This window comes from Mangifera indica, unplaced genomic scaffold (assembly GCF_011075055.1).
Source record: "Mangifera indica cultivar Alphonso unplaced genomic scaffold, CATAS_Mindica_2.1 Un_0088, whole genome shotgun sequence".
In the NCBI taxonomy this organism is placed as follows: Eukaryota; Viridiplantae; Streptophyta; class Magnoliopsida; order Sapindales; family Anacardiaceae; genus Mangifera; species Mangifera indica.
The window spans coordinates 1-108,123 of NW_025401180.1; the positions used below are offsets into that span (position 1 = coordinate 1).

Genomic DNA, 108,123 nt, shown 5'->3' on the forward strand with positions numbered 1-108,123 from the left:
TCCACCATACAGCTAAGGATGTGATCACTTTTCTGTAACCTGTTCAGCATAAAGGCATAAACATACTGTCTTTAAAATTAAACATAAATTTATTTATTTTAAAACGTATAAATTGTAGTGAGTGTGGATTCAGAGAACCACTATCTTGCCTGTTGTGGGAGGACCGCCATCTTTCCTGCTTACTATGGAAACTTATCTAATACAGCAGTTAATGGTTCTAGGGTATTTTGTAATGTTGTGTGTTTTCTTCTCAATAAGTTCTTTTCCTTTTCTATCAAGGAAAAAGCTTTGTTTCTTTATATGACTTGTTTACATTTGTGCTTTTTTTTTTTGTGTGAGCTGATGTGCGGATAAATTAACTTTTTGCTATTTGGTCTATTGGTCCATGATATGAGGATCATGTGCTGGCAATTTCAATTAACAACCAATAAGAGGAATGTTTTCTTCAATGCCTTTTTCCTTCCACCATGTGGCTAAGGATGTGATTGCTTTTCTGTAACCTGTTCAGCATAAAGGCATAAACATACTGTCTTTAAAATTAAGCATAAATATATTTATTTTAAAACCTATAGATTTTAGTGAGTGTGGATTCAGAGAGAGAACCACTATCTTGCCCGTTACCTGTTTTAAAACTATGTTTCTTTATATGACTTGTTTACAATTGTGCATTTTTTTTTTGTGTGTGAGATGATGTGTGGATATATTAACTTTTTGCCACTGCAGGTTGGGCTTGTTTCAGATTATGACCTCTTAGCATTGGATTCTATATCAGGTATGCTAAATTTATCAGAAATATCTTTTTGTGTCTATCTCTTGGGGAAATCTTCATAGGTTTTGGCTTTTTTCTTTCATATGCTCTGTGTCTAATCTGTATTACTGTTTATTTTTTGCTGGGGATCCAGTAATAGTGTTTATGAAATTATGAACACTACACTAAGAACAGGGGTAAAAATTCAGTTTGTATGAGCAAATAATGTTTTCTCCTCTGGTGTTTATTTTGTGATAATTTTTTAATTTTTTTTTATGAGTATAATGCAAGTCAAGTTTTAGCAGTTTATTACAGTAAAAATGTCAATTTCTTTGAGCAAATATTAAGTGGACTACAGTGGAAGAAACTGAGACAGGAATCCTTTCCTTGGTTATTTTAGTACTAACTTATTAAACTTCAAAGTGATTAGTTATTCTGTGGTCAGACTTCTTCCACCTTTTTGGGATTATGATTCTTATTTATGAAAATAGAAATTTTGTTGATGAACCTGATTACCAACTATATTTTTGTTCATGACATGTTGACATGTTACCAATATATCAACTAGGCGGTGGACAAGGTGATAACGACATGTTTCCTGAAGTTGACAGCAATTGGAAAGTATGTGAGAAATGTCTCTCTTCTGATATATAATATTTTCTCTGATAGCCCGAATTTTTAAGTTTCAACATCTGATGTTTAACATTGTTTTCATTCTATTCTTTAGTCATTTATACGATCAGTCTCTATATTAAGGATAATATTATTTGAAGGTTACGGTTTTAAAGTTAGCAACATTTCTCATTTTCTTTGATTAATTTTCCATGTTAAAAGAGAAGTTTCCATATTGCCTTGTGTAGATAGTTTAAAGCGGGTAACAGTCATTAAGGTTTGAATTGAATTCAACAGTGCTTGAGATCTAGTCACCTGAAGGCATTATAGCCTCAAATAATTTACCTATCCTTACCTCCATTTTTTGGCAATTATTGTCTTGTCTTCGTGTTTGATTTTACTACGGTGTTAAGTTTGAGCCAGTTTGTAAATCAAAGTACTGTGCAAGCAAGCTCATCTTAATTAACTGGGGTTTGGCTTAAAAGCATTAGGGTTAGCTGAACGGTTATCTATTGCAAACAAGCTCTGTCTCTTTGCCCTTGTGGATCTTTCTAATTGAACCTAGCACTCTTTTCTTCATAATGTTTGCCTAATGAATGCTTTCTCAGCTTAAGTTTCATTCATTAGACAAATTGATTTCCAGCTCCCCATGCTCCCTTGAAGTGTCTGCGACATGCAGAAGTTCAAACCACTTATCAGCCGGATTGCTTGTTTTACAGTAATTCTAATTGCTAACAATCTGCAACTTCTAAATTTTTTCTTTTTTGATTCTCAAAATTCGATGCAGACTTTCAATGAGGTGCAGAAACTGCTGGGTAAAACCAACGGGAAAGTTGTTGGTGATTTAATGACGCCAGCTCCAGTTGTAGTTCGTGAAACAACTAATCTGGAGGATGCTGCTAGGTTCTCCCTTGCTTCTTTCTTTGCAAACCATTTTGTCTTCACGAGTTACAAAAATTTGTCCTGCTTTACTGCAATATTCTTAGTCTATTTAACCCATATGTTTTGTATCTGATATGTTATATCTAATCTCAGATTGTTACTTGAGACAAAATACCGCCGACTGCCAGTAGTCGACGCCGATGGCAAACTGGTAAGAAAATATTTTTCTTCTTGTTTCGGCATTTGGTTTATCTTTATCCATTTTAAATTATGTACCTTTTGGTAAACCCTTTGTTTATAAACCAAAGGTTGGAATTATCACAAGAGGAAACGTAGTAAGAGCTGCTCTTCATATAAAACGTGGTCTTGAAAAGAAGGCACAATAGCTATGTATCTATTGTTGAAGCCATTTTGAAGCAGCCCTACATGACTACTAGGAATCAGGTAGATCATCAAGACCTCATCTGTTTTATGTGTATAATTTTGAGTAACGTTGTATTAATTTATCATTTATATTGTTTGCAGTATAAATGAATATAGGATAATTTACTATCAATGAAGCCATTAGAGACCAACCAATGTCAATTCTTGTTAACCCCTCTTTTATAATGCAAACTTTTCCCTCTTAGATCATTCGAAAAGAAAATGTTTAATATAAAATTTGTATATTTTATTGAACGGTCAATGGATCGATCATAGGACATTTTAGTCATAGATATGGTAATCGAATTGTATGTCATATCATCTATGAAAAATCTAATATTTTGTATTTTGTACTTTATCTATTGTAGGATAGGCTTTTTAAAAAAAAAAATTAATCGATATATCTTTAGTTTGAAAAATTTTACAAACATTTATAAAAGGTTAAAATTTTTCATATACAATTTTGTTACATTATTATTTTTTATAAAAATATGTATTAAATTATATCTATAATATATATATTATATAATATAATTTATATATTATATTATATTAATTTAATATATAATAAGGTACGAATTGTTTTTCACTTTATATTATATATCGGGGGACACCATTAAAGTCTAGCAATGTTAGACATAAATTATTTGTACGATATACGACTTGATACTAGCAAAGCCATGCATCATTCATTTATTGCATTAATTTAATTTTTTTTTTTTGCTTTTTTGGGTTGCTCATTCATTTATTACACTAATTTTTATTTTTTTTTGCTTTTTTGGGTTGCTCCATCTGTAATTAATTGAGTTTATGTCGGTGCCCCCGCGCTTTCAGAATATTGTTTATATATTTGCCTTCCCAATTCTTTGTATAATTTATGAATAATTAAAATAAAATTATACTCTCGTATTTTTAATATATAAATGATATATTATAATGTAATTAAATTAATTTTAAATTAAAAATAAAATAATAATTAATTACATAATTATATATTATTTATATATTTAAATTATGTATAAAATATATATAAAATATTATTGAATAATTACAACAATAGTTGAATAAAAAATATTAATAATAAGCTTAAAAAAGGCTTTAATAGTGCTTTTTTAATGATTGGAGAGTCGAGTTTGACTTTATCGGATAAATAAATTTTGAGATATGATAATTAGATTTATAATTATTATATTAAATAAATTAATATTAATTTATCGTGATATATTATTAATCAATCTTAAATTATTTATGTTTTGACCTTTTACAGTAGAAAATTACATTATTCCGCCTCTAAACTTAAGAAAAAAATAAAATCTGTCTCATCCCCAATTACGCAATCCTTAGGGTCAGCTTTAATAGTGTATTACAGTTGTACATTTGAGCTAAACAAGTGAAATAGGTTTGATAAAATTGAAGGGTGGTTCAACTGCACATCCTTCTACTCCTTAAATGGCAATAATTGTGAGCAAAACATTTACCGAGTCACCAAATGACAGCAAATTGAGAGAGACATGCATTGAATTCATAGGTTTAAATTATAAAAATTACAACATAATTATGAATGTTCCCTCCTCCTTCTCTATAAAATAAAATAAAAAAATAATATATGGGAAGTACACTCATTCCGGCAACATCATAATTAACAAAGTAAAAATAATGCCAAAAAAAATGTACTATTTAACACAGTTACTATGGAAATATGTGCATTGTGGACAGACAGACATACATCCAGAAGAAGTGCAATTTTCACTTACCCAAATAAACAATATTCCTCCGCTAATTGTGGGGGCGAAAAGATGTCTTCTCTTGTAAATAATAATAATATTAAAAAACAAGTCAAAAAATGAATATATCGAGCTCTAAACGACGTCGACATAATGGACAGAGTGCTTAAGTGGTGATATGACAAATCTAGGAAAAGTAGTGAAAAACAGCTTACACCTCTCTCTCTCTCTCCCATTCATTGGGTTAACGTGAGTAAATTCAAATTGAATTAAATTTATATTTATATTTATTTTAAAAATTATTCACATTTAATCGATTTTTAAATAAAATTTTGAATTTAATTTAATATTATAGTTGAATAAAAACTGATAAAAAGAATATTATTTTGATTAGTATTACTTAAACTAATATCGTTAGAATTATTTCGTATTAAAATTTTTTAGACTCACAAACTTAACGAATTGAACACTTTTAAAATTAGAAGTTAAACTCAAAAATATTTAAATCATAGATTCAATCTCGAATTCAACTAAATCAAATTTGTTTTAAACTTATTCGATAGAATTTATTTTTAAATTTAAATAAACTCAATTCAAATCTAAAGAATTACAACATCATAAACAGTAAAGATTTAGAGAATACCGAATAGCTTTAGTGGTTAACCATCACCACTGCACCAACTGCCATGACTGTTCACCTTCCTCTTCCTCTTTTCTATTTCCTTTTACTTGATTTAAAATAAACAATTTCATATTAAACATACCTAATTATAGGGTTAGATTCGAATCAAACCGAATTTAAATTCATTTAAGCTTGAACTCTTCTTGACTTAAGAATAATATGGCTCAAGCTCGAGCTCAGGCTCGTCGAGCTCGTTATGTTTGAGCTAAAACTTGACTCGCTTCGAATTCAAATATTCGTCATTAAAATGACGTCATTTTAATATATATTAACCAAAACGACATCGTTTTATATCTAAAATTTTAATTTATAAACTTTTACAATTAAATTCGAACTGGTTTAGGGCCAACTCATTTCGAGCTCGGCTTGAATCTAGGCCTACCTAATTATTAACATACTTATACTAAAACCAAACTTTAAAATTATCAAATAAATAATAATATACAATTACTCCGTTTTTTTTTTTTTACATAGGCCAAAATTTATATTCTAAATTTTAATATTACACGTAAAAAATTTAAAAAAAGAAAGAAAGAAAAAAGCTAGAATCACCAGTGCTACAGCCTACAAGGCTTCATCATTCCTTCGGCCGTCGGGTACACTTACCTCCATGGCGCACGTTAGCAATGATCAGTGGTAGAGATGAACCACTTTCTTTAATAATTAATAATAGTCTCTTCTTTTTGCCCATTTAAGGCTTCAGTAGTCACCGTCCAGATCTTCCGGGTCGGGTTCCTTGTTCAAGTCGACCCGATTCAATACCCCACCACATGCAGATTTCAATTCATCGATTGGCGGTTCCTGACGGTGGTTATTTTGTTCCCCGTGATTTGTGTGAATCGCTGATTCGATGGCGTCCACGCGAGCGCCAACTTCGGCGGCTTTCTTTCTTATCAAAGCCGCTGACATGTCACCTCTTACAGCGGCGGTGCCGCCGTCTCCTTTCAAAAGGTCCGGGAAGTTTAACCTGGCAGAGGGTCCCCGCAGATAAAACACCGCCGTATCGTATGCTCGAGCCGCCGCGACAGGAGTAGAGTAAGAGCCGAGCCAGATTCTAGAACGTTTATTCGGCTCTCTAATCTCAGCCACCCACTTGCCCCACTTTCTCATCCTTATCCCTTTGTATGGTCTCTCCCTGTCCATCACTCGCTTCCTGTTGGCCGCCTCCGTCACCGCCGCAGCTCCCTCCATCTTTTCTGTAAAAAAAAAAAAAAAAACAAGAAAAAGAAAGAAGAAAGTCGTTTTCTATTTTTTGGTATCTAGGAACCCGAAAAGAAGAGAGGAGAAATGAAAAAGAAAGGGCATTTATTTAGTAGAATAATTGGCTGTCATATGGAGGAGGTAACACGTTGAAGAAAGACGGAAAGAAAATCCAAAACCACCGACATAATCAAGATGAAAGAGATTAAAAAAAGAGCGGGGGTGCGTGCGTGTGTTTGCAGATATGAAATAATGGTGTGAGGTTGCAGAGGTAGATGGTTAGGTCTGGGGAATCGGCATCTGAGTGAGTCTGAGGTTTTGTTTTCCTTTGGCAAAATAGAAAATCCGAAAAAGAAATTATATGGAAGAGGAGAAGTGGATTGTATGTATATTTGTAGTGATGTTGAATAATACATAATTGATAGGTGGTGACAGGTGATTGGTGATGGTATTTTGTATTAATAAAATTATGTGTATATATATATATATATATATATATATATATATATATATATATATATATATATACATATATATATATATTTTATATAATTTATATATATAAACGATGTATTATTATTAGATTGTATAATTATATAATTTTAAATTAAAGATAAAGTAACACCTAATTACATAATGATATATTTTTTATTTACTTATATTATATACAAAAAAATATGTATGTATAATTTTATTAATTGTTCATTATGTAATGGGTTGTAAACTCCTATTTATATTTTTCTTATTAGTAGTACTATATGTATCTACTTTAGATACATAATTAGATATACGTTTATGCATGTTTATTATATAATTAAAAATTATTTTATTTTTAATTTAAAATTATTTAATTATACGATGATATATACTATATATATTATAAAATAAATATCTATAGTTTTATTATTTTATTATTATTATTCTTTAGAGAGTTAATAACATTTTCCACCCAAGGTTAACTTTTAAAACACGTTTGTATGCTTAGTTTACATAAATAATATTTTTCTATCTAAAATCAACCGTAAATAATATCTTATAACCCAAAATTAAGGAGTAAAATTGTTGTTTTATTCTCATTATTTTATTGTTTAAAATTAATGTATAACTCTAAATTAATAAAAATTAAAAATAATATTTTAAATATTTAAATTACATAAAAATTCTCTTATTTCTATTTCTTTTTACTACCACTTATTTTTCCTCTCTACTTATAAATAGAAATGTTTTTGTCATATAATTATATATTATAGACTAAATTATAATTTTTGAAAACATTAAAAGTTTGTATGAAATTTTTTAATAAAAAGTTTGTGGTCTTTTGAAAAAATTTTGAAATATTAATTTTTTTTAATAATTTATAAAATGATAATTGCATTCTAATGAATTGAATATAATACAACAAGGTTTTTTAAGAATTGAAGTAAAATGTCTAAAACGTTTGTATTGATAAAAAAATATTTTTTTATTTTTAAAATCAATAAATAATAAAATTATTATTTTATTTTTACATGACTAGTTTTTTTTAAAACAAAATTTGAGTTTGGGTGAAAAAGATGTTATTTAGACTAATGGGAGTGGAAAAGTTTTAGGGTAAGCTTTGGGTGGTCCAATGCCATTTACTCTTATTTAAATAATATAATAGCGACTCCACTTTAACTTAATTATTGCATCATTTTGAGTTGAAAAGTCTTATGTGTCATGCTAGTTGAATTGTATATTAAAATTTTAATTTTACATATCGTATATTAAATATTGTATTGTATCATATGATACAGTTTTTAGAAAATAAAATAATAAAATATAATTAATATATTATTATTTTAAAAAATATCTTTAAAAATTTAAAATTTTTTATATACATTCTTACTACATCATTATTTTTCTCTAATAAGTGTATTGACTTGTATCAGTAATATGTATTATATCATATGATACGTATTATATGATATATCTGTTCTATTATATCAATTATAATACACCTTATAATAGTATATTTTTCATCTATATCATATCATAATGTATAATAGAATATTGATAATTATATTATGTATATTTATTTTAGATACATAAATATGTCAAAATTATTTTATTATTAATTTAAAATTACTCAAATAAACACACAAAATTTTATTATTTTGAGTTGGGGTTATGGAATTATTATATCTTACTCTTAATTTTATTATTTTTACAGATAAATAAGTTTGAAATTAATAAAAAAAATTATATTAATCTCTGAATAGTTAAATATATTTTTTAAGGAGGCAAGAAAAGGCAGGTCGGTGGTCGGTGGTCGGTGGATGGATACCGTTAGGAATTGACTTTCTCTTGAAGCAATGAGGATTTTTGTGAATTGCCTATTTTGTCCAATTAATAATTATTGATTAGTTGGTGACACGTAACAGCTCTATAATTTAGGGATAAGATTTAAGTTTAAGGTTGAGATCATGATAAGTTGAAGTCTGTCCGAGTGATGATTTACATTTTTGTATTTTTATTCCTTTAATATGTATAATTTATAATTTGTTTTTGAAAGACGGTACTTAGTAAGGATGACAATGGGTTATATCATATCAGATCAAATCTATCTTAATTTATTATATTTATTGGTTATGCTATTCATGATATAACAATTGATAAATCTTGTGGGCTGTGTTGATCTGTGACATGGTAAGATTTGAAACACAATTGAAGATCTCTTGAATCATGTCTTCATGAGTCTTTAGAGAATTAAATTACGTGTTTTTGTAAGTCAATTTGTTATATTATATTTTTTTAAAAGATTTTTGAAGTTTTTATTATTTTTTTACGGTCATGGCTCAAGGCCCTTGACATCGGTCACATGAACCACGAGTTTGGAATGGCTCGCAATTTTGTGGGTCATGCCCCCGTTAGTTGTACCAAAATCAAGTGATCCGGGTCTGACATGTCTAATTTTTAAAACTCAATTTATTATATAGTTAAAAATTCTCTTTGGAGTTAAATCTTGAAGATGACTATGTATAACAACTAGCGGATTGCAAATAACAGACAACCACTACCATTTATGTAACATCGCTCTCCAAAGATAAGTTTTTAAGGGAAATTTTTTTTTTAACATACATCAACCTTAACAGTACAACAAAATATAAATCATAAACATAAGCAAGATAAACATGAGTTAAATACGTGCAAAAATCTGTAATTATCAGTGAACTTAAATATCAACATTCATACATAACAACATAAATACAATGGTCAAGCATGAAATATATAAAATCGATAACATCTCTAAATGTTCATATACTGTAATACAAATAACATATATGAAAATTGATACATAAACATAAATTGATGACTTAACCCTTCTCATGCAACATGATATGCTAGTTGAACTATTGCTCCCCCACATGCGTTGCATCTATCGTCTCTATCATGCAAAACAATATGAGGGAATATATAGGTGTGAAAAACACTTAGTAAATACGTAATCTACTGAGACACCATAATCGATACATATCATTCTTAACATTTCACTATTATTTTTTTATTCTCGACATCTTTGATGTTTGTACTCTAATATTTTTTTACATCTCAAATGTATATATTAAATAAATTGTGGCCTCCTTGACGCCTTTTTCTCATAAGATTTTATCATCTTGGATGATTTGTCCTCTATTTACGATATCTCATTATTCAAATATCTCAAATGTCTCATCAAAACATGTTATAACTCATCTCGACATCTCATATGTTTGTAATTTTTGCGTGCATAACTCGTATCAACCGAGTTTAGACTAATTAAACACTGACACCATGGTCACACGAGGAATCATTGGGTGCAATCCTCTGTTCCATGTACACGTGACTGATTGTATTACTCTCTAGAACCATCCATGGCTAGCCCATACCTAGATGTGTATACAAATTATCTCACTACCCATGTGAAGAATAATTTGTTACAGTTCCCTTTTCCATGCACACCTTATTGAAATGAATTACACTATGAACACCCAGTGTTGTGTGCACGAAATATCTCGTAAATGTCTAACTATATATAACCCACATGCTTTCACATACTCTCCTAAGTCATATTGTACAAACAAAATGGCTTAAAATGAATTTTGCTAATTTTGCCCAAATCTAATCTATTTAAGATCTGTATCGTCTTTTATATAATCAAACACATATCTTTTAAATACCATCTTAAATTGTCTCTATTCATATCTAATCCCCTTTTTTAACACATAACATAAGAGTATACTTATAAATTTAAAATAGTATACAGATGTGATATCCATACATATATACCGTTATGCACATTCTCTTATCACGATTCTACATATTTTTTTCACTTTCAACCATACATTTGAAACGTCTTATGGTTGTGAATCTTTTTTCCTCTGTTCCACGATGGTTTATCAGATAATTATATATTCAAACATTTATCTTGTAATATGTCAATTTTTTTAAAATTATATAATTAAAAATTATTACGTAATTTATTGCTATTTTATTAATTTATATGTCAGACATAATATGTCAATCAACAGTATCTTTGGTTATATCGAAAAAGCAACAAAATTCCACAGGTCATATCAATAATTGAAATGTAAGTCAAAACATGAATGCACCTGACAAAATTAAGAGAGGCTGGTTGAAATTGTTTGTTTAATACATGGAATTGTGTGAAAAAAATCTTTAAGCAACGTCAGAAAATATATTTTTATATTAAAAAAATCGTGGCCGTCCAATTATTGAAGGGGAAAGTCAAAATTTCGGGGGATGAGAAAATATTGACTTCTTGAAGATTGGAATGTGGTTAAAGTTGAGTTGACTAATCCTACATACAATTAAATAGATGATGTTTATTTTCAACAGCTATTGTTTTAAAGGTCAAACCTAACTCAAACTGCCCTGCCTTTTCCCTCCATGTCCATTCTATTCTGCGATGGTTTCTTTGTTCTCAAAATGTTTCAACTGCACACTCTTTATTTTTTTACTTGTGATGACGACGACACTGGATGATGAAATCTGTGGCGAATTTTAGTCTTATTTTGATGGGAGAAAAAAATGCTCCAACCCCAGATTTCATGAGTTTTCTAGGGAAATTATGTGGAGGAGAAAGAGGACCAGACTTTGTGATAATTGATCATTCATGGAGAGACGAAGTTCATCTTCGTCGGCTTGTTGATGTTTCTTTATCTGCTAACGATGAGAGAGAGCTGGTTAACGGTTAAAAGGGAAAGAGAGGTTGTTGGAGACGAAAAGATGGGTAAAAAGTGAAGAAAAATATTTAGATGAGAAAAAAATAATCACTTTTCAAAACTAAAAAAATTTAGATAGAAATGAAGTTATTAATTTTTAAAATATAAAAAATAAATAAAATAAAATAATATATTTTTTAATATTAATATTAAAATAATGATTTTATCTTTATATATAAAGAAAAATGTTAACAAATACTTAACGATGGATCAACATTTGAATTTTTGAAATGAGTAATACTATGTATATCTATTTTAGGTACACAAATATATACACACTCATATGTGTCATCATATGATTGGTTATTATTTTATTCTTAATTCAAAATCATCTAATCACATGATGACATATATAAATGTGTACACATTTATGTATCCAAAATAGGTATACATAGTTTTATTCTTTTGAAATATTATGAATATAAATTTAAGAATGCATTAAACGTTGGGTGGGAATCGTCTTTGGCCTATTTTTGAAAGGTCAAACCTAACTCAAACTGCCCTGCCTTTCCCCTCTGTATCCGTTCTATTCTACCAGATTTTCTTTTTTCCCAAAATCTTTCACCTGTTCACTCAATTTTTTAATGCTTGTGATTACGACATTGGATGATGAAATCTGTGGTGAATTTTAGTCTTGTTTATTTTGATGGGAGAGAATGCCCCAACTCTAGATTTCATGAGTTTTCCGGGGAAATTGTATGGAGGATAAAGAGGACCGGACCTTTTCCAAATCTCTTCCCCTAAAATGATTCAACTGACTACAGGAATATTTTGTATGAAATACAGTCATAACAATTTTCAATTCAATCTGTTAGCCGATACAAAATCATATTAAAATCAAGTTTTTTTTTACAGAAAATTTAAGTGAAATCATTCTGATACGATTCAAAACTAAATTAGATCGTGTTAATATTGATACAAAAGTAATCTAAATTAATATAAACTTATCCGAATGTTTAAAAAATTATTACTTTAATAAAACTTGTTAGAGATAAATTAAAAAAATGCTTATAGATTACATATAATTGTAATTACTTATTATTCTTAATTTTTATTTAAAAATTTTATTTTATTATCCAATAGTGAGAATATGATTGGTTATTTAAATTATTGACATGTTATATAAAAATAATTTGTAAATAAGAAAAAAATATTATACTATATGGTTTATTAATAATAGGGTAGAGTAATTTGATAAAAAAATTAAATTGTTAAAAAAACTTGAGAATGAAAACAATAAAAAATTTTAGATCAATTTAGGTTATATTAAACCAACCTGAATATTAAAGGGTTTGGTTAGGATTAAAAATTTTCGACACTTCTAATTCGAATCGGGTTAGAGTTGAGAACCTCTACCTTGAAACCCAAACTGATACAACACGAATATGATTAAATGACACGAATTGTCAAGTATAATGAAACGCATTCCAATGTCATTCATTCATTAATAGAAATTATCTCTGATTCTACAAAGTTACCTTGATCCAAACACTCCAATGAACATTAATCTCCTATTATTCTATAGATCATTGAAATCTTTTGAATCCACACTACTGTATATGCTTTCAAGGGAAGTGTTAAAATGATCTTCGACTAAGAGATTCAAAGAATTATAGGTACTGGTCCAAGTAAATTTCACGTCAACAATATGCAGCAAGTATTTTTGACACCTCTCATGGCAACTTGAAAAGGGAAAACAAGAAGCTGGATCAACATGAAACTTGCTTTCAATTATGAATCGTAAATGAAATACAAGAGACTTGATACAAGTCGATAGAAATCTGATAACAGATATAAATTACCTTCCTAAACTTTTTGGTGGCTGGTAGACAAGCAACGGGTTATTCTGCCTGCAAAATCTTCATTATTTCGGCTTGCGAGGCATTCCCATCCTTGACTTAGCATATCTGGTTGCAGATTAAGCAAAACATTCGCACACAAAACCAACAACCATACAACGACAAAATAAATCAAGGCATTACCTATAAACTCAAACAGAAAACAGTGTAAAGGATACTCCAAACGTATTCCACCTGGAGATGAGTAGAGAACTGTGCCTTGCAGACTACTTAATGCTGCCATTGAAGAGGAAGTATCCTGCATATTTAGTTGCGTCTACTAGATGAGTCATTTACTATGATTCACTACAAGAAAATGAATAAAATCCACCCGATAACCGAGGCCATTTGCTAGCAAAGAACCACAACCATTGATTTGAAAAACATGTACACCACAAAGGTAAATTACATACAACTTCAATATAGAGGGTATTCCTCCTGCAAATGTCATGAACAATGAAAGATTCTGAATCCTAAGTGGAATACAGCATAATCCCACTACTCATTTACCATTCTCAAAGTGGGTTCGTAAATGCTATCACATTCGAAATCAATTAAAACACTTTCGAAAGGTGAACAAGTACCACATGCTATGATCACATTCAGGAAAACAGAACTAGTAGCAGTTTTCTTCTAATACAAGCTGAGGTACAGTCTGAATTTGGCCCCCCTTACACAATATAAGAAGAAAATAAATAAAAAATACATGTCCTCATTTGTGCAAACAACCAGTGATGCTTTCTCAATACACTAAGAATATGTGTTAACAACTATGAATTTTTAATGCTTTTTACAAAAAGAATCTACATGCAAATGATGAAATCCAAACATTTAAATTCATAAATATCCTATTAATAATTTTAATAAATAGATTCTACAATAATACCTTGCATATTGGCACGTTAGCATATGATGAAATATAGATTGTAATCTAAAAAGAGATTAGTGCATGAAGTTAGTGGCATTTTCTTTGAAAAAAAAATTTGATTCATTTTTCTAATTTTGTTTCTTTCAGCATGAACAAATTCACATGCTCCCGTGGACTAAAAACATGAACAAACTCATTCCTTTTCGAAAGAGAGATGCTATTATGTGAACTCTACCCTTAACAGGTATGAAAAAGGAGAATATGGCAAAAATAAAGTAAGTTGAACACCTGAAAGTCAACAAATGCAACTGGAGCCCCATATGTGCTCTGCATCTTTAATTTTAGATATCCTGGGCATCTGATAGAAAAAAAAAAAAAAATTAACCAAAAGAAAATTAACAAAATAATATATTACATAAAAAAGGTATGGTTCCTACCTAGAAAAGATTTGAACCAATTCTTGCTCTGTACAGGTTGGCCCAAGATTAGCCACAAAAAGAGTTGGACATGGGGCACCGATTTTGGGGACATTAGGGGAGGCTGATGAATGATTCTGCCATTACAATAAAGAGCCTAGAAGTTATTGACAATGGAAAATAATTGCTTAAGTGTACATATATAAAATTAGTTGTGACCAAGACAACTGATTTGACAAAAATGGGCTATCGACATGATTGAAAACTAGCTTGGAATCCATCATGCATCGAATGATAAAAACAATGCAATTTTACAACTAAAATTTAAAAAAGCATGCACGCAGGACATGTTAGGAAGCATCTCAAAAGACTGATGATTTTTGAAGGCCATGTAAGCTTAATTATACCATTCACAGTTAAAAGAAAAGGATATTATAGAGCATATAGCAATGGCACAAATACATAATTAGAAGTAGGCAAGAAATATTGGTGAGCAACTAATAGGGACTGCAACAGACTTAAAAACAAAAGCAAGCTGAAACATAGCCTGACCAATTTGGCAGCTGTTTTCTCACTAGCAGCTCTTGCCTCGAGGTTTCCAAGACTGAACAATTGAAAACAGGGAAAAAAAATTGAACAAGGATTAATAATAAGACGGTTTCACAAACACATGAACAAAAATAACAAAGGCAGATACTACACTCAAAAATCTGCAAACATGGCATGTAGTAACCGCTTTTACAAGGGACTTGACCTTTCTGATAGAAGCAATCACTTGAAAGTAAAAGTATGTGCTAATTGATCTAGAAGTAATCACTTCTAAATAATGAAAGTTGTGCTTAAGTAATGCAGATGACCTTTGTGTAGGTGGATAACCAATCATGTTGTAAGCAGAATTACCCATTCCAGGCATGTGAACGCTGCCAAAACCTGCTAGTGCCCAAGCGTGCAAAACATGTGCAATGTGAGCATCTATAAGAATGTGTCCTCCATGTGACCAAGTAATTAATTTGTAGTCCAAGTGAGCGATTAGACAAGCACTAGACAGTAGACACCTCATATAAAGCAAACCAATGAGAGCAAGAGAGAGGTACAAACATTATTAATAAGCCTAAAGTGAACCAAGAAAAGAAACTGTTCAAACAAGCAACCACAAGGTAATATCACAAAAACTAATTCAAGGCAGTCCACTCACCTGAATCAGGAGTTCCTCTTGAAAATGTGGAGGACCCTCTAGCTTTCTTATCAGAGCCACTCCATTCATCATCTAATAGTAATAACCAATGGATACACATGATGTCACTGAGCAAACAAAATATATAATAGAAATCAAATCAAATTTTAAGGGAAGAAATTCAACAAGCTCCAGACCAGTTCTTGAGCGCTTAGATCGGGAATTAGATTTTGCAAGATCAATATACAGGATTGATCCTTTCTCAAGATCAAACACCATTCCCTGCAAACAGAGGACTCCAAGCTAAGATTAATATATCTCATACTCTGAAAAGAAGCAGTACAGTAGTGGTTATCTGTGTCACCAGTTTTGTATCAAGTGCCTAACCTTGTCAATAACACCAATAATTAACAAAATAAGTTGACCTACAAAAGATTCAAATTACAAAATTTTTAATTGTCTCGCCTAATGCTTTCTGCACTACTTTCTCCAATATTTCAGAGGGCCAGGCAAAAGAGCAGATACTCTCTATTCGAATTCAGACAAAAATGAAGAGAAAAAAGAAAATAGTGGAAATTCAGCAATAATATATGCATTGAAAAAACCAGAATTTTTGCAGAGCCATGACTATATTCCATATTGTGGATTTATGTATCAGAAAACTTTTAAGAATAACTTGAGCACATGCATGAGTTTCCCTTTATGCTTATTTTCCTGAAAATGACATCATTAGCATAGGCAAGTGCAAACACTGAGGCAAAACATACAGAGAAAGAAGCCTACATAAACAGATTATCTTTGCTCAATATGATTAGTTTACCTCTCACATCCCTTAGAAATAACATAGTTTATAGATACTTCTCAGAACATCTAAGTCATGAGAGTGGCTAATAAACCAGTGTCAATATGTTTCTATCTAGCAAAGATAATGACCTATCAGATCCTGAATGAGATCAAATATTAAGTTAAAAATTGTACGCAAATATCTTCATGCAGAACCATCATGCAAACGTCAAGCAATTTCACTTGATCAATCTATTTTATACAATGAATACCAGTACCTGAAAATATGATCACAGATATTACCTAAAAGTGTAGGGATGTAAGGTTTCAATCATCATATGAAAAGTATAGTGGGATACTTACATTTAGAGCTTGCATTGCCACAATTGCAGACTGCTGATCAGAGAATACAGCAAAAGCAAATGGCTGTCACCAAGAAAAAGCCATATCAGTTTACTACATACATGACTTTGGTACAAAGTAAAGAGTAATAAACTAATTATAAAGCCTAATTTGTGATCTAAACTTAAAAAGAGAAATAGAAAGCGAGAGAAAGAGAGGAAACAAAAAAAAAAAAAAACTATATCCATTGAACAGGAGTCCTTCCACTTATTTTTATGGGTCAATAGTTAAGAAAATTCAACTTCCTTTTTTGCTGGAAAATGGCACACAGATGCAGTACTTCACTATCTTGAAATAAGACATTAATAAATAAAAAGAGAATAAATTCATTAAGTCCGAAGGCATACTAGAATCAGTCTCAGATTGAACTTCCCTATAATTCAATTACTGAATAACCATCACAACAGTCCAGCATTCACTGTTACTTGAGGATTTTTTTTTTTAACTTATCAACGTTAATGGATATATTAACAGTATAACAATAACAAATAGAACGAAAAATTCACAATAATACAAGTCAAATTAAAAAATTATAAAAGAAAAAGGTAAACATTTACATAGACATAAAATGTAAATATTATAAGACCGATAAGAATACCTGTGAAGCTTGGGCTTGGTTCCGAAGGTGAGAGGATTCGTAGCCAGGAAACTCACGGAACAGGTTATAAATCTCTCTAGCCTTAACGTCTTCAGGTAAACCCGCCACAAATAGGGTTCGGACAGCATCGTAAGAACCGTTCGAGGGGAAGTGAGCCGCGTAGGGGGCGAAAGGTGGTGGCTGTTGCTGGGGCATATACGGCGGCAGTGGCGGTGGAGGCTGCGGTGCAGCGGCTCCCGGCGGAGGCGGTGGAGGCGGCGGTTGATAATAACCGTAGGGTACACCGGGCGGTGGTGGATAATATTCAGCCATTGCGGTTGGTACTTCAGGGTACAAACAAATCGGGTACTTTTTAATGTTGTATTTTCCACGGCTTTTAATAATGGGCCGAGTCTAGGGCCTTTACAATGTTCATTGTTCACCGTTTCAAATCCGAGATTTTTTTAGCATTTAAATTTTATTGAAGACTTGAAAAGTTCAAATAAAATCAAACTTTATTTTTTTATCCCAGAGCTTGCATGTTTTGATAGAATGTGAAGAGCTCTATTGTTGCATTAAATACTTCGGCTTTATGTTTTTTTAAGGATGCTGTTAGGGTGACTAGAGCATTCAGTAAAGTTTCAAAAATGTGGGTGAATTCGTTAGCCGAAGGTGAAAATTATACGTCTGTTTAAACTCTCTGTCATTCTGGATTTAATTTAAGCCAATCTTGTTTAAGCTTGAACTCGAGAGATCAATATTTTCAAACTCAAACTCAAATTTGAAAGATGTTCAATTCATAAAAATTGTAAACCTAAAAAATTGGATATGAATCGATTAAAATAATATTATTTCGATTAACACACATCAAAATAATGTCATTACAATATTAATTATAGTTTAAAGTTTGATTCAAGCTTGACTCTTCTCAAATACCTTTGAAACGAGATCGACGAGCTCAAACTGAAACGAGATCATACTTAAACTCAAGTTTGACTCCATTGAAATGAGTTGAACTCGAGCTTAGAAAAATTCAAACTCAACTCAAATTTAACATTAGATACATTTACCTCATCTTATGATACAATAAAATATATGTAAAAAAATTATACAAATTTTAATATACATCAAATCAGTATAATATAATGAATCTATTATATGATAAGATACGTATTACTGATACAAAATGATTCACTCTCTTTAAAAAATTAATGACATAGTAAAACTAGGATGCATATGAAAATTTTATATTTTTATAAAATATAATATTTTTTAAAATAATGATGTGATAATTAAAATTTTTTTATTATTTTTAGTTAATGTATCAACAATAGTTATGGCCAGGTATCCTACCGGTCCCTTCCAAATGTTGAGGGGCTTTCACCCACACCTGCCCAAGTACAAATATGGGTGTCACTTAGACAAGTACTACTCTATATTAAGAGAGTACTCCAGCCATATAAACTGAAATGTTCCAACAATCTTTCCTTTTGAAACAGGTGCAAATGAGAGTTACACTTGAGAGCCATGCTAGAGAGTTTAAACAAGTCATCACCAGTCTGGGACAACTTCTCTACCATCCCTGATCTGTCGAGCCAAGAATGGGAGAGGTTTCTGAGAGCTCAGTGAATAACACAAAATACAAGACCACACAAATGACAGCCAAATAAATAAAGCCACGTTTTCGACTGATATGATCACCAATGAGTACAGTTGCCGTATAGTGTAGTATATCTACATGCACTATCGGCCAAAATGGAAGACGGTTTCAACCATGCAGTTTACACAGAGGCAATTGACAGTTCCAATATATCAACATTTTTTACAAGGGCAAGTTTAGCATTGGCATTTTACAGGAGGCAGTGGACTGACAATTACCAGCAATCACCACAGAAAGCAGACCATTATTAGATGGGTGAGGGGTACTGCTTGGCCTGCAGGCGAACCCTTCTCTTGTATTCAGCAGCATCCTGCATAAAGAAGTCTTTGGTTATTAGAATATTAACACAAGAAGGTAGGATAGCATCTTTTAAAAATAAAATTGAAATTCCAGCACCAAATTACTACAACAGGGCCTTACAGCGCTTAAATATTACAGGAAAAACATATACAGCATACAAAAAAATTTAACATTTAAACCCTTGAGTTTATTTACATTAACTGGTGAATTCTGATGAAAGGGCAAGAAGAACAAAGTTGAAGCAGAATATTCCAATTGCAGAGTATCTCATTGTTTGTTGACATCAATCAATGAAAATATACCATCATCACACAAGGAGGACCCAGCCCTTCTCTCACTAAAGAATCCTTAAAGAAAATAATCAAAGACTTATTTAATTGAATCGATTCCTCTTAGTACATGATCTAACAGTACTAAACAGAATATTGGAGCTCATCCTAATACATTAGGGCTTCCAGATAAATGCATAAAATTTTATAAAACTGCATACCTGGATGAAGAGCTGATAGCCTTCAGTTTGAGCAGGATCAGCAGGATTTGGCTGGTCCAGCAAATCTTGGATACCGACGAGAATTTGCTTTACAGTAATGGCTGGTCTCCACCCCTACAAATAACAGCTTGCTGAGAAACCTTGTGGCCAAGTATATTCAAGACATTAATGGACCTGCAAACTCCAAAGCAATATTAGGAGCGGCAGCAGATACTTACGCTGTCTTCATTGAGGATTGAAAGGCAAACAGTTCCAGAAGGATAGACATTGGGGTGAAAGAAGCCTTGAGGAAATTTGCACTTTGGTGGCTTGCTAGGGTAATCTTCACTGAAGTGGAGAGTAAGTGGGTAGTAACCACCCTCCCAATCAGTCTGCAACATTGAAAACATACGATAGTTAATGCAGGTCAAACTTGGGAGACATATATCATCATAGCAAGTTTAACCGTCTGTATTTTTCTCTCTCTTTTTCATACTTTGCCCTTGATTATATGGCCCTCTAAGAAACACCACAATAAAAAAAAAAAAGAACAAAAGAGCATTAACAAATCCACCAATAATATAATATCAAAGGTTAACAAAACTGTTGAAACATTAAAATTTTTAGGGAGAAGACCTGGGTTCAAGCCTCTGTCGTGTTTGTGAAATTTTGATTTGAATTACTTACAAAAAAAAAAATCCACCAATAATGTTAATGCATGCCCTTAAGCCTTTAGAGATGATACACAAGCACAAGGAAAAAGGTAGGTTGCAAAACATGGCCACAACATTATGAAGCATAATGCATTCACACAGTCCAAGGAGAGGAAAACGATGGAGAAAGTTAAAAAAATAATAATAATAACACCACCACCACCATATATCATAAGCTACAGTGAGTAAACACCAACACAATTCTAGGAGATTGATTATTCATAATAGGAAATCATTTGACAAATAAAATAACAACATCCATCATTCTACTAAACAAATTGTAATGGTGTATCCCAGCTCCAATACCATTCACAATAACACATACATTAACCATTACTAAATAACCTCAAGACTGGTTTTACAATCAAGACATTTCCATCCTGCACTAGAGCCATTACAAGAAATAAGGTAGGCGAATTTTTTTAAACAGTAAATTATCTTTAAATAGTTAAAAAAATAATTATCATGTACAAAATGAAGCAATAACTACCTAATGATCAATGTTGATGGCCCAGGAATAAGGCAAGCAACTAGCCAAAAACCCTACCAAACCATTATAGGAGGGACTTCAAAAAGCCTATAAGGACCACAAGTTCACAATCATTAAACCTACAGGGCCAGGAACTCCTTCAGGAACAATACACTTCATTTCATCAACATACAAGAGAAATATTCCACCTAAAGAGAATTGTATCTGTCTAGTTGCAAAACTACAGTTATACAAATAAAACTGAGGTAACTCAGATTGAAAAAAATCATGTATCTACGCTTCAACAGGGAATCATATCAAGGACCACACACCAAATCATCAACAGAGGATAACCGATAACATATAAACTACCTCAGAATTAATTCCATTGATATAATTTAACGAGACGTAAAGGACAAAACTCAAAACAGTATAGAAACAGCACAAGCTAGTAAAGACTTTTAACCTAAATACAGAGTTGGAAACTTACTCCGGCTTTACCGGGAATAGTGCAATGCCACACCATCAAATTCACTGAACCATCCGGCAGAGTCTCCGGCTTCGCTACAAAACCCTTACACCAAAAAAAGAAAAAAGAAAAATATCAAAACACAAATAAGAAGAATCATGGTAAACCATAAAAAGGGCTTTTCGTTGTACGGACATGAGGATGGTTCTTACGCCAAGCCTTTCGCTCCTCCGCAAGCCGGCCACGAGCTATACCCGACATCTCTCTTGCAAGCTGAAAAAACTCAAACGACTTTTGTTCTTTTTTTTAATTTTAAAGTGCAAACACAGAGGAGAATAGAAGTGAAATACAAAGTGGTTTCTTCGTCTTGTTCCAATTATGCTCTTTCGTCGTGAGGTATGTCGTGCAGTTTCTGCTATTGTACGGTCCAGATTTGATCGGGAATAAGTAAAGCCGACAATATGAACAGCCACTTTGTCCATTTTATCTTTTTTTTTCTAGAGGACCCTGAAAGTAATTGGATTGACAATTTTATACCTTAGCGTTGAAAAGACGCCATTATGCTCCCTCACGTGATTTCTCATGCATAGTAAATTAATATTTTCATTCTTTTGAGTAATGTCTAAAAAAAGCCAAAAACAAAATCTTAAAGAGTGTGACTAGTGGAGTGGGATGGTTGACCTACTCATTGAGTGATAAGCATTACGACACTTTCAACAACCTTCTTTGAAAAGATTTAGTAGACATTCATATGATCATGTATTGATAATCCTTAGATAAGATAGATTTTTTGTTTATCCCATCATTAGCCAAGGTTTGTAAGCCTTGAGGATTATAAGTGTTGGCCTAAAGTGTCATCTTAAGGGAGCTTGACGTAGTGTTTAATACTTTGAAATATTTTTATTTGTCCCTTGTCAAAGGGTTCTAATTGGGAATTGACATGTTTAGGGTGCAAGGGGCATCAAGAAGGATTCAAGACCATTTGATAATTGGTTTGTTGCTCTCATTGCCATTGAGAGTGAGAAGTCTTTGAGTATCGTACAAATATTTCAACAATTGTCTCTGGCTTAAGGGTGGCCCATTTCGGTGAAGTGTATAACAATGGGATGGAGCTATGTGCTTGTTAAGTAATATTGGGAGATCATCTGCAGTAAATTAAGGCTTAGGAGCCAAACCTTGCTCAAGTTGTGTTACGCTAATCTTAAAGATGAACTGATTACAGTTTATATAGTGGAGAGGTTTCAAACTACCTTTTAAGTCATATAAAAACTAGTTATCTAAGACTTTTTTATGTCATTTGCCATAAACCATTTGTCAAGATTTATACTGAGTTGTTGGGATGGGATGAGATTGTGCCCTCCTTTAATGTCAAACTATTGATACAAATTTTTATCACCAATTGGTATATGTAATTTTAAATCTTGCGCAAGATAAACTATAATAGTAATAATTAGAATATAAAAAAACTCGGATTGATCTACTATAGTATTTCAAATTATAAACGGAAAAAAAAAGAAAAATAAATAAAATATATAATTTTTAATACGATTCAATTTAATTATCGGAATGCCTACATTTATGGTTTCGTTATTAATATAAATGTATTATAAGAAAATAATAATTTAGTAATGTTTTGATGTGTAATTTTTGTGCTTCCTTTATTTTTTTTTTCCCCTTTTCCTGCTTTTTTTTTTTTTTTAGCTTGTATATATAAGACTTATTTAGAAGGCAAAGTAGGTTTAGATTTGATTGAATAAGGATCCCTATAAATATATTTGTAATTCAAATCCAAATGAAGAGGATTATTGTAGCCATCAATGGTTTGTTGGTTGGGAAAGTTGTTAATAGTTTCCTATTAGGTAAGCATTACGAACATGTTTTGTTGAAAGTATAGTTTTAAAAATAGGATTAGACCAGACAATTTGATTGATTGAACCGTCAGACGTTAGTTAAATCGGTTTTGATTCATATAAAATTGAGTTTGATTCGATCAATACAAAAAATTAATTATCTTCCATAAATTCAGTATAAAAAATTAAACCCAAGACCTTATTTATTCATTTAAATATATATACTATCAAATTAAATTTATTTTAATGTTAAATAAGTTAAATTATATAATTAATGATAAATTATACGAAAATTGTTTAAATGTTATTTTTAAACAATTAATAAGTTTAACAATCGGTTAGCTAATCTGATTATTAGTTTAATTAAACCATCTCCTCTATTAAATTGATATCCAATCTAATTCTAAAATCATTGGTTGAAAGTTTATAATTGATTCCTTCATTTGTTAGGCACAATTGTTGCCTCGAAATGGAGAATCTTCTTTCTAGTTGTTAGGGTTGAATTCGAGCCGAGTCAAATTCGAGCTCGATTCGGTTTACATATAGCTGAACTCGAGTTCGAACTTGTAAAAGCTAAACTTGAACTCAGTTAAGCTTGTTTTTCGTTATTAAAACGATATCGTTTTAATACATATTGGTCAAAACAACGTCATTTTGTATTAAAATTTTTAATTAGAAAATTTGGCGAGTAGAGGTTGAGATCTACCGAGCTCATTAGGACTGACTCGTTTTGAACTCATTTAAATCGAATTTGAACTTAAGCTTAAATAGACTCAATTCGAATCCTATCTTACTCGTTGCTGAGCTAGAAATTGTCTAGCCAATTGTTGTTGGTCGAGCCTTAAATAGGATTTCTGTGACCACAACACAACAAATAATTCCAAGCTGTCGGTTGTTAATGGAACCCTTGTTCTGAAGCTCATTGTGGGCTTAGCTTATAAATTAATGGAGTTTGGATGGCCCAACTCAAACTCATGCTATTGCGTTCTCCACTCAAGGCAGTTAAAGTTGTTCTAATCAAACATTAACAGCTTTTATCTTTCGAAATTAAAATAAGGTTATAAAAATCGTATAAGAAATTCATAAAATTAATAATGGTATAATAATTTCGTGTGTATATATATATATATATAAAATTAATAAAATTATATATATAAGTAATATATATTATTTTTATATAAATAATAATATGTCATTATGTGATTGTATATCATTTTATGATCCATAGTTTTAAAAACCAGAGTGGATCAACGGATTGTCAATTGCTAACCAAACCAATGTGACCTTGTATAAAAACGGGTTTGACTCGTCAGTATAAACGACTAATTATTTTCAAAAAATTATTATGAAAACTTAAACCAAAACATTATTTATTATATTTGAATATTAATAAAACTATGCGTACATATTTTTGATGTATAATTTAAGTATACAGATGATATATCATCATGTGATTTGATGATTTTAAATAAAAGATAAAAATAATACTCAATCACGTTTAACACATCATTTATGTACTTAAATTGTGTACTAAAAATGTATATACATAATATTGCTATTTGATTATATATACAATTAAATTAAGCTTATTTTAATGTTAAATACTTCAAATTATATATTTAATTATAAATTATATATAATTTTTTAATATTAATTTTGAACAATTAACCAATCCAATCACCGTTTGAACCACATCGCCCCCTCCACTAGGTTGATATCCAATCCGATTTTAAAACTCTAACTTAAAATTACTCAATTATATGGTAATATATCATCATTTGTGTATATTAGATTACTCATAGATAATTAAAACAATCCCTTTAAAAATATAAAAATTAAGTAGTGCTATGTGCACAACTTTTATACGTAACTTTATTCACAAACAAAGACGTGTCATTTTTTGATTAGATAATAGAAAATTAAAGATAAAATAACATCAAATCACATGGTGACATACCATTATTTATGTATATACTCTTATTGGTAAAAATTTGAAAAGCCAATGAAATTTAAAAAATATTAATAAAACTATGCGCATAATTTTATATACAAATAATGACATATTATTATATGATTAAATATTATTTATATATAATTTTAAAATATTTAATTGTATAATGATATATTATTTTTTCTATATAAAATTATGTATTTATTTATATATATAATATTACTAAAAAAAATTATTATAAGATTAAATCTTAATAATTCAATTGCACAAATCCAAGCAAACTCTTCATGGTCTATCCAAGCAAATTCCGAAAAGAGCAATTCTTTCTAAATAAGTTTTTGGTATATAATTTAAAATACAGATAATATGTTATCATATGATTAAATATTATTTTATTTTAACTTAAAATTATTTAATTATATAATAATACATTATCTATATATTTAAATTATTTATAAAAAAATATATAGTTAAATTATTTTAAAAAATACATCTTTTTTAGAAATTGAATCGATTGAGAGATTTAATAAATTGATGTTACAACATTCAATTGGTGGAAAACTGATATGGGAAAAAGAGGAAAACTAGTTGTAACACTTTTAGTCCTGAAATTGCAACCACTCTTACAAAGTGACAATGATCTCTAAAGTTACCTGACCTCTAATTTGGACAGCATGATATATTATGAATAAATTAAAAAAAAAGAAAATTCATATAAAGATTGAATCTGAAATTTATTTATCACCTTTTGTCAAAATCATTATTGCTTATGAGACCCACCAAGATAAGGTCTAATTAGGTGGCCCTAATTAGCTAAGAGCCTTCAACTTAATCATTTTAAGCAAATAATATCACAGTCAATATGTTAAAAGATTCATGTTTTTGAGGATAATCAATTACCTTAATGATGTGATGCTCGTATTCAAAGTACATTATTATCATCCTAACTTAGGATGAAATAAAAAACTTTCATCTGTTAAATTTCAAAAGCTCATATTCTAATCTATCATATCTACTTTTATTATTTTTATTTAGTTATCATAGTCCTTCTATTGAAATAATTTGTCATTAACACTTAATTTACGTATCAAATTATGCTATTATATTTTTACTAGTTAAAAATTTTTACTTAAACCCTTAAAAATATTAAAACTTTAATCAACCTTAAAATCTTGATTTTGTTTAATTCTTTAGTGGTGTAATTATTATTTTTGAAATTATTAATGACATATTGAAAGTTTAAATATTCCCAAAACACTTCCTAAACTTTTTTACAATTTTCCAAAAACCCTTGAAAAGTTTTTTTGGCACCATTAATATTTCCAAACATTACAGTTTAACCTAAACATATGCCATTTTAAAAACAATATTAATATATGCACAAACAACATATACAACTTTATGCACAATAATAACATATCATTGTATAATTGAATAGTTTTAAATTAAAAATAAAACAATATTCAATCTCATAATGATATGTCATTATTTATGTATAAAATTATATATATAATTTTATTATTTTTAAAAGAAAAAAGAAAATAAAAAAATCTATATAAAATAACATTTTTATTCTTCTACTTAATGAAATTCATTAACAAAAGTGAATAATGGGTGGAATTCGGCTTTTTGAACTTATAGCGTGGGATTTTGTGCTTTCAGTAAACCTTCGGTGTGAAATAGTGTTTTGGCTATTATTTATTTATTTTACCCATGAATAGAGTGGTGAGATAATCTTGTCTAAAAATAGAATAAACAATATCTTTTCCCCTCTTTTTAAACTTTCCAACAATGTAATAAATGCTCGAGACCCTACCTCATAAGAACAAAATTATTATAAAAATTAAAAAAAATTCATCGAAAAATTCACTTTAAATAGCATGGAAGATTATGCACAAATGACCCTTGCAAAGAGTGGAATTAAAAGATGTTTACTGTATATATTTTGTCATCATGCTAACTTTTGCTTTGCTTTTGAAACTCCATCTTAACATGTATAATCAAGTTGATGTGTTATAAAGTTTCTGATTATCGGAATGGTTGTATGATCTTTTTTTTTTGTATAAAGAGAAATCCCACTAGAGTTGAATTATCTCTGTAGTGTCTAACTAACTATATTATATAAGTAAAACTTTAGGTCTAGTGATCAGTCATACAATTACTGTATTAGATAAGTTAAGAGTTTAATCTTAAAATATCGTTGAAGGGTAAGAAAGATTGTGAGGTGAATGAAATTCTCAACTTATATTTTCAATTAAGAGAGTATAATATTTATACAATATATAAATTAATAAAAATGGAAAGGATATTATCTTCTAATTATTAACTACCCAACTAAGGAAATATTCTAGAATAAAATATTTGATATCCTAAAATAGAATATTTATCTAATTATTGATTACCTAAATAACGAGATGTCTTATAATAAAATATTTAATATCCTAGAATAATATATATACATCCAAAAATTAAAATATTTACATTCCAAAAATTGTCTAAGCCTTGCATGATTTTTTTGTAGATGCAATGAAAGGGGCAATATTAGGAGAGATGGAAATAGCAATTGCACTCAAGATCAGTTGATCTTGATGAATCCAAAGAGAATGGTCTAGTGTGATGGTGGGTTGTAGACATAGTCATCAGTCGTCGATGAAGCCCATAACATCATAACCTCGGAAAATGACATGAAACTGAAAACGCTATGATGTGTAGTTGGAAGGTGTGAGTTTGATGGATATTTGAATTCTAGTATAGATAGAGTAAAGAGAAAAAGTGTTTTCAAATAAAGAGATTTTTTTGTAGATGCAATGAAAGGGGCAATATTAGGAGAGATGAAAATAGCAATTGCACTCAAGATCAGTTGATCTTGATGAATCCAAAGAGAATGGTCTAGTGTGATGGTGGGTTGTAGACATAGTCATCAGTTGTCGATGAAGCCCATAACATCATAACCTCGGAGAATGACATGAAACTGAAAACGCTATGATGTGTAGTTGGAAGGCGTGAGTTTGATGGATATTTGAATTCTAGTATAGATAGAGTAAAGAGAAAAAGTGTTTTCAAATAAAGAGATTTTTTTGTAGATGCAATGAAAGGGGCAATATTAGGAGAGATGAAAATAGCAATTGCACTCAAGATCAGTTGATCCTGATGAATCCAAAGAGAATGGTCTAGTGTGATGGTGGGTTGTAGACATAGTCATCAGTCGTCGATGAAGCCCATAACATCATAACCTCGGAGAATGACATGAAACTGAAAACGCTATGATGTGTAGTTGGAAGGCGTGAGTTTGATGGATATTTGAATTCTAGTATAGATAGAGTAAAGAGAAAAAATGTTTTCAAATAAGTTGATGATTGATAGCTTAAGTTAAGATAAAACAAGGAAATCGAATTCATTTGAAGTATTGTCCGATGTTACTGAAGTGTAAGTCATTTTGAGAGGATCGATTGCAGAATTAATTCTACAATGACTTTGATACCGTAAAGAAGATGATGAGGTAAATGAAATTATCAACTTGTATTTCCAATTAAAAGAGTATAATATTTATACTACATACAAATCAATAAAGACCGAAAGAATATTATCTTCTAATTATTAACTTTCTAACTAATAAGATATTCTAGAAAAAAATATTTGATATTTTAAAATAAAATATTTGTTTAATTACTAATTACCTAAATAGTGAGATATCCTAGAATAAAACATTTGATTTCTTAGATATCATAGAATGCAATATTTGATATCCTCGATATCCTAGAGTAATATATTTAAATTCAAAAATTAAAGTATTTACCTTCCAAAAAATAGTTGAAATAGATTATGGATAGTTGGAAAATCATTAACTATGCATTTTCCTTATCGAAGAGGATTTAAACCTATATCCTTTTATGTATAAAATCCTCTTTGTTGCTACCTTCAAGGTAAAACCGTAGTCTTTGATTCTTGAATAACCGAATATGAGATAAAGCTGTTAACTCAAACTTTGATGTCTCCACTGTGGAGCCAATAAAATGGGATGAAAACGATAAAGAAAAGTTGAATGCAAAAGTGGAAATGGTGCCCCAGTGCTTTAGGGTAATTTATGCGTATTGATGAGGAGATGAAACGGTGCACATGCATTTGTTTGTGAAATCTTCAAAGCTGGGCTGGAAAGAGGGAAAAGGAAAGATAAAAGCTCTGAACGTTATAAAGCTTTGTGACATTGCATTGATCTCCAAGACAAAAATGTGCTTCAGAATAAAAGGTAAGCAAATTAAAGCAATGAAAACTAGGGGTGGGGGTGGCTTTGTTTTGGCTTCAGAATCAGAGGACCACACCATCATTAATGTACATTATAATTCATCATTCATATATACAGCTTTTGATTCAATTAGTATTGTGATTAGCAGAAATTAATGTTCTAATAATTACAAGTGTAGAGGTGCTAATTAGGTTAACTTTTTGACACTTCCCTTATTGGATCCCAGAAAACCCCAGATAGGTGTAGTGTCAATATTATTGACACTGAAAAAAGCTTATTACTTTAACTTGTAGAGAACAACTATTAGTGTCTCATGGACAAAGTATGTGATTTAATTCCACATTGAAAAATATGAGTTTCTAGTATAAGGTTTTATGATTTTCGACTTTTCAATCTCATCTCTTAAGTTCATATCATTTGGTATCATCATGTCTTCCCGTTACAATCAGTCTCTCAGTTATAATCATGTAGCGTGGGTGATAACGTTGGGGGTTTATTACAATTATATCTCTAAGTTACACACATATGGTGTGGATGGTGACACCAAAGGTTTGTATGATTTGTCGTCTCTCAGTTACAATTATGTAATGTGAATGGTGACGTTGAAGGTTTGGTATAATCGCATTTTCCAGTTACAATCATACGACTTGGGTATTGATGTTGGGGGTGTATATCAACAATTTAATGAGAATGATCGATCAGATCAAAAAGAAGTAACATGCATGTGAAGAAAGACCCACATGAGCTGAAAAGCATAATGGCAATCTTTTTTTCTCAGAAAGAGAAATACTAGGAAAGAGAAGTAAGAATAAAGAGCATTGCATGATCTCCTTTCTTTTAGATGTCTAACATTGACGGGAGCCAAAGTGGGTGGTCTTCTGAAGAAATTCAAGTGGGTTTACCCAAGTCAAGTTTTTGCTTTGAAGTTACCACAATCACTGCAAAATTTAATAACATTTCAGATGCACGTCTGTATCTTACCAGAGGAGAAAATTGTTCTTACTTTTGACCTTTCCCATGTTTCACAAATACCCAAGTGTTCCTGCAAGAATTGCATTGGATACCTTTTACACTTGGACCCAAGAGGCTGCACATGATGTTCACTCAATACCTAATCTCTCTTCAACATGCATCAACATTATGAGCACCAATCTCTATTCCTGGAACTTAGTAACTCACACCTGTTGAGGGTCAAAAAGAGAGTATGAGCAATAGTTTAGTAGAAAATCCTGACTACTTTTTCATATTTTCAGGACCATTTTGGTATAAAAATACCCTGCAACTTGAAAATGAGAGACTCTATGAGGGAATATATCAACTGAATTCTCTGTGGAAATTCTCTTTCTTTCAGCTCCTATGAATCATGCGGAAGTTTAATGAAAACTTTCTCTAACTTTAATTATAATTTTAGTTTAATAATACTAATCCAATAACAATTTATAATTAATATTACGTGATCAATAAAGATAAGTTTAATGTATACTTAATGTTTATTGGATTTATAATAAGATTCAATAAACTACTATATATATTAGAAAAATCCTTTTTCCGAAACCCATACAATATATGTTTATCCATTCAAAATTATTATTAAAAAAAGTTTCAAGATTAGAAGATTAGTCACTATAATACATGTAATTTTAGAAACTCTACGGATTCAGACTGTTTTACGTTTCAAATATTCCTATACCCCTAAACAAATTTAATTCAATATCTTATATTAAGTGCGTAGATCTTACGTATTAGGTTATAAATTCTGAATTTGGGAATTGAAATCTAACATGAGCATCTTTGAATTGAGTTCGAATTTTCTTAAAATTCCCTACTATATTTGTGTTTTATATATTAATAAACTATACGTATATATATTTTATATGCAATTTAGATACATAGATAATCTGTCATCATATGATTAAATAATTTTTAATTAAAAATTAAACAATATTCATTCAAATAATGACATATTATTTATATACCTAAATTATACTTATGTAACAGTGCTCTGTATATATATATATATATATATATATATATATATATATATATATATATATATATATATATATTTATATATAAACGTTGAATAAAAATCTGACCATTAATTATGTGTAAATTGCTTTCCACTGAAGGAATGATCGAAGTGGATGCACATATCATTTCCGTACATTTGAAGCCATTTCTAAATTCTTCAACTCCTATCATTATAAAACAAGCTAAAAATGCCTCCTCCTCCCGTCAACACTGCAAAATAATGACTGCTCAACTCACCCAGAAAAAAAGACATTGACAGACCTTCAACCCACAAATTTATGTCTCAAATACATATTAATTTTTGCAGAAACAAGGTTGGTATACATGATCTGTCGGTGTAGACCAAGACATTTTAACAACCAGCCTTTATTAAATTGTTAACCTAATCACATTACATCACGTCACATAAGACTAATTGACAAATCTAAAACAAAAGGTATTTGACTATTTCAAGTGGGCAACTTTCTGAGATTTGCTTTGGTTAACGGTTGAATCAAATAATAAATTGAGGATTAGGGGGGGCTTTGAGGTTAATTAGGTATCTACTTTCTTCTAGACTAAGAAGATTGGAGTAGAAGGTACCCACCAAGTCATTTTTCGTGGGGCAGTTTGCTTGACTTAAGTGCTACCAGAATCCACGCTTCAAGCAATGTGTTTACATTCAAAAAAAGCACAGAGCTTAGCTTTAAAATTAAATTTCATACCCAAATAGTTTAAGTGATAAAAAAAAGAGATTTTATGTGTAATTTTTTTATTTCTCTAATTCAGTTAATATGAAATTAATTACTAAACTTAAGTTTATTTTATCCGATATAATTAATTTTATCTTATAAAAAGTGATGATCCGACTCAGAAGAGATTTTTTGTTATCCAAAAAAAAATTTTCATGCTAAAAGAAACTTATAATTTATTTGATATAATAATTATAAGTTCAAATACTATACCTTATATTTACTTATTTAATCAATATAAACGGTCTTCGGTTAACAAAAAATTAAAAAAACACCTTACACAAGATGCATTCCTCGGCCTTATATGTGAGTTGGCGGTGTTGTGCAGTAAGGAATAACAATTTAACAAATGTACATGTAAAGCTTGTGTTTAGCTGTGGGCAGAAACGGAATAAAAGAAAAGAGATAACTCAGAGCAGTAAATAACTTTTGAATATATATTTTTAGTATATAATTTAGGTATATAGATGATAATTAAATTATAGATAAAAATTATTTAATTATATAATAATATATTATCTGTGTATTTAAATTATGTATAAAAAATATATATATATATAATTTAAGTGATAACTTTTTCCAACCCAATAATCTTCATTGATGACATTTCTCTGCAGGTTGCTCTAGTATTAAATTTGATAAAAATAGATGGTATAAATAATTAACGTGTTTGGTTAACGATACTAAAAAAATGTTAGTAAATTGTTTTATTTAAATGTCTTTAAATATAATTATTTTTAAATATTTTTTATATTATTTGTTATATTAATTTAAAATAAATTTATTTTTGTCTTAAAAATTAATAAATAATAATATAATTATAATAAAATTAAGATTACCTTGATAATATTTTAATACTTATGATAAAAGTGATAATCATATTACTGTCTATATTATCTGTCACGTCAGTATTAGTAATAGAAGATTATTATAATATTTTATTATTGATTAATCAAACAAGGTAATATAAGTAATAAAAGATAGATTATCAAAATAATATTTAAAATATCTCAATCAAATGGCCTCTAAATATTTAAAATATTATTTTTAATTTTTATTAATTTAGAATTATATGATAATTTTAAACAATTAAATAGTAGAAATAAAATAATTATTTTATTTATTATTATTATTATTATTTATTAATAAAATTTATTTTTAAATAAAAATATTATTCATCCTTAATTTTAGATCCAAAAAAGATATTTTTGTCGATGACGGGGAAATACGGGTTCCAACTCGTAAGGCCAAACGTGGGGTGGAAAATGGTATATGATTCAACTCCTCAGACTTACCAATAACAAAATAGTGCCTGGTCTGTGACAGTGAGTAGGACCACCACCAGGCTGTAGAGACGCCATGTGAAGTAGGCCCCAATGGCTTATTTCTATGTGCATATATGTTTCTTTTGTGGCTATCGCTTTCGGTTCTTTTTTCCTTTGCTTCTTCTCTGCTCCTCCGCCTCTCTGATTCGTCCTCTCCAACGTTGCCAGCCTATGTTTAAGCCTTTTAAAATAGCCAGAAGGTTAATCATAATTACACCTAACAAATATTATATATAAATTATCTTAATATAAATAATAAAAATATAAATAAATTTTAAAAATAGAGATAAAAATAAAAATTAGAGTGGAATAGAGATAAACCATATATATCTCTATTTCTAATTATAGAAATATATTTTTTTATTTCTATTCTTTTTCTTATTTTTATTAAAAAAATTTCTCTTAAGTTCGGATCGAAATTCTCATTTCTATATACCCCGTTGACACTGCTATGCACCAATCCGGTGGCCAAAAGGCTGTAAAAACATATTCTTAATCTGAGTATAGCCATACTCAGATTTAATTCTGATTCATTCATTCATTACTACAATAACAGAATTTTGGACCATATAATTTAATACTAGAGCAACCCGCAGAGAAATGCCATCAATGAAGGAAAACAACTAGACTGGTCGCTGTTGTGTTTGCCGCACGCCTACACTGTTACCAAACTGTGTGATGTGATGAAAGAAAAGCATATTTATGCCAAGGCCAAATGACTTATCCCGCCCAATGTAAGGTAAAAGTTTACGGTGATTTTTTTTTTTCACTTTTTTTTGAATTTAAATACACATCTATAAAAAAAATTTTGTTAAAAAACTTAAATAAAATTAATGATAAAGCCATTATTTAATAAAAAATTAAAAAAACATAAAATTTATTAAAAACTTTGAAAAATAATATTTTCCTCTCCCCTCAAAACTTAATGTTTTCTTTCTCCTAACTCTGGTCATCGACTATGTCACTTTTAGCCTTAATCCTAAGAGAAAACTTTTGTTCTCTCCCTAAGTCACGTCGCTTGGAAATATAGATGAAAATCCATATGAAAATCATCCAAATATCTAGATGAAAGTCTTTTTGAAATCTATACTATTTTTGTCTAGACGATGATGCATCCAAAATCGTTATCAGATAAAAATCGTCTGGATTTTTATACGAAAGTCATTTGAAAATTTAACTTTTGATGGTTGGATGGTGAGAAGACTTTGACAACAACCGTTTATGGTAGATTTGATGGTTGTTAGAGATAGATATGGTTTGGGGGAGGGGGGAATATAATTTTTTAAAACTGAAAAATTTTTTGTAAGAGAAACCTTAAGAAAAAATAAAATTAATTATATAATTTTTTAATAATATTATTAAAAAATAATTTAATCTTTAATTTTAAATAAATTTTTTAATAAAATTTTGCTAGTAAACGGGTACCTAAATTTTCAAAAATTGAAATAGCTCATTTTGGGATTTTATTATACATCGGGTCGGAACAAACCTTTTGGCCGAATATTAATTAGAAAGCTACAAAACAAATTACGATAATCATTCTTTTTACCAAAAGAAATAATAAATTAATTATTTGGACTTTGGAGGGTGGTGGAGCCCGGAGACGAAGGGTATAATGGTAAAAAGAAACACACAGCAAAGTACACCTAACAGTAAAGCATGGTCAGTCAGACTGAAAGAGTAGAGCGAGAGAGAGTGAAGCTCAAGGAAAACGAAAATGAAAATGATAGTAATCGATCTGTAGTTGTTGAATGTTGATTGTCGAAATCCTTCTTCTATCTTGCGGTTACTTACTTCGCCTTAATTTTCAAACAAAACCTAATCCGCGCTTGGCTTCAGCTTCCACTTTCTCAGTTACCAAACGGCCAGCAACTACCACCACTTTCTCTTCCTTTTATCTCTCTCTGTTAAAACTCGAGCTTCTTCTCTCTTCAGTTGCTGTATCGTTTTCGTTCATCCTAATCTCAACTGATTAGACAATGCAATTAATTTCTTTGCTAAATTAATCAAGAATCTTTGTCTGTTTCCGAGTTTCTTTCTCTCTCACTTTAATCCCATATCATGGAAGTATCATCAGAGAATTGTAGTGTTAAAGTTGCCGTTCACATACGTCCCTTAATTGGTGATGAACGTGCCCAAGGTTGTAAAGAATGTGTTACTGTTACGCCTGGAAAGCCTCAGGTGACTTCACCACTTCAGCAATTTTATTTCCAATTAACTTAATTGATTGTGTTTTCAGCTTTATTTTTTTCTTATGAAGTAAACGATTCAGTTGCATTCTCATTTTTTTCTGAATCTTCTCTTATGATGGATATCATCTTGTTGTTTCTCGGTCAAATTTGCTTTGACTTAGTTTCTAAGTTTGATCATCTATCTATAAATATTTCACTTAGCTGTATTTGCTTTAGCTTAAACGTAAGTGCTGGATTTTTGAGCTTAACTGTGAGGGCAATTTAATAATTGGTTTAGAATTCCAATCTCACAATTAATGAGAAGAATTCCAAAATCTTGCTAATTACAGTAAATGAATTTGAGAGGTCTGCATTATTCGGCGAAAGTTACGTAAGTTCATCTGAATATATCAGACTGGATGTATCTCTGTGGTTTTCTAGTTACTATCACAAGTTGCTTAAAACGATAATGGGTGTGGCGCAGGTACAAATTGGCACACATTCCTTCACGTTTGATCATGTCTACGGAAATGGTGGCTCTCCATCCTCTGCGATGTTTGATGAATGTGCTGCTCCTCTTGTTGAAGGTTTATTCCAAGGATATAATGCTACTGTGCTTGCTTATGGCCAGGTATTAATATCTACTCTGTACAAAAGTGCGTTATGTTTGAAGAAGCTTTCATTATCAACTGATATGTGCAATTGTTGCAGACAGGATCTGGCAAAACATACACCATGGGTACCGGCCTTAAAGAAGGTACTCAGACAGGATTGATTCCTCAAGTAATGAATACGCTGTTCAATAAAATTGAAACATTGAGGCATCAAACAGAGTTCCAATTACATGTTTCCTTCATTGAGGTACTTTCCCTGTGAAATTATTATCATTATTATTCTTCTTCATTTTTGAGGCTGTAAGTTCTAATCTAGAATGTGATGAGTGGCTCATTTATTTTCATTCAAGACTGCTCTTTCATGTGTTTTATAATTTATTGCTTGGGAATTCACTAGAGGTTTTGAATTTGAAGATTTTCAAGGAAGAAGTGAGGGACTTACTGGATTCTGTATCTGTGAATAAGTCACTGATTGCAAATGGAAACTCTGGGAAAATTACTGTTCCTGGAAGGCCTCCAATACAAATTCGTGAATCATCAAATGGAGTCATAACACTAGCAGGATCAACCGAGGTTTCCATTAATACTTTACAAGAAATGGCTGCTTGCCTGGAGCAAGGATCATTAAGCCGGGCAACAGGAAGTACGAATATGAATAACCAGTCCAGGTAAACCTTGGAAATTCAATCTTGTCTTCCCATCTAATTAAATTCTGCAAGAGTCTACTCCTTGAAATTCACTTTAGTGCTGGTCTGAGGGTATAAATTTTGATTTTGTGATATAGAATATTGTAGTTGAGGAAATTTAGCACTAGCATTGATCTCCATGTCTTTCCTTTATACAATTATCTGGACATTGTATTTGCTTTCTAGTTCTTTCCCAGATTTTTTTAGCAGCACCTCTATGGTCAAACATGAGTACATGACTATTAAACAAAAGAGGAGGCTTAGTAAACAAAATTATATTGGATGTGTATTATTGTAAACGTAGTTGGACACCATGAGTGCAAGCATCACTATGTTTAACATATTGATGTTTATGTAGTGGTCTTGACTTCAGATTGGCAATTCTACTTCCTTAATTTACTTTCCAGTGCAATATTAAAAAAAAGTAGATATTGTTGTTGCTGAAACTTGCAATTATTTTTGCTGATTTTGTAAAAAATAATAATTTATAATTTAAATTATAGTAGGAAGAGCAGATTTCCTTGTTTTAAAATCTGATGGGCATGTGATTTCTTTGCATGTATATAAAAGTCGGTCCCATGCAATTTTCACAATCACATTAGAACAAATGCGCAAAGCCCATTCAGTTTCTCCTGAGAATGACACTCCTGATGAAGATATGGGTGAAGAATATTTATGTGCAAAGCTGCATTTGGTTGATCTTGCTGGCTCAGAACGAGCTAAGAGAACAGGGTCTGATGGTCTGCGTTTGAAAGAAGGTTGGTATATCTACTTATCACTTATTTTATCCCTATTTGTGCTAATGATGATGATTAACACTTTTTCTATTCCCTTATAGGTATTCATATTAACAGGGGACTTCTTGCACTTGGTAATGTCATCAGTGCACTAGGAGATGAGAAAAAGCGGAAAGAGGGGGTGCATGTTCCATACCGAGACAGTAAATTGACTCGACTCTTGCAGGTACAATGACTACTTGTTGATGTGTTGATTGGGTTGTCTAAGAATATGGTTGCTAAATTTCAATGCTGATGGTAGCATTTTAAGTGATGATCTGATATTGAAATCATGTGAGTTAATATATTTCTATAGTTCTGGTTCTATCAGTCATATTCTATATATATATATATATATATATATATATATATATATATATATATATATATATATATATATATATATATGTATATGTATGTATATAAAATTTTCTTCAATGGGTTCATTAAATTTAACATACATTAAATAGAATAATTCAGTCATAAAAATCTAATAAATTCTGACTTCAACTCTACTATTTGATCCTTTGTTAGATCTTATAGCACATACTCTTGAGTATTTGTCTAATTTCTGTTTGAAAACTGTGAATTTCTATCTTCTTTTTTATCATATAATTTTTTTACACTATCCTTGTCCATAGCAAGGCTGAGTATTTGCTATTTATTCATTGTTTAGGCCTTTAGCTGATGCTTATTTTTATCTCTTTTCTTCTGGGCCTTGTATAAATGCACCATGATTTTCTATGATTTATGAAATGATGAAGTACTAATCAATGAAAGTTTTTTCTCTTTTTGATTTGTTTTATTCTTTTTCAAGAACTTTCTGATTTACGTTTACATATGTATTTTGGCAGGATTCACTTGGTGGAAATAGCAAAACTGTCATGATAGGTAAACCTTCAAGTAATTCTTTGATTGCTCATTTGGGTTTTTTATGCTTGTAACTATAAGTTTTGAAATTATATTTTCTGTTGTTTCCTTATATACTGCAAATGTGATTCTCTTTATAGCTTGTGTAAGTCCTGCTGACATCAACGCTGAGGAAAGTCTTAACACTCTCAAATATGCAAATCGTGCTCGCAATATTCAGAATAAGCCTGTTGTAAGTTCTTGCATTTGACTTTTTGGTGCTTTGTTTAGTTATGCTCCCTAGACTGCTATTTATAGATGGTAAAACTTGATCTATTTTAAGTTCCATATATCTTTCCAAAAAAAAAAAAAAAAAAACTTTGTACTCATGCACTCATGCAAAAGATTTTATGTTACAGGTTAATCGAGATTTAATATCCAATGAGATGCAAAACCTGCGCCAGCAGCTTAAGTTCTTACAAGCTGAACTTGGTGCTCGTGCAGGAGAAGCTCCGTCAGATACAGTGCGGGTATCAAGCCTTCTATAAATCCATCTTTGCTCAAAGTTCATTGTTTCTTCCTCAGTGTGGTGATACCTGTGGTTTTGTTTGGTGGTTTATATAATGTTTTTGGTTGAATAGGTTCTCAAGGATAGAATTGCTTGGCTAGAGGCTACCAATGAAGACCTTTCTCGAGAACTTCATGAATACCGCAGCAGACTTGCAGTTGTGGGGAACTGTGAAATTGATGCTCAAGTACGTGAGGAGAAACTCCAGTTGTTTATCAGTTCTTTTCTCATTTCTGATGTTTTCTCAAATTTCCACCCCTTGTATGAATTTGAATGATAATCACGTTCTTTAATACTAATATAATTTTTGTTGATTTATGCTTATGTTATTAGTTCAGTGACATTTATCATGATGTTGGATTGGTTGTTATGTCTTCTCTTCCTTCTATTTCAGGAAGGTCCTGGATGCATTGTCAAAAGTGATGGTCTTAAGAGGGGCTTTCAGAGTATGGACTCATCTGATTGTCACATGGATGAAGTCACATCAGGTAAACCAAAAATTAATTTGGGTAATGCTATTGATCCCTATTTCTTCACCTCAAACTTTAATTGCATTGACATGTGGATAACGAGATAATGTGGCAAATAATATATATACATATTATAACAATTGATGAAGCTGGAACATATGATAGTACTCCATTTATTTTGTAATAAAGATCACTTTAAAAAATAGATACTGGAAGTGAAACTGAAAGTGAATGAGCTTTAGCAGCAGTTTCTGCAGATAAAAGCATGGAATACAATTGGATTTTCCTTTTATTTATTTTGGTAAAGTTTCATTGCTCATCCCCTAAATATTTGTATTTGATACTACTACTGTTTCAGATGTGTTTATAGAGTGGGTGTGTCTGATGTGCCACATCATCTTGGTGATGGCTCTATCTATTAAAACTGTGATTTACCACGTCAATCCCTGTCTTTTTTCACTGAATTGGGCAAAATTGCCATTTATGCAGATGGAAATTCTGGGGAAATGGATGAAGCAGCAAAAGAATTAGAGCATGCACTTTGGCGAAGTACCATGGATAAAGAATTGAATGAGTTGAACAAACGTTTGGAGCAGAAAGAGGTTTTATTTATAGGCTCTGTTTAATCTGCACTAGTAAAATTATTTGTTTGTATTTGTTGGTTATTTATGGGCTTGAAAGAGTCTACATGAGAAATTTAAATCAGTATGTACCTAGGAAGTCATCATATGATTTTCAATGTTGGTCTGGGTAGAAAACTTAAAATGCAGTGACGGATTTAGAAATTCCTAAACATGCTTCTTAAAATTACTCAAATTTGCATCATTAAAAACATTCTACATTACCTCTTGGGTGTAGCCTATAGAAAAAGAGAAAATATGCATGCATAACCAATATTGTTGAATGGCTTCTATTGCCACTAGATTTTCAGTATTATGTGTTGAAGTTATCTTGGGAAATCATTGCTACATTTTTTTTAGCTCAATTAACAATAATTTAAGCTTTTGCCACATTAGGAGCCACAGAAGTTGGTTATATTCAAACATAGGGTTCTGATTATTAGAGAATTGCAAACAGAGGCAGTTGTTGAGATTTTAGTTATTATATCCTACTTCATCTTGGTTTTTTGTTGAACTAAGTTGCTTACAATGACAAACATATTATATGTGCAACTGGTGTCATGATCACCAAGCATGAGCGTGTATCATTCCATTGGTCAGCCATAAAATGTCATATTTCCTAAAGCATCTTATAACATGACATTTAGTTTTCTGTTAGTCTTTATATATCATCCGGACATGCACTTGGATTTTAATTAACAGTATTTAATCCAAAACATTTAGTCTAACATTTTCCCCACTGTTTGAATTTAATGTAGTCTGAAATGAAACTCTTTGGAGGGATTGACCCTCAAGCACTCAAGCAGCTCTTTGGGAAGAAAATCATGGAACTTGAAGAGGAGAAAAGGATTGTGCAGGTAAAGTTGGAAATTATTTGATTTTAGTTATTAAATACACCTTCACTTCGATTACTGATGTTATATAGTACCATCACAGCAAGAGAGAGACCGTTTGTTGACTGAAGTAGAGAACCTTGCTGCTAATTCTGATGGGCATATGAATAAAACACAAGATACTCATGCTCAGAAATTAAAATCACTTGAAGCACAGGTGACAATATATTTTATTTAGTTATCAATCTGTTGCAATCAACTTGATTTCTTGCTTAATTGCTGTCAAATTCAGATTTTAGAACTTAAGAAGAAACAAGAAAGCCAGGTTGAGCTTTTAAAGCAAAAACAAAAAAGTGATGAAGCAGCAAAGCGATTGCAGGCTGAAATTCAGTATATCAAGGCTCAAAAGGTTGGTTTTATTTTGGCACTTCTACAAAGTTTAGATCAAATACACAAGTGATCACAATATTTGTGATTTTGGGATATTTCCTGCTCTTAATTCACAATGCAGGTTCAGTTGCAACATAAGATAAAACAAGAATCAGAGCAATTTCGACAATGGAAGGCCTCTAGAGAGAAGGAATTGCTGCAGGTGATTTGCTACAGTACATTTTAGTTGTGTATTGTCCCAATTATATTCAAATGCATTGGTTTTTCTGTTTCAAAATTCATGCTTCACAATGTATTGTCATACATCAATGACTCCAGATTTCTGGTAAAAAGATTGTTTTAACTTTGAAACTAACTCTCTGCTTTCATTTGAGGTCCATATCTTATAGATTCCCATTGCATGTGGTTTGGAAATTTATAATGTGCTTATTGGAGTGGGACATGACACACAAAAAACTTAATAAATCAATCGTGATAAATAATGCCCAATTAATTGTTCCAGAAAAAGAGACTGGAGTATTCTTTTTTCTTTAAAACTGAAACGGAAGTTATTGCAATGTTTTTGTCTTCACATTCTAAAGCATTTCTAGAAAATTTCCAATGCCTTTGTTGACCTGATCATGCTTCTTGATAATAATGATAGTTGGAATCATGTTTCTATACTTCTGATTGCTTCCATACTTGAATTTATTTCTTAAATTTAATCATTCTTAATGTTTTTATGTTGTGTTTTGCATTTTGTATGTATATATCTTGACCAAAATTCTTATTTCCATATCTCCCAAACAGCTCAAGAAGGAGGGAAGGAGAAATGAATATGAGCGACATAAACTTGAAGCACTTAATCAAAGCCAGAAAATGGTGAAGAATTATTTCTTGCAATTGCTTGATAAGGTGTATCATGATTCTGTGTTGTAATGTCTATCTAATGGATGGAAATAGTCATTAGTGTTTGCTGATCTGAAACCTTGAAGATTAGGTTGAGTGGGCAAGACCTTTGGTTTCAACAAGAGCTCAAAGATAATATAGAGCACAAATTAACGTAAAACTTTATGAACGCCTCTGAAAAGGTCAGGAAAGTTTTGGGCAATAAAAGAGAAAAAAGAGAAGCTTTTTATGGATTCCCAGTTTCTAGTTCAGTACATGAAGCTTTTTTCCTATATGTTGATCTCTTGGTTGGTCCACTGGAAAATATTGGTGCCCCTTTTTTTTTCTCTACTAGTATAGGGTTCAGTGAGTTGGGTGAACCAAATATTCTGACCTAGTTACATAAGAATTTAGGCAACTTTATGGTGAATTTGGAAGATTCATGATTTTTGAAATATTAATCACTGGACATCCAGTGACAGCTTATTCTGACCTAGTCATATAAGAATTTAGGCAACATTATGGCACCGAAAGTGAGGATTGATCCAGTTCAGGCTTAGGGTAAAAGCTGATGGAAAAGAGAGTGATAACTAGATGACATCCTTCTCTTTCTTTTGACACTATAATAGGGTAACAAATTTAGAAGTAATAATATGACAGAAATTTTTTCAGAAAGGTGGGAAAAAGAAAAAGAATTTAACTAAGCAAATGGGAGATGAAGAAGGTGCACTCAAACTGTAATTAACCAAACGACTGTAAAAAATAAGTAAAAATTATCAAGTTTAAAGATTGACAGAACATATATAGCTTAACAAGAACTTCTCGCAGAAATGAAATTGAAAGTTAGAATCAACCTGAGAAATCTGAAAAAGTGACACCATCAAGATGCAATCATATTAGTGTTTCTTTCTTCTGCCTAAAGAAACTTTAACTGTTTTCATCTTAGTTTACAACACATATTACATCAGTTTCTTCTGTTGATTACTGTAACATGTTGCCATAGAGATTCATATTGTTTCTGATCATTGTACTTTTTGCAGGTTCTTCAAAGAAAAACTGAGGAGGCAGCAATAGCTACCAAAAGGTTAAAGGAGTTGCTAGAAGCCCGCAAGTCATCTACACGTGACAACTCAGGTGAGTATCATTTACTTTTTTTTCTGTAATCATTCAGTCTTTACTTATTTCCTAGTACTGATGTTATGTCTTTCAGTTAACTCCAATGGACATACACCAAATGGACAGGTACATGATTTACACTTAAACAGTTCTTATACTGCTGCATGTTAACCTTGATTAGTCAATGCCTTTGCATATCCACCAGCCAGTTTGGCTGTGATTGGCTAGGTTTCCTGAGAGAAAATTGTGTTTAAAAAAAAAAAATAGTTAGACAATCAACTGTAGAACTGGCTTCATAGGTTGGTAGTTGACTTACTAACCATTTGAATTTTCATATTTTATAACCTGAAAACAACTAGCCTGCACAGTTTGAAACCAAACCTGGAGCCATCTGAAAGTGTCTCATTGCAGAATTTATTACTAATTATGATACAGAGATAATGGCAGGAAATTTTATTTTTTTAATTTTTTTAATTTTTTAGAGCAATGAAAAATCTCTCCAGAAGTGGCTTGACCATGAGCTAGAAGTCACAGTGAATGTGCATGAAGTTCGACTTAAATACGAGAAACAAAACCAAGTGTATGTTTTGCGCACTTTGTTCTTCTTATATTTTCTAGATTTAACCTCTCAAAATTGTTTATGAATTTCTGATTTATTTACGATTCTTACAGGCAAGCTGCATTAGCACAGGAGTTATCTGTATTAAGACAAGTGGAACAGTTGTCGTTAAATGGGCATAGTCCCCAGAGAGGGAAAAATGGACAGTCCAGGTATGTGATTTTATATTTTTATTTCGCTACACTTTTTTTCTTCATGTTTTGTGTACTGTTACACAGAAAATGCTCAGACCTTTACTTTATAATAGAAAATTAGAAATAATTATTGAACTATAGCAATGTCTTAAATTCTACAAGGAATAAATTATATTCTGCTTACTAGTATGTTTTATAACCATTTAGATTGTTATCCTTATCACCAAATGCAAGAATGGCTAGAATGGCTTCCCTAGAGAACATGCTGAGCATGTCTTCGAATGCACTCGCGGCGATGGCTTCACAACTTTCAGAGGCAGAAGAAAGAGAGCATTCGTTAATTGGTCGTGGACGATGGAACCAAATACGCTTTATGGCAGATGCTAAGAACTTGCTTCAGTATATGTTTAATATTGCTGCAGAAGCAAGGTGTTTACCCAACTCAGTGATAATATGAAAATTTTATTTTGACCTGTTATTCATGCAATTTTGCTCGATTTTTTATCTGATAAATGTAGTGATTTCAAGGATCCTTTTAAGATGTGTTATGAATAGTTGAATAGAAAAGAATAAACCACCCCCACCCACCCCCTTCCAAAAAAAAAGGGAAAATGGCAGGCTAATAAATAAGAAACAGCAAAAGCCTATTTTCATGCATGCCTATTGTACAATCACTTCCATTCCTGCTTAAATTTATTCTCATTATCAACATATGAAAAAAAACATCCCATTGCTAATTGTTTATATGAATAGCCTGTATATGAGTAAATTTCTTTGATTTCTCCAGTGATGTTGACAATTGATGATGCATGGTTTATTGTCTTCTGTAGACCTTATAAATTGCTATTTCGAGTCCTGAGTTATTTACATGAGTGCAAGATTTTAAATCTCCGTAGTGTAAGATGTTCCTATATATATTTTTTTTTTGGCTGCAAAGTGCAAGACAATTTAAACCTTTTTCCTTGTATCTGGCCATTATAAATATATAAATGCATTAATGTACTTTGAGAACCATATTACAGAAAGACAATCCTTTGTTTTGTCACATTCTGAACCCTGTATGATATCTGAATTTTTGTTTCTGTGGTTGGGATCAACTGTGAGCAACTGAAAATAGAGATGAAATCTTTTGTATATATTAGTGATTTCTTGAGCGTTAATAGTTTCAGTACTCATCTGTCAACAGGTGCCAGTTGTGGGAGAAAGATATGGAAATTAAAGACATCAAAGAGCAACTAAATGAGCTCGTAGCTTTATTACAGCAAAGTGAAGCCCAGAGACAAGAACTCATTAAGGAGCAAAAGATGAGAGAACAAGCTGTTGCAATTGCCTTGGCTACACCACCTCCAGTGAGATACCTGCCCAACAGTTCACAGTTTATTATTTTAATTGCAAAAATTTCTCATTATAAGCTGGTAAAATAAATTAGTATCTTTCTTTGTAATTGATGATATAGGATGAAAATAGCAAGTTCAATATATCATCCAAATCTGGGTTAAAATATTCTGACAAGGGTACTATTTACCCTCTAACTTGGTGCTTTGTTCATTTGAGACAATCATAACTACAAGACAAATGTTTTTGAGGCATGTAATGAAAACCGTTATAATATTTTGACAAATTTTGGTCTTTGAAATCCTTTTTTTAGTTTTGGTTATTGTTCTTACACTTTTAAAGGGCAATCCACAGGGAAACTCATGGAATTCTTCAAAATATTCTGTGGACGGAATGAGTGAGCCCTTATCTCCAGTGTCACTTCCAGCACCAAAACAACTCAAATTTACACCTGGCATTGCTAATGGGTCAATTAAAGAGTCAGCAGCATTCCTGGACCAGACACGAAAGGTAATTTTTCTGCTCAATGGTTTCATTTTGCTTTGTTCTTGGTCTTGATCAACAAAGTAGAGTTGATTGTGAATGCAGATGGTTCCGGTTGGACACTTGTCAATGAAGAAACTGGCTACCATAGGTCAAACCGGTAAACTATGGAGGTGGAAGAGGAGCCATCATCAGTGGCTACTTCAGTTCAAATGGAAGTGGCAAAAGCCTTGGAAACTCTCAGAATGGATCAAGCACAGTGATGAGACAATCATGAGGTCAAGGCCACGGCAACAGGCTCTAATAGATGTGATATAACAGGACAACCTCATCTTCACCAGCCCTCTTTATCCTGTGTATTCATCTAGACTGCTATATAAGATCTGACCTATGGCCCGAGTAATAACAAAAATGACCGCAGGTACTCTTCCTGTTGCTGTTTTGGCATTCTATTGATTTCCATGGAAGCAACGAAACTTTGTTCCACTGGTCTAGTTTCAGCCTGCTCTGTGGATGTTGATTGATTTAGCCCCTTCTTCACTGGGTAACTTGCATGATTTGTTGCATAATTTGAATAACATATATCCATGACATTTTTCACAACTACTTCCGTTGACATTGAAAGAAACTATAAATCTGCCATCTTGAATGTCAGATACATTTGGCCTCCAATATTTACATTTCAACACGGGCAGTCTGGTTGCAATTATATTCATTAATGCCAAGCACAAAAAGTTGAAAACATGAGTTGATTTATCATTTTCTTTCCCATGGATGCAGACATGGTGTAAACAGGGAAGAGGAGGTTGGTGCTTCCGTTATCTAATGGTATTAACACGGCGATTGCAATCTGCACGACTCAGCCGATGTTATCTTATCTTCAAGCTTTTCAGTGACGATTACTCGAGAGCATCTTTTGAGGTTGGTGGGTTCACATAAGATACAGGAAGAAGCAAAAAAGGTGACTAAGAATCTTTGCATATGCTGTAGATGTGGTAGTGTGTGATATTGTAGTTTGCTGTATTTCTTTTTTGAAGGTTTTTGTTAGTTATGATGGGAGGGAAGAAATTCTCTTGGTAAAGTCAAAAGTTTTGTGAAACATTGTGCTTTCAAATTTATTTGTATTTCTGTACATATAATTGTAATAATTGTCTTCTTAGTAGGTGAATGAGCTGGTTAGTTTGTGCCTTGCCATGTTTTATTTGTGTTAAAGATATTTTGGGTATATTTGGCAAGAAACTTGTGTCTTACAAGCTTTTTGAAAAATATGGACTAAATTGAATTTTTGGGCTAAAATTATATAACTAAAATAGTGGCATTAAAATTGTATAGACGGATTAAAAAAAATTTAAATAATTTATTTACTTAATTTAAATCTTAATTTATTTTTTCTTACCCTTTAAGGATTATTTAAAATTAATAAAATTATATGTATTTATTTTATTTGATATGTATCATTAAATGATTGAATAATTTTAAATTAAAAATGAAGTAATATTTACTTATAATAAAATTTTATGTATAATTTTATATACAAACGATGATTAATTTTTATGTGATTAAATGTTATCTTATCTCTATTTTAAAATTATCTAATCATATAATGATATATTATTGTTTATACAAAAAGTTATATATATATATTATTTATGTATATAATATTATTTGATAAAATAAATATATTTATTTGTGTATTTAAAATGGATAAATATATATAATTACTAAATTAACATTATAGGTTATAATATAATGTATCAGAGTGCCCGAATTAGAAAAGAAAGAATCCACGTTGTACAATTGGCCGATTTGCTTAGGCTGAGCCAATTTTTAGTACTTAGCAAATGTCAAAAGGTGAAAACAACGGTAAAATGTAAAGGAAACCTGCCTTCACAAATTTATGATACATAAACGTGATTGCAAAGATGAATTCAATCGATTTTCTATACTGAATTCCAAAAAAAAAAAAAAAAAAAAAAAAAAAGACGACTCAACCTCCAGCTAAGCCAAGTATGGTAAGATTTTCCAACTTAGCCTTGGGACAAACACTTCCAATCCAAAATTACAGACGATGTCCCCTCCAAGTTTTGATTTTCTTCAATGTACCCCCCAATCTTTTCATTGTGGAAAATGACTCCTGTATCATCTTCAACACTTGCCAAAAGTTGCATTGTCCTCAGCCATTACACTCTCCTTTAACTCCTGTATCATCTTAAACACTTGCCACATTGCTGGTCTTTGTTCCGGTGATGTCAGGCTACAAACGCTGGCAACCTCTGTCAGTATTCCAAGTTGGTTACCATATCCACCATCATCATCCCTCGTTGTTCTGACCCAGTGAAGCATATCAGGGGGTGCAAGGAAAGGATGTTGTGACGGGTGTTTGCCGGTCAAAAGCTCCAGTAAGAGGACTCCAAAAGCGTAGACATCCGACTTGGGAGTGGCGCGGCGGGTGGATTTGCGAGTCTCAGGGGCTTTATAGGCTGCAGCATCAGGATCTTCTACAGAAGAAGAGTCGGCAAGGATGGAGATGCAATAGTCTGTGAGGCAAGCCTCAAAGTCAGCTCCAAGGAGGACATTGGAGGATTTCAAGTTGCCATGAACTAGCCTAGATACTTGGTGGATATAAACAAGGCCCTGTGCCACATCTTCTGCTATCTTTAAGCAAGATGTCCAATGAAGAGGCTTTGCCCTCGTTGATCTTGAGCCTATCCACATTTTCAACATTTTTCGTTACAACCAATGGATAGATATACATATATTTATCCAAAATTTGAAGTAAGAAAAAATCAGCTAGAAAAGAATATGAAATGTTAATTAATCTTGGAAAAGGATCTATCTGCTACTACAAGAACTATTCTTATTAATCTCATTCAATAAAATTAAAGCGATTATAGAAAAATAGTGTGCTCCATTTATGAAACCTTGGCTAAAACAGAAGAAAACCAGGCACATTGACCACAAGCAACAAAAGTCAACTATTCATATCAAATTTTGGCCTTTGTTCATTAAAGAAAGAGTAAATGTCATTTTCCCACCCAATGTTTAGAAAAATACCTTTTTACCTTTAGTTAACAAAAATAACACTTTTCTACTTAAAATCAAACTTTATTTAAGAATACTCATAACATAAAAATAAAATAATAATTTTACAATCTATCAATTTAGAAAAAAGAAACCAGTCAAACGTTTTAAATAATAATTTAATTTTAAAAAAGGTATAAAAACTTATAAATTAATTTTTAAAATCTTTTTAAACTCCCATATATTTTAAAACTTTTATATAAACATGATAATTATACAATGATATTTACACACATAATTAATTATATTTTATTTTGTTTAATTTTTGTATCTATTATTTTTACAACTATTGAAGGGACTGATATTTCAAAATTCTCAAAAACCCCTAAACCTTTTTCTAATTTCAACAACCCATTGAAAATTTTTGAAAAGACTTCCACAAATATGTTTTTGTCCATATACTGAGAGAAAGAAGGGACAAAGATGTTAAAAAGGAAAATAAGAAGATTCTTAGATAATTTGGATATGCAAAAGTTATTTTTAATTTTTACTAATTTAGGGTAATATAATAATTTTAAAAAATTAAATAATAAAGATAAAATAATAATGTCATTTCATAATACTGTTGTTTCGTTAAAAGAATTTAATTTTATATGAAAAATATTATTTGTTGTTGAATTTGAGTGGAAAGTGTTAACGACAACTAAGGGTCTCATACCAAACCTTGGGTGGGAGAGTGTCATTCACCCTTATAGAAAATGACGCCGTGACAGTCGGCGTGGTTACGGCCAACAAGAAAGGTGTTGGGCGCAGAAGTCTTAAATTCTAACTGATGCGACAATCGACACGACTCATCAGACAGTATAGCTAATGGTCAAGAATGCTTCCTCCTCACCCAATAACATCAATCCACGTCACACACACATACCACCAGCGACCCCACTAGCCGGATCAAGTTTCCCGCGAGAGTGACCACGTCAGACACGCAATAACACGTAATTCGTGCATTTCCGCTAATTTCTCTAAATTTTCCAGGCCAAGCGAAAAAAAAAAAAAAATGTAAACTGACACTCACTTCACTCGTTCAATCTGGACCTGGCTGACTCACTGAGTAAAAGAAATGAAGCAGGAAAATTTCGTACGTACCGTGAATGAGATTGAAGAGACTACCATTTGGTTGATAATCATAGATAAGAAGCCTCTCTCCTTTGGCTTGAAAATAAGCTCTAATGGGTACTAAATTGGGGTGCCTAAGCTCACCAACAACATCCATATGTTGCTCGAAAGCTTCGGCGGTTGTAATGGCGGTCTTTGTTGCATCAAGTCTTTTAACTGTGACGATCAGCTGGTTGTCAAGAACAGCTTTGTACGTTGTCCCGACGGTTCCTCTGCCTAGCAACTCAGCTGAAGCTCTCATTAGTTGCTCTAAAGTGTAAAGCTCAGATTCACCTGCGCAAAACACTAAACTCCCGCTCTTTTTCACTCTCTGTGATATTGGAATTTCTTCAACTTTGATTTTGTTTGCTTTTGTTTCTACTTGGAACTTGTTTTCTTCAACAGTTACTCTTGAAGTCGTTTCTGGTTCATGGTAAGTATTCCTGGTGTGAAACGACTGCGTTTCGGTTTCTTTTGTGTTTTTCCCCCTCCTGCCTTTTCTTCTAACCATTAAGAAAACACATAACAGGGATGAAAATAACAAGATGAAACCAATGCTGAACCCGATAATTAAACCTGTTTTCTTGTGATGTGTCGGCGATGATGGCGGAGTCAAAACTTCTAATCCCTGTGATTGCTCGCTTCGTCCGTGCGGTGCCGGTGGGGAAGCGGAATTCGGTGAGTCGAAGAACGGTGGGCGAGAACTGCACGGTTTGTTGATAATCTCACCACAAAGATTCGGATTCAATGAGAACGCCGACGCGCCGAACCGAGACAAAGCAGCCGTCACCGGTATCGGTCCGGTGAGATTATTACCGGAAACATTGAACAGTGCAAGAGATGATTGGTTCAAACGTGGAACCGTTCCGTTAAACCGGTTCCACTCAAGCTTGAGAGAGTATAATCTGTCTAAACCGGTCAAATTAACCGGAATTAAACCCGCTAGGTTATTATAAGACAGATCAAGAGCAGTTAGTCTATGGAGCGAAATAATGGAAATCGGAAAGGTTCCGGAGAAGAAGTTGTGACTTAGAAAGAGAGACTTCAGGTTAACAAGTGGAGATAAATCGGGAACTGGACCGGTGAGGGAGTTGTTGGGTAGACTCAAGACTCGGAGCTGGTCGAGGCGAGTTAAGGTGTTGGGAGGGAAAATACCTCGTAGACCATAACCGGGAAGAACGAAGCGAACAACCCGGCCTTGAGCGCATTTTACGCCTTGCCACTGGCAGTAATCGAAACGCTCATTAAGCGCGTAGAGTAACTTGTTATCTGAATCCGCCTGAGATTTAAAGGAAAGCAACGAAACGGCGTCGGACGGGAGAAGTGAGTTCGTTAATGGCGGATATTGAGCAGAGCTTCTGGTAGCAACAGAAAGGAAAAGGAGGAGAAGAGGGAGAGCGAGGAACGATGTCGTTTTGGTTGTCATTAGGGTAACATTCGCAGTGTTGATAGGGTTCTGGGAACTAACTAGAAATGGTAGCAGCGTGTTGTTGCGCAGCAGCTGGATATGTAGTGGGACTCTGAGTATATGAGGTCACGTGAAAATGGGGAATGGAGAGATTGTGAGCTCGACCGCTTCTTTTCTTTGAAGCGCGTGCACACCACTACTCTTCCGACAGGACGCCCGCACCCCCTTGCTGTTCAGTACCGTTACCAACAGTATTGATACTGTGACTACCGTTCTTGATAGTAATTTAATAATCTGTTTAACTCAAGCGAGATATAATTTCCCGACAAAAGAGAGTGATTGATTTGAACGGGAGGAACTTTTTTTTTTTTATCTAACGAACACCTCACGCAAGTTGAGACGATGTTTTTGAAATGAATTTAATTACATAAAAATAAATAAAAATTTAGGTTTAATAATTGATTTTATATTTATTATATTAAATAAATATAGATAAATTTATGTTTAATATATTTTAAATTTAAAATAATTCTTTTTTTTTTTTTAATAACTAGATTGACAGACAAATGATTTTGTCCAGGAGATGCTTGGTGTTAAAAAAAGGTTTTTCCAGATGCAAAGGCAGGCTTTTTTGTGTTGACGATACGGATCTGTTTAAGTTATAGTACATTAGTTGGAGGGTTGAAAAAGACAAACTAAAGCATTTGCACTTGAGACATTGATTGTCATGAATTTGACTTTAAGCCCAACGTTTATGCCATGGTCTGTTCTTTGTTAAATAGTTGAAAAAGCCATAAATTCAAAAGCCACTTATGCTGATCTCTCTATCATCATCAAATATCTGCCACCGAGATCAAGCTCTAAATTTTATTTAGTTTAATAATTATAAAATAAATAATTAAATTTTATAATTTATCTTATTTAGTATAATTAGTTTAATCGTAAAAATGATAAATTTTAGTAATTACATGTCTAGGTGCCAAGGTAGGATACAACATATAAAACCCAAATAAGGCAAAAATGGACCGCTCCTACAACCCTATTAATTAATTTCTTCGTTCTGCCAAATGTGTCTCATATCGGCACTGGGTCATTGCAATCTCTTGTATCGTGTCTGAAAATAGAGTTTTTTATTTTGTGTATTATATTATATTGGAAGATATATTATTTAAAAAATTAAAATTTTAAAAGTTTAAAAACTCTTATATATATTTTTGTTATATTATTATTATTTTTAAAAATATTAATATATTAAAATATACGGATAATATATTATTGAATAGTAATTGTCATGCTCTGACACCCTGACGGAAGAGAGTGGCTGCATAAAACTCCACGTACATAAAACTCCACGTACACAAAAATTCTTCATTAATACCAGCTTGACTATGGTGGCGCGGTGATGGCGCCTAGTCAACAGACGACAGTTGATGGGCCACATATATTTAAGGTGCTTGGCTCTGTGCTGTTTTTCTTAATTTGAGGGGATTAGTGAGTTAATTGAGTGACTCGTGAGTGAGCATGTGAAATCATGCGAAGGAAGAGACAGTGAGTCAGAGACAGCTTGGGTGTGCAAGAATGTGGGTTGAAAAAGAATTGCATTATTGATAATAATAATAATAATGAAGGGGACTTTTAGTGCACGTTAAGGATTTATTATAAACAAATTCAAAGCTATAATTCCGCAGGTTTTTATTCATTTATAGCTTAAACATAACTTCTTATATTATTATTAATATCATTGAGGACATGTCAACCCTTTAGCATGGAATTATCATATATTTTCTATTAAAAAGAAAGCCAAAAGACATTCCTTGCATAAGGTTTATTGTAAACCCAAATTAATACTTATTAAATATTAAAAATTTAAATTTTTATCTATAAAATATTAAAATTGATAGAAATAATTAGTTTAAAGGATAAATGATTATTTAATCAGTGATATATTAAAAATAATAAAATATTATTGATTTTTTAATTTAAAAAATTAATAATTTATTTTTAAAATTAAATTTTAAAAAATCATATTTTATTTCTACTTGATTTTATATTTTCTGATAAGTTTTATCCGATTCTCTCATGATTTACAATCTAAATAGACAAAATTATTTTTAAAAGAGTTTTAATATTTTATTTTGATGCTTGACAGCTGGACGGAAATATGAAAAAGTAATTTTCTTTTTTGCTTTAATAGATCTGGAAAGCATCGGAACAAAAATGCTTCTCAGCAAAACATTTCAAAACACTAAAAGCATATTTACCATGTGTTTTGACCATGGTACTCCTATATGTATTTATTTTTTGATATATAAAGATATATTATTATCAAATAAATTTATATTTTATATGTATATTTGATTTAGATAATATTTTATTAATAAAATTAAAAAATTATCTTAAAGTTAAATTATTTGATTGATTATTGAGTATAAATAAAACTATATGTAATAAAATTTAATAGATATATATAATTATTATATTCGATTAAAGTAAATAAAAAATATTAGAATATTATATATTAATTGAAAATATGATTATTTTTGTCTCAAAAAATTAATAACTAAAAATTTAATCATAACAAAATTAAAATTATTTTGATAATCTTTGAGGTTACTTATCACGTCTCCATTGATAATAGAAAATTACGATTAGACCCGAATCAAGTTGGTTCGGGTTTGAAAGCTTGTTTGACTCGATTTAAATTTATCTATTTCAAATATGAACCGAGTTTAAATTAAGAGGTTTGATTGGTTTTAAAACTGAGTCGAACTCTAGCTATAGAGAGTTTGGTTCGGTTTGGCTCGAGAGTTGGATAAATAATTAGATTTGGTTCAAATTTGGCTCGTGACTTGATTCGAATTATATTAAATAATTATTAAATAACATCATTTTGTCAATGAGTCATGAATTTGAGCCACATATTTGAACTATAAATTCGAGTTAAACTCGAACCAAACTTGAATCACTTTTAAATTTAAATCGAGTTATTTTTCATTCAAACAAAACTTGAGCCAAGGGATATTCGACCTCGACTCAATTCGTATTCACTTATATAATAAAAGATTATCATAATATTTTATTAGCTCACAATCAAACAAAATAATATCAGTAATAAAAAATAGACTACTAAAGTAATTAAATATATACTTATTTATATATATATATATATAATAGATACATATAAATATATTATTTTAAAAATACTCTAAAAATTAAAAAAACAAAAACAAATAAACAGCCACTCATAAAATGCTGATTGCCCTTCTCTCGCAGTTAGTGTCAAAAAAAAAAAAGGCAAAGGTGAGTTGAAGGCAATCATGATTAAGTCTCTCATGCGAAGGATGTGGACTGGTTTGAAGTGGGAATTTTGCTTTGTCTTTAGCAATTGATTTGGGTTGGTGAATGGTGAATGGTGACGTTAATGTTTGTGTTGATGGAAGGAAGGAAGATAGGATAGGATCTTCTCATCTTTTAGAAAACCCATCTTATCCGTTCCTTCTTTTTAAGTAACTCACCAACACCTTTCTGCTTTTTATCTCATATTTTACCAAAGCAGCCTGATGCTTTCCTGACTACCAACAACATCTCGTTGACTCCGTCGGCAAAGCCCAAAGCTTTTTACGAAAGCCTTCTTTAATTCTGGAATTTCTCTACACTTTTTATTGAATAGCAATTTGATTTTGCCTTTCTTATTATGGTTAGGGAAGTGATTTTAAAACTCACTTTTAAATGTAGCCTTCCCACCCAAGGTTTGATGTAATCTTAAACTTTCACTTGCCATTTTTAAAAACCTAAAATTTCATCCATAGTCAAATTCTATTAAAATTTTCAATTAAATATAAAGATAAAATTATTATTTTAATAATTATGTAAAATATATATAATTTATTATATTCCCTCTATAAGGTTTTGAAAACTAACAACTTCACTTATGCGTAAAGTTTTTTTATTTTTGAGAAATCACATTTCCCTCCCAAAACCTAAAGTCTTTTTTTTTTTCACCTTTCTAACTATCATCTTTGGTGTCGGCAACCTTCTCTTTCTACTGTAAACCGTCAATGGTGTCGATTGTCACATTTTCCCATCCTAAATCGTAGTCTAGACGATTCGTTTGGACGATGATGTATCTAGACAATGGGTCAAATCTAGATGAATCGTTTAGACGACAATTTAGAGTGGAAAAATGTGATAACTAGCACTAGTGACAGTTTAGAGTGGAAAAAAGAGGTCGTTGACACTGAAAATGGTGGCTAAATAGGTGGAAAAAAAAACTTAGGTTTTGGGAGGAAGGGGAATGCGACTTTTCAAAACTGAAAAACTTTAGGTAAGAGTGAAATTGTTAGTTTTTAAAACCTAAGGAGAATATAATAAATTATATTTTTTTAATAATATTATTAAAATAATATTTTTACCTTGATATCTAACTGAAAATTTTAGCATAATTTAGCTTATGAGTAGGACTTTGGGTTTTTAAAAGTTGATAGGTAGGAGTTTGGATTTACATTAAATCTTGGGTGGGAACAGGTCTTTTGGCCTTAAATATATATTTTTTAAACAAATTTAACTTTAATAACATAACAAAATTTTTTAATTCTCATATTTATACTTGAATATTTACATAATCTTTAAATCTAAGTTTTCAAACCTAATAAAGAGTTAAGATGTCATCTTCAAAATATATAAATATGACATGTAAAAGAGATTTTTTTTTTTTTAGAATTTATAGATGATAAAATTACCTTTTTGCCCCTATATAATTAGTTTTTTAAATAGAGATTGATTTAGGGTGAGAAAGTGTTGTTTATATCATTTAAGAGTAGTAAAAAGTTCTTAGGCCAAACCTTGGTCCAGAAAATGTGATTTACTCCCTATTTATGAATATCACATTCTTGTGGGATTGTCACACCACAACATTTGGTTGCAAGCACGATTTTGTATAAATTGTAACAACCTGATGTAAATTGAGGATAATTTTACCATTTCAAATCTAGTCTACACCAATTTAATGTGAATTTTATAAAAGTAACATCCACCCAAAATACATCTACACCAACTTAGAATAGATTCAAATTCTTATTCTCTATAACTACAACATTAATGAGACCTTCTACCTAGATCCATTGAAGAATTTGGGCCATTCAAAATTGTATAAGCTCATTGGGTTTTACATTTATAAGTAACATCTATCCAAAATACATTTACATCAACTCATAAATGAATCGATGGTGATAAATGAATAATATATTTATATATTAAGATTTTTATCTTAATTGATTATGAGTTTGAGATCTTCGTATTCGTGTCTTATAGATAAAGTAATCACCGATTATAATTATAAAAATCAAAATAATACAATAACAATATAATATGATTGAAAGTATATATAAGATCATTTTTTGAGTTATATTTATAAAATTGGTAGTAATATTCTCACAAAGCATGCATGCTCATTGAATAATAAGGCTATACCATGACAATAACTTTAGTGACCCCTTCAGTATCTCTTAGCTTTCTTCTCTCTTTGTGTCCTGCCTCTTGCCTTTCTCTAATTATTTGGTCGAGTCTCTCTTGAACCATGGCGTGTGCGAGGCTTGAGAACGATGGGAACTGATCAAAACTTTAGCTTTTGGCTTCCTCCGAGGAATAAACGCTAGGCCTACAACTGCAACACAAGACTTTGCATCCCTTAAGTTTCTGCTTCTTGTAGTTCTTTCTTCAGGCATGATCATGGAGCTTTGAAGAGGAATTTGTGGCAAAATAATCAGTGATGAAAAATTTGCAAAGTTCAAACATGATTATGTCTTTAGTTCAAAAGCATAACTCCACATCTTCAAGAGATTAGGTAAGGTTGGAGGAAGAATATTGAAAGCCAATTGGGGAACATTTGTATTGTTAATTGAGCTATAATGTTATCGTTAGGTGGCATTCTTTTCAAAGACTGGTTAATATGGAAAGTAAACATGAAGTCCATGAAACCTTCTAATTAAAATTTAAATTTAAAGAGTGACAGATTAGAAAATTTTGGTCAACTGGCTTCCTTTGCATGCCTTGTGGAGGATACAGTTTTATTCTACCTACTTCGGTTAAAGTGGCTAATGCTAAAGTAAACGCAATTTAACAAAAGACCCAAATGATTTGATTGGTCAAAGGATTTGATCAACCAATTATTGCCATTTTTTTATAATTCAAAATGTAAGGAATGAGACTTGAATCTAATTACGTTGAAAAGTATAGAATTCTGGTATAGTATTTATATGGTTTTAAGTTCTATATTACATGTGCTCATCGAGAAAGGAAGATCTCTGTTGGCGCCATGAACCCGCCCAATAAGTTCGCTTATATTAGTATAATTTTCTGGTTCCCTTGCATGTATACCACACTTCGTCGATCTCTTGGTTTGTGGAATAATATAATGCATAAGGTCGAATGACTAAGAAACATGATTGTATGTTTTGGTACTGCTAATTAATTGTTCGATTGGAGAAGAAATTATACCAAATGTTTTGAATTTGTGAACTGACTCTTCAAAAACACCCCTTACTTGCATACCAGAAGAGTAAATAAATACTCTGTTATTTGACACTCACTCTGAATGAATTCCAAAATAATGAAAACAGAGTTTACTTGATAACAATAGACAATAACAGCACATAAATGTACTAACTTGTAATATCTCAGAGACTTACCAGAATCAACTTATATAAACCCCACAGACTTATTATCTTGCTTCTACAGCAAAACTAAACAAACAATATCAATTGTGTTTGTTAAGTATTCTCAATAGGAATATTGAAAGTTTAGCCTCTTTTATAAAAAAAATCTAAAAGTTAGTTTCCTTCGATAGAAAATATAAGAGTTCAACTCATTTAATAGAAAAATAAAATAAAATATGGTATAGTTGGATATATTCATAAAAACAAATTAATAATATATTAACAATTTACAAATAAGAATACTTGAAAGTGGAAAGTTTTGCGATCTCACTTTAATGCTCCTATGGTTGAAGTTCTTCACGCTCTAGAGAAAGATCTTAATCAAACTTATAGTTAAGAGAATAATAATTTCTGGTGTTCTTTGAGATCTAATAAGGTATATGTTATTATGTGCTTTTATATGGAGAGACTGGTTTTATCTTTGTAAATAAAGATAAAGAAGTATCATTACTTTGCTTAAATAATTGATAAAACTTATTGTACTAAAAGTACGAATATAATAAAGATAAAACGTATTCTTATTTTGCAATGATAAAAGTATAATAAAGATAAAAATGATTGATAATTTATAATCAAATGAATTAGAAATATATAGTTATTCAGATTTACCCAAAATTGGGTTAAGTTAACATCCTAAGACAAATCTCACATCGATAAAATATAAGAGAAATATTAGGTATTATTGAACATTCAGTATTGCTGATTTATTTGTATATCGATGCTTAAATTGTCAAAATTCATTCTAAGTTGTAAAACCTAAAAACTAAATTGTGAGGGATTATGTGTTTAAAGTTAACAATATCTTAATAATAAATCAGTTGATACGCTTATTCTGTGATAAAGATAAAGCTAAATGGTGCATATTCACTGAGAAAGATGTTATAACTTATTCTCCATGTTTGTCAGATAATAAACACAAACCTATAAATAAAGCAAAAGTGGTAAATGAATAATGTGTTTGTATGTCAAGGATCTTTATGCGTCATGCCTTATATACAAAATGGTCACGGATTCTAATTATAAGAACCAAAATAGTACAATATCAACATAATTTGATTGAAAGTATATACTAGACAAGAGATGATGAAAGTATAATAAAGATAAATTATAATTGATGGCAGAGAGAGAGACCAAAATGGTGTCCTGTGATGGCAACGTGCAGAATGGAGGAGGCATCAGGCACTTTCTTGATCGTTTCACCCTGAATGGCACCAGGCTTGGGCTCCAATATTGTTTCACCCGGGATGACAACAGGCTTGGGCTCTGATGTTATTTCACCCTGGATGGTACCAGGCTTGGGCTGGAATATCATTTCACCCTCGGTGATGGCACCAGGCAGCTGATATGAGGCACGAGGTTTGGGCTTTACACTAATCAAGCGTTGGCGGTGAACATTTTTAAGCTTGGTTACTTTTTTGATTCGTCCTCGTTCTATAAATCTGGTCGCCTTTCGTAATGATTTTGGAGCTAAAAACTTCACCACTTCCGTTCTCCCAAATGCAGCGGCAATAAAAAGCGGGGTTTCGGCTTTCTTATTCACAGCCTCCAGGAAGTCATTCTCATCTGAATATCCAAAATCTTCCAGGAGGAGCCTCTCATTATGATCGACCAAGGCCACTACGGCCTCCAGGCTCCCATTGGCTGCAGCCTCATGAAGAGGTGTGTTCCCCGTAGCCATTTTCATTTAAATAGCCATACCTTCCCATAAAACATTCTTCGGAAATACAAAGTAAAGATTGAAGCGGTTCTTTGCGTTTGCTGAACACTGCCAAGTGAAATGCATTGTCCCTGGCGGAACATACAGGATATGGCAGCAAACTAGCATGTTTCTCGTAGAAGTGCAACGGGGATTCCCAATCGTCGTTCAGGGCTGTCCGATAAGGCTCGTACAAATCAAGTTTACTGCCCATCTCGACTCCTCGGTTCAAAAGCTTCCCGTACATGGAGAGAAAAAAACAATGAAAGCTTCCCGTAAATTTAAATGATATGATGGTTTTTCGTTAAAGATGCTAATGTGGTCATTTTAGTACGTTGAAGTGAACAATTTTTGTGTGTTAATGTTGTCATTTGCAACCACAAAGCCTCAAATTATATTCATTATTCAATTTTTTTTAAAAAAAATTCACAAAACATACCTAAAATAAGAAAAACTCAATGAGAATTAATATTCATCTTCAACAAAAAACACAGGACAATGGTAAAAAATAATTTCCTTTTATTTCAATATAACTTCATTATGATTAAAGAAATTTAAATGAACAATATAAGTTAAAAAAAAGAAAAAAACCCAAAATTTTGGGTGAGTTTTGTGGTCTATATGAAAATAAATTTGGGTAAAAGTTCATCTGAAATTTGTGTGAATTATAATTATCTGCATAACTATAAAATTGTTCATATCAATAAAAAATTATATTAGATCGTATTCTGAATTAAAACAAAAATTTATATCGTTAATTTTTTAGAAATTTTTTAGGGTGTTAGCGCTTAAACTAATTTTGCTTAACTGAATGTAAGTTTGATTATTTTAATAAAAGATAAAAATATTTTATCTTTTTAATTGACAAAAAAATGGATAATTATTAGATGGTTTCTATTTATCTCATAAATTACATTTTAAATAGACAAAATTATTTTTAAAAGACTATTAATATTTTATTTTGATGCTTGACAGCTGGACAGAAATATGGAAAAGTAATTTTCTTTTTCGCTTTAAAAGACCTGGAAATCATCGGCACAAAAATACTTCTCAGCAAAACATTTAAAAACACTAATAAAATGCTGATTACCCTTCTCTCGCAGTTAGTGTCTAAAAAAAAAAAAGAAGAAAAGGCAAAGGTGAGTTGAAGGCAATCATGATTAAGTGTCGCATGAGAAGGATGTGGACTGGTTTTGAAATGGAAATTTTGCTTTGTCTTTAGCAATTGATTTGGGTTGGTGAATGGTGACGTTAATGTTTGTGTTGATGGAAGGAAGGAAGGAAGGAAGATAGGATCTTCTCATCTTTTAGAAAACCCATCTTATCCGTTCCTTCTTTTTAAGTAACTTACCAACACCTTTCTGCTTTTTATCTCATATTTTACCAAAGCGGGCTGATGCTTTCCTGACTACCAACAACATCTCGTTGACTCCGTCGGCTAAGCCCAAAGCTTTTTACGAAAGCCTTCTTTAATTCTGGAATTTCTCTACACTTTTTATTGAATAGCAATTTGATTTTGCCTTTCTTATTATGGTTAGGGAAGTGATTTTAAAACTCACTTTTAAATATAGCCTTCCCACCCAAGGTTTGATGTAATTTCAAACTTTTACTTGCCAATTTTTAAAAACCTAAAATTTCATTCATAGTCAAATTCTATTAAAATTTTCTATAAGGATAAAATTATTATTTTAACAATAATATAAAATATATATATAATTTATTATATTTCCTCTACAAAGCTTTAAAAATTAACAATTTCACTTATGTCTAAAGTTTTCTATTTTTAAAAAATCACATTTCCCTCCCAAAATCTAAAGTTTTTTTTTCATCTTTCTAACTATCATCTTTGGTGCTGACACCCTTTCTTTTCCACTCTAAACCATTGTCGGTGTCGATTGTCACATTTTTTTCACGCTAAATTGTAGTCTAAACGATTCATACGAACGATGATGCATCCAAACAATTGGTCAAATCTAGATGAATCATTTAGACGACAATTTAGGGTGGGAAAATGTGACAACTAGCACTAGTGACAGTTCAGAATAGAAAAATGAGGTCGCTAACGTTGAAAATGGTGGCTAAATAAGTGAAAAAAAAAACCTTAGGTTTTGGGAGGAGGGAGAATGTAACTTTTCAAAACTGAAAAACTTTAAGTAAGAGTGAAATTGTTAGTTTTTAAAACCTGGGCAGGATATAATAAATTATATTTTTTTAATATTATTGTTAAAATAATAATTCTACCTTAATATCTAACTGAAAATTTTAGCATAATTTAGCTTGTGAGTTGTAAAAGTTGATGGATAGGAATTTGGATTTATATTAAACCTTGGGTGGGAATAGGTTTTTTGGCCTTAAATATATTTTTCTTAAACAAGTTTAACTTTAATAACATAACAAAATTTTTTAATTCTCATATTTATACTTGAATGCATACATAATCTTTAAATCTAAGTTTTCAAACTTGTTAAAGAGTTAAGATGTCATCTTCAAAATGTATAAATATGACATGTAAAAGAGATTTTTTTTTAATTTTTTTAGAATTTATGGATGATAAAATTACCTTTTTGCCCCTATATAATTAGTTTTTTAAACAGAGACCGATTTAGGATGAGAAAGTGTTGTTTATATCATTTAAGAGTAGTAAAAAGTTTTTAGGCCAAACCTTGGTTGAGAAAATGTGATTTACTTCCTATTTATGAATATCACATTCTTGTGGGATTGTCACACCACAACATTTGGTTGCAAGCACGATTTTGTATAAATTGTAACAACCTGATGTAAATTGAGGATAATTTTACCATTTCAAATCTAGTCTACACCAATTTAATGTGAATTTTATGAAAGTAACATCTACCCAAAATACATCTACATCAACTTAGAATGGATTCAAATTCTTATTCTCTATAACTACAAAATGTGACATTAATGAGACCTTCTACCTAGACCCATTGAAGAATTTGGGCCATTCAAAATTGTATAAGCTCATTGGGTTTTGCTTTTATAAGTAACACCTACCCAAAATACATCTACACCAACTCATAAGTAAAGCAAGGGTGATAAATGAATAATATGTTTATATATTAAGATTTTTATCTTAATTGATTATGAGTTTGAGATCTTCGTATTCGTGTCTTATAGATAAAGTAATCACTGATTCTAATTATAAAAATCAAAATAATACAATAACAATATAATATGATTGAAAGTATATATAAGATCATTTTTTGAGTTATAGTTATAAAATTGGTAGTAATATTCTCACAAAGCATGCATGCTCATTGAATAATAAGGCTATACCATGACAATAACTTTAGTGATCCCTTCAATATCTGTTAGCTTGAGAAAAATGGGAACTAATCAAAACTTTAGCTTTTGGCTTCCTCCGAGGAATAAACGCTAGGCCTACAACTGCAACACTAGACTTTGCATCCCTTAAGTTTCTGCTTCTTGTAGTTCTTTCTTCAGGCATGATCATGGAGCTTTGAAGAGGAATTTGTGGCAAAATAATCAGTGATGAAAAATTTGCAAAGTTCAAACATGATTATTATGTCTTTGGTTTAAAAACACAACTCCACATCTTCAAGAGATTAGGTAAGGTTGGAGGAAGAATATTGAAAGCCAATTGGGAAACATTTGTATTGTTAATTGAGCTATAATGTTATCGTTAGGTGGCATTCTTTTCAAAGACTGGTTAATATGGAAAGTAAACATGAAGTCTATGAAACCTTCTAATTAAAATTAAAATTTAAAGAGTGACAGATTAGAAAATTTTGGTCAGTTGGCTTCCTATGCATGCCTTGTGGAGGATACAGTTTTATCCTACTTGCTTCGGTTAAAGTAGCTAATGCTAAAGTAAACTCAATTTAACAGAAGACCCAAATGATTTGATCAACCAGTTATTACCATTTTTTAAACTTGTACTTGACCAGGATGTTATGATTCAAAATGTAAGATATGAGACTTGAATCTAATAACGTTGAAAAGTATAGAATTTTGGTATAGTATTTATATGGTTTTAAGTTCTATATTACATGTGCACATCGAGGAAGGAAGATCTCTCTTGGCGCCATGAACCCGCCCAATAAGTTCACTTATATTAGTATAATTTTCTGGTTCCCTTGCATGTATACCACACTTCGTTGATCTCTTGGTTTGTGGAATAATACATAAGGTTGAATGACTAGGAAACATGATTGTATGTTTTGTTACTGTTGATTAATTGTTCAATTGGAGAAGAGAAATTGAAATATATATATATGAAGAAATTATACCAAATGTCTTGAATTTGTGAACTTACTCTTAAAAAACACCCCCTACTTGCATACCAGAAGAGTAAATAAATACTCTGTTATTTGACACCTACTCTGAATGAATTCCAAAATAATGAAAATAGAGTTTACTTGAAAACAATAGACAATAACAGCACATAAATTGTACTAACTTGTAATATCTCAGAGACTTACCAGAATCAACTTACATAAATCTCACAGATTGGGAGCTCAGGCTTATTATCAATAACATTCTTCTTAGGGAATTGACCATATTTCCGAAGCTGCTGGCTTCTTAGGCGGTCGAAGCTTTGTGACACACCGAATCTTAGACAATCCACGATACAACTTGAGCAAAGTTTTCTCAAATGCAGCATACAGAGGAAAATTCATGAGTGCGAATATGCTGACGGGAAAAATTGCAGCAGTATAAATGATAGTGGTGGTCAATTGTGGCTTTTTCGAACGAACTATGAGCACTAATGTTGCCGCGAATGCGACCATTATTGTAGTTAATGAAATGAAGAGTAAGGCGAAGCCTATTGAGAGTCTGTTAGGGAGTGTGTGGTGGAATTCTTCATACGTATAAGGCGATGTGAGGAAGGACAAGAATATTACAACCGAGGTCAAGGAGCAAATCAAAGAAATAGCGTCCATGACTATGAAAACCAAGAAGAGCATGTTGTTGAGGAAAACTGGAAACCCCTTCTCATTGGGACCTCCTGGTACAGTGTAGGCAGCTGCGAAGGCCACGGTAGCAACGAGAACAGCCACTGTAGAGCAAGAATTAGAAGTACCTTTTGTCCATTTCTGTGCTTGCTTGAGTAGTTCTTTGTGCTTCATTTTGAATAGCCCTTCGGAAGTCCTTTTTTGTTTATTATCGTGCAGCACTGCGTAGTGGGAGGGCATTATCTCGTTTACACGCTGCACATATATATATATATATATATATAAAACACATAAGCACATTTATTTGGTAAAGATCTTGTAGGAGAATGAGGGGGCCGAACTTACTTTGTACCACTTTATCTCATCCTGGAGTTGGTATGCAGGTCCTTCAGGGTGACCTTCTGTATTCTCTTCTTCCATGTCTGCAGCATGGTGTAAAATGGTGTAGTCATTTTTGTCAACCTTTCGGACTAACCTTGTCATTGGTATTTTCATATTTTTCACATGATTGAAGATGTCAAGTTGACGGTGCTTAATTGCCATATGCAATATGTTCTGACTCAGATCATTTTCATGCTCAGCTAGCTGGGGACAAATTTCTAGTATCCTGTTCACAATCTCTACTATTCCTCTTTCAGTCGCCAGGAATAATGGGATTGGCTTATAATCTCCTTTTGAAGACTGGTCTTCATCAAATTGAGACTCTGGGACCACTTGCCAAGAAATGGTTTCGTCCCAAGAAGAATCTTTTTCTATGAGTCTCTCCGCTAGTTTCAAAGCAAGTTTATGCTTTCTCTTTTCTTCCAAGATGTTTCTCATTACTGATGCACAGAATTTTCCCACTAATATAAGCCACCATATTCATGTTTAGGACAGAAAAGGTGCTCAATGAGCGATACTGATGAAGAGAAAAATCACATAGAATATCCCTTAATCGAACAAAGAAACTTTTACCTTTTGAAATTTTTGCAGTAACTGTTCCATCATTATCTGAATCATCACCAATTGGAAGGCCTGTAAGCTTTAGGAATTAATCAATAAGATGCATACAAAAGGTCCTTTTAACATATCCTTGTGCATACATTATCTTTACTAGAATTATAGAAAGGTGGGAAACATACTTACAGAAATAGAAGACTCTGTGGATCCATGTGGCCCATCGATATCCACTTTCGAAAGCTGAGGGCATGCTTGCTAATAGGTGAAGAGAGGTCCAGCCATTTATGTCCTTGAGTGTTGCTAACGAATCATCCAGATTCAGTAAATATAGAGCCGTTTCTAAGAAAATTTGAAAAGAAATTAGCACATCAAATATCAGTTGAATATGCCAATTCAAAGCAAAATTAAAGAAGCTAACTGGGCAGAGACAGAGACCAAAATGGTGTCCTGCGATGGCAACGTGCAGAATGGAGGCATCAGGCACTGTCTCGATTGTTTCACCCTGAATGGCACCAAGCTTGGGCTTTAATATTATTTCACCCGGGATGACAACAGGCTTGGGCTCTGATATTATTTCACCCTGGATGGTACCAGGCTTGGGCTGGAATATCATTTCACCCTCTGTGATGGCGCCAGGCAGCTGATATGAGGCAGGAGGTTTGGGCTTTACACTGATCAAGCGTTGGCGGTGAATATCTTTAAGCTTGGTTACTCCTTCGATTCCTTCTCGTCCTATAAATCTGGTCAGATTTTGTAATGATTTTGGAGCTAAAAACTTCACCACTTCTGTTCTCCCAAATGCAGCGGCAATAAAAAGCGGGGTTTCGCCTTTCTTATTCACAGCCTCCAGGAAGTCATTCTCATCTGGATTTTCAGAATCTTCCATGAGGAGCCTCTCATTATGAGCGACCAAGGCCACTACGGCCTCCAGGTTCCCAGTGGCTGCAGCCTCATGAAGAGGTGTGTTCCCGTAGCCATTTTCAATTAAATAGCCATACCTGCCCATAGAACGTTTTTCGGAAATACAAAGTAAAGATTGAAGCGGTTCTTTGCGTTTGCTGTACACTGCCAAGTGAAATGCATTGTCCCTGGCGGAACTTACAGGATATGGCAGCCAACTAACAAGTTTCTGGTAGAAGTCCAACAGGGATTCCCAATCGTCGTTCAGGGCTGCCCGATAAGGCTTGTACAAATCAAGTTTACTGCCCATCTCGACACCTCGGTTCAAAAGCTTCCCGTACATGGAGAGAAAAAAACAATGAAAGCTTGGTTGAGGTTATCAATTTTCTACAAAATTTGTCCGAGAAACAAGAAAGAGCATTTACATGTACATTGAGTTTTGAGTATCCACAGGATATGAAATTATTTGAATATCTAATTCAATACTTGTAACTTTGATAAAATTAAATAAATATAGTGATTATAATATTTATGAGTATTAAATATACCTTATTGAAGGTATTGAATAATATTTTTTATTTTGTTTTGTTTTAAAAACAAAGTGATTAATTTAGTAACTTTAATAAAAAATATTGAGAACATAGTTATTTTAATTAAAAAAATAAAAATTTGATGATTTTAATCAAAAATTTTGAAATTTTAGCCCCCTCAATGAAAAAGCACAATCCAATATTTCTTTTTTTAATACCTTTAAGTGATATATATATATATATATATATTTGAAAGAACCAAACTTTCATATTTTTCTATTGAAGAGACTAAATTTTTACTATTCTAATTAAATGTATCAAACTTATCATCTTACTTCTGCAACAAAACTAAGCAAATGATATTGTTAGATATTCTCAATAAGAAATACTGAAAATTTAATCTCTTTTATAGAAAAATCTAAAAGATAGATTTCTTCAATAGAAAATATAAGAGTTCAATTTATTTAATAAAAAATAAAATAAAATATGGTATAGTAGGATATTTTCATAAAAATAAATCAATAATATATTAACAATTTGCAAATAAGAATACCTGAAAGTGGAAAGTTTTGCACTCTCACTTCAGTACTCCTATGGTTGAAGTTCTTCACGTTCTAGAGAAAGATCTTAATCAAACTTATAGTTAAGAGAATAATAATTGTCTGGTGTTTTTTGAGATCTAATAAGCTATATGTTATTGTGTGCTTTTATATAGAGAGACTAGTTTTATCCTTGTAAATGAAGATAAAGAAGCATAATTACTTTGCTTAAATAATTGATAAGCTTATTGTACTAAGAGTAAGAATATGATAAAGGTAAAACTTATTCTTATTTTACAATGATAAAAATATAATAAAAATAAAAATGATTAATAACTTATAATCAAATGAATTATAAATATATAGTTATTCAGATTTACCAGAAATTAGGTTAAGTTAATATTCTAAGACAAATCTTATATCGGTAAAATATAAGAGAAGTATTAGGTATTACTGAACATTCAATATTACTGTTTTATTTGTATATCGATGTTTAAATTGTCAAAATTTATTCTGAGTTGTAAAACCTAAAAACTAAATTGTGAAGGATTATGTGTTTCAAGTTAACAATATCTTAATAACAGATAAGTTAACATGTTTATTCTGTGATAAAGATAAAGCTAAATAGTGTATATTCATTGAAAAAGATGTTATAACTTATTCTCCATGTCTGTCAAATAATAAACACAAACCCATAAATAAAGCAAAAGTGGTAAATGAATAATGTGTTTGTATATCAAGGATCTTTATGCGTCATGTCTTATATATAAAATGGTCACCGATTCTAATTATAAGAAGCAAAATAGTATAATATCAACATAATTTGGTTGAAAGTATAAACTAGACAAAAGATGATGAAATTATTATAAAGATAAATTATAATTGATGGCAGAGACAGAGACCAAAATGGTGTCCTGTGATGGCAACGTGCAGAACGGAGGAGGCATCAGGCACTTTCTTGATCGTTTCACCCTGAATGGCACCAGGCTTGGGCTCCAATTTTGTTTCACCCGGGATGACAACAGGCTTGGGCTCTGATGTTATTTCACCCTGGATGGTACCAGGCTTGGGCTGGAATATCATTTCACCCTCGGTGATGGCACCAGGCAGCTGATATGGGGCACGAGGTTTGGGCTTTACACTAATCAAGCGTTGGCGGTGAACATTTTTAAGCTTGGTTACTTTTTTGATTCGTCCTCGTTCTACAAATCTGGTCGCCTTGTGTAATGATTTTGGAGCTAAAAACTTCACCACTTCCGTTCTCCCAAATGCAGCGGCAATAAAAAGCAGGGTTTCGCCTTTCTTATTCACAGCCTCCAGGAAGTCATTCTCATCTGAATATCCAAAATCTTCCAGGAGGAGCCTCTCATTATGATCGACCAAGGCCACTACGGCCTCCAGGCTCCCATTGGCTGCAGCCTCATGAAGAGGTGTGTTCCCCGTAGCCATTTTCATTTAAATAGCCATACCTTCCCATAAAACATTCTTCGGAAATAAAAAGTAAAGATTGAAGCGGTTCTTTGCGCTTGCTGAACACAGCCAAGTGAAATGCATTGTCCCTGGCGGAACTTACAGGATATGGCAGCAAACTAGCATGTTTCTCGTAGAAGTGCAACAGCGATTCCCAATCGTCGTTCAGGGCTGCCCAATAAGGCTCGTACAAATCAAGTTTACTGCCCATCTCGACTCCTCGGTTCAAAAGCTTCCCGTACATGGAGAGAAAAAAACAATGAAAGCTTGGTTGAGCTTAACAATTTTCTATAAAATTTGTCCCAGAAACAAGAAAGAGCATTTACATGTACATTGGGTTTTGAGTATCCACAAAATATGACATTATTTGAATATTTAATTCAATACTCATAACTTTGATAAAATTAAATAAATATAGTGATTATAATATTTATGAGTGTTAAATAAAGAATTAAAAATTTAGATTTTTCTAATAGAATTTTTAAACAAGCTTTTAATATATCTTATTAAATGTATTGAATAATATTTTTTATTTTGTTTTAAAAACGAAGTGATTAGTTTAGTAACTTTATTAAAAAATATTTAAAACATAGTTATTTTAATTAAAAAAATAAAAATTTGATGATTTTAATAAAAGATTTTGAAATTTTAGCCTCTTCCATGAAAAAGCACAATCCAATATATCTTTTTTTGATACCTTTAAGTGATTATCTCGTGTGTGTGTGTGTGTGTATATATATATATATATATATATATATGTATGTATGTATGTATGTATATTTGAAATAACCAAACTTTCATATTTGTTCATTGAAGAGACTAAATTTTTACTATTTCCAATTGAAGGTACCAAACTTATCATCTTACTTCTGCAGCAAAACTAAACAACCAATATCAATTGTGTTTGTTAAGTATCCTCAATAGGAAATATTGAAAGTTTAGTCTCTTTTATACAAAAATCTAAAAATTAGTTTCCTTCAATAGAAAATATAAGAGTTCAATTCATTTAATAGAAAAGTAAAATAAAATATGGTATAGTTGGATATATTCATAAAAACAAATTAATAATATATTAACAATTTGCAAATAAGAATACATGAAAATGGAAAGTTTTGTGATCTCACTTTAATGCTCCTATGATTAAAGTTCTTCACGCTTTAGAGAAAGATCTTAATCAAACTTATAGTTAAGAGAATAATAATTGTCTAGTGTTCTTTGGGATCTAATAAGCTTATGTTATTGTGTGCTTTTATACAGAGAAACTAGTTTTATCCTTGTAAATGAAGATGAAGAAGTATCGTTACTTTGCTTAAATAATTGATAAAACTTATTGTACTAAGAGAAAGAATATAATAAAGATAAAACCTATTCTTATTTTGCAATGATAAAAATATAATAAAGATAAAAATGATTGATAACTTATAATCAAATGAATTTGAAATACATAGTTATTCAGATTTACCCAAAATTGGGTTAAGTTAACATACAAAGACAAATCTTATATCGGTAAAATATAAGAGAAATATTATATATTATTGTACATTCAATATTGTTGATTTATTAGTATATAGATGTTTAAATTGTCAAAATTCATTCTGAGTTGTAAAGCCTAAAAACTAAATTGTGAAGGATTATGTGTTTAAAGTTAACAATATCTTAATAATAGATCAGTTGATATACTTATTATGTGATAAAGATAAAGCTAAAGGTACATATTCATTGAGAAAGATGTTATAACTTATTCTCTATATCTGTCAGATATTAAACAGAAACCCATAAATAAAGCAAAAGTGGTAAATGAATAATGTGTTTGTATATCAAGGATTCTTATGCGTCATGCCTTATATACAAAATGGTCACCGATTCTAATTATAAGAAGCAAAATAATATAATATCAACATAATTTGATTAAAAGTATATACTAGAGAAAAGATGATGAAAGTATAATAAAGATAAATTATAATTGATAACTTTATAATCTAACAAATTATAAATAAACAATTATTAAATTTACCCAAAATTGGGTTATGTTGTTACATTCTAAGACAAATCTTTCGTTGACAAAATATGACAAAGATATTAGATATGTATAAGTATCTCACATCACTTAAAAATATTAAAATAATATTAGTTTTTGTAGTTTATGAACTTTTGCACTATTAAAACGTGTTTTGAATTACAAAGTTTAAAAACTAAACTGTGATATATCTAAAGTGTACAATATTTTAATAGTGGGTCAATCGATATGTTTAGTCATCGATAAAGATAAAGCTAAGTGGCACATATTCATTGAGAAAGATATTATAACTTATTCTCTATGCTTATGAGACAATAAACACATAAGCAAAAGTGGTAAATGAATAATGTATTTATATATTAAAGATCCTTATGTGTCATGCCTTACAGATAAAAAATTCTAATTACAAAAAGCAAAATAGTACAATATTAATATTATATGACTGAAAGTATATATAAGATAAAAATTATGAAAGTATAATAAAGATAAAATATTATTAATAACTTATAATTAAGTGAATTAGAAATAAACAATTATTTGGATTTACACAAAATTAGGTTATATTGTAATATCCTCAGGTAAATCTTACATCGGTAAAACGTAAGAGAAATGTTGAGTATGTATGGATATCCTATATTAATTGGAGATGCTAATATACATCTGTTTTATTAGACTATAAATTCCTTAAATTGTCAAAAAAATTTTAAGGTTACAAAAACCAAATGCCAAAAAACTTATTCTCACCCAAGGTTTGATGTAATTTCAAACTATCACCCATCAACTTTCAAAAGCCCAAAGTCTCATTATGAACTATTAAAGTTAATCAAATTTGTTAGTTCTAAAATTTTTTACAATTTTTACCTTTAAACCTTAAAAACTAAAAATTTTTCTCAGGATTAAACTTTGAAAAGTTGTATTTCCCCTCTTAAGTTTAAAAAACTGACAAATTTTCTTTTATCCAAAGTTTGAAAATCAATATTTTCCTCTAGGGTTTTCCAGTCACCACTGTCGAAGCCGTGAAGATCTACAAGTCTTCTTGTCCACCCATTGTTGAAGTGGTCAAAGATCTCCACATCTTCTCATTGAAGTCTTTGGTCTTCCGTCTTCTCATCAAAGATCTTCTTTGCTTCTTGTCCACTCATCTCCAACGAATGGTTGCTAAAGAATAACGTTTTGGAAATTGAAGTAGATGGGGTGAAATTGAGATTTTTGAGAAAGCTAGAGGGATGGTTGTATATGAAAAAAATATGAGAGTTTCAAACTTATATTTTGGGGGGGGGGGGGGGGAGTCAGTTTTAAAACCTAAAAATATGAGGTTAGAGGATAAAAATAAAAATTTTAAAACTTACAGATATTTCTGAAATATGAGTTTAAATAAAAAATTTTAAATAATAATTTTACTCTTGATAATAAAAATAAGATTTAAAATATGGATAAATATGTAAATTTTCAAAAGTTAGCAGATAGAAGTTCAGATTTGTACTAAACCTTGGATGGGAATAAGTCATTTGATCTATTTAATATTATAGGACTCAAATCAAATTTTCCCGGTTGAACAGTCCTTCGACGAGGGAGGTCATAATAATTCATAAAATAGAGGGGATGGTGTGTAATTACGCAAAGTTAAGAAAGGTAAACAAATTGATTCGATTTTGCCGCCAATATTTTCAAAATCCCAATCCTACCCTCAAATCCAATGGGCAAAGATCGCACCAGGGAGGAGAGTCCGGAGTAACGAAATAGTGAAAAGACATTATCTTCCCTATTCATCCTTATGTATTTAAACTGATTCGTGGTCGCGGCCACACTAAAAAGCCCGCGCAAATCTATCATCTCTCCTCCGTTGGTTTCAAACTGCGATTTCACTCCCGTCAAGTCCGGTCAGGTCAGTGGCCGCGTGGCTTCAGTCTACAGTGAAGTTCAAACGAGTCGTATCGACCGCGCGCTTCCACTTCCTTCCGTTCTCCGTAATCCTTTCAAAATCGTCGACGGTCCCGCCAGCTCAGCCGCCGGAGATCCAGGTCATTCTTGTTTGTCAAAATATTCATCGTTAACATTAATGAAGACGTTTTTTAACGTGTTTCATTGTTTTAATTTCACAGATGAGATTAAGAAGCTGTTTCTGAATCTGTTCGGGCAACCGTCGGCAAGGCTGGTTCCAAACGACGTCGATAAACTGCCAGCGGATCAGAAGTTGAATATCGGTGTCGTTTCGTCCGGAGGACAGGCACCAGGTGGACACAATGTGATCTCAGGGATTTTCGGCGAGGATCTGTAAGAAACTCTAGTTTTGATACATTATTTGCGTGTAATGAAGTTTGAAAACGTGACTTTCGTCTATCCTTGGTAGATTACTTGCAGGATCGCGTGAAAGGTAGTGTATTGTATGGATTCAGGGGAGGTCCAGCGGGGGTCATGAAGGGAAAATACATTGAATCGGCTTCCGATTATATTTATCCTTACAGAAACCAGTTACGGTAGTTTCTATTGAGTGTATGATTATAATGCCTGTTAGATAAGTTATATTTGGCGAAACTAATGTAATAGTTAGACCTGGATTGATACATTGTATCACAATCTGTGCAATTAAAATTTGATTGTGTATTGATGTGGTAATAAACTGTTTACATTTTCAGTATTTTGTTTCGAATAAATGGTATGTTCAAATAGTTTTTATAAGAATATTAATATAGAAAAGCAGAAAATGTGTGTGGTGGTTTTATTGAAATTAATAATTGTTGAATTTAAGCATTTGTCGTAAGTTTTGTCCAAGTAGAAGTAATTGTCAACTTGCTTGTTAACATTACATGCTAGGTATATCATTCTAAATTGTTTGTAATATATTTCTCCAGGGTGGTTTTGATGTGATTTGCAGTGGGAGAGACAAGATTGAAACTCCAGAGCAGGTGAGACTGTTAGCTTGATGATTGCATGTTTGAATGATTGTTTCCAGTATTTATTTGTATAGAGTGGTGGAGTATGATGGGCTTTATTTTCAGTTTCAACAAGCTGAAGAAACAGCTGTGATTATTGGTGGCGATGACTCAAACATGAATGCTTGCCTCCTTGCTGAAAACTTCAGGTGTGTTAAAATGTTTATTCAGTATATGTTCCTTTTTTTGAGATTTACTTATTGTACGCTAGCAATGGTATTTTATGAATGTAATTTTCATTTGAGCAATATTATGTTTACTCACTTTGAATACATATATGGGTATGTAATCGCATTATAATACATATAAATGTATATCAATTTGTGTACTCAAAGTGGGTATGTATAGTTTTATTGTTTTTATTTTTGGGGAGTCATTTATATAAAAAAAATATTATATATACAAATAAATTATATAAATTTGTTCATACAACCTATTATAGTAGTATTTAGTTGAGTCATTTTGAAGTGAGAGAAAAAGTAAATAATTATATTATCCAATCACAACCTACCTCCTTAGTTTGTATAAATAAGTTTATACAATTTGTTTGTAAGCATAATTTTATTATTTAAATAAAGATGGGAAATGAGATAACCTTTTTTTTTTTTTGGTAGCTGTATTATTGATTACTTCCATGTATTGGCATTAATGTTATGTGTGTATCAGGGGTAAAAATCTTAAAATTCGGGTGATCGGCTGTCCAAAAACCATTGATGGTGACTTGAAGTGCAAAGAGATTCCCACAAGCTTTGGATTTGATACAGCGTGCAGGGTGAGTGCTGCGCATGCAGATTTTGCAATTAAACTTTTATAATTCATATTTCAACCTTTAATGGTATCATATTACAATTTTACAAATATTGATTAATATGTCCCTTTTTTTTCTTGATATGTACTTGCGTAAATATGATCAGTCTGTTAAAGCAAAGGTTTATGAGTCATATTATCATGTTTCTATGTTTTTTTGAAAAATCATTCTACTAATTAGTTTTATGAAAGGTTGCTATCATGCATTCTTATATGTACGCTGTTCAAATAGGGCAACTGGATCATATTGAACATTGCAAACTTCTTCCAGTTGGTGATTGGAAATGATTGCAGTCAGAGTCTCTTATTGTGTATAAGTTGTCAGAATAACACAGTTTCAAACAAGTGTATCATGTCCTGTATTATACAGATATATGCTGAAATGATTGGAAATGTTATGATAGATGCCGGTCAACTGGAAAATATTATCATTGTAAGTATTTGTGACTTGATTCTGATTCTGCTTTAAGTACAAAAAATGATCATTCTCTTTCAGTTTTATTTTTTGAGGAAATTTATGGGTAATATTTAATTTGTCTACAGTTGTACAGCTTACGGGGTGTGCCACTTCACATATTACTCTTGAGTGTGCATTGCAAACTCAACCAAACATTACCATTATTGGAGAAGAGGTAACTTTTTGTGTTCTCGCAAAACTAAATGACTTGCTTGGTTAAGATTCTCATGTTTTTAATAAACTTCTTGCAGCTCTAGCATTATGACATTTTCTTTATCTTTATGAACAATTAGTGGAATTATGTATCTCTGGCACAACCGTGATAAGTTTTTTGGACTTTATCTTCCTATCCCCAGTCACTGAGAAAATCAAGTGAAAAGCTCGTTTCTTGGCCACTGTTTGAAGCAATAGAACACATACACACTGGCATCACTTTCCATGGATATTCCATTGTGTTTCTATTGAATGAAAATGCATAACAGGTCAAATATATTCAGAGATACTTCATAGATTTAAGCACCTGACATTTTTAAACAATTTAGCAAATGTAAGAAAAATCTGTAGTTTATGACTTGGGACATCTTATTTATTTTTACAATTCTTCCTTTGCCTAGTATATTTTTTTCTGCAGGTTGCTGCCAAGAAGCAAATACTGAAAAATGTCAGAGACTACATTGTAGATATAATCTGTAAACGTGCTGAACTTGGTTACAACTATGGTGTCATACTTATTTCAGAAGGTCTAAATGATTTTATTCCTGAGGTACTTCTCTTAATCGTATAGTGTACCTTTCTGTTTTTTACTCCTTTTTCCTGTACAGTTGTGATTCTAGTAGTCAAATTATACACACTAATTCCTGAATGGTTCTTTGTCATGTACCACAATGATACTGGATTTGCAGGTGCAGCAGCTTATTGTAGAATTAAATGATGTTCTAGCCCGTGAAGTTTTTGATGAAAATGGGCAATGGAAAAAGAAACTCACTGGTCAGTCTGCACAGCTTTTTGCGTTTTTACCTCAAGCTATTCAAGAACAATTGATGCTTGAAAGAGATTCCCATGGAAATGTCCAGGTACGTAGTCCACTGATGTTTCAACATTTCACGGTGCATAGAAAACACTCCTCTCATTTAACTGCTGTACGTCTCACTTTCTTTACACCCCCTGAAGCATATAAAAATGACATGAACCCCTTGATTTTGTTACTTAAACCCCTTAACTACAATTATTGTTATTATTATTATTATTATTATTATTTTAAAGAGACAGTGGTTTTGATAATGTAAGAATGGTGGAGCGTAAATTTTAACACAAAAGGTTGACTGTAGGGAGCATAAATGGTTAATTATAGGGAGCAACTGTCCGTTTCTAATGTTGGAGGGGTGTAAGTGAAATTAGCACAATGGATTCCTGACGGAAGTTTAAAGAAAGGGGTGTTTGTGTAACCTAATGATCTTTTCTATGTGCCTGTGAAATGTTGAAACCTCAGGGGAGGTCTGGTATTTAACTCTATATTGCTCTTTTTGTGTATAATTTGCGCTGATGATTTTCCAGCTTTTGTTTATCTTGTATCTCTTTCCTCTGGTAGGTTGCTAAGATAGAGACAGAAAAAATGCTGATGGAAATGGTTGACACTGAGTTGGGGAAGAGGAAGAAGGAAGGTGCGTACAAAGGGAAATTTAAAGGGCAGTCCCACTTTTTCGGGTATTTAATATGCTTACCCTATAAGATCCTTTTGAGTCTCTAGCTCTAATAATTAGTACTGTTATATTGGGGCTCTAGTGTAAGTAGATGAACTGAGCCAATAGAGAGAGTATATGTTAACGATGAGCTTCAGTCTCTACATATTTGACAGTGTTATACACAAAAGAAACTTACTTTAAACTTTGCATTCTTTCCATTAGTTGAAAACCACTGTGTATTTCATATATGCAGATATGAAGGAAGATGTGGTTTGCCAACAAATTTTGATGCTTCCTACCGTTATGCACTGGGTTATGCTGCCAGAGCTCTTTTTCATAGCAGGAAAACTGGCTTGATATCATTGGTTGGTACTTTTAACCTCCTCGCTTTAATCTACTGTAGAACCACTCTCGTCCTTCATCCCGTCTTCTCAACTTGCTCTTGATACCCCTTAAGCAGTGTTAGTCTGTATTTAACTGTGACACCTTGCAATTTAATAACCTAGTTAACTGTATGGTATGTGCTTTTGGTGATATATCCAGTTTGGAAATTTGAGTGCTCCAGTTGATCAATGGACTGTAGGTGGAACTGCTCTGACCTCCTTAATGGATGTGGAGAAGAGACATGGTATGTGAAACTTTCCCTCTGTCTCCTTAGGAAGCATATATCAAAGAATATGCTATATTTATAATCTCTCTGAAAAATCTTACTTTTCATGTGTTAATAATATCGTATCGTAATCCTGGCGGAACAAAAAGTTTTTCTGAAAAAGAAAATGTTTCGGGCTATATTATATGGTGTTTCTACCTTATTATTATTTTTTTTTCGTACTTCATCTTCAGACACCTTTTTTCCTCTGCTCATTGTGTAACTTAATTCACTTTGCTGGTAAGTTCAAGCCTGTGATCAAGAAGGCCATGGTGGAACTTGAAGGCGAGAATCATTAATGCAGACTTTCACTTGTGTTTACATGGCATTAGCTCCTTCAGTCTCCACCGCCGAGTAATGGTTTGCTTCTAATAAATGATTTTTCAGGTGCTCCATTTAAAAAATTTGCATCCTTGCGGGACGAGTGGGCGCTCAAAAATCACTACCTTAGTCCTGGTTGGTCCTGAATTTGATACCTAGTTTCAATCATTTTGCCTCAGTTTATGGCTTTGTTGTTGATACTTAATGCGCTGTTATGGATTTTATTTCCAGGTCCTATCCAATTTTGCGGTCAAACAGCCACTGCCGTTAATCGTACACTGCTCTTGGAGATTGGTGCTAAAGTTTAACCATGCTATCAAAATTCATCTCAGATGGAAGTTGATTCGCCCAGAGAAAAGAAAACAATAATGGGCCTACTATCGCATTCAAGGCCCGCCAGAGAAAGTGAAGAAGGGAGAGACTGGAAGAAGGAGCCGGAAAATGCGAAACCTATTATTTTTAATATATTATTAATTAAATAATTTTTTTTAAACAAAATATTTTTTATTAATTTTAACAGTTTATAGATAAGAGTTTGAATTTTTTATACTTATCGAATATCAATTTGGGTTTGTAATAAACCTTTGATGGAAATATATCTTTTGGCCTAAAAGCAATGAATTTTTTATCAAAGAGATTTAACTATAAGAATTTTCTATTAAATGAGTTATACTTTCATTATTTTCCATTAAAATATCAACTATGAATTGACTTTAAACAATATTAAATATAAATGACATGACAGTTTTTCGGTTAAAAATGTTAATGTGGTCATTTCGGTATGTTTGATGTGAACAATTTTTGTGCGCTAATGTTGTCATTTGCAACCACAAAGCCTCAAATTATATCCATTATTCAAATTTTTTCTTTTCTAAAAATTAACAAAACATACCTAAAACAAGAAAAACTCAATGAGAACTAATATTCATCTTCAACAAAAAAAATACAAGGACAATGGTAAAAAACAATTTCCTTTTATTTCAATATAACATCATTATAATTAGAGAAATTTAAATGAACAATATAGATTTTTTTTTTTTAAAAAAAAGAAACCCCAAAATTTGGGTGAGTTTTGTGGTTTATATGAAAATAAATTCGGGTAAACGGTTAATTTCAAATTTTTGTAGATTACAATTATGTGCATAACTCTAAAATTATTCATGTTAATCAAGAATTATATCATATTATATTATAAATTAAAACAAAATTTTATATTATTAATTTTTTAAAAATTTTTTAGAATGTTAGTGTTTAAACCAAATTTTGCTTAACTGAATACAAGTTTGATTATTTTAATAAAAGATAAAAAAAATTTATCCTTTTAATTGAAAACAAAAGGGATAATTATTAGATGGTTTCTATTTATCTCAAAATTTACATTTTAAATAGACAAAATTATTTTTAAAAGACCATTAATATTTTATTTTGATGCTTGACAGCTGGACAGAAATATGAAAAAGTAATTTTCTTTTTGGCTTTAAAAGGCCTGGCAAGCACCGGAACAAAAATGCTTCTCAGCAAAACATTTAAAAACACTAATAAAATGCTGATTACCCTTCTCTCGCAATTAGTGTCAAAAAAACAAAAAAGAAAAGGCAAAGGTGAGCTGAAGGCAATCATGATTAAGTGTCTCATGAGAAGGATGTGGACTGGTTTGAATTGGGAATTTTGCCTTGCCTTTAGCAATTGAGTTGGGTTGGTGAATGGTGACGTTAATGTTTGTGTTGATGGAAGGAAGAAAGATAGGATCTTCTCATCTTTTAGAAAACCCTTCTTATCCGTCCCTTCTTTTTAAGTAACTTGCCAACACCTTTCTGCCTTTTATCTCATATTTTACCAAAGTAGGCTGATGCTTTCCCGACTGCTAACAACATCTCGTTGACTCCGTCGGCAAAGCCCAAAGCTTTTTACGAAAGCCTTCTTTAATTCTGGAATTCTCTACACTTTTTATTGAATAGCAATTTGATTTTGCCTCTCTTATTATGGTTCGGTAAGCGATTTTAAAACTCACTTTTAAATACAGGCCAAAAGACTTGTTCCCACCCAAGGTTTGGTGTAATTATAACTTTCACCTGATAATTTTTAAAAACCCAAAATTTTACCTATAAGTTAAATTTTATTAAAATCTTCATTTTATTTTGATATAAAAGTGAAATTATTATTTTAAAAATAATATATAAAATTTATTATATTCCCCCCCCCCCCCAAGGTTTTAAATATAACAATTTTACTCATGTTTAAGTTTTCTATTTTTAAAAAAGTTATATTTTCCTCCCAAAACTCAAGGTTTTTTTTTTCACCTTTCTAGTCATCATTTTTTGTACTCGTAACCTTCTCTTTCCACTCTAAACTATCGTTGGTACTGATTGTCACATTTTACCACCTTAAATCATAGTCTAGACGATTCATTTGGATAATGATACGTCTAGACAATTCTTCAAATCCAAACGAATCATCTAAACAACAATTTTGAAGGGGGGGGGGGGGAATGTGACAATTAGCACTAATGACAGTTTAGAGTGGAAAAATGAGGTCATCGACACTGGAAATGGTGACTAAAGAGGTAAAGAAAAAAAACCCTAGGTTTTGGGAGAGAGCAAATATGGCTTTTCAAAATTAGAAAACTTTAGGTATGAGTAAATTTGTTAATTTTTAAAACTTAGAAGAATATAATATATTATATATTTTTTAATATTATTGTTACAATAACAATTTTACCATAATATCTAATTGAAAATTTTACATAATTAGGCTTATAAGTAAAACTTTGAGTTTTTAAAAGTTAACAGGTAAAAGTTTAGATTTACATTAAACCTTGGGTGGGAACGAGTCTTTTGGCCTTAAATATATTCTTTCTTAAACAAGTTTAACTTTAATGACTTAACAAAATTTTTTAATTTTCATATTTATACGTGAATGCTTACATAATCTTTAAATCTAAGTTTTCAAACTTGTTAAAGGTTAAGACGTCATTGTTAAAATTTATAGATATGACATATAAAATAGATCTTTTTATTTTTTTAAAATTTATGGATGATAAAATTACCTTTTTGCCCTCACATCATTAGTTTTTCTAACAGAGATTGATTTAGGGTGAGAAAGTGTTGTTTATATTATCTAAAAGTAGAAAAAGGTTTTGAGGCCAAACCTTGGTTGAGAAAATGTGATTTACTACCTATTTATGAGTATCACATTCTTGTGAGATTGTCACACCACAACATTTGGTTGCAAACTCGTTTTAGTATAAATTGTAGCAACTTGATGTTAATTGAGAATAATTTTACCATTTCAAACCTAGTCTACACCAATTTAATGTGAATTTTATGAAAGTAACATCTATCCAAAATACATCTACACCAACTTATAATGGATTCAAATTCTTATTTTCTATAACTACAAAATGTGACATTAATGAGATCTACCTAGACCCATTGAAGAATTTGGGTCATTCAAAATTGTATAAGCTCATTAGGTTTTACTTTTATAATAGGCCGAAAGACTTATTCAACCCTAAGATGTAGTGAGATCTTAAAATCTTATCCTCTAACTTTTAAAAACTCAAACACTCATTTATAAGCAAATTTTTAGAAAGTTTTTTCAATTAGGGTTAAGGGTAAAACTGTTATTTATTAAAAAAAAATTAAAAAATAAAAGTTCTATCATATTTTTCTTTTTAGGTTTAAAAATTTTTGTCACTTTTCAAATCTTAGGTAGAAGAAAATTGTGAGTTTTCTAAATCTAGAGAAAAAAATGTGATAAAATTTTTTTTTTAATTTTTTTTAATAATTCAGATTTTTAATGAAAATTGACTAATGAATAAGTGTTTAAGTTTTTAAAACTTAGAAAATGGGATTTTGTGATTTCACTATACCTTGTATAGGCACAAGTCTTTTGGCCTTTATAATATGAAATTATGACTAGTTGCGGATCAACCTTGAATCACATTACAAGAAGATTAATATATATATATATATATATATTAAGGATTAAATTTCAAATAAAGTTATAAAATTTATTCATTCCGCGTGTGAAATAGAACAAAAGTGTATTTTCCTAACAAAAATTTTCACAATTATATGCAGTATTTTAATTAGATTCTAGGTTGGTAGTAGTGTTGGACCCGAACCAGGTTAACTCGGGTTTGTAAGTTAGCTCATTTCGATTTGATTCAGTTCAAATTAGTTTCATTCAACTTTGGATCAAATTCAAGTTAGGAGATTTGACGAGATTTGGCTTGCGAGCTTAATAAATGGCTTGATCTAGTTCAGACTTAGTTCATGATTCAATTTAATATTGATTCAACAAACTTAAGCCGTGATATTTTTTATTTAAACAAATTTGAGTTAAATGATGTTTAGACTGAGCTTGATTTGTATCCACCTCCTAGTTGGCAGGTGTCTACAATTAAACAACTGCCTTAAATTGGAAGTAAGTGCGTGTACAAAACCTGAATAGACTCTTTCCAAACCCACCCCAGTTTACTTCTCTAATTGCTAGTATGTATGTCTTAATTATGTAATTAAGTTAAATAAAATAGAGAAACAAACCTACTAATTATCATACAATCAAATCAAAGTTTGACATTTTGGAGTCCTTTTTAGGTGGATTGTCTCCTTCAATGGAAGCTAATTATTGAAGAAATGTTGTATATTTTAATGGGTAACGTGAGAAATAAACCTATATGGAGCAAGGAAAAGCGACTGATGGCCTGTAATTAGTTATGGGGTCGCTGAAACTTTACCAGCTGCCCCTGCTTTCAACAGCTCCAACCCAACCACCATATTTTGTTAATTTTTAACATGGTCGGATAATTTGATATGACATAATACGAAAAAAATTAAGTTATGATGAAGTTTTTCATACAAAATTTATTTTGGGTTAACTTTATCTGATTCGAAACTAAATTCAATCGTGTCAGAGTTGACACGAAGGTAACCTAAACTAACCTTTAAAGAAATGTTATTTTAATAAAGTTTATTATAGGTAAATTAAAAAAATATTGAAGGGTGAGTATCATTAATATTTGAAATTTTTACGGATTATATATAGTTGAATCTTATCATCAACATTTGAAATGTTAACAGATTGTATATAGTTGTAGTTACTTATATTATTCTTGTTTTTTAATTAAATATTTTATTTTATTATTTGATAATAAGAATGCGATTTGATTAGTAAGATTATTACGTGTTTTAAAGATTTTGGTATCTAATTTTTTAGACCATTTGTAAACCAGACAAACAATTATATTGTATGTTTTATTAATATTAAATTGTGATAATTTGATGGAGAAATTAAAACGTTAAAAATACTTTCAAGAGTAAAAACAATAGAGGGCTAATTTTGGTCATTTTAAGTTAATTCGAATTTTAAAAAATTGGTTAACGTTAAAATATTTTTTTTATGATTTTAATTCGGATTAGGTTTAATTTTCTCCTCCCAATCCACATGCTGTTATGTCACTTTAAACAATCCTTGTCGATAAATTAACCTAAACTGCTCAATCAGGATTGCATGGAAACAAATAAAGTAATACTAAATTAAGAGAATTTTTTCAAATGCTACCATTTTGGTATCTAGAATAATAATTTAGGCTATTGTAATGTCACCTTCAACCTCTGCTAATTTCATATCTCCTTACTTTAAAATCTAACCCTCTTTCTCAATCCCATCAGATTTTCTCTGGTAAAAAGAAAAAAAAAATGAAGAACAATAACAGCAACACAAAGCTGATTCTTCTCCACCCTTACATCCAAAAACAAGGAACCTCTAATCGTCTATGGCTGCTTGCTTTTGTATCATTCTTCACCATTGCTTTTCTTCTCACTCTTATTTACACAAGAGAGTCAATTTCTCTTAAGACAACCACCACTGCAACTACCATGGTGGCCAAAAACTCTTTAGTTTCTTCTACTTTTGGCAATACGCCATTGCCCACAACTGTCATCAACACTCTTCTCCATTATGCATCGAGATCAAACAATTCTTTCCGCATGTCGCACGCTGAGCTCAAACCCATCTCTGATGCGCTCCGAAAGTGCTCATCTCCCTGTAACTTTCTCGTTTTTGGCCTCACTCAAGAAACCCTTCTGTGGAAGGCGCTGAATCACAATGGCCGCACAGTTTTCATCGACGAGAACCGCTACTACGCTGCCTACTTTGAAGAGTTGCATCCCGAGATTGATGTTTTCGATGTCCAATACACCACCAAGATAAGTGAAACAAAAGAGCTCATCGCCTCGGTGAAGGAACAAGTGCGAAATGAATGCAGGCCGGTGCAAAATCTGTTGTTCTCAGAGTGCAAACTTGGGCTCAATGATTTGCCTAACCATGTTTATGAGGTTGATTGGGATGTGATATTGATCGACGGGCCAAGAGGAGAAGGGCCGGGAGGGCCCGGAAGGATGTCGCCGATCTTCACGGCCGGAGTCCTTGCGAGGAGCAAGAAGAGTGGGAATCCAAAGACGCATATTTTTGTCCATGATTATTACAGGAAGGTGGAGAGATTGTGTGGTGATGAGTTTTTGTGCAGAGAAAATCTGGTTGAACATTATGAAACACTGGCTCATTTTGTGCTGGAGAAGATGGATGAGAACAGTTTTGAGTTCTGCCGCCATAATAATACTGCATCTTCATCATCTCGAGCTCCATCCTCTTAGGCATCTGGGTTAATTTGAAGCCATTATCGATCAAAAGCAGTGTCCCAGGAGGGCATTGGTATAAAGAGGTAAAATCTGGTTAATTATTTATCATTCACGTGAAATTATTAGACATTTTCAGGGCTTTGGTGGTGGGGATGTAAAAATAATTTTTGTTTTTGGCAAAATCAACTTGTAATCAATGAATTGACATTTGAAATTTTCAATTATAATGCAATTGCTACAGCTTTCGGCACAAATCCATATTAATTGGGTGTGATTTATTTTATTTTTACCTCTTAAGTAAATGTTTTTTCACCTCATATTATCTTTGGATCCATCCATAATGGGTCCATCCATAACATGTTGTTTCCAACACCTATTATGTAAATCATGAGAAATTGAATAATGAGTATGGCTGTTATAGCTCAATTGTCAAATGGAATTGATCTCTCTTGGTAAGGAAATACACCGAATTAATTAGATTCGGATGCAAGAATATGAAAAGACACAGTATATAAATGAGACATACTTTGTTTAGAAACAGTGAAATCTACACCTGTCCCCCGGGTATGCGTTAATGAAGCCAAGGAGTGCCTGCCCAAAGGTCGCATCAACGAGCTGATCTATTCAAGCTAGACAAAGGAAAATTGTCTTTGGGACATGGACATGCTTTGTTTAGATCGGTTGGGTTTCAGAACCAAGACATGATTAGCTAACCATGTCAGGTAATTGGATTCTCGAATGAAACCAATAAAGAGGATTTTGTCTACTTACTATTTCAAGGCGTTGCAATGCTCAACATCCATGGCTCGTCTTTTTTGTCGGATAGGGTGTATCTTGGAGTTAATGTTGAGCCGATGACACGTAACTTCCAGACTGATCTTTTATCATGTCAACATGAGTCCAGACAACTACAGTCAAAATTTTCCTTTAAGGATGTGTCCAACTGTTTTGCTAGTTGTTTCTAAGGTCCCTCTATTCTGAGGGTTCAGGTAGGCTCTTGTATATCACTTTGGACTTCTTTCAGTTTTCTATCAATCGAGAGGGTGACTCACCTTCTTGGGCCCTAAGATCGATCTTATATTCGATTGAACCAAGGTATGTCGTCATATTCGAGAGTTGCTTCTTTCTTTTTGAGGCTACTTTGATGACTTGGTTGTAATATCAATGAAAGTTTAATTGAGATCCCCTGGCTGTGTTGGGCATGGGGAATTTCATGGTCAGGTGATACACAGAAGTAACTACTCTTAAGCTTTTTAATAATTACGGCTGGTCTGTGACAACATTATAAGTTGAAGGGTAATAAACTACTAGGAAGTTTGTCATCTCGATCATCTGGTTTCTTTCTCCCAGAGTGATCGATAGGGTGATCATACCCCAAGGTATTATATAATCACCAGGGAAACCATACAAGGGCGTGGTGTAACACCCCTTGTATGGTTAATTTTTACAGATTGTGTCACCTGATTTAAATGTCAAAACTCTAAGCTTATACACTATTCTTGGACATTAGAGAATTTCTTTTTTCTGATTTTTCTATTACCATAGTTGGGGAGGATATGGAAACAATCAGAAAGATTAGACATTAACAAATACAAGATTAACTGTTAAGAAAAAAATATGGAGAAGTTTCAACATCATATTTGAAAAAGTGGTTGATGTATCTTTAACACGGATGCTATGAAAATGATATAAACCATGTATTTGAATCATATATTGTATCATTTATCAAAAACTTATTTTTCTGTATTGTGTATCGTATCATAAGATACGTCTTTTAAAAATAAAAATAAAAAATAAAAAATTTAAATTAACATATTATCATTTTAAAAAATATCACAAACACTCTTAAAAATTTATAATTTTAAATGCCTTTAATCTTGTTATTTATTTTTTTTCAATGTAAGATGTGGTTACCATAAAACCATAAATAAATATAGAACAAAAAATTTAGAAAATTATATTAGGATGATAATGCTTAAAAATAATATATAGATATAATTGTAATCAATCAGCACTTTCACAATACAAAGTGAATATTTTTAAGGAGAAACCATTAAAGTTGAAAAATAACAAATTTTTACTTCTTGTTATATTTTATTTGTAAATTTCATTATATTTTAGAAAGAAAAAATATGAAAATACTCTTATTAAAGAAAAAGAAAAAAAAAATCCTCTTTCACTAAGATAGAGAGAAAGAAGGAAAGGATGAGAGAAAGAAAGGGAGGGACTTTGCATTAACTCTAAAGGGGGTCTCTGTTTGCTAATTATTTTTTGTTTGTGTTTGGGTTATGATTTTCTTCTCTTAATTAAGATTATATACAGAGAGGAGGAGTTTTTATTTCTATACTTAGACAAACGAGATTAGGGTTGAATACAATCCAACATATGTTGATGCCGGAGGCGACGAGTGCCTTCAACCATGTAATAGTGGAATATAAGTGAAGTTATAATGAATTTATTTAATAATATCAATCATTTAACACATGTTTTAATCAGATTCGAGAGTTTTATCAGACGTTAGAGAAGGGAAAAAAAGAAAAGTCTATATGGGTGTGTTGCATTTCCATGAATTAAACTTGGTGGTGTTAATTTGGCCAGACCAGCGCATGACATGGGAAAATATTCCAGTCTACTACTGTAACGTGTTGGATCCAGCCCATAAGCCTTTCAGACCAGACTTTAGGCCTAGACATAAGGCCTGTGAGCCAATCTATACCAAAAGTATGATGTTTTCTCACATTTTTTCCTCTTTTTAAACTTTGAAAATCTAATTTATCTATTCATGAGTGGTTAAAATTAATTGAATCCCTTAGTTATATCATTTTTCCACCTTAAACTCTAAAAACTAACAATTTTCCCTAACCTAAATTTTCAAAAATAATATTTTCCTCCCTAGAGTTTTCAATTTTTCAGATTCAATTTTTTTGACGATGAAGAGACTTCTTCGGTGATCGCCAGTCAACGTTTTTTCCTCTCTGACAAGTCCTTCATTCGACGTTGTGCAACCTCATAATTGTTAGAAAACGAAGACCTCATCTTTGTCTCTGGACGAAGACAGTTTATCTTCATTAGAGACGAAGACAAGTCGTCTTCATTCTTTGACGATGATGATGTCATATAGTGTTAGAAGGAGAACGCGTCAAAGAAGAAGAGATGTTGTCAGGAGGTCGTCGGATAAGTCTCTTTGTTGTTGAAAAAATTAGATCTGAAAAATTGAAAATCTTGGAAGGAAAATATTGTTTTTGAAAATTTGTGTTGAGAAAAAATTATTAGTTTTTAGGGTTTATAAAAGAAAAAGGAAATCAAATTTAAATTTATTTTAATGTTAAATATAAAATGACGATTTTATCTTTAAAACTAACAGATTTAATTACTCATAAGTAGGTAAATAAGATTTTTAAAGTTAAGAAAAACATCATATTTTGTGGACGGTGGGTGGGTGGATGGGGGGATCAAGTCTTTGGCTTAATTAAATAATAATTATAATATAAATTTTTTTATTAAAATTAATGGGTCGGAGCCGACCTGACCCCGGCCAGCCCACAGACACCTCTAATCAAGCTAAATGCAATGCAAATCAAGCTGGACAAGTTCATGAATTAATAAAAGTAATTTGAGGATATGAAAACGACACTCATGAGTTGTAATTTAACCAATGACAGGATGTACTAGAAATAAAGAATGGAAAAATACACGAGGATAGATTCCAAAAATAGACCGGGCTTGGAGACATTTGATCAAACAGAAAGTTGGAACTTGGAACGATACACCCGAGAGATCAGACATGCCATGACCAAAACCACATGGTTGTAATGAAATGGTACACGAATTTGTAGCATAACAAATTGTACCGTAAAATGGTTACATTTGCTAGAGATATTAAGAGGAAATATAAATGAAACATTTATGTTATAGCTTTCTGCAGAGAAGATTAGCACCAAAAGACAATAAGATTTGTTTAAACGCGATTTTGTCGGTTTTGATCGATTTATCTGGTTTATCAGTTTTGATCAGGTTTAATCGAGTCTTATACTAAACCAGCTTTTAATAAAAACTGAACTAAATCATGAACAAGATTTAGGTTGAACAGATTGGTCCTGTCTGATTTTAAAAACACTAAAAATACTTATAAACTGTATATAGTTATATCTTTATATAATTGTAGTTACTCATATTATTCTTGTTTTTTATTTAAATAATTTATTTTATTATTTGATAATGAGATTATGATCAGTATGTTTTAAAAGTATTTATTGGGTTTTGATTCATTCATGATGGGTTGATCTACTCTAATTTATTTTAATTACCAAGAGTAGTTGAGGTAGGAGAGTTATTGACAGTTAGACATTTATTTAAATATCTAAATTATCTCCCCAAAAAAGTAAAACGCAATATTTTACGGAAGAGGTTTTCTCCTCTTCCTCTCCACACACAAAACCAAAAACACAGATAAATCAAGCCTCTCAAAAGGAATATAGTACGTGAGACAAATGAGGTTATAGAAATGACTCATGGTAACACTTCGCACCATGTTTGAATGAGTTTTGTCATAAACTTGAAATTGGGTACATTAAATTATGTTTACTGTCATTTATAGAATTTAATTTGATACGTTAAAATTGTTTTCAACAATATTGATAGATAATCTTTAAACTATTTATAAATAAGATAAAATATTATATTGTGTATTTTATTAATTTCAGATAATTTGTTTAAAACATTAAAAACAATTAATAATAAAAAATTATTTAGGACATTAAAATTTGGATAAATTTTATTTAATTCGTATTAGAATTAAAAGCAGCCAATTCGAGATCCGAACCGACACTGTTACGAACATGAATTGCCAGTCCTAGTCATGGCCTCGTCACCTCGCCGAAAACGACAAAGTCGGCCTACATAGCACCAAGATCTTTCGTGGCTTGAACCGGATAATAAATAAAAACACAACAGTGGCAGGCTCACCAAAAGCTGAAAGAGAAATCTCATTCAGGACAATTGCATGTCTTTCCTCTTAACAAGTTTTGTCTAGCATATACCAAAAAGGTTATCATCATCAACATGGCCACGGACTTCAAATCCATCCCAGTCATTGGTAACCAACTCCTTAGACGGTTCAATTCGTCTTCTTGCATCTCAATTCTGCGTTAATTTGAACTTCTATGTCAATTGGAAGTAGTAAGAATTAGCTTTTGTTTGTTGCGTGTGTGTTTCTTCAACTCATGATTTTTTTCTTTTTGGTGTGGCGTAGACATTAGTCCGTTATTAGCCAAATGTGATGACCCAAACATGGGTGAAGACGCCGGTGTATCGAAAGTTGTTACACAATTGGATCAGGCTTGCAGAGAGGCTGGCTTCTTCTATGTGGTAATCTGTTCATCTTGTTGAGTTGTTACGATTTAACTTTAATTGAAATCGAACATATGTTGCCGATGGAAAAACATGTTTGTTTCTTCTTTCTGTGAGCTCTGTTTTCTCAGGGCTACAACAAAAATTATAATTTCAGTGCACGAATTTTGCTTGTGATTGTGTCTTCTAAATATTCTCTGTTGTTTGCTATTGACCAGAAGGGCCATGGTATTCCTGAGTCCCTCATCAAAGAGGTCAAAAAGATTTCTCACCAGTTCTTTGATCGTCCGTATGAAGAAAAACTCAAGATCAAGCTGACTCCACAAGCTGGTTACAGGTTTGCTTAATGGAATAGGAACCAACTTTTTCTTTTTTTAATTTTAAATCGGAACTTACTGAAATGAGAGCACATTTTGAGTGCAGGGGATATCAGAGAATCGGAGAAAATATCACCAAAGGCATCCCGGATATTCATGAGGCGATTGATGTAACTCATACTCATTTACTCACTTCATGAGTGTTCATGTATCCCGTTTCATTTAGAGACATTTTCTGCTTGATGTATGTTTGTGGATATTGTAAAATAGAACTTTTCGGCAAAACTTCTAACTGTGCTTTCCTGTGCAAAATTTTAGAAATGTTTGAAGATAAATTTTAAACCAAGAGATTTTTGAAAATAGGCATGTTGTATCTGGACAAAGGGCTTCTTGAAACGCAATGTTGTCGAATATTTTCTGTACATTTCTTCTAGGTTCTTAGCAAGAAACCATGTCATGGTATTCTTTAAATGTGATTATCATCCATTTTTGGCCATTATGTTTATGCTGCCTTCTCCCCTGAGAATGGTGCTGATGAATTGAAATCATAGCTAAATCTATGAAAAGTTTGCTTTGAATTTAATTTTAGTATTGGTTTCCATGAGCTATGATGTTTCTCCACCTGCTTCTAATTATTGTGAGTTACTATCTCTGAAATAGCACACAGAGGGATAAACTTGCTTTTGATATGTCAAGTTTGTTATCATTGTGATCATTAATATAGTTGGTGATACATCTAGTTCTTTATATTATTTATGTTGTTTTCTTCTTCTTCTGCTTAAACAGTGCTATAGAGAAATAAAAGAAGGGATGTATGGGGCTCTTGGCAAACCCATGGAAGGGTGTAATCAGTGGTATGTGGAAGTTAGTGTTTCCTTAACCACACCTGAATTCTAAAATTTCTTGTATAGAACATATATGAAGACAGATCTTCTGGATATTATCATTAAACTTATTATATTGATGACTTCATGTTACAAAGATTTATATGCTCATTTCCTATTGACCATACTCCAGCAGAATTATCCTGCCATTACTGTGCCCATGAGTAATGTTTCTATAATGGAAGAAGTTCCTTAGATATTGCGCTTTGATTCTATAAGCTTACATCGGGAGACCCAGAATCTGTATGTGATCTGTTTCACCTTAAAGGCCAGTCACATAGAACACCTAATTTTTAATAAGTAGATAGTACGAGTTAATATTAGAATTACATCATAAATGTCTGTGATTTTCATCTTTGCAATTAATCTGCTTTAGTAAGTTGTGCTGCATATTGCTATTTAAGATGCTTGATTTCTTTAGCACTATTCTACAACTTTCATATTTGAGAATCTCCTTGCTGATTGTGAAGCTCTAAGTTCAGCAAGTGTCTTTAATCTATTTGAATTGGAGTTACTAAAAGCATATGGTTTCAGAAATGCTAACAACATTTCTTTATTTTTCTGCTTCTGATGCTTGTGGCAGGCCCCTTGATCCTCCTTCCTTTAAAGAACTGATGGAGGAGTACATCAACCTCTGCACAGGCATGTTTTCCTTAGCAGGATTGCTATCTCTCTCTCTCTCTCTCTCTCTCAGGTCTTTTATTCTAGTAGAAAGTTCATTGCATCTTTTGGTTCTTGATGCTATCAGACCTTTCAAGAAAAATTATGCGGGGGATCGCTCTAGCGTTGGGTGGGTCACCATATGAATTTGAGGGTGAAAGAGCAGGAGATGCTTTTTGGGTGTTTCGTATTATTGGTTACCCAGGTGTTGCCAATGGCCATGGAAAGCCTGAAAATGACATTGGATGGTATTGCAACAAGGCTGCCCTTTGTGTTTTTCCTTTGCTTTTCATTATTAAGGCTCATATATATTCTCTTTTCATGTTTGCTTATGTTCTTATTGTGGCCATACTTCAGCGGAGCTCATACTGATTATGGTAAATACTTTTCAAAGTTGAGATGATTGATGGTCTCAAAAATCTAATACGTATATATCAGTAACTGTAATGTTGCATAACAGGTTTGCTGACATTAGTTAATCAAGATGACGGTATAACAGCACTTCAGGTATAATCCCATGCTATCATTTTTTATACTGTGTTTAACCTCCTTAAACATCAAGGATTCACTATAATAGCATAACAATTATCCAATGTTTCTCTCTTTTCTTGTCATGCCTGGAGCCAGCTGACAACAGCTAGGAACCTGGTTATCTGTTTTGGACATGTAGTGTTTATTAAGTTTTGACAGTGTCAAGAATGAATCGATTAAGATTTTAACAATCAAGCTTGAAGACTAAAAAGTGGTGCTTTAAGGTTTAATATGTTTCTTTGATATCCCTTTCCTAGCCAGGGAAGTTGGTTGGCATGTCAAAAAAAGAGGGATAAAGAAAAAGAACATAAGAAATTGTTTTCTTTGAAAAAATGCCTTTAAACAACCTCCCATGCTTTAATTAATCATAATTGCTGCTTGCTTCAAAGTTTGCTGTAGCCTCCATTAAACTCCATTTATCATCTTTGTAACAGTAAAGGTTCTAATGGCAGTTTCAAGTTCTGTTTGGATGCTTAACTCTTGCGTTCATATGAAATGTTTTGCCTTAGTTTCCACAAATCTGTAATTTGGATAATTTCTTGAAGGTGAGAAACCAATCTGGGGAATGGATATCAGCTCCTCCCTTACCTGGTTCATTTGTCTGCAACATTGGTGACATGCTGAAGGTAAATTATTTTGTACTAAAAACCTCTCCCTATGTTTCTGTCTCTTTTGACATCTAATAAACTTGATGGAACTGCAGATATATTCCAATGGTTTGTACGAGTCAACCCTGCATCGAGTGATCAACAATTCTCCAAAATATCGGGTTTGCGTAGCTTACTTTTATGAGGTTAGTCAATATCTCCCTCTTTTAACTAATGTTTTTAGACAAAAAACTGGCTATTGATCCGATCAATACCATGTGTACCAGTTGAACTGATTCAACTGAACGGTCTAGTCGGGTTTATAAGAAACTGTTTTTATTTCTTTTTCTTACTAAAATTGCAATGGCGCATCAGATTTTTTTTTTTTTTTTTTTTCTGGTATGAACAGACCAACTATGATACAGCAGTGGAGCCTCTGGAAGTTTGTAAACAGCGGTCTGGGGGAACTGGAAAGTTTGACAGAGCTGTTTATGGAGAACATTTAGTAAGCAAAGTTACCACCAACTTTGTCGAGTAGCAGATCGTTTTTCAGTTTTGAATCTTGTAAATACAATGGATCAACGGTTGAATCATCTCGACTCACAATAATGTAATTTAATTCTATTTTGGAATTTGGATCCTACCATTGGCTTTTATTTGCTGCAAACTGTTTCATAGGATGAGTTGATGCCAAACTAAATGATTTTTTATTTAATTTTCCTTTAGTTTATTTCTTTAGAAAAAGAGTGTATATTATTCTTTTCTACATTTTTCAGCAATCCACCGAATAATAGGAGTATTATATATATAATTTTATAAATAAATAATAATATATTATTATGTGATTAAATAATTAAAAATTAATGATAAAATAATACTCAATTATATAATAACATATTATTATTTGTATATAAAAGTTATACGTATAATTTTATTATACGAAATAATTAATGGGATAATTCGAACATTGATTCTTTTACCTACTAGGATTTTCTCTTTAGATTTGTCAACATGCATGGTACATAGAAATTGTTATTATATGTATAATTATCAGTGTCTTATGATATATGATATATATCTTATGATATAATATGATATGATACAATACGATACAGATGAAAAACGATACTTGTCATAGAATATGTTGTATTTGATATGATATAATAAACATATTATATGATACATATTATTGATATAAATTAATACACTTTTTAAAGAAAATAATGATGTAATAGAGATATATATGAAAAATTTTAAAATTTTAACAGAATTTATAATATTTTTTAAAATAATAACCTATCAATTATATTTTTATTATTTTATTTTTTAAAATTATATTATATAATATTTGGTATATAATATATAAAATTAAATTTTTAATATATGATATAATATAATTCATAATTGAACAATTATGAGTACACACAGAGGAAAGTGCCTCTTGCAAGTACAACATGTCAGTGTAGAGCCAAACGGTGACCATTTTAATACTAAATCAGAACACACCAGTAGTCCATTTAAAACATTTGCATCCTTTTTAGGCATCCCGAAACCTTAAAATATGTAAATAGAAGAAACCTAAAATGATATTTCTCACATGACATTTATCAAAAGAGCGAACCATATGCATCTCAATGCAAAATTACGTATCAAGATATCATTCAAAATTAGGTATAAAATATTATTATTCAAAATCATTCAATCATATAATAAAAAACCCATCTTAATACCCAATTTAATACTTAAAACTATATGCACATAATATTATTGTTATCAAAAACAGGAAAATAGACAAATTTGAATAATGTTAATGCTACATGTACGAACAATAAATAATAAATACAAATATTAACATGTCATGTAATTAATATTACTATATCTCTGATTCAAACTCATCTAATTATATAATGACACAGAGATAAAATATTTGTACCTGTGTTTAAAGTCATTGTTAATGAAACAAAGTATTAATACAAGAATTATTACCTTCAAAATTGATACATATGTACCTTAATAATAATAATAATACAACAATATCAAACTAATATAACAAATCAAGTACAACCATGCAAAGCCTTCTTTGCTCATTCTTCTGTCTTCCCAATATGTCAGTTAGTATAATCAAATCACGTTGACAATTGTAATTTAAAAAAGAAAAGTAATGAGCCAAAAGAATCCCAAAGTTAGCAACAAACCCACTGTGACCTTTGCCAAAAACAAAGACTGCAGGCACCTGCAACTTGTTTTACTACTTGCACAGTGTGTTCAGGAGGCCAAATTATCTGCTAAAATTTTTTGGACACGAGTATCCTTCTGATAAAGTGGAATTCTTACACCTAACTCTCTCAGTTGATCTATGAGCCATAAAGAAATTCAAAGGTCAGTATGGGTTGGGCATCTAGATCCTCTCTGACGCTGGGCTGAATCCTGAACCATTCCCCCAACAATTTGTGCACATGAGAACGGATCATCCTCCAAGGAACTGGGTACCTTTCACAAAGCTCCAAGTACTCCACCAATAGTTCTGCTTGATCAAGATTTCCATCTTTATGGTTTCCTTCACACTCCACCGTCCATTCAGCAGTTCGAAATCCAGCAAAAAGGGCTGGATTCTCAAGTAGAGACTCAGCTGAAAGCACCCCATCACAACCAGTCTCTTGCAAACAATTTTGCACATCATCCATGTGTCGTACATTTCCATTTGCAAGGACAGGGATTCTAACCGCATTTTTAACCGCCTTTATGGCATTCCAGTCAGCTCTGATTTTCTTACCATCTTTCTCATCCCTTGTTCGACCATGGACAGCTAACAGAGAGCACCCAGCATCCTCAAGCATCTTAGCATAATTGATAGTATATTGTAAATTAGGAAATACTCGAATCTTGCATGACACAGGGACATGAAGGTTCTGAGCCAATTTTTCTACTAGTGACTTTACCAGAGGAAGGTTGTCCATTAGGAAAGCTCCATAATTACCTCGCCTAGCAATACGCTGAGGACAGCTGTAAACAAGCAAAAAACCATTTATAGTCAAGTAATCACTGTAAGAAAGTATCTTGGGAAAAGACTGCTCACTTCAGTAAAGTGCATTGTAATTTCCTATAATCATTAAGAAGCTGATATTATAATCACAAAGCTGCAAAAATGCAAGTTGGCTGTGTGTCACAAGAAATAATTTATTTTGTTTATTTAACGTCTTTTCTCCTAGATTCTGACATTTTGAGATCATAAAAAATTCTGGATTAGATAAGATGATTATGGTTTTACCAGGAATTATAAAAGTGAACCATTTGATTTGGAGTAACCTTAATTGAATAATTCTCCTGTAATATTATATTTATATTGTTGAAAATAAAAAACCCACAATCTGTGTTTTCAAACATTGAACAGATGACAGATGAAAGAAAATAAAAACCAAAAGATATAAGCTTGAATGACTGGGAATACAAGGAAGATATTAAGCTGTTTCTTTTCTTCTAAGTCCCTTTATTTCCAAGATATAAATTAATGTTAGTATTCATTGTCAAAGAATAAATATGGAATATGGTGTTTTCTTGGGATATCATACTGGATTATCATGACAAGTGGTTCCAATATTCAAGGTTCTTTAAAGCCTTATACCCACCATTTACTACATTTCATTGATAACAGTTTTCCAGCTAATGACCAATTAAAAGTTAAATTACAAAAAAAGTTGCATCTAATAAGAATCAAGTAAATGTTCATTATAAATGGTGGGAGAAATTATCTTACCCTAAATTAATGTCAACATAATCACAAAAAGGTTCCACTCGCCGTGCAGCATCTAATAATGTGTCTGGATCATTGGCACAAAATTGAACAAACAATGGGCGATCCTCCTGCAATAACTTGCAATATGTAAGAACCCCAAAAAGAAGCCACCCTCAAATTCTCAAGAAATACATATCAGAAACTTCGGAATTCTAGAGTGACTAATATAAGCTCTGATATCTCAACTCAAAGAGCCTAAATTATTAGACACATATTAAAAACAAATCCTTCCAGAAACAGCTTAATCGCATTCAATTATACCCAGTTTAGCAAGCCAAGATAAAAACCCTCACAATTATAGTGCATCTCTTTTCTCTCACCAATCACCATTCAGAAATAATTGAAGCCTGTTATCTAACATGCAAAATTATTAATTTTTTCCTCTATATGTACATATATAAAAACAAAATATACTAACCATTCACATTTCTATCCAACTATTATTCACAAAATTAAAATAAATCAAGCATAAAAAAAGGCTGTTAAACAACCATGTGGCATAACAAACTTCAAACAAAGTTTTGAGAACAATTAGAAGTAAGAAAATTACCTTACAAGTAGTGAATTCTTGAGTTCTATATTTTTCGGTCTCATTAAAAATCCGTGAATGCAGCATGGGCGTATACGCAGCCTCAGCACCGTACTTTCTACAGAGCATCCGAAACGGGAGCTCCGAATTGTCAACCATCGGGGCAACGATCAACTTGGGCCGACCTAGTTTAGCCCAATGGGCCCATGCTCTCTCTACACGGGCCCCTCCGGTCAGGTATCGACTCGGCGACCCCAAGATAAAAGACGACGTGTCAGACAAAGAAGATTCTTGCTCTTGTTGTAGGTCGTTGCCGGAGCAGAGGACATCGTCGCTGTATTGCGGCGTATCCGAATGGAAAGTCCGGTTCAGGGTTTCACCCATGAGAAGTTTGGAAATGAAGAAACAAGAGTTGGGAGAAGATGAACAGGGACTAATGATTTTGGATTGGAAGTTCATGAGCGGCCGACGGGATTTGATGAGAGGGAACCCATCGCCGCTACCATTGGTTAGGGTTTACTGGAGGACTCTAAGATGCCTTCGACATTCACACCTGGGTTTAAGCTGGGTTCCTTTTGGGCCTCAAATTCTTGGGCTTAAGCTTTAGTGTTATTTTAAGTGAGTCCACCTGACTTGGGCCCTTTAATAACAAGAGGATTACATTTTTCGCCTAAGCTTTACTTAGAAACACATTCCCACCCATTGAATTCATAAATCACACTTTTTCACTATAAACCTAACTTTGTTAATGAAAAAGGACCCTAGTTAGGAAGTTAAATTATGGTAATACCCACAGCTATTTCACTTTCAGAAAGGTAACATATTATACTTGGAAATTTTTGCCAATGAATAGGTCGGATCCAACCTAAAAGTAAATCTTGACACTAGCCAAATTTTTTACCTTCCTTTTATTTTTCCTTTTTCTCTTTTTCAGTGTTCTCTTTGTTGTTTTTAAATCAAAAAGGTGCCTTCTCTATAAGTTTCTCAATAATCTGGAGACAGTTTTTTGCTGATAAAAATAATGAATAGGAAGAATGAGGATGGGTTGGCTTTAGGGCTGGATTCGAGCCGAGCTTGGCTCGGTTCATATATGGGCGGCTCGAGTTCGGCTAGAGCTCGACTTGATCTCAGCTAAGGCCGGCTCGAGTTCGGCTCGACTCGTTTTCGTTATCAAAACGATATCATTTTTAATATATATTGATCAAAATGATGTCGTTTTGTATAAAAAAATTTAAAAAAAAATCTACCGAGCCAACTCGGCTCGAGTCCAACCCTAGTTGGCTTAATAGAAAGAAGGGGGAAATGTGGCCAAATTCCTCATGTGGGCAAGATGCCAATGTTTAGTCAATCTTAAGCTTGCCCAACAATATGATATGTGCACTAGTATTAGTTAAATATTTGGATTGTCAATTTAGGATATACTTTTATGAAACATCTAAATTAAAAGATACGTATCTTATTAATATCATAAATCAATTCAAGATTATAAGATCCTCTAAAAAAGGTACATAAATTATATAGTTTAGCCTTGATAAACATCAAAGTTACTAAAAAATATTTAAGTAATGATATCAAATATGTTGCCTACTTACTAAATGTTTTCATATTCACACGTTTGTTGTGTTGTTTTACAGGTAGGAGCAGTTAGTAGCAAGGCAAGTGAGGGTTCAATGATCTAGCCAAACCCAACAAGAAATTATATCAGCTTCTTATGTAAGCATATATATGGAGTGACATAACATAGATCATCTGCTAGTTAGCCATGAAATTGCTTTTCTTGGCAGAATCATGCTTCTAAAATTATACACAAAGATTGTTTAATTTAAGCACAAATCTGGACTTTAGATGTATGAATAAAGATTCTCATTATCCTATTGATGTATGAAATATCAACATCTTACAGATTGGACTAACTTATTCGGTTGGCAAACTTGTGATATCAGTTCATCCTGGCAATTGCAGGTGGGTCATGTAAATTTTGACAAAATTAAAATTTTATTATAATTATTATTCTAAAATTACAAGTATAAGTTTTTGTCTCAACTGAAGATGATAGGAGAGAGAAGAGAGAAATCAAAAGGAGAGATAAGATGGCAAAGAGGATGATCGATAGCTAGAGATAATGAATCAGTGTTGGAGATAAGTAAAAAAATTTCTATAGGGTATTTGTCATTTTTTAAACTTTAAATTAAAGAAAAATTATGAGTTTTTTAAACTTAAAAATAAAAGTATAATAAAATTTTAGTTTTTTAAAATTTTTTTTAGTAAATAATAGTTTTATTTTTAACACTAATTAAAATTTGTAACAAAAATTTATTTTTAAATAAATTTTTAAATTTTTAAAAATTAAAAAATTTGGATTTGGATTTTCACTAAACCTTGGTGGGAATAAGCCTTTCGCCCATCAAAGTTGACGTCAAGCAAAAACAAAGCAAAACAAAACAAAATTGAGAAGCATTGTCTGCAGGGCCCCAAAAGGCCCGAACTTATCAATTCCCCACCCACCCATTTTGACTTTGCCATTTGGTTCTAATTTCACATAATAAAAATCAGTAAATAAAGCCTTAAAGTTTCATACCCTTCTAGACCAATTTTCTCTTTCTCAGTCATGTGCAAATTCAGCCAATCCATTTCCCAGAATCCAAACAAAACCGAACCTAAATTCATTAAAAATAAAAAAACAAACCCTCAACGCCCAACCAGCCCTTTCATGTTTGGTCAACAACCCAAAACAGGACAAATTGGTTCACCCCTTTCTACTTAATTGACTGAGTCGTTTACTTTACTTTTCTTTTTCTTTTTCTTTTTCCTTTGTTCGTTCACTCGTTAAATCAGAGAAAAGAAAAAGGTGAGAAAGAGGCAATCCAAATGAAGAACCAAAGATAAAGCAACTAATAAAAATTAGGAAAAAAAGATGATTGAAAATGGAACCCCACTTTCTTTCCTTTTGAGATTGAAATCTAACACCATATCCACTATCTTCTCTTACTTTTTCTTTTGATTAACACAGGTTAACTTACTGTGCTCAACATATATAGATAAAGCAAGAGGAATCCCTTTCCATATTGTACAAACTAGACTGGTATATATGGACAAACTAAACCCACTAATCTCCTTCGAGACTTGAGGGTTTAGAGTTTACGATTCGAGAATGAGTTTTGCGGCATCTGCAACTGAGAGAGAGTGGCTGTGCTCGCCTTCATATGTCACTACGAGCATTGATGGATCTTCCACAACTCTTTCAACATGTTTGCGTGCTGGGCAACCTCTCTCACTGCTGCACTTGTAGTAACCCCTGTTGAATTTTCAATTTAATCCAACACAGACTCAGTTAATTAACCAAATAATTACACCATTAATCAGCTAGCTTTAACAACGGATTATACCTCGGATGAGGAGATCCTTCGATGGGTTTTTGTCCATACTTCCTCCAAGAGTAATCATCAGGTGGAATATCTGATAATTTCAAGCTTACTGCCGGAATCCTCACAACCCTCTTCAATCTCAGCTTTCTGTCACGGTTAACAACAAAACAATAAAATTAAAAAACCAAACTTTATTTGTAGAAAAGGACTAAATATGTAAAACAATGGAGAGAGTTAGTTATTATTACTTCTTCTTGGAACAATGGCAACGACCAGAAGAGACGCCACACTTGCGGGCTGAACCCACGTTGTTCTCAGAGTTACACTTCCTCTTCAAAGCAGATGAAGACAGAGGTGGCTTCCCAACAGAAGAAACATGAGAGAGATTAGTAATCTGAAAAGCGGAGGAGGAGGATGGATGTTGCTTGCTATCACTAACACCAGTCAAGGAAGAGATAAACGAATTGGCAGCTGACGAATATGAAAAACTGATTGTAGTGGAGGAATCCTTCCTCTCAAGAACCCTGCTCTTTGGAACTACCAAGTAAGAGTTTTCATGGTGATGAAGATGATGAGGCGAAGCCACAGGGGCCCTTCTAAAACGAGCGTGGCCAGTTCTGGTACGGCCAAGAAGAGAGATCACCTCTTAAACTTCGAAACGGTGACGTCGGCAACAGCTTTGTAGTCTTTGTCTAAATCCATGGGCGATTTAAGACTGAGGGTTGAAGATGAAGATGATTGGAGACTAAATTTCTCCCGGTTGTGTTGTTGTGACGACAACAACTTGAGGAGCTTTTCAACACCCTCGAGTCCGGAGGCTGCTTCTTTCACTGCAGATTCTTCCATCATTTTGGAAGAAAAACCAATTTTACCGAATCCCATCATAAGTTCTACAGCCATTTCTGCAACAGCACCATGAAAAAATTATGCAAAAACAATAAGAAGACACAAGCTATGCTAATAGAGGGATGAATAGTTTCTCTCTCCCTGGTGTGGTCAAAATGATGGCATCGTCTAATGCCATGAAACAGTGATCGGTCAATTGGGTCAGTTGCCTGTCAGTCTAGCTTTGCAGTCCAATTTAGGTGCGAATAAGATCCTGCCCCCAGCACCCAACGGACAGTTCCACCTGTAAAAGTTGTGGAATTATCATACACTGTTCAGGAGAGAGCATGAATTGGAGATTTATTGACGCTAAATAAGATAAAATTTTAAAATTATTTTATTTAATAATTATGAGATGAGTTTTATTAACGTGATCAATCAACTTTGGTAGAAATGAATTTAAAATTTTATTTATTTAATATAATTAGTATAAACTTAGTTAATAAATATATGTATTATTTATATTTTTATATTAAGCATATTCAAAAAAAATTTTGAATTTAAAATATATTAAATACGTATTTTAGGTTTTTTATATTAAATATAAATTATATATCATGTTTTATTATATTTTTTTTTAAATTTGAAATATAAAATTATCCTCTCTATTTTTAATTATTTACAAAAATATCATTGTTATTTAAAAAAAACAAAGTATTTTTTTCTTAATTTTCACTCTTAATTTTATGTTTTTCTTTCTTATAGTCTATACAAAAGATTCACTCTAATTTAAAATTTGAAATTCAAATTGATTATTAATTTTTTTTTTAATTGATTAGTACATTACTTATTATATAAAAAATTTTAATTATGTATTATGTTATATTAAATTTAATAATTAATTAAATATTTTATATTTGAATTGTTATATTAATTTTCAATAAGAGATTCATAAAAAATATTAAAATTATTATGATATTGTCATATTTTAAAAAACATTATTAATAATGTGTCTTATTAACTCGCACATACATTTTTTGTATTTTTTTTATAACTTAATTTTAAGATTTTTTTAATAAACATATTTTTTATTATTTATCATATTATATTTATATAATTTACATACTATTTTAATTAATTAGGATAATATTCTTCCTTATAAAAAAATTAAAAAAAGAAAAAGCCAAATCACATAATTTCTAAAATAAACTAACGTTTTACTTACAGTCTGATCGGTCAGCCCAAACGGGCCAAGGTGGGAAATTTTGCTCAATGTCAAAGATTGGTCACTGGCCGTCCGATCTCTAACTAGGTTTTGAATAAAATAGTGGTCTTGGTAGGGGCCGCACGATACAGTTGACTTCGGTATTTCTCAATTTCTTCCTCCATCAATGTCAATTCTAGTTCAACCGAAACGAATAATTAAGGGAAAAAATATAAAATTTTTTATTATATAGAAAATGAAAAACATGTAGAAAAGAAATATAATAATTTAAGTAATATTATATATGTAATTTTTTATATAATTTTATAAATAATATATTATTATAGATTTATTAATAAAAAATTAAAAATATAGTAACATTTAATTATATAGTAAAATATTATTATTTGTATATAAAATTATATATAAAAATTATGCACATAATTTATTATAATAATTTTATGTGATTTTATTTAGGATTTATATCTGAAAAATCGATTATTTTAATTTTTTAAAGTTTTTTATACCCTTTAATTTCTTTTATTTTTAATTATAACATTTTAGTTGAGATCATAAATTAATATTTATTTTATCCGAATCATTAAGCTTAAGAGCCCTAATTCTTCTCCACCCTTTTATGCACAATTTTAATTGAAAAATCATTTAAAATCAGAGAGTTATTGTATCAAGATCATCACAATCTAAATAAGTCTATTTCCTAATAATTTATATCAAAGTTTCAAAACTTATATTCTAAGTGTTTATTATGATATTGTATGTATCGGATCATTGAAATAATTTTTTATTTTGTTTTAAACTTAAAGTAGTCATATGATTGATAGATTTATATCAAACAAATGTTAGATTAAAAATAGGTAAATTTTAGTGATCAAATCAAATGAAAATAAAAATTGTGTTTTTACTTAAAATTGTAGGCAAATGGGCACGAGTAGTGTTGGATTCGAGCAGAATTGAGCTTGTTTGAGCTTAAGCTCGACTCAATTTACATATAGTTGTGCTCGAGTTCAAGCTTGATCTCGTAAAAGTCAAGCTCGAACTCGGTTAGAATTTAACTTAATTCATTTTTTGTTATTAAAATGAAGTCGTTTTAATATATATTGGTCAAAATAATATCATTTTGTACCAAAAATTTTTTAAAAAATTTGACGAGTAGTTTGAACTCGATGAACTAGTATACAGTGATTGTTTTACGTTCGATCGTTCAAATCAAACTCAACTCGAGTTTGAACGGGCTTGGTTTCAAGTCCAACCTTAGGCACGAGGTAGGCAAGCAGAGTGGTATAGAAGAGTTGGAGGTAAGTGAGTAACGGGTAGGCATGTGGGTGTAGTATAGGAGGGTAGACGTGATTGGGTGAAAAAGTCAATTTTTCAAATTGTTTGGATAGATTTAAATGTACAAGAATTTATCAGATATATTTAGAGAAACATAAATTCCATATATATAAAGACTCTCCTAAGCAATAACGGATAGGCGTGTGGTATAAGATAAACGTGATTGGGTGAAAAAAAATCATTTTTTTTAAATTATTTAAATAAATTTTAAAATTTATAAGATATATTTTAAGAAACATAAATTTCATATATATTTGAGACTCTCTTAATTCAAAATCATAATTTATGATTTGAATTAAAATAAAAGAGAATACTTAAACTCATATATTTTTATATAAAAAATATATTAAAAATTTAATTTTTAATATCTTATATTAGGTATAGTATCATATGATATAACTTTGAAAAGTAAAATAACAAAATATTAATAAAATCTAATTGATATATCATTATTTTGAAAAAATATTATAATATCTTTGAAATTTTAAAATTTTTTATTACTTCTACTGTATTATTTTTTTTTTTTTAAATATATCAATTCGTAACAATAATATGTATAGTATTATAAGATATATATCATATTGTATAATACGTTATTATATCGTATTAATTTGATATACTTTATGATATGTATTATTTTCTATCTGTATTATAAAATATGTATCATGTATTATTGAATACTGCTAACTATGTTTTATTTATCTGAATTGACAAATATTTTATATTTGACATTTATAGCTCAATTGTTTCCAATTCAAATCTATTCGTTCGATAATTATAGTTTGAGAAAAAAGCCTATTTCAAGTTTGCGTTAGTTAAGACCCAATTTATTTGAATAAAAGCATATAATATGCAATTTATTGAATATTTTTGGCACTTATAGATGGCCAAATAACTATTTAACATTATGGTTTAATGAAACGATGATTATCACCAATTAAATTTAACAAACCTAATTTCTCACCCATTTGTTAAATTTGTTAAAAAACTCTACTATTATAAAAATATTGAAAATCCAAAAAAAATCTTCTAATTAAATAATATTGTGCCCCCAAAGTTTATTAAATAATTGGTTTATTCATAGTTTATATTAATTTCAATTAAAACTAAAATAAATTGTTAGTAAAGGTATAGGTAGAGTTTTAATGATATATAATCATATGTTTGAGGTATATTTTAATTTTTCTAAATTTAGGGGTGATAATGTAATTTTTAGGGATTTTTAGAAATTCTAAAAATGTTTGATGTTGTTTTTGAAATTTAAAATTTTAATATGTTTTTCAATAGTTTCAAAAATTACAATTCATTCTCAAAGAAATTAATATAATGTAACAAATTAAAGACTTAAATATTATATTAAAATTATTATGATTATAAATATATTTTAAAAATATATGAGCGAAATAAAATAAAAATGTCTAAAACAAGATAGAAGAATGTCTGTCAATTTGAACTCTTACAAGTTTTGAAAAATGACACCTTTACCCCATTTGCAGTCCATATTATAACATTTGGATAAATAATATAAATACCTATTAACCATTTAAATTAATAGTTGATTTTGACAAATTGACGGGAAATTGATTTTTTTTAAATTTAAAAAATAAAAATATATTAGTTCATCAAACGTTGGGTGGGTAATAGTCCTTGGCCTTTAAGATATTATAGGTAGAGTGAATAGGCAAAGTGAATACAAAAAGGGTAGACATTGGTTACACTTTCACATTATTGGAAAGAAAATGGATGGTTGGAAGACTTGTAAATGAAGTAGGATCCATCCAATACCTAATTTGAGACCTTGAAATTTAAGAAAATTTTATTTTTTTATCTTGATTTCATTGGGTAAAACTATTTTTATTTATTATTTAAATTGCAATTAAAACAAACATTCACATCGAGTAGTTGAGTGTAATATATATATCAAGTAGCACTATATATATAAGTAATAAATTTAAATTTAAATTAAATAATGATATATCACTATATAATTAAATATTTTTTTATTTTAATAAAATTATACATATATAATTTGAATACACAGATAACATATCAATTATATACTCAAATTATATATAAAAATATATATACATAATATTATTATTTTTATTTAAAATTATTAATTATATAATAATATATTATTGTTTATATTCATTATTTAAAATTAAAGATAGAAAAAGATGAGTAATGTTTGGGCCTAAAACCAAAAATGAAGTAAAGTAGTTGAATTAAAATAAAAGGGATAATGTCACCATTAGCTGTTGCTTAGTAATAATCTCAAGTTCAAACTTGGTTGGAAAATGTGTTGACTTTTGCATATTCATGCCTAGAAAGAAAAAGATGACCAATATTTGGGCTTAAACGAAAAGCGAAACAAAGTAGTTGCATTAAAATAAAGGGAAAATGCAACCATTGGTTGTTGCTTAACAATCATCTCAAGTTCAAACTTGGTTTAGGAATAATTTGCTTCCAAATTTACTTGTCCAAATTGCCAAACAATCATTTCATAACGTATCGTTTGCTTATCTAAATTATATATAAAAAAATATATACATATAATATTACTCATTGTGATATATTTAGACAAATCTTACATCGATAAAATACGAAAAAAATATTAAATTTGTGTATATATCTCTACGTCATAAGAGATGATAAAACGGTATTAATTAAATAACTTGTAAACTCTATAAATTATCAAAAGAATTTTAAATTATAAACCCAAAAATAAAACTATTAAAATTAGATTATTGGCCAAAAATATTACAATCATCGACAGAGTGAGTTTCGGAACAGAAGACTTTGATAATGGTATCAATTTTGAGTCTTTATTTTATTAGTTGCAAATCCAATAGCAGGTGGTTTAGGTGCTTCTGGGTTTCCTTCTGATGGACCACAATTCACAGTGCCATTGGTGATGCTTTAAAATATGGTGAGTGCTTAACAACCAATTAAAAAGAGAAAGATAGTCCACAACTACCTATTTTTATAAAACTGCACTTATTTATCACACTGTTTACTTATGGACATATGATTAATATTAATATTAATTAATAAATAACCATAATTGTAATACAACCCTGTGTTCAATGTAGTTAATAACTGATTAACTGGGTTAATAAATAATAATATAATAAAACAGAAAGTAAACCGCCCTCCAAGTTAATTCACCAGCCCAGCCAAACGCGTTAACTGCCGCGTGAACGAGGCCAAAGTACTATGCTCCACCCAACTTTTAGTATATTCAAAAATAACTATGTTATTTCAAAAACTCAAATGTCTACCTACGAATTAATTTTTATTAGAATTTTTTATTATAGATAAGGATAAATATGATTTTATTATTAAATCTTAAAATCATAAAAGTTAATATTATTTTTTCTTATTTTTAAAACTAACAATTTTACTCCTACTTAAAGTTTGAAAAAAAAACTATATTTTATCTCTTAGGGTTTGTTTCCCTTTTTAGGCCATTTTCATTTTAACTATTGAATGACACTTTCTATCCATCTTTTAGATTCTGTTAAGAAGAACGACCCTCAACTATCATGAAGAATGATGAAACATCATTTTTCGTTGTCTAGACAATGTGAGAAA

General features: G+C 31.3%; 11 protein-coding genes and 1 pseudogene across 16 annotated transcripts; 5 read left to right on the plus strand and 7 right to left on the minus strand.

The window, feature by feature from the left end:
* Nucleotides 1–626: 626 nt before the first annotated feature.
* Nucleotides 627–2,875, plus strand: LOC123207589 (CBS domain-containing protein CBSX1, chloroplastic-like). Of its 2 annotated transcripts, XR_006500410.1 has the most exons (6): nt 627–772; nt 1,317–1,369; nt 2,148–2,263; nt 2,396–2,453; nt 2,551–2,686; nt 2,768–2,875. XR_006500410.1 is itself a non-coding variant. In XM_044625069.1 (5 exons), the coding sequence occupies exons 1-5, from the start codon at nt 688–690 to the stop codon at nt 2,626–2,628; spliced, it is 390 nt and encodes a 129-aa protein (XP_044481004.1). In that variant the 5' UTR covers nt 627–687; the 3' UTR covers nt 2,629–2,817. The 2 variants fall into 2 exon arrangements, 1 of the variants encoding a protein (XP_044481004.1); XM_044625069.1 differs by having other exon boundaries at nt 2,551–2,817.
* Nucleotides 2,876–5,580: 2,705 nt separating this feature from the next.
* Nucleotides 5,581–6,641, minus strand: LOC123207587 (ethylene-responsive transcription factor ERF011-like). The gene has a single exon (XM_044625068.1). It carries the CDS (start codon nt 6,260–6,262, stop codon nt 5,771–5,773), a length of 492 nt encoding a protein of 163 aa, XP_044481003.1. The 5' UTR covers nt 6,263–6,641; the 3' UTR covers nt 5,581–5,770.
* A 6,483-nt stretch (nt 6,642–13,124) lies between these two features.
* On the minus strand, nt 13,125–17,950 carry LOC123207585 (RNA-binding protein L-like). 3 transcript variants are annotated; one of them, XR_006500409.1, is made up of 11 exons: nt 17,594–17,950; nt 16,957–17,019; nt 16,008–16,092; nt 15,832–15,903; nt 15,494–15,566; nt 15,189–15,240; nt 14,658–14,773; nt 14,509–14,578; nt 13,532–13,611; nt 13,317–13,421; nt 13,125–13,196 (listed from the first exon to the last, which is right to left on the minus strand). XR_006500409.1 is itself a non-coding variant. In XM_044625066.1 (10 exons), the coding sequence occupies exons 1-10, from the start codon at nt 17,903–17,905 to the stop codon at nt 13,379–13,381; spliced, it is 966 nt and encodes a 321-aa protein (XP_044481001.1). In that variant the 5' UTR covers nt 17,906–17,950; the 3' UTR covers nt 13,125–13,378. The 3 variants fall into 3 exon arrangements, 1 of the variants encoding a protein (XP_044481001.1); XR_006500408.1 differs by having other exon boundaries at nt 13,125–13,218; XM_044625066.1 differs by having other exon boundaries at nt 13,125–13,421.
* Nucleotides 17,951–19,239: 1,289 nt separating this feature from the next.
* On the minus strand, nt 19,240–22,091 carry LOC123207586 (SUMO-conjugating enzyme SCE1-like). The gene is made up of 5 exons (XM_044625067.1): nt 21,848–22,091; nt 21,674–21,757; nt 20,241–20,393; nt 20,023–20,136; nt 19,240–19,542 (listed from the first exon to the last, which is right to left on the minus strand). Exons 1-5 carry the CDS (start codon nt 21,911–21,913, stop codon nt 19,480–19,482), a joined length of 480 nt encoding a protein of 159 aa, XP_044481002.1. The 5' UTR covers nt 21,914–22,091; the 3' UTR covers nt 19,240–19,479.
* A 13,355-nt stretch (nt 22,092–35,446) lies between these two features.
* On the plus strand, nt 35,447–47,500 carry LOC123207594 (kinesin-like protein KIN-4A). Of its 2 annotated transcripts, none has more exons than XM_044625074.1 (26): nt 35,447–35,964; nt 36,439–36,585; nt 36,666–36,815; nt 36,983–37,236; nt 37,825–38,012; nt 38,093–38,217; nt 38,885–38,921; nt 39,041–39,132; nt 39,299–39,409; nt 39,521–39,634; nt 39,842–39,935; nt 40,407–40,519; nt 41,296–41,394; nt 41,474–41,587; nt 41,663–41,779; nt 41,882–41,962; nt 42,550–42,621; nt 43,668–43,761; nt 43,838–43,869; nt 44,226–44,323; nt 44,416–44,514; nt 44,704–44,925; nt 45,683–45,845; nt 46,174–46,341; nt 46,420–46,735; nt 47,095–47,500. In XM_044625074.1, exons 1-25 carry the CDS (start codon nt 35,845–35,847, stop codon nt 46,630–46,632), a joined length of 3,117 nt encoding a protein of 1,038 aa, XP_044481009.1. In that variant the 5' UTR covers nt 35,447–35,844; the 3' UTR covers nt 46,633–46,735; nt 47,095–47,500. The 2 variants fall into 2 exon arrangements, with proteins under 2 accessions (XP_044481009.1, XP_044481010.1); XM_044625075.1 differs by having other exon boundaries at nt 35,448–35,964; nt 46,186–46,341.
* Nucleotides 47,501–48,027: 527 nt separating this feature from the next.
* On the minus strand, nt 48,028–52,119 carry LOC123207582 (probable inactive receptor kinase At5g67200). The gene is made up of 2 exons (XM_044625062.1): nt 50,482–52,119; nt 48,028–49,019 (listed from the first exon to the last, which is right to left on the minus strand). Exons 1-2 carry the CDS (start codon nt 51,914–51,916, stop codon nt 48,460–48,462), a joined length of 1,995 nt encoding a protein of 664 aa, XP_044480997.1. The 5' UTR covers nt 51,917–52,119; the 3' UTR covers nt 48,028–48,459.
* Nucleotides 52,120–64,739: 12,620 nt separating this feature from the next.
* On the minus strand, nt 64,740–67,426 carry LOC123207591. The gene is made up of 4 exons (XM_044625071.1): nt 66,370–67,426; nt 66,199–66,258; nt 65,590–66,086; nt 64,740–65,499 (listed from the first exon to the last, which is right to left on the minus strand). Exons 1-4 carry the CDS (start codon nt 67,424–67,426, stop codon nt 64,834–64,836), a joined length of 2,280 nt encoding a protein of 759 aa, XP_044481006.1. The 3' UTR covers nt 64,740–64,833.
* Nucleotides 67,427–74,578: 7,152 nt separating this feature from the next.
* On the plus strand, nt 74,579–79,086 carry LOC123207592 (pyrophosphate--fructose 6-phosphate 1-phosphotransferase subunit beta 1-like). The gene is made up of 11 exons (XM_044625073.1): nt 74,579–74,721; nt 75,239–75,344; nt 75,750–75,812; nt 75,931–76,011; nt 76,435–76,599; nt 76,739–76,909; nt 77,425–77,540; nt 77,772–77,883; nt 78,062–78,146; nt 78,555–78,623; nt 78,720–79,086. Exons 1-11 carry the CDS (start codon nt 74,579–74,581, stop codon nt 78,794–78,796), a joined length of 1,188 nt encoding a protein of 395 aa, XP_044481008.1. The 3' UTR covers nt 78,797–79,086.
* A 5,025-nt stretch (nt 79,087–84,111) lies between these two features.
* LOC123207590 (protein IRX15-LIKE-like) lies at nt 84,112–85,386 on the plus strand. The gene has a single exon (XM_044625070.1). The coding sequence runs from the start codon at nt 84,191–84,193 to the stop codon at nt 85,145–85,147; it is 957 nt and encodes a 318-aa protein (XP_044481005.1). The 5' UTR covers nt 84,112–84,190; the 3' UTR covers nt 85,148–85,386.
* Nucleotides 85,387–90,063: 4,677 nt separating this feature from the next.
* Nucleotides 90,064–94,194, plus strand: LOC123207583 (probable 2-oxoglutarate-dependent dioxygenase At3g50210). 2 transcript variants are annotated; one of them, XM_044625063.1, is made up of 12 exons: nt 90,064–90,227; nt 90,384–90,499; nt 90,700–90,818; nt 90,905–90,968; nt 91,585–91,652; nt 92,266–92,324; nt 92,431–92,590; nt 92,700–92,719; nt 92,803–92,849; nt 93,419–93,499; nt 93,577–93,666; nt 93,870–94,194. In XM_044625063.1, exons 1-12 carry the CDS (start codon nt 90,194–90,196, stop codon nt 93,996–93,998), a joined length of 987 nt encoding a protein of 328 aa, XP_044480998.1. In that variant the 5' UTR covers nt 90,064–90,193; the 3' UTR covers nt 93,999–94,194. The 2 variants fall into 2 exon arrangements, with proteins under 2 accessions (XP_044480998.1, XP_044480999.1); XM_044625064.1 differs by having other exon boundaries at nt 90,224–90,310.
* A 1,166-nt stretch (nt 94,195–95,360) lies between these two features.
* On the minus strand, nt 95,361–98,330 carry LOC123207584 (tRNA-dihydrouridine(16/17) synthase [NAD(P)(+)]-like). The gene is given in 4 exon segments (XM_044625065.1): nt 95,361–95,820; nt 95,823–96,463; nt 97,215–97,321; nt 97,804–98,330. Coding segments are annotated over 4 exon segments (1,281 nt in total). The 5' UTR covers nt 98,242–98,330; the 3' UTR covers nt 95,361–95,725.
* A 2,370-nt stretch (nt 98,331–100,700) lies between these two features.
* LOC123207593 lies at nt 100,701–102,293 on the minus strand (annotated as a pseudogene).
* Between the last annotated feature and the right edge of the window lie 5,830 nt (nt 102,294–108,123).

Bases quoted from the DNA above. Each gene is read 5' to 3' on its own strand.
- LOC123207587 (XM_044625068.1), bottom strand. From the start codon at position 6,262: ATGGAGGGAGCTGCGGCGGTGACGGAGGCGGCCAACAGGAAGCGAGTG.
- LOC123207589 (XM_044625069.1), top strand. From the start codon at position 688: ATGATGTGTGGATATATTAACTTTTTGCCACTGCAGGTTGGGCTTGTT. The intron at 773-1,316 runs GTATGCTAAATT...TATATCAACTAG, and splicing joins AGCATTGGATTCTATATCAG to GCGGTGGACAAGGTGATAAC. The intron at 1,370-2,147 runs GTATGTGAGAAA...AATTCGATGCAG, and splicing joins AAGTTGACAGCAATTGGAAA to ACTTTCAATGAGGTGCAGAA.
- LOC123207590 (XM_044625070.1), top strand. From the start codon at position 84,191: ATGAAGAACAATAACAGCAACACAAAGCTGATTCTTCTCCACCCTTAC.
- LOC123207585 (XM_044625066.1), bottom strand. From the start codon at position 17,905: ATGGCTGAATATTATCCACCACCGCCCGGTGTACCCTACGGTTATTAT. The intron at 15,904-16,007 runs GTCTGGAGCTTG...TATTACTATTAG, and splicing joins ATCTAAGCGCTCAAGAACTG to ATGATGAATGGAGTGGCTCT. The intron at 15,241-15,493 runs GTCATCTGCATT...TCAATTGTTCAG, and splicing joins GGTTATCCACCTACACAAAG to TCTTGGAAACCTCGAGGCAA.
- LOC123207591 (XM_044625071.1), bottom strand. From the start codon at position 67,426: ATGTACGGGAAGCTTTTGAACCGAGGTGTCGAGATGGGCAGTAAACTT. The intron at 66,087-66,198 runs GTAAAAGTTTCT...GGCTTATATTAG, and splicing joins TACTGCAAAAATTTCAAAAG to TGGGAAAATTCTGTGCATCA. The intron at 65,500-65,589 runs GTAAGTTCGGCC...ATATATGTGCAG, and splicing joins ATGAGATAAAGTGGTACAAA to CGTGTAAACGAGATAATGCC.
- LOC123207586 (XM_044625067.1), bottom strand. From the start codon at position 21,913: ATGTCGGGTATAGCTCGTGGCCGGCTTGCGGAGGAGCGAAAGGCTTGG. The intron at 20,394-21,673 runs GTAAGTTTCCAA...TCAATGTTGCAG, and splicing joins CTATTCCCGGTAAAGCCGGA to ACTGATTGGGAGGGTGGTTA. The intron at 19,543-20,022 runs GTATGCAGTTTT...TTCTTTATGCAG, and splicing joins GCTATCAGCTCTTCATCCAG to GATGCTGCTGAATACAAGAG.
- LOC123207594 (XM_044625074.1), top strand. From the start codon at position 35,845: ATGGAAGTATCATCAGAGAATTGTAGTGTTAAAGTTGCCGTTCACATA. The intron at 39,635-39,841 runs GTACGTGAGGAG...CTTCTATTTCAG, and splicing joins ACTGTGAAATTGATGCTCAA to GAAGGTCCTGGATGCATTGT. The intron at 44,324-44,415 runs GTATGTTTTGCG...CGATTCTTACAG, and splicing joins TACGAGAAACAAAACCAAGT to GCAAGCTGCATTAGCACAGG.
- LOC123207583 (XM_044625063.1), top strand. From the start codon at position 90,194: ATGGCCACGGACTTCAAATCCATCCCAGTCATTG. The intron at 90,969-91,584 runs GTAACTCATACT...CTGCTTAAACAG, and splicing joins ATATTCATGAGGCGATTGAT to TGCTATAGAGAAATAAAAGA. The intron at 92,591-92,699 runs GTATTGCAACAA...GCCATACTTCAG, and splicing joins CCTGAAAATGACATTGGATG to CGGAGCTCATACTGATTATG.
- LOC123207582 (XM_044625062.1), bottom strand. From the start codon at position 51,916: ATGACAACCAAAACGACATCGTTCCTCGCTCTCCCTCTTCTCCTCCTT. The intron at 49,020-50,481 runs GTACGTACGAAA...AAATGTGGATAG, and splicing joins TCTCTTCAATCTCATTCACG to GCTCAAGATCAACGAGGGCA.
- LOC123207592 (XM_044625073.1), top strand. From the start codon at position 74,579: ATGATTGTTTCCAGTATTTATTTGTATAGAGTGGTGGAGTATGATGGG. The intron at 75,345-75,749 runs GTGAGTGCTGCG...TGTATTATACAG, and splicing joins GATTTGATACAGCGTGCAGG to ATATATGCTGAAATGATTGG. The intron at 78,624-78,719 runs GTTGGTCCTGAA...TTTTATTTCCAG, and splicing joins AAATCACTACCTTAGTCCTG to GTCCTATCCAATTTTGCGGT.